Here is a 119,189-nt window from a genome sequence, read left to right as displayed (position 1 = left end):
CACTCTGCCTTCTGTGGGCTCCAAGCCCAAAACCCAGGAGCTGGCACCTACAGCAGAACTGCAGAGGAAGGTGTTTCACTCCCAGCTGGAAAACTCCAGTGGAGGAGCTCCCAATCCCCAGGGAAGATGTCCCATCCACAGGGACACGGTGTCAGTGCCAAGTCACCAGCTCAGATCCCGGGGTGCATCTCTCCCAGAGGTACTTGGGAGGGTGTGATCATCCCTCCCCGTTGTGCCAAGTGCAAGTGCTGGTTTTTTTCCCCATTCTTGGAATTAGCACATTTTGATGGGGTTTATGGCCGTGGTAAATACACACACACATGGAGCAAAGGAGCAGCGTGCCCTGGGTGAGGACACAGAGTGATTGCAAGGCAGCAGAGGAGAAGGGGGGGATTCTTTTCTCCTCTCCATAATTATTGCAGAAAGGTGAACAGCAGGATGGGAAGGTTTCAGGGCAGTGCAGCTGTTCTAAGACATGTGTTTTACATCCTTGAGATGATTTTTGTAACAACTCCCCAGCATCCTGCTGGGATGCCCATCCCACCAACAGGGAAAATGGGAGCATGGCAAAGCTCAGCTCATTTTCCATGAGCACAGTGCAAGATTTGCCCTCTCCAAACATTGTTTAAAGATTGAGCCACGTTTATGGAGAACTGGGAGCGGGATCCTGGTCCCAGTAGGAGCGAGGGTTCAGGGTGAGCAGCAGGATCTTTTCCTGGAGCGATTCAGAGCATGGAATTGTGCCCCTTGTCCATAATCCAGACCCACCACAAGCAGCACAGATGAAGAACCCCCTGCTGCAGCCAGCCCTGCTCTCCAGGAATTACAGGAGGGATAAATGAATGAATGCTGTGTACTTAAGCAAGCAGGGGCTGTATGGGAAGGGGCTGGTGCAGCTGTAAATCCACCACAGCCTCCCCTCACTCCTCACACCCAGCACACATCAGATGGGTGGTGTGGGGAAGCAGGGGGAGGATTAGAAATTAAAATGCTTTCAGGAAGTTTAATCATATTTTTCAGTTCAATCACAAATGTGGTGCTGGAGATCATTCCCTGTGGTGGTGATGGATTCCCACCATAGGTGGTTCCCCCAGCTTGTCTGATTCCCAGTGTGGCAGCAGGGCTGTGCCTGTGGAGCAGGACCCAGCCAAGTGTCAATAGACATCTGGGCTGTCTCCACACCACAGGGCCAAGTGAGCTTCAGGGCATGTCCACCTTTGATGTGCATCCCTTTGGAGAGGGATGGATCCTGCAGGCACTTCAAACAGAGCCTCCATTCCTTTGCCTTCTGTGCAAACTCTGATTAAAGGGCAGAACGTCTGTCTCTCTTTTTTCTCCCGAATCCAAATGAAGTCTGGCAGCCCCTGATTAACCATTGCCCTTCCCACGGCTGTTCCCAGCGCTGGGATTGTGCTCTGCTCTGCTTTGCCACCACTGTCACATCACCCACTGCTGACACTCTATTAAAATTGAAACCTTGCTGCACCAGAAGCTGTTGGCCCCGAGATAGGCATGGTTGACCCAAGTTGGCCACTGTTGACCTCCTGTTGGCTTCTGGCTCCTCATCAGCCAATGATGATGCTTTGCTGGCCACTGCTTTGCCCGTGTCCCACCAGGAGAAAGCTCTGGGACCAAACAAACCACCCTTTATCGCCGAGACAAATCAAACTGTGCCTCTCCCACTCGCTAGGGCAGATCAGGGTTGGTTGATGGTGTAAAACTGGATTTTCTTGAGGCATCCCACAGCAAACCCCAGAAACAACCCCCAGGAGTGTGTCAGGGGCTTTAGCATCACACTGCCATGGAGCTACAGAGCAGTGAGAGGGGATGACAGTGATGACAAATGACATAATTACGGCCAGACTCCGATGCAGCGAGTTCTGCTGCATTATTAAGAGCAACCAAAAATACTCCCAGCTTAGTCATGAGCTGGTCTGGGCCACGCAGTGAGGGGCTGCTAGGGCTGCCTCACCCCTGGGCTGGCAGAAGAGAAAGAGGGAGAGACTGAAATGCTTTGCAGCCGTGCTTACTCATCCTTCATTCCTCGTGGAAGAGGCCCCCGAGTGAGTGGAGCACCTCAGAGGCTTTGGGATGCTGATGGGGGGAAAATGGCATTAGGATAACATTAATTGCCTTAGTGGAAGTGTAACAGCTTAGTCTAAGCCAGCAGAGCTGAAGCAAAGCACGGGATCAGGGAAACCTGTGGGTGTAGCTTTGCTTCATGCCCAAAGTGGGATCTGGGAATCACCTGGAAAATGGGCTTTGATGCGGAAGGTGCAAGAAGAAAGGCAGGGAGGTTGGGTGGGTTTCCCAAAGCCCAGGCTGAAAGCTCCCATGGTATAAGATCTGCCCACTGGCACTGTCATGAAGGCTGTGCTCAAAAGCCTGTGGACCAGAAGTCTCCAGAAATGTTGTTTGACACCTTCATGAATGCCCTGGCTGAGGGGGCAGGGTGCACCCTCAGAGGATACCAACCCAGGAGGAGTGGCTGCCACCCCAGAGAGGTGCTGCCATCCTGAGGGACCTGGAAAGGCTGGAAACAAGGGCTGAGAGAGACCTGGGGAAGTTCAGCAAGGACAAACACCAAGTGCTGCCCTGGGAAGGAAGAGCAGCAGAACACGCTGGGGAGCAGCTTGGCAGAGATGGCCCAGGGGGTCCTGGTGGCCACCAAAGTGACCATGGCCCAGCAATGCACTGTCACAGCCCAGAAGACCACCAGCCTCCTGAGCTGCACCAGGCAGAGCATCTCCAGAAGGTCGAGGGGCAGATTCTGACTGACACACCTTGGGGTGTTGTGTCCCACTCTGGGCTCCACAGGAAAAGAGAGATGTGGACATGCTGGAGCGAGTTCAGAGAAGACTAAGGGCCTGGAGCATCCCTCTGATGAGGAGAGGCTGAGAGAGCTGGGATGGCTGAGCCTGGGCAGGAGATGGCTCAAGGAGATCTTACCCACGTGGATAAATACTTGATGGAGAGGGATAAGGGAGACAGGGTTGGGCTCCTCTCCAAGGTGCCAAGAGACAGTGGGCACAAACCAATATGTATGAAATTCTCCTTAAACAAAAGAAACCACTGGGAGGGTGGTCCAATGTGGGAAGAGGTTGCTCAGAGAGGTTGTGGAGTCTCCATCCTTGGAGATACTCAAAGCCCAACTAGACATGCCCTGGAGCAGCCTCTTCCCACTGGTCCCACTGGACCAGGAGGTTGGAGATGACTCCCAGAGGTGCCTCCAGACTTGGTAACTCGGTGTTTCTGAGACTACCAGCCCCTCATCAGACCCTCTTCCCATCCATGCCGTGCCCTGGCTCTGCTCCCCATGCTCCTCCCTGTGACATGGGACATGTCTGGATCCTGGCCAAGGTTTTTAGACACTTGACTGAGAGACAGGAACACCCATGGTGATTTCCTCCAGCAGATCTGCCCAGATAAACAACCCAGGTGGTTTATTGACTTCTGTATTTAACCGGATCATCTTCTCTCATGTTGTTTCTGTGTGAGTTTAGTCCCAAAAACATGACTTTGAATTAATTCTTTTATTTTTTTTGTGAGTCAAAATGCTCTTTTTTTGTTGCTGTTGTTGTTGTTCAAGTCACCTGGGTCTTTCCATGTGGGTTTGTAGCAGACCCTGCCCCGCTATTTTAATTTTTGGGGCAGAAAGGTCTCACCAGCTGCTCCTGAAAGGATCCCAAAGCCTTGCAGAGCTCTGCTTCTCTACAGGTCCCTGCCCTCCAAAAGCCCTAAGAAGAAAATGAGCAGAAAGAAGGACAAGGTACCACTGGATTTGGGTCCATAAGAAGTGGTTTGGACCCACTCTAGGTCCCACCCCACGAAGTGCTGAGGTGGCTGCACCAAAGCCCAGCTGGGCTCTTCCCTCCTGAGCTGTCCCCAGGCAAAGTGCATCAGCTGCTCAAAGTTTATTCAACAACTTCTACCTTCCCCTTTTCTTCCCTGCACACTTGAGAAGAGACACTACACCAACACTATGGTTTGGGTCTTTTGGTTCAACTAATTTTATGTATTATGAAGAGAAACTCAAAGCAAAGTTCCAAATTCATCATCCCTGGGAGTTGTCTCTTGTTAAACTTCCTGTCTGGTGTCCTGGACTCACAAATTCCAGGATGATTTGTTTGTTTCCTCTATTTCATTAATAAAATATAAACAAATAAAATACACTTATATATTAATAAATGTTTTTAATAAATATTATATATTAATAAAAGTAATAATGATATCAAATGCAAAACACAAAAGCAGATATATGCCAATCTATTTTATATAGACCATTTCATAATGTCATAGAAAACATTACATAATATACAAATATATAGAAGTATAAATATAATAAAATATAATAACTCTTTTTTTTTGTTTAATTAGAAACATTCACCTTTCAAAAACCTGTCGTGGCAATGAGTGTTGCACTGAAATGCCATTGATGTCCAGGCAGTGGGCACAGGCTCTGCCTGAGCTCACCCACAGAAGTGGGAATTTTCCGTTGGGTTTAAACTTTGCAGCTCAAATTAATCCCCAGGGCTGTTTCTTTTCCTGTTGTTTGAGTGATTTCTTTGTATTGTTTGGCTGCCATGGAAAAAAAAAATCCCAGTGTCAGTCACTGAGAGGCTGCTCACCCCCCTGCCAAAATCCCAGTCACCCCATGAGCAAAGTCCCCCACTTGCAGGCACCCCAGCCAAGAATTCAGAGCAATCCATGGGAAGAGCAGGGACGGGATGGGGTGGGACGGGATAAACAAGTGAGTCATGGTGACCTCCTGGCCTCAGGCTCCTGGCCCTGCTGTGGGTTGCCCCTCCAGCCACCACAACCCTCTCCCCCCAGATCCCTTTGGGATCCCAAATCACTTTGGCTGAGTGTGTTTGCAGGACTGGTGGGAGCAGGAACCCCCTCTGGCCACCAGCAGGAAAAATCAAAATACTGGAACAGAGACATCCCAGGCCTTGGAGGTCCACTGCCAGTTACGTTTTTGGTGATTTGAGAGAGAGCTGTAGTAGAGGTGTCAGGAATTGCACTGTGGCCACGGGAGAGATTGCCCAGAGCCTGGTTGGGATGAGCCCAGCTGGTGGCATCAAAATTCCTGGCCTGACACCTGCAAACTGCCTTTCTATGTGGCCAAATATGAGGGCAGGTGCAGAGGTCCTGGCTGTTCCTGTCAGTGCTGCTCAGACACATCCTGGCCCCTCATCCTGCAGCTGGACTGGGAGATGCTCTGCCCTGGGGGAGTGCTGCTGGCTCCTCTCCACCAGCACCACTTAATTCCCTCTGCTGAGAGTCTCCCTCCTCTGCAGGGACTAGCATGGACCCAAACCTCCACCCTCTTCTCCTCCAGCCCTCTTCTGCAGGAAGAATCACATCTTTTGTTGGGAATTGGCTTGTGACCAGCTCGCCCTGCCAAGAACCATGTGTGCTCTCGGCCAGAGGTGTGGTGGCTGAGCCTGTGCCAGATGTGCTCGTGTGCAGCCAGATGTGCTGGTGCTCAGAGAAAGACACAAACTGGAGGAGCCCTGAAGAGGCCGGAGGAGCCCTGAGAGGAGTTGACTCCACACCTGAACAATCACAGCACCTTGGGCTGATGTTCCTCCAAAGCCCAAGTAGAACCTCAAAATCTTTCAGAAAAAAAATGTGGGCTTCCTGTTTTTTGATCTGTTTTCCATCAGAAAGGAGTTTGATGGGAAATTGTCACCCAGCAGGTACGTGGTCAGCCACAGTGCCACTCCCTTGGTGTCTGTTTGCTGGAACATCTCCTCCTGGGTCACTGCACTGGAGGCAAGGCAGTGACAAGCCGGGCAGTGACCTGGAGGGGACAGGCAAGGCTTGGCCAGGGCAGTGACAGCTTCTTCCACCGGGGGAGTACCAAGCAAAAAGTGCCTCAGTGACCCGAGATTGCTCCCAAGGGGTTTCTCAGAGCTCCCAGCACCCCGGGACAGTTACGGCACGGGGGGTGGGGGGCAAGGAGAGTGGCGAGCAGGAATGTCCTTCTCTTGCAGAGCCGAAATTGCAAGTCCACCTCCCAAAACTGAATAAGGATGAAGATTCCTCTCAGGCAAAAAGTGCCAGGACAGAAAGGTCTTGCTACCCGTGGAGTGCGCTGGGTGGCCCCTCAACTGCACCTGAGATCACGAGGCTACGAGCTTTCTTTCCCGGGGAAGAGGGTCTCGGGTTGCCCTGTCCTGCCTTGCTTGCCGGATCCCATCCCGAGGGGCTGCCGTCACCCCAAAATGCCCCGTCACCCCAAAATGCCCCGTCACCCCAAAATGCCCCGTCACCCGCCTGATCAGCGGGTTCTGCCCGCGAGCTGCGCGGCTCTTAGCAGCACTACGGCGGGCGGTTGGATATTTACGGTAACTGTCGCCGAGCTGCCCCGGCGTGGCGGGGACGGGCGGGGACCCCGGGCAGGTGAGCGGCACCGAGCCGGGGCTCCGAGGCCACCACGGGGGCCAGCTGGATGCCGTGGGGGTCCCCTCGGGACCGGCGGAGGGACGGGGCTGTGCCGGGTCCCCCCGAGCTCCGAACCCCGCCCGGTGCCGCAGCCGGGACTCGCGGGGGCTGTGCCGGACAGGAGCTGACCTGGCCGTGTGCTCGGCTGCGGGGTGACCGCGGGCCCTCTGAGGGCTGTTGGAGTGGGGCAGAGATGCTTGAGGTGTCCGCGGACAGCAGCAGGAACTAGGAACGTGAGAGGGGCATTCGCTGCGTTTGACCTTCCCTTGTCCTGGGGACAACAGAGACATCAGTCCCCCTTTCTTTCCTTCAGCAGTGTCGTAGCTCTAGTCGTATGACTAGAAAATCTTACGGCTAAAGAAAGAGAAGGTTTCCCAGTCTTTTCAGTAAAGCAGTGCTACGTCCTTGGCAGGAGGTGGGTTTGAGAGTCTGGGACAGTCACCCTCTCATGCTATAGGGAGATGTGGAGGAAGCAAAGTGCCTTGTGATAGTAACGAGAAAACTGCTGCACTTCATCCCCAGCAAGCTCACTCAGGGTCTCCTGTGGCCCCTCTGACCCCCTGATGTTTCCAGCTGTGGAGAGCCCTCAGTGCTCTCCAGGGCAGGGGTGAGGGGGAAGAGTTGTCATGCTGCCCCTCAGACGCCACTGGTGTGAGCTGTCCTGCCACACCTGGAGCGTTCTCAGCATTTTCCTTTGGTTAATACAGCACCAAAGTAACGAGCAGAAGAATCAGACTAACACCAACCAACTCCTGCAGGGCTTCACTAACAACAGTGCTGTGAAGGGCCACCCAAACCCAGACACTTACGGGGCTGTGAATTCCCCTGTCTGCCAGGTCATCCACCACCAGCAACGTGCTCCCAGCCCAAAACACTGAGTTCAGGAGGGCCCTGATGCAGAGGACAACTCACCTGTGTTTGTAGCTGATCACCATGTCACCATGGATCCTGCATCTCTCCAGTCACACTCTGAAGTCACCCAGTGCCAGGACTTCACCCGCTGCCTGCCCCTGCAGCTGTCCCTGTACATCCTGGGTAAAGCTGCTCTGATTTTCCCAGGGTGGTTTCCCTTGGGGGTAAGGAATGGTCTCCAGTGTGGACAGGGGTTAGCCAATCTGTCCCTTTAATTTCTCAGGGTTTTTGGATGAAAAATCCCTCAGTGCCTGCTCTGATGTGAACAGTTACTGGGCTTTTCTGGCGGGAGCAGTCAAAGAGGAACGCGAGTGTCGAGCCACAGTACAGCAGGATTTCCTGCAGCTGAAGGTATGGCACCTGGGCTCCTGCAGTTTAAAAAGAGGGTGTTTTCCTGCTGCTTAAGAGTTTACATGGAGATACTTGTACTAGAGGCTGCCTCCCAACTCTGCCAGTCTCCATCCACAGAGCAAAACCAGGTGACCTGTTCACACTGACTCAAGTAAGCACAAGAGAACAGCTTTTACTGACCTTTAGAGAGCCTGTGACTCCAAAAATGGATCAAAACATTCTTGTCACCAAGAAAGCAGAGTTTGGTCACAATGAAAATACTGGACTTCTTAGAATAGTGGAAATTGGGCAGAGCTACAACAGCTCCCTGAGGCAGCTCAGAAATGAGCTTTATTTGCTCTGGAAAGGGCAATGGAAATGCAATGTCTCTGTGAGGAGTGGAAGGTGGTGCTTGGGACACAGGAAAGCAGAATTCATGGAAAAGGCTTGTCCTGGTTAGCAGGACACTGAGAAAGGTGTACAGGTACATCCCCCAAGAGACAATTTGGAGCCTTTGCATGCTTTGATTTGTGAAGCGAGCACAGAACCTCAGCTCTGTGCTAACCTTCAAAGAAGGCTTCATGGAAGGTTTCACATGCTCAAAATGAATCTTAAATGTCGATCAAGGTGTTTTGAGAACCTCTCATCTCAGTGGGTTTGGGTTCTGAACCAACTGAGTGCTCACCAAAGATGAGACGCACTCGAAATCTTGCTGATGATTAAAAGCTTAAGACTAGAGTTTGGGGGGAAAAAAAGCAATTACTTTTCACAAGAAGTTAAACCTTTAGACAGACAAAGTCATAAATGCAAGGCAGGTCTCAAACAACAACAAGGCAGCGTGTGCAGCTCAGCTGTGCACGTAACTTCAGCATCCCATGGACATCCTGAAGCATCAGCACATGAGCAGCTTCCCTGGTGTGCACGGACTCTGCAGTTATTGTTGCCTCAACTGGTTTGTTCCAGGAGCTGTGTCCTAGAAAAACCATCCCAAACTATGCTAAAAGAGTCACTGTGCAAATTCCACAGTTAAATGAAAAGGGTGTTGTCACTGAAGAGAAAGGCAACAACCTGAAGAGACGCAAATCATCAAAGGTATGTCGGAAGCTGTTTGCCTTCCATGGATCCTGCACTTGAGTATTTGGGGAGGGAGAAGGACATGTCTTGGAAGACAGGACACTTCCAAGACACTTCTTGGAAGACTGTGAATTTAGAGTTGCTTTACTCTTCTCCCACTTCTGCTTCTGGCTTGCCCCATCATGAGGGGCTTGCTCAGCACCTTCTCACACGAGAGGGAGTCAGCATTCCCAAATTCCTGCCTCATCCTCATGCATCCCCAGTTGCACACAAAGCCCTGAGGCCAGGGGTGCTGCCAAGCCTGGGCCTTCTGCCTGCAAAACAAAGGGTGCAACTCTCAGGGCTTCAATTTTTGCCATGGAACATGGCATGGGAATAACCCTTGACTAAGCAAGGACTTCCTGCACTCTGGATGCTCCTCAGCAACCCTTTGTGTCTCTGTTGGGCTCATCACTGTAGTGGGGACCAGTGTGTTTAATTCTATTGAATAATGCTGCATTTCTCCTTCCCTCAGTTACTTTTCCCTATTTTTCTTTCCCTCAGACAGAGGAAGTCAGTCTGCAGGCAGCCTATCGTAATCTGAAAACCAACAACATCCAGCTGGAAGAGAGAAATGTCTTCTGTGGCTCCTACAATACCCGTGTCCTCATGGCCCAGTGAGTAGATGCCTGGCTGTGGGGCCAAACAGCAGCTCTAGAAACCCTGTCCCACTCCCTGTGATCCTTCTGTGAGAAGGCATGGCTGGGGAAGGGTCTCTCAGCATCAGTGTTGAGGAATCTCCGTGTCAAATCCATTGTTTTAATAAAGATACCAAGAGAAGCTGTTTTTAAAGGCAGATGGGTTAGCAATCCATGGTGTATCACCAGGGCTATGAGGCTGGGAATGAGCCTCTTTAAGCCCACCCCCCTGATACAAAGTTGGGTGTGCAGAGCTAGGACTGTGGTTGTGGTGCCCTGCAAAGGATTCACCCACTGTTGCCCATCAGGTTGCTCAGCTGAGCACCAGAGAAATGCCTCTCTCAGCCTCAGAGCTGTTGTACCTTGCAGCTGGCCAAAGCTCATCTCAGTCACTGTTTCTTACCCAGGTCAGACAAAAGAAGAATGATCCATTACAGTGGTGGCAGCTTGGTGGCCGTGGCCTCTGCCAACCAAAGAGTGAGGCTGCTCGGGGTGCCAGCAGGGAAGGAGGTGCCTGCCCTGCTCTATGGCCACGCTGGGAGCACCAGAGCTCTCCACCTCAGTGAGGAGAAGGGGCTCCTGCTCACTGCAGACTTGGACCTCAGCATCAGGTGAGCTGGGGCTGTGCCATGGGGTACCAGCCCCTTGGCAAATCTAGGGAGAATGGAAGTATAGGGGTAAAAATTTAACACTAAGCCAGACCTGAGCATTCCAAATTCTCTGACACCTCAGTGGAACAACTCCTGGTTTTTACCTTGTGTGTGTGGGAGAAGAGTTGGGCACATTATGTATTAGACAGTCATCACAGAATCATGGAATGGTTTGAGTTGGAAGGGACCTTTAAAGGCCATCCGGTCCCACCCCCTGCCATGGGCAGGGACACCTTCCACCAGCCCAGGTTGCTCCAAGCCCCGTCCAACCTGGCCTTGGACACTTCCAGGGATGGAGCATCTACCAGCTCCCTGGGCAATCTTAGAGGTGGCATCTCTGACCTCTCTGAGCATCTTATTAATGAATAAGATGAATAAGCCATCAGTTAAATTGGTCACTGTCTTCCCCCTTTGGTGCTGCTCTGTAGGTGCTGGAATATACACAGTGGTGCCTGTCTGAAAAGCTTTAATGGTCACTATGGGACAATCACCTGCTTGGATTTACACAAAGAGCAGTTTGTGTCAGGAGCTGGAGATGGGATGGTGAAAGGTGAGAGCCAAGACCAGGAGCTTTCAGCCAAAGGCCAACAGTGGAGGATAATGGGCAGAGTACATGGAGCTGTGAGGAGTGTGAGTATGGAAGGAAGTGTGTCAGCCAGAGGGTGAATCCCAGTGTCCCATATCTTTCCTTCCAGAAGAGCCAAAGCTGAGACACACAGTCTCTAGCTGTCTCTTTGACTGATTCTCATAATTTCTGCTTTTATTCACTATTAATGCCTTTGTGGCTATAATGCCAGCCCAACTCCTGGGCAAGTGCTATCAACTTTCAGCTTTGCCAGAGGTTTCCTGATAGAATAAGGATGGAAAAGATGTGCTATTTTCTGCACTTTACATTCAATTCTTCTGACATGAAATTACCCTTTTTAAGTCAACACTCAGCTCCACACAGAGCTGCAGGGACAAGGTGTGACTGTAATTCCAACAGTATTTTTGAATTCAGATTGTACTCAGCAAAACTCATCATTTGGGCAGATGTATTTTTAATATTTCTCTACTTTGCCCCTAACAGTGTGGAGCCTGAAGAGTGGGAAATGTCTCAACACTCTGATGCACAACAGTGCTGTCTGGGCAGTGAAAATGGACGGGACCCACGTGGTCAGTGGGTGTGAGCAAGGGCTGGTGAAGGTCTGGTGTGCTGACACAGGTGCTCTGATCAAGGTGAGCTTCTTCTTAGGTGGATAATTTTGTGCTAAATGATCAAAAATCTGTGCTGGTTTATCATAGTTGTGTTTTTTTGCTTTTGCCAGAGATTTTCTAAAAAAAGAAAATAATCCCCCAAAAGAATCCCAAAAGAAGTCTAAACCAATAAAAGAGATCACAAATAATTTAAGAACTGACTTGCAAACAGCTTGATTTTAAGGCAGGGTTTGATTTGCCTTGCTTCACACCCACCATTATTCATTCTCTCTAGATATGTTCATCTCTGCTCTGGTACAAACATTCAGAACCTGGGAAGAGGGTGGGAGGGCTCGACTGACTTGTGGCTGGAGGTATTAAAATGTGGAGGTATCGAAATTTGGAGGCCCAAAATGTGAAACCTGCTCTCAGAACCAGTTTCTAAAGCTGAAGCAGCTGAGTTACTGCTCAGCACTGTAAGGCTTGAGGCCAGAGTCCATAAATTACCTTATCAGGCATCCAGAATTAGAGAATCACAGAATCAGTGAGGTTGGAAAAGACCTCTGAAATCATCAGCTCCAACCTTTGACCCAACCCCACCTTGTCACCCAGACCATGGCACTGATGGCACGTCCAGGCTCTGCTCAAACCCCTCCAGGGACGGGGACTGCACCCCCTCCCTGGCATTATGGCCCTTAGCATTAGTCCATATCTGTGAAAGGAGTGAAGCTCCTTACCTGTGGGGAAGAGAGTTGCAAATAGAGAGATATCTCAAATATCTCAGATACCCCATCTCCAGCCTGGCTATTGCCAACTGAACTCATCTGGAGGTGGGATATCTGAGATACTGTTCCTGGGATCACAAAGGTCTTGGTGCAGTAACATCTATTTATCACATGTAATAAAGATGCAAAATAGATGTTAATTCCATGCTACTGGCTCATTGGTGTCAACAAGCTCAGAATATTTCTTTTAAGTGACCATAAGACTAACACAGCTATCCAGAGGGTGCACTGCTACAGTAACACCCAATAAACAACACATTATAGGGCTGGAGTCCTGAATGCCATCAGATACCTCAGCAGCTCTGCTGACAGTGTTGCACCTATTTCTTTTACTTTGCAGACATTAGAGAAGCACCAAGGCCCAGTGAGCTGCTTGTCCTTTGATCAGTGGCACCTCCTCACAGGAGGCAGCGATGGATTTGTCCTGGGATGGAGCATGTTGGGAAACCTTAGGAAACGCCTAATGGCTTTCTTCCATCCTAAGTAGGAACCAGATGTGTTTCAAGTTGTAGTCAACAGTGTACTAAACCTGCAAAGAAAATGCATCCCTTATAGGAAAAGAAAATGCCTCAACCAGCTGTCAGTCTTAGCCTTTGAATTATCCTCACTTTCAACAGTTTTCATCCTAAAGGCTGTGCCAGGCACCACGTGATCACAACCAGCATTCCTCAGTTAAGACCTGCAACACCCTGAAATGCAAATCCACAACCACTTGTTCTCAGACAGGGATGACTAAAGACTGAGGGTGCATAGTCCAGTATTCCAAGGATCCCAACCTATGTGCCAGAGGGTATCACACTGCCCAGTCAGGAACACACTCTGTGTTGGAGGTGGCCCAGTTTCATGCTGAACCTGACCATTTGTATATTCTGCCATTTTCTGATACTTTAATTGTATATAGAACTGTGAAAACCATAGAATCATACTGTTTTCATTGACTTTCCTACAGAAAACTGAAATTTAAAATGCAGCAGATGGCCAGAACCAGGCTGGTTGCTATGGGGAGCACAGAATGGTAGAATCACAGAATGGTTTGGGTTGGAAGGGACCTTAAAGATCATCTCCTTCCAACACCCTGCCATGGGCAGGGACACCTTCCAGTAGAAGGATGCACTGGGCTGGTTGATTTGGACCTGGAGTGATTCTGAAGGACTTCTCTGGTAGAGCTTTTGAGTGTGTTGATGAGCTCCTCAGTTCAGCCCGTTGATGGAATCAGAGCTTTGCATCTCCTCCAGGACAAAATGAAAGTTGCCCGTGTCTCCCTGTGAAAACATGAGGAACGTGCCAACCCTTACCTGCTGTGTTTTCAGGGCAGTTCTGTCTCTGGAGTTCCTCTACCTCAGAGTCATCAGTGGCTGTGCTGATGGAAAGATCCGTGTCTTTAACTTCTTGACTGGGACCTGCCTGAACGTGCTGGTGGTCAGCAGCAGTGGGGACCCCCTGTCTTCTCTCCATGTGGCAGAAAACAGGTTGGTGACAACAGCTGCCATCGGTCTCTGAAACAAATTAGGTAGATTACACTGTAATTTAAGGAATTGTGTATTTTTCCTTCTCACAAATAACTTTTAAAGGGCTCTATTACTTATTGACTGCTTCACCAATCTGTTTTTGTTCACAATGGCTAAAAAGAGATATAAATTGTTCATCCAGCAATGCACAATGTCCTGCTTCTATACAACCTAAGATACAGACCCAACTGTAAAGCTGAATTCAGAATCCAATTTTTTTAAGAGGTTGGAGAATCAGGCCAAGGCCTGACAAAGACTTTCCCTGTCCTACAGCCTCCTTATAAAAGCCATTAATGGAAAATTCTTCCAGGTTCCTGCACCATTAATGAAAGGTAGTTCCCAGCTTTAGTGGAAGCAATAGCTAAAACACTGCTGTGTTTTCAATGCTGGTTTGGCCACAGCTCTAAAACACGGTAACAAATGGGCAGCTGTGAAGAAAACTAATTCCATCCCAACCAGACCCATCACACCTCTCCAATCTACACTTTGACATCCCTAATAATATGGTATTTCCAGTTTCTTTTAGCACTGCAGTGATATAGCTCAGCCCACTGTTGACAGTTTTCATCCTAATTATTTTAAAACTAATTTTGCCACAGAGCTGAACGAAAGGAGCCTCAGAGAGTTCACGCAGAGCACAAGTTAAAATGTGCAGTGTCTGACTGATGGGGCTAATTGTGCTGCTTCCTTCCCCAAGGGATGGCTATCTCAGCTCTGGGGTTCTGTGTTGCACAGAAACAAAGGGGTCCCTCAAGCAGGGACTGACGTATCTGTGGTACTTGTGCCTTTAATGGCTCTTCCTTCTCTTCTCCAGGATGGTGATCAACTCCCCAGCCAGGGTGTTGATGTTCCAGTTCCAGGATGTCACGTGGGACTATTCCTTACCTGCTGACAGGGAGGTGAAGGAGAAGGAGAAGGAGAAGCAGCCCAAGGGGAAGTCGAGCAGATCCCCAACTCGGCAGCAGAAAATGAGGAGCCAGTCAGCAAAAGGCCGTGGAACATCTAAATGTATTGCATTCAACCTCTGGCTTTTCTAAAATGAGTTAGAAATGACTCCAAGGCCCCATACCTTCATCCCAGTCAATACACACTCTCTGCTGTTTGCAAGAGCAGTCTGGTAGATGTGCTGCTGCATTTCAATGGTGCTGTCATTTTTAGGCTCCTGTAAAACCTTTATGCCTTTTTAGAAGGGTTAGTATAAATACAACAGATTTTTCAAGGCAGGCACTGTCATTTTCCAACTGAGTAATAGAGAAATCAGTAGTAGTATTCATATTCTTACAGCTGGTGGGCATGGAAACACACTGCTGATTCAGGGCTTGAATTATTCATTAAAAATACTCTAGAAAGTTATAGAACACCTACATTCAGGATCTGCCATCACTGGGAAATGCAGCTGCATATAAACAGACACCTTTTAAATTGTAACGTAGTGATGTCATTTTTTTTTCAATCAGAGTTATTAAACGCAGAATGTACCACAAATCTTCCAGCTCCACAATCAAACTGGATATTGCAAATGATCTGATAGGCTAAGAAAGCATTTATGCTTTTAAGATGCCATCAGATGCCAACCTCCTGGATGCAGCTCTATGTGGAAAAGATAGGACCTCTGCATGGAAAAGATAGGACCTGAGGGAAAATCTGGAGCTGTGTCAGGGCAGGCTCAGGTTGGATCTCAGCCAAAGGTTCTTCCCCCAGAGGCTGGTTGGGCACTGCCCAGGCTCCCCAGGGCAGTGGGCACAGCCCCAAGGCTGCCAGAGCTCCAGGAGGGTTTGACAATGCTCTGAGGGACAGGGTGGGATTGTTGGGGTGTCTGTGCAGGGACAGGAGTTGGACTGGATGATCCTTGTGGGTCCTTCCAACTCAGCATATTCTGTGGTTCTTTGATTCTATGATTCTATGATCTACAGCTGTAGAAACAGGAAACAAACAAGGAGTGGACTATATTTTAACTTTAGTGGCAAAAAAGCATGGGTTGTGTATAGATAATATGTTTTAAAATCAACATATGAACTCTGTAAGGTTTTGTAGTAATCAAGTGTCCTTGGATTATTTCTAATACTTATATATTTAGAAGCTGTGATAAGAGCAAAACAGTAACAAAGACCTGATATCTTATCAGTTGTGGAGATTTTATGTAATAAAGAAAAGTGTATCATCAGCAATGTTTAGAAATGGTTTATTCTTCTCTTTGCCAGCTCCCCCTCGTGAACTGAAGAAATCAGCAGCTAGCCAGCAGCCAGGTAGGACACTAATTCCTCAAAGAAGTCCACTAAGAGAAATGAACAAATTAATCCAAAGATAAAGGATGTCTAGAAGCCAGGCCCATTCTGGGTGACAGGTCTGCAGTGGTAAAACTGATCCTGCAGAGCCTGGGGTGGCTATAGGAGCTGCTTCACATCAATCAGACACACAGGACAAGTCCTCAGCTCAAGCTGTAGGGCTCTGCTATCCAGGTTTTCAGGGTCTCCTATTTTTTGTTTCTTTTATCAGGTGTAGGAGAATTCAGCACCAAATTAATTCAGGCAGTTGGTATTTAATCAATAGCAGCAACTCAGAATTGTTTAAAATGATACATAAATTGTGTCGGCCAGCAAAGACATGGCAACCTGAAACTTGAAAATGAGACAGAACTGAGATCACAATAGTGTCTGTGGCCATGTCGCATTTGTCTCCTTTAGTTTTGATCAGGTGCTTTATTCAGAATCTGTTGGGATCTTAAACTTTCAGACATACTCTGACATCTTCTTTCAGAAGAGCTGTACCCACTGAAAGGCTCTAGCCCCAAACTCCTGGGGTTGGTAACACAGTTACCAAGAGCTCTAAATTCTGTTAATTTAGAGAAACAAGCAAGATTTTCATTAGTTTTTTGCTGTATTCTGCCTTTCTGCACTGTAAATGTTCTCTGAAATACACTTCTAGAGGGCAGAAGTTTCAGGTAGCCGGTCTGGAGGAACAGACTTGCATTGTGAAGAAATGCTATGTGAAGAGTGTGACACTGCAAAGCCAAATGACAAATGAATCTCTGTGGCAAATACGTGGGTCTGAGTGTCTGACACAGTCTGTGCCATTGTCCACAGTTAGTTCTTAGCCAAGGACACCATCACACAGTCCCACAGTCCATCCTGGCGTGTGTCACACAGCACAGGTCACTCCATCACCCCCTGAGCAGCAGAGCTGGGCTATGAAAAGTCTCATGATTCCCAAGAGCAGCTCTGAGTCGTGATGGTTCCAAGTGATTCCCAGATGCTGGCTGATCAAAGATTTCTACCAGCAACTGACTTGTCTTGAAGCCTTTTCCCAAAGCACAGACTGTAGGACAAGAAGGGGGTGCACAGGGAGAGGTGATGGGGAACCTCACGGCTTTTAGAAAACATGGTTTCAAACAAGGTGGGAACCAAACCATCCACACACAAACACAATGCCTGTTACAGAATCTGGCTCTAGTTCATGGCAAGGGACACTTCACAGCTATCCAAGGCAGAATTCCCTCCTTTGGCAGTGTCACAGTGAGGCCAAGGATGAGCAAACAGCAATGGCACCATTGGTTTGCAGCTTCCTACGCTGCCTGTTCTGCAGATAAACGTGGCCTGCCCACGTGTGTCAATCCAGTCCCCATCCCTGGTCTCACTCAAGTGCTGCCCTTCCAACAACTACCACAAAAACTATCCCCAGCTCCAAATGTATTGCTTTATTTTTGGACACAGATGGTGAACCTGAACATGGCCCTTCTCTCCCTGCATCTGCACACCCAGATGAGGCAGAAGACACTTTGCAGCCTGTAAAGAGGAGAAGCCCAAGTCATCCAATGTCCCCTTCAAAGCTCCTCCTAACAATCAGCACACTGCAGAACACCTCCAAGCCAGCCCTAGTCAGCTCCAGCACTGAGCACTCTGCCAAAGCCAGGGAATCATGGAAATGTCCACGGGAACGTCAGCAACAAGGCCCTGGAAAGGTACCAGTGTCCAAAACCCCTCTGCAACACAAAAAGGATCAGACAGAGCAGCTCCAACGAGCGAGACTGCACAGTGACTCTCTGACTATGAAAACAATTTCTACACCCTTTGAAACCAAAATGCTGTGGCTCAAGCTGAAAAATTCCTTGTATGGCCCCAGTGTGAAATCCTCCATCCCTGCTCCCTGTGTTGTACGTCCCAAGGCTTTGCTGGGAGAAAGCAAAGTTCCCGGGGGCCGTGGTAAAGCTGTTCCTCTCCCCAGAGACAGGGTTCAGTTCACTGATCTCTGTACAGCTTCTTCTGAGCTGATCAAACCAACAGCAGTGAGAAATGAAGTTTCCAGGAGGATAAAGCCCTCTCGTTCGTATAATCCAGACCCTTTCCGGAGGGACGGTGGGTTCAGGCTTCTGACAGCAAAGCAGGCAGATGAGGCAGCTGCTGCAGCCCAGTGCCAGGCACAGCAGACAGAGCCCACAGAAGATCAGGAAAGAGCAAGGCAGAAAGCCTGGTTAAGGAAAGTTAAAGGCCTACCTGTGGATTCTTTTACTGGGGAGGGGAAAACACCTGTTCCTGAACTTGGGTATAATGTGTGGGTATAATCCCTTAGTCCAACTAACAACCACTGCCTGAGGATTTTGGTGTCCAGCTGAGTCTGCCATGTCAAGACCCTTGTGCTTTCTAAAGGTAAAAGACATCCCCAGTGTAAGTTTTCCTAAGAAATATTATTGGTATATCCAGCTATTTCTCAAGGCAGCAAAGGGACCGAGCTCTGTCCTCGATTTAACTTGCTACACCTGCTGTTACAACAGATGTGACACTGTTTGACACTAACACAGCTGTGTGCAAATAATAATAATAAAAATATCTTATTAGAGTTCATGTGGATTGATTGGAGTGTCTAAGATGACAGTGTGTGGATGGAAAACTGTCTGAGCAGCTGAGCCCAGGGGGTGGGATCAGTGGCACGAAGTCTAGTTGGAGGCCAGTAACTAGTGTGTAGTCCAGGGGTTGATATTGGACCTGATTTTGTTTAATATCTTCATTAATTAATGCCCTGGCTGATAAGGAGCCACCCAGGAGGAGTGGCTGCTATCCCAGAGAGGTGCTGCCATCCAGAGGGACCTGGACAGAATGGAGACAAGGGCTGAGAGAGACCTGGGGGAATTCAGCAAGGGGGAACACCAAGTACTGCCCTGGGGAGGAACAGCCCCACAGCACCAGGACCCGACTGGAAATCAGCTTAAAACTTAATTCTTCTTCAGTATAAAATAAAGGTTAGAGTTTCTAGTTCCCCATTTTTTGTTGATAAATGCCTAAAACTGTACTTGGTTGTGGAAGGTACCCTGCCCATGGCAGGGGGGTTGGAACTAGATGATATTTAAGGTCCCTTCCAACCCAAAGCATTCCATGAGTCTGTGATTTCCACTAATGCTCAGGACTTAAATTGCCTTGAGCCAGGAAGACAGAAACCTCTCTAGTTGTCCAACTTTGAGTATTTAGGCCAGCATACCAGAAATTTCTTATTCTCTTGCATTAGAGGCTTAAGACAGGCCACTCCTGCCCACGGACATATCAAGGGACCTTTCAGCTGCAGTTCTGCTTTGAAATGAAAGCCTCTGAAACTCTCCATACAGTGGGGTCGTGATTAGCTTTGATTTGTTTATTTTAATGTCATCTTCAACTCTCAAAGCCTGGGATTAAGCCAGACCTTGCAATCGTGTAAAATAACAAGAGGGGGGCTGTTAAGTGGCCTGGATCAGCACATCTGTGCCACTGGGACTGTCACTGCCTGAGGGGGCTTTGCCTGGCTCTGCTTTCCAGGCAAGAAGCAGCAAGGATTTCACAGGCAGCCACAGGATGGCACTTTCTCCAAAGAAATCAGGCATAAGGCCAGCCAGAGGTCCTTTGGCACAACCCCCTGGGGAAAAAAAAGCATCTCCTAGAGAGAGAGTGATGGGAAAATATTGCAGAAAGGCTGCTGCCTTCTTAGCCGTGCTGAAGTGAGGAGGATCAGAGGGTTTTGTTCCTACTCGGAGTTGATAAATCAGCACCTCCCTCCAGGTGTGTGGGCTCAGGTACTTGGAAGATGCTACAGCCAACAGAGGTGTTGTGAGATCACCTACAGGGCAGTGCTGGACCAAGTCCTGGGATCAGCTCCAGCTCAGCACAGCAGCTGCAAAGTTGGGAGAGGTTGTCACAGAGGCACTGGAAGGGAATTAACCTGTGGCAAGATGTCACATGTGGCAGGTGAAGTCACAGAGGCAAATGAGAGGAGGTGGTTTTTCATAGAATTCCAGAATGGTTGGGGTTGGAACAGACCTTAAAGCTCACCCTGTCCCACCTCCTGTCATGGGCAGGGACACCTTCCACCAGCCCAGGTTGCTCCAAGCCCCGTCCAACCTGGCCTTGGACACTTCCAGGGATGGGGCAGCCACAGCTTCTCTGGGCGACCTGTGCCAGGGCCTCCCCACCCTCACAGGGAACGATTTCTTCCCTATATCTCATCCAAACCTACTCTCCATCAGTTTTACTACATTAACCACTCACTTCCGAATTAAACCGTCCCGTCCTGTCCCCTGGACCTTCACACGTGCAGAGGTGACAACCCGGGGTGCAGTGGCAGAACTGGGTCATGCAGGACGTGACACACCTGTGAGCAGAGAAACCCACTCAGAGGGCTGCCAAGAGAGTTTTCATGCAAGTTTTGCCAAAATCGGGTGTCACTCGTGTTGTATCTGTCACCCACAAAGTGTGGATGTTACCCTGATGTGATGACACAGTGTTGATGTCACAGCAATTCCGTCTGTGCAGCTCCACAGGTGTTTTTGAACAACCTGAGTGTTGATCATAGCTGGAAGCGTTGCCATTCCAGCAGAAATACCCGATGCTTCACAAAGAGAATAAAAAAATCCCAAAATCCTCCAAAAAACCCCCCAAAGAGGCAAGACTGCCCCCTTCAGATATTTTTCAGGGGTACTTCTGAGTTGTTTGTTTTTAGGGGTTTATTGTATTATTATTATTATTATTATTATTATTATTATTATTATTATTATTGTTGTTGTTGTTGTTGTTGTTGTTGTTGTTGTTGTTGTTGTTTTGTTGTTTCATTTTCTTTTTGCTTTGTCCTCTAAGCAAACATTCAGCCGCAGGCTGTAAAAAGGAAAAAAAAACCAAACAACACAAAAAAAACCCCAAACCCAAAACCCTCCAAAAAAAACCCCCATCCAATAAAATCCCCCAAAAAACCCAAACAGGCAAGACTGTTCCCTTGAGATCTTTTTCAGCGGAATTTTTGACTTTTTTTTACTTTTTTTTTTTTTTTTTTTTGACTTCCGGATAATTTAACACAGAAAGTTATGTGCTGCTGCGTCGCGTCATAACGGGCTGGGATCGGGGCCAGGATTGGGATCGGGGGCCAGGATCGGGATCGGGGGCCGGGATCGGGATCGCAGGCCAGGATCGGGGGCCGGGATCGGGATCGCAGGCCAGGATCGGGATCGCAGGCCGGGATCGGAGGCCGGGATCGGGGCCCGGGCGGTCCCTCACACGGTGCCATTCCCCCCCCTCCGCCCGCTCCCCTCAGGGCCTTTGGCGGGAGCGGCGCGCGGACACGTCTCCCGCCTGGCCCCCGTCAGCGCGCACGCGCGGGCTGGGAGGGGCGGGGTCACGGGGGCGGGCCGCGCCGCGATTGGTCTGCGAGTGTGCCAGACCGGGGTGTGGGCGGGGTCACTGGGCGGGACGCGCCGCGATTGGTCCACGGAGGTGACGCTCGCGGAGGGGCGGAAGTGGCGGCTCCGACCATGGTACCGGGATCGGGGTTGGCGTTGGGTCGGGATTGGGAACGGGGCCCTGGCATTTGTCATAGGACCGGGATCGGGGTTGGCGTTGGGTCGGGATTGGGAACGGGGCCCTGGGCATTTGTCATAGGACCGGGATCGGGGTTGGCGTTGGGGTGGGATTGGGAACGGGGCCCTGGGCATTTGTCATAGGACCGGGATCGGGCAGCCGCAACCAGGATCGGGATCGGAGGGGGGCCCTGGGCATAGGACCAGGATCAGGATGGGATTGGGGTCAGGCCCGGCAGCGGTACCGGGATATGGGCGGCAGCCTGCGGGCCCCGGGACCCCGAGGCGGTTCATCCCAACAGCCCCTGGTTGTTACCAACAGCCCTTGCTGTGCTGCGCTGCCGCCCGGTGTTTGACACACACATTCCCTGATATGGGAATGGAGAGCTCGGGGGTGTCACATATGATGCCTTAAAATCTATATTATGTAGGTTTTCAGGCATCACTTTGGCCCGCTGTTTACAGGGTCACAAGAGGCAGGGCTTTAGTCACAGCAGTTTCCCACCCTGGCCGCAGTTCGGGGATTCTCTCTGAAGGGTCAGTAACAGAATATTCTTCCACTTGGGTTGTTATTCAGGCAAGGAGAACAGGTTTCCGAGGCTGCTGGTTAAGCACTGGGAACAGTCAGTGTTTGTGAGGAGCTCCAGAGCCGCAGGGCTGGGCTGGCACTGGTGGGGGCACGAGGGGCTCAAAACACTAATTCCTCAGGAGAGGCAGCACTGATCTCTGCTCTCTGTGGCCAGGCACAGCACCCAGGGAATGGCTGGAGCTGTGCCAGGGCAGGGTCAGGTTGGATCTCAGCCAAAGGTTCTTCCCCCAGAGGCTGGTTGGGCACTGCCCAGGGCAGTGGGCACAGCCCCAAGGCTGCCAGAGCTCCAGGAGGGTTTGGACAACGCTCTCAGGAACAGGGTGGGATTGCTGGGGTGTCTGTGCAGGACCAGGAGTTGAACTGGATGACCCTTGTGGGTCCCTCCAACTCAGGATATTCTACCATTCTATGCATTTTTTGTTTTGTATGTGGTTAAATCTTCACATTCTTCCTTAACTAATTTTGATCCTGAGGTGCCTCTGATTTTCTGGGTGATCAAAACTGTCCCTGCTTGAAGTTAGAAATGGATTCATTTTTCTCATGTTACTCTTCTCTGTTCCCCTCTTCAGGACAGTGATGACATTGAGGATGTGTCTCTCTTTGATGCAGATGATGATTTATCCAGGAGATCAAAAAAATCAAAAATAAGGTCAGTGGCCACAGAGGGAGTTTCTAGATGAGCTCTGGGCAGAAGTGTGAGGAAGGAAGGACTGTCATGTTACATCAAAATATGTAATGGCATTGATTTAGAAGTTATGGAGAGCAATTTCTGGATAACTGAGTGCACCAGTTACAGAAGCTCAGTTGGAATCTGTTTTCATGTTTTTGGGTGCCCCCACACTTGCTCTGTGTTTGAATCCCCGTGTGTGAGGAAACCACAGTGACACAGCTCTGGGTAAGGGGGGGTTCTCACCGTGTCAGCTGCTGGGTCTGGGCTGGTCCATTATCTCCCCCCAAATGTGTTCTGTGCTGCCCTGCTCTCTGCCAAGTCCTGGCCTGGTTAGTCCAGCTGGCTCCTTCCTTGTTCTGCCCAAAATTACCCCCCTGGAGCAGCATCCATCCCTCGTGCTGTGACCTCGGCTCTCGTTTCTGACCTGGAAACCAGAGAAACTCAGCAACCTGGGCCAGTGCAAGATGTCTCTGCCCATGGCAGGGGGGTGGAACTCGATGAGTTTAAGGCCCTTTCCACCCCAAACCATTCCATGATTCTATGAAATCAGGAAGGAGGGCGACTGCTGTGTTGAGAAGTGACATCTTTCCTTCAGAGGAGTTTTCTCTGTCAGAACCTCTTTAAATTTACCCCATAAAAATTGCCATGTGTTGAACACCAGGTGAAGCTCCCTGTCCCCTCTCACCCTAAATCCTGCCTGCATGTGGGATATCCCTGCATGCAGAATGTCTCTTCCTTGTGGTGACTTTCCACTCAGTTTGTGTCCCGTATTTTCAGAACTTGTTGCACACTGGGTTCATGTTATGATGCTGATCCTTATGCTGGGAGATCTCTTGGCAATGTCATTTGTCTGAAGGAGCTGTGACTGTCCTGTCCTTCATTCCAGGCACCCAGTGGCATCATTTTTCCACTTATTCTTCCGAGTCAGTGCCATAGTTGTCTATCTGCTCTGTGAGCTCTTAACTAGCAGCTTTATTGCCTGCATGGTGACCATTATCCTCCTCTTGTCCTGTGACTTTTGGGCTGTAAAGGTAAGTTCCTCTTATGCTTTTTGTTATCTTTGCCTTACTGTGTAAAAATAATTGACAGTGATATTCATGTCATAAAAAAGTAACTTCTTTGTGCCTTTGCTGCAAAATGATGCCCAAAAATACCCTCAAATTCTGTGATGGATTGCAAAGTGTTATGAGATAATAAGTCTGTGTACTTGGTTTCATTTTGAAAACCAAATAGAGAATATGTTTTAGACTTTCTTTTGAGGCAGCACAAGTTTTGTTGTCACATCACTTTTGAACCAGCAGAAATCAGTCATTTGACATTGTACTGGACATCCTACAAAACAGATTGCTCTGGGCATAAGGGCCTTGTAATCTTGTTTTCCCAAATGTGAGGCACACAAGCACCATGGAAAACAGCAACCCAGGCAGCTGAACTTTGGCAAGAGGTTTCTTTTAGCAGGAGACACAAAGCTGATTGCTCTTCTTGTTTCAGAATGTCACAGGGAGACTGATGGTTGGCCTTCGCTGGTGGAACCAGGTGGATGATGATGGTAGAAGTCACTGGGTGTTTGAAGCCAGGAAGGTAAATTCCTTTGGTTTGTTTTTTTTTTAATCTTTTAATTGTTTCTGTTTTATGACCCCCCCTATTAATTGGTGGCTGTGCTTGTGAAGGTAGATTGCACAATCTACATTTACTTCCAGCCACAGGTCTGTCACCATGGGCTTGTTTCCCAAAGGCTGCTGGATGAGCTTTTGGATTGTTGAGTTATTTAAAAGTTCTCATAATATATTGAGCTTAATGGTAGTAACCTAAAAGTCCCACATGAGAGGCAAGAAAGGTTCCCATGCTGTATCAGTATCCTACAAATTTTCTAGTGTGAGCTTGGAACAGCTGATGTAGCTTTTTACTGCTTTGGAAAACTATTGGAAATAGGAAGAGACACACAGCTGGTCCTGGCTTTGCTTTGCCTTTGTGTTCCTGATGCCTCTCTGGTGTCACATCTGTCAGACATGTCACATATTTGCCACTTTGGATCCTTATTTTAGTTACAGGACATAGAGGAACAGCTTCAAACTGAAAGAGAGTAGGGTTAGATTGTGTATTAGGAAGAAGTTGTTCCCTGTGAGGGTGGGGAGGCCCTGGCACAGGTTGCCCAGAGAAGCTGTGGGTGCTCCATCCCTGGAAGTGTCCAAGACCAGGTTGGAGCAGCCTGGGACAGTGGGAGGTGTCCCTGCCCATGGCAGGGGGTGGAACTGGATGAACTTTAAGATCCCTTCCAACTCAACCCCTTCTGGGATTCCCTGATCTCTGGATGGAGCAGATCTGGAGTGCAATAAACATCCTTTCCTAAATCTCATGGGAGCACTGCAGTGGTTTAGGGATTGAACCTAAACCTTTCTGCAGCTCAGTTTGTGCACTCACTGCAGGCACATTCTTTCTCAAAACAGTGCTAGTTTAGAACAGCTAAAACACACTGGGAGAGGGGCAAAGTGAGCTGAACTGCTGGTGGTGTGAACTGGTGGTGGAAACTTGCCTATGAGATGTTAATCCAGTCCAGACTTTTTAGCTGTTATAGGAGGTGTTTGCTTGAGGTCTCCTGCCATGTACAGACTTTATAAAATCAACAGTGTGTGTCAGACCTCTGTGCTTGTAAAGGAAAAATCGTCCTCTTTGGATGTCTAAAAATATTACTATTTATTTCTACCAGTGCTAGGATTAGTGAAATTCTGCTTGTCTGTGCTTTTGGAGGTAGAAGATTCCCCCTATGCCTGTTTCTAAGCTTTGTAAGTGAACCATGCAGTAAATTCACATTTCCCAAACTTTTAGCCCCAGGCATTACAAGAGGGTTTGAGGCTGCAGCCTCCACTGTGTCTGATAGAAAACTGACAAAAGGATCCCATAAATGGAAACACTTTCTGGTGCTGAGAGGTCTTTATGTGACTAATAATGAAATTAATCTTGAAATCACCCAGTGCTGTTGTGTGGAGGCAAAAACCAAGGAGCACAGGGATTCTGCACTGTTTTTGAGGACAATGAGGTCTCTACAGTGGAGCAGCCTGTTGGTCCTCCCAGGCAATGGTGTGACTCTTGGGGATGGTGCTGTGCAGGGTTGGACTCGATGATCCTTGTGCTTCTGTGATCTTCATTCCTGTTTTTAGGTATCAGCACAAGGGAGTAAAACCTCATCTGAAGCAGAGTCCCGAATTTTCTGGTTAGGCCTGATTACCTGTCCCATGATCTGGGTGATATTTGCCTTCAGTGCTCTCTTCTCTTTCAAAGTCAAGTGGCTGGTGAGTTCCCTCCTCAGCTCCATAACGGATCTTGCACCCTGCAAATGAGGTGGTGGAACTCTGACTTTACCTTCCTGTGCCACAGGCAGTGGTTGTGATGGGGGTGGTGCTCCAGGGAGCCAACCTTTATGGTTACATCAGGTGTAAAGTTGGCAGCAGGAAGAACCTGACCAGCATGGCAACCAACTACCTTGGAAAGCAGTTCTTGCGGCAGGTAAGATTCCCAGGGCTTTGGAAACCCTGGGAAAAAATAACAGTGTGGCTCCAGAAAAGAGCTGTTATTTAGGGCTCTGCAGTGGGACCCTTCACACGTTGCCTCCTTGTGAATTTGGACTCCCTCAGTTAAGTCAGAGTCTCTTGCTAATTATTGTCATCAAGTCCCATTTGCAGCACTGTGTAATTTGCTGGTGCCATGGACAAGTGCCAGGGGATTTATTGGGATATGTCTGGTGTACTGGAGAAAAGACTCTTAGCTAAAAGGGCTGCCACTTAGCCACCCAGCTCTTCTCAACAGCTCCTTTTCTGCCCCAGCACAGGGTTTTCTTCCTTCCATGGGGCCCTGCAGCTGTAGGAACAACCATCCCTGTTCCACTTCATTTAACTGCAGCTTTACTGGTTTTTCTGGCTGTATTAGATGACTCTGGGGAGAGGTGGTTTGGCTGCCACAAGTTCACAAATATTTGCTGGAATTACTGTCACCAGTATGATCAGAAAAGCAAACACTGATTACCTTTCTTGACACTCTGTGCTGGGATCATCCTCTTCTGCAGCTTGATTTGCTTCTGAAAATCTTGATTTGCTTCCTTTATACCATGGCAGTCGTTACCCAGAGGCCCAGCCCTTTCTCAGTCTCTGTCAGAAATGAATGTCTTGCCCCCCAAATCACAGCAGTGACTCATAGTTCTCCTGTCCTTTTCTTCTTTTACTTTGCCTTCTGCAGACTGTGGCTACAGAGGAGCAAACAGCATCCTGAGCATGGTGGAAGCCTCAAGCCAGGCTGGATTCACAGCAGTGACCAACAGAGAACGTTGCTCAGACCATGAGATATGGGAGCTGCACACGAGGTGTGAATCAAAAGAAGTAAATAAATTGTGCAAGACTTGAGGTTAACGCTCCTGGCAACTTATATATCATTTTCCACTAGCAGTTTGTGTTTAAGTCCTTTCTTTAGTTTGGTTAATGAGAATTAATTCGCTTAGACTTTAAATCGAAAAACATCCTAGGTGGGTTTCCTGCAGGTTTAGAGCTACTGATGAATTAAGAGATAATTGCTGGAGATTCTTCAGAAAAGCCATGCACAGGCTGAGCCTTCTGTCACCTGGGAACTCCTCAACTCCTCCAGCAGTTGGTGCCTCAGATAGTTTGTCGTGGACATCACTGTGTTTTGCTCTTGGAGGTTCTTGCTGCTTCTTTTCCAGTTTAGGTAGTGACCTTTTGGCCCTGCATCCCTCATTCCATGGTTGGAACAGCACTGAGAGGTTGCAGTGAAGGACATCTAAAGGAATTGGAGCTGTTGGATTAGTGGGAAGATCACTGAAGTCTCGTGGAAGCTGCAGGAAGTGAACTCTGAGCAGCTCCAGGCCCTGGTTTATGTGAAGCATTCACAGATCTCAGTAACATCCCAAAGCCCTGGATTTAGGGGAATCCCTGTTCTCCCTGTAGGCCTGTGCCTGTATGGAGAGTGTAGCAGTTCCAAGGAAGGCTGCACACATCATTGCAGTGAGGGGAGTGGGAGCAGCCCTTGTCTGACCAACCTGTCACAGCGAGGCCATCGGGTGTCCTGGAGTGTGTGGGGGGGCCACAGGGCTTTTCCTCAGGCCAGGAGGGTGCAGGGATCAGCAGGGAATGTGACTGACAGGGTTTTACCTTCCTGGAATCCATGTGGTGTGCTGAGGAGTCTGTGGGCTGGCAAAAAAAGCCTTTTGTAGGCTCATGAGACGTTGGCTTGCAGTGTTCACTGGGATGGCAGAGAGTGGTGTGTTCAGTGTGTGGAGTTAAAAATCTGTACAAAAAGGGTCTGTTCCTTCTTGTGGGATTTGTGCTTGAAAACTTTGGATGAGGTATTTTAAATGAAGAATGTGGGTTTCTCTTTGAATAGTGGGTGTTGTAAATTGTGGGATTGCATTCACATGGTTCCTCTCCCTGTGTTCCAGCAATACTTGGGAGCTGTACATTTAACTCTTTGGATTGATACCTTCCTTTTGTAAATAAGTATTTATAAAATCTTGAAATTAAAATAATGCTTTGTTTAACCAGAGCAGACATTCCTTCTGTGGTTCATGGCTCAGCTCTGTTTCTACACCGTGTTCTTGCCATGTAGCTTTAACAGGGGTTAAAACTCTTAAGTCAAACGGTGCTGTTTCATGAGCTTTGGGCACAATTCCTTTCACCCAAGGGTCTTAAAAGTTTTCCCTGTGGAAACACGCTCTTCCTGAGTGTGCTGGAGTCTCTTAAGGCTTGGCTGGAGAGGTTGAAATGCTCCTTCTGAGAGCAGTCAGAGGTGCCCCCTGCTCAGGTCTCTGGCTTGTCGCTGTAAATGCTCGTGGCACCACGATGTGGGAACTTTTGGACCCCATTTACATGGAAAGGATCATTTATTTCTATGTAAACAGGCAAAATTCAGTGAAACCCTGAAGTAAAGACCCTTCTCCAGCCACACGGGGCCGCTGGTCGGACGTGATGGAACAGGAATCCTTCCTGCTCCTGCTCCTGCTCCTGCTCCTGCTCCTGCTCCTGCTCCTGCTCCTGCTCCTGCTCCTGCTCCTGCTCCAGCCCAGCGAGCCCCAGTTTGCTGCTGGTCAGAGGCGCTGGCCCAGCTCCAGCCACGAGGTCGTTCTTTTCAAAAGTGTTAAAATTTTTGGACTTAATGTTTATTCTCCTGCTGCCAAAGCTCCCCCCAAACTGCTGGAAAATAGTGCTTTGCTGGAAGTCGCAGTTTATTTAATCAAGGACAGAGGCATTTCTTAGGACGTGCCTTTAAATAGAGCCCTCTTTGGTTTATTTTTAGCCTCTTGGCAAACATTCAGTCTTTTGGCTTCTGAGAAACTGGCAGTTAATTGCATTTCTCCCCAGTGTGGATCGGAACCAAATTTCTTATCACTGCTGCACTTGGGTGTGAGTCCTGTTTGATTTTCACTCGCTGTGTGCTGGGGTTTCCTGGGGAGCAGGAAGTGGGAGTTGCCACAGAGCAGAGAAATTCTCTGAATGTGCTTTTTTTTTCTTTTTTTTACCACAAGCCTCAGGACTCCACACCAAGCCAGTTCCTTGAGCATTAGCTGTGTAATGCTGGCCCCACCTCAGCCCTCCAGAGCTGGGTGGGGGCTGAACTTTGAGGCTTTACAGAGCAGAAATACTCCAAAAGTAATAATAATAAAATACTCCTTGCTCTGACATAGCAAAGTATGCCTCTGGTGTTGTGAACACGGGGGAAAGGTGGGCTTGAAATCATCCTCATTTTCCATTTTTGAGTCCTTGGAGCAGTGAGGAGCTTGGGGACAGACTGGGCCCTGGGGACACTTGCTGTCTGCTTTTGGGGTGCACAAAGTGTCACCCTTCCTGTGTGTCCTGAGCTGCTCTGGGGCTGTTTGGTCACAACAGGGACCTGTGGTGTGCCCTCCCCCACCGTGCAGCCAGCTGGGTGCTGGATCCCCCTGGGAAGGTGCCAGGACACAAGGAAGGATTTCAGGGACACAAGCAGTGGTTTTCCTAGCCCTGTGCTTTAACATGTTACCATTATGCACCTGGATGCTCTAAAACAAAAGCTTTCAAGGCAGATTTTCCCCATCTGCCCTCCCCCTGTGCTGGGGAAGGGCACAGGAGGATGCTGAGTGTGCCAGGCAGTCCCGGGCACTTGGAGCCTTCTTTTCCTCCATGGATTCCTTGGAGACTTGCTGGGGCTGGAGGCCTGCAGGGGAGGGGTCTATTGTAGCAGCTTGGCAAGGCCACAGTCAGCCCTGCTCACAAGGGGCAGGACATCCCAGCTGGTATTTCCTAAACAAAAAGCTGTGTGAGCTTTGGGAGAGCAAAGGGAGTGTGACCTCTGGGGAGAGCTGCCCGTGAGGAGGGTGGCTGTGGGCCAGGACCCTGCTTCCAGGGCTCCTTGCAGGAAGGAATTTCTCGCTTCCCTCCTGCCTTTCCTGAGCAAACAGCCCCAATTTGGGAGCAGGCAGCCCTTCCCACCCTGCAAACCCACCGCCAGCCAAGCGCCTCCCCACTGCCTTGATAAGGCAGCGAAGGGCAGAGAGAAAGGAAATGCTATTTCTGTGTCACTGAGAGCAGCATTTTCGTGCCACAGAGGCCACGTGGGCCTGTGTGTGCTGAGAGTGTGTGCTGGCAGCACCCTGGGTGTGTTGGATGCCATTCCAGTTCCTTCCTCTCCTCCCCAGGGCCAGTGTGTGGCTGGTGTTGGGCACACGCTGTGCTGGTTTCCACCACTCGCCCACAGCGCTCAGAGGCTGGAACTCCACTCCTCTTCCTCAGGGAAAGCATCACTTGTGGTGCTCTCAGCACCCTCTCCCTGCTCCCAGCCGTGTCCTGAAGCTGCAGGAAGGTCTCCTGGGTCACAGTGCACCCCTGAAACCCAAGGCTTGCCTCGAGCAGCAGCTAATCCCATGTGCCTTGCAAAGCTCTGTGGAAATGGCAAGCACAGCCACGGTCCCAGGAGCACCTTTGTACCTCCACAGGTTTGGGGCTCCCTCAACGTCACCTGGTGGATTTTGGTGCCATTAATTTGGCCAATTCCTTTCCAAGCCCATAGAGATTCCTGGTGTTTGCAGTGTCCTGCAGCAGAGAGCTCCACAGATAACAGTGTCCATGGAAAGATGTGTTGCATCTCCTTCGTGTGGTAACTGCCTCCCACCTAATCTGGTGCCCATCTGGAGAGGGAAGGGAAGGCCAGGGGTCCTCTGTGTTTGCAGCTGTATATGGCAGAGACACTGAGTTTTGTGGGGGGTTGCACTGCTTTAAACGTGGGCTTTGAAATTCCAGGAACAGACTTAAACTGCTGCTGGGATCCTGCTGGATCTGCTCGTTGGAGCAGCTTGGATTTTCTCCCCCAAACTATTAATTTGTAAATTATCCAATTAATGGCTGTTCAAGCCAGATCATCTCATCCCCCAGCTGCTCGTTGCACATTTCAAACAGCTTTAATATTTGCCAGGTGGGACTTTCCTTGGCAAAAGCCACATTGATGCTCTTCAGCCGATTCTTCTCTCTGTGAATCCTGCTCTGTAGAACTCCAGTTTGCTCATCATGGGAGCTGGGCCTTCTGGTCTGCTGTTCCTCATATTCCTTCAAGAATCCTTAAAGAAACACCAGGATCACACTTGCCACCTTCCACCTGTCTGGCACCAGGAGCAGCAGTTGGTTGGGGGATTAGTTACTCCATGAGTTCATCCCTGAGCCCTCTGGACTCCTGCTGGAAACCTCCTTGGCCTGCTGAGTTATTCCTTTTCGTGTTACCAGCTACAAACCTCCTCCTATTTAATTAATTTTGAGTGAGTTCTTTAGCTTTTTTTCCCCCTCTTTTTTTTTTTTTTTTATTTTTAATTTTTTTTTCAATCCCAAAGCAACATGTAAACAACTCCATAGTAACCTCTGGAGTACATGAGTCATTCAGCTTTTCTGCCACAGGACATACTCCCTTGCTCCTGCCTGCTCTTGTGTTTCCAGATTAAAGGAGACAGTTACTCACGGTTTCCTACTGAGTGTACCAGTGTTGAGTCCGGCCCTTTTTTATGGTCTGTGTAACTTTCCCCCTTAGAGAGAGATCCTCAACCCCTCTGGGACCTTCCATGCTTGTCATCCATCCCTCTCCTCTAAAGTTTAAAACTCATACCAGTTTCTTTTCACTAGTATCTGGACTATGTTTTGCTTTTGTAGGAGCCCTCCCTCACATCTGGACCCTGTAGCAGAAGGAATTTGTGTCACCTCTGGTCCCACATGCACTTCCCAACACCTGAGAACCCATTGGAGGTGCCCAAACCCACCTGCAGACAGAGGTCCTGAACCAAAACATCACCTAAAATCTCTCTGGATGAGGACAAACTACCCCCCTTTTCACACAACTCCAGGGTACGTGAGCACCTGATTTCTCATGTTTTAAACAGCAGGGTTGTGCCCAGAAATTTGGTTTAATCAGGATCTGGACTGGATGGAGGAGGGGATGGGGACTTTGCTTGGATCCTGTTCCATCCCTGGCTCGCAGAGCAGATCCTTGTTGATGGGGCTCAGCCAGGAGCTGGGGCAGGAGAGTGACCAGGGCAGTTTGGGGGCCCTGGCACTGACACCCAGGATGTGGGACCTTCATCAGGCATCACAAGCCACACTCACACTGATCCCCCCGAGCTCTTCTGCGGCTGTGGGACACCCCAAATCCTGCTGTTCCCGAGAGCAGCCTCAGCACAACAGGACAAAACCGCAGGATCTGTAACATCCCTCTGGGATTTTCTCTCCGCTTGTGGAGCAGCATCCCCTGGGCAGCCTTTAGAGAAGTGTCAACCAGCGAACCCCCGGACAAAACCTCCTCAACCCCCACGGCCCTGGAGTCGAGCCTGCCCTCGAGTCCCTCCCACAGACCTCAGCCCATCCTCTCCCATCCCATCCCTCTCCCGTCCAAACCCGGCAGAGGGAGCTCTTAAGCTTTTTTATTTTTTTATTTTTTTATTTTTTTTAAAGAATAATTAAATAAATAATAATTTAAAAATGGAACAATGAAAGTTTGCTGGGAGGGTTGGTTGGAAACTCCTCCGAGGATCAATCCTGCGGCGTGTGAGAAGCTCCAGGAGCAACCTGCCAGCCCGACACATCCCCTGGGAAGGTGGGACTGCGGTGGGAAGGGTGTCACCTCCCCGGGTGTCACCCCTCCTCTCCAGAGAGGGGAACGGTCACCAAAACCACCTCGGAGCGCTCTGGGGCCGCGCTGGGATAGAGCGGGATATAACGGGAACATGATTCACCGCCCTGGTGTTACAGGGTGGTGTGAGCAACCACTGGAGCTGGAAAAAGCAAGTAAAAAGTGAATTTACTGCCAGCTCCGTGTGTGTGGGACCGGCTGGCGGGGCTGTCTCCTCGAACAGGCGTCGGGGCCGTCCCGATTTCCATCAGTGTTCCCGAGGAAGCCATTCAGCTCCGGGGCCAGTTCCCAAATTTCTAGGGGCACATGGTGCCCCACTGCACCCCTGTGGGTCCAGCACCCCTCCTGGGACACGGGCTGGGTGTTCCTGGAGCAGCACCTCTGGGTTTGGGCCAGCTCCTGGGCTGCCAGCCCCTGCTCCTGGTTCCATAGCTCCGAGCGCAGCCTCCTGCTCCAGATCCCAGGGACTGTCCTGTTTGGAAGCACCTTGGCAAGGATTTGAACTGGGACTGCTAAAGCTGGGCAGGGCTGCTCCACCTCCCCCAGTGTCCAGCGCTCTGGCACCTGCCCAGGTTGGCAAAACTCAACCATCTCCCCAGTTCTGCTGCCAGAAACCAGGAGGGAATTTTACCGTCGGGTTTAGTGGGAGCTGGGCAGGTTTAATTGTTGGACACCACAAAAAAGTTGTCTCAGGTGCTTCCAGGCTCCAGCACCTGCCATCGGTGCTACAAAGTGACAACTGGATGCTTTCCCTGCCATTCAAATGGTGACATTTTGGGATGAGAGGACTTGGGATAAGATGACCTGGCACTGCTGGCTGCCAGGTCACGGCCCCTGGACTAGGGAGGTGCAGCAATGTCATGTTGGGGCACTCAGCCTGGCTCAGCAACACAAAGCACATCAACCCTGGTCTTTTTTGTGTCAGATTCAGCTTTGTTTTGCATGGGAAGGGATGGGGGAGATGTTCCCATGATCCATGAATGGGTGATGAAGAGCCAGGGCAGCACCTCTCCTCCCTCCCAGCCCATCCCATGTGCCAGCCCTGCTCAGTGTGGGTGCAACACTGCTCCCAGCACATCTGTCCCAGCTCAGTGGCTTTCCTCAGCTGGCAACCATGGGACTGCACAGCCCTGAGCCTGGGTCCCCAGAGCCCTTGGGAAGGACCTTGGGAAGGACCTGGCTCCCTCAAGTCCTTTCCAAGGTGCTAGAGAAGGTCCTTGGGAAGGACTCGGCTCCCTCAGGTCAATCCCAAGCCTCCCCCTCACAGCACTGGGTGTGGCTGTCTTTGATGATGGGTGAGGAACAGCTGCCACCCCTCATCAGGCCTGCACATCCCTCTGCCACAGGCAGTTCCAACCCATGAGCTCCCAAATCCATCGTGGTTTTCCAGTTGCTCCTCATCCCTTGTGCTCCAAGCAAGCAGCTCAGCCCCCCTCCTCGGGTGGTCTCACCCAAAGCCATCAAGTACAAACATCCTCAGGATAATTCTTGGCAATGTCAAAGTTTCTGGCTTCAGATCCATCGCCAGGACTTGTCATTCCATGCTGCTTTCCTCTCCCCTCACTCCTACCAGACCTTGCAGTGTTCTTACACGATTTTAGGGCATCCACACAGCAACCAACCTGTTATCCAGGCCTTGCATTTCATTTTTACAAGGTGGGACCACAGTTTGCACACCACAGCCTCACCCAGCTGCCACCCCCACCCATGCCAAGCCCTGCAGCACCTTCATCCTCATCCTCATCCCCCACCAGCACCACGAGCACCACGACCATGTGTGTCTCGTGCCTGCTGCTCACTCAGGTCCCTCTCCAGGGATGTGTGTAACACAGGACTTGGCCTCAGCAGGGCTTGGGGGTTTATATTTTTATTAAAAGCAGCAAGAATTGATTTCCTCTCCCCTGTGACCTGTTGCCATCAGTGCCCACGGATGGCTGTGAACACTGGCACTGATGGAACAGTGTACCCTGCCCTCCTCCCACCACTACAGGGGGAACTCTGAATTCTTGCTCTTCATTCGCAATTTTAAGGTCTCTTTTTTTAGCAGGGAGGAAATTACATCAGATGCCAAGGACTTTTCAAGATTTCCATCCAGTTTATGTCTGTGCCCAGGCAGTTTGTTGCCCATCCCACTGCTCACTGCCCTTGCTGAGCGTTGGGGATTTTGGGTGGCTGCACTGATGTCATGTGGAGGGTCCAGAGCCACCCAGGAGATGTGGGGTGAGCGAGGAAGGAGCTGCCATCTCTAGGCTGGGCTGATGCACTTGCTGGCACAGGTGGAGAGGAGCTTGGGACCTTCTCTGTCCGAAACCTGCCTGTGCTGGGATCCCTGCTGTGGTGTCTTCACCAGCCCCGTGACCACCAGGAGATGACCACCAGGGACTGACCCTAAAGTACAGCTGCTCCAGCTGCTGCAGGCACTGAGGTGGGACCTGCAGAGCAGGCTGAGACCTGGAGCTCAGTGGACATGTCCTACAGGGCCATAGGACAACTCTGGCCGAGGAAAGAAAATCCATTCCCTCCTCAAAGCTGAGGAAGGCTGTCCTGTGCCCAGATTTCCAGTGTAAGCTTTACTGCCAGCCCAGCCCTGTGTGATGCACGTGGGAACCCCCCAGACACTGGAAGCAAAGCAAAGAAGGCTTGTGGCAAGAGCAGAAAGTGAGTCCTGATTGCTTGGGCAGGAAGAAAGAGCCCTGCAAGGATTACATTTCACAGGACTTTCTTTTTGCAATATTGGTTTGCATCACATTAAAGTTCAGACTCTCTTTTCCCCAGGGTTGTTCTACAACTCCCTGACTGGAGGGTAGAGCCAGGTGGGGGTTGGTCTCTTCTACCAAGTGACAGGATGAGAGGAAACAGCCACAAGTTGTGGCAGAGGAGGTTTAGATTGGCTCTTAGGGAAAATATTTTCACTGAAAGCAAAGCAAGGCATTGGAAGGGACTGCCCAGGGAAGTGGTGGAATCACCATCCCTGTAAGTGTACAAAACAAGTGGATGTGGCACCTGGGGATGTGTTTAGTGGTGACATGGTGGTGCTGGGGGGAAAGTTGGACTTTGTGACCTCAGAGGGCTTTTCCAACCTTAACAATTCTATGATTCTCCCTGGAATTAGGTGATTTCATGGCCTGACAAAGATCAGGGTGGCTTTTTCTCCACAAGCAACTAGAGAGCTCAGGGGTATCCCACCTGCCCCCCTGCCCCCAAACACCAGAAGCAGCAGGCATTCCCTGCTCACAGCCTGACTCCCTGGGCAGGGAATAGCACAATGGCCTGTTATCCTGCTTTTCACCCTCCTACTGAGTGAGATCCTTTCACAGAGGAAAATCAGAGCCCCACACCTGAGCCAAACACACCATGTCATTGAGCCCTTGAAATTAAAAGTGGCTCAAGCATAAAACTCACCAAGCTGGACTACAAATCAAGCCTCTGCTTTCAGGCAAGCCCAGCTGGCTTATAAATCACTCCCTCCTCGCTTAATAATTTGTATTAAGAACATCTTCAAATTCATGTCCTCAGGTCGAAAAGTCCATTAAAACGAGAGTCCAGATGACTAAGGGAGGATTTTACATCTGTATCCAAGTTTGCAAGCAAATATAGGCATTTGTAGGAAGAGCTGTCATCCTCAAAGTATTTCTGCAAAAAAAGAATAAAGCCCAGGCCGGGAATGACTAATGGGAAAGGGCAGGAAAGGGCTGATCCATGGGCTGATCCATGGGCTGATCCACGCTCGAGCTGCAAGGAGTTTGGCTGTGGCTGCCTGGCTCCACCTTGACCTATGCAAATCTGGTTGAGTGAAGGCAGATTTCTTAGGAATATACAACTTTTCCCTGTTTTCTGCTGGCTCTCTGCCAGGCTAGGAGGGGAGGGTGTGCAGCAGTGAGGGGGCTCACGGGGTCTGTGCCGTGCTGGGGACCACGAAAGGCAGTGGAATTGCCTTTGGTGTCCTTTGCTTCTGAAACACCACAAAGTCTGCCTGGGTTTTTTTTTTTCCATGTTGAAAAATCCCTTATAAAATAAATTCCTGAGGCTGCTGAGAGCAGGAGAAATTCGACTTTCCGCACATTTTCTGCAGGAGGGTATGGAGGGTCTGGGATCCCTTCACTCTCCTCCCTGTGCATGCACTCAGGATTTCTCCCAGGAAAAGGGGGTTTGGGAATAGGTCCATGTCTCTGTGAAGTTTGGAAGGTGGGAACACATCATCCATGGGATTATGTGTCCATCTGCAGCTGGGAGAGCCAGGCAGAGGAGCCCCCCAGAACAGGGCTCTGGGGTACTTCCCCTCACAGCAGGAGCTGTTTTTCAGTTTGAAATCACCTTCCCCCTGTTCTTCACCTGCTCAGCCCCTGGGCAGAGGGGTTTCATGGCCCTGTGCAGCTTGCATGGATTTGGTATGGATTTCATCCATTTTTTGAATGTCAGCAACTGCTTTAACTGAGGCTCAACAACACCCAAAGGTGTGGAAGCACCAGGAGCTTTGCAATTCCCTGGGTGGATAACTACAGACACAACCCTCCTCTGCCTCCTGAGCATCCTCTCCTGGCTGGGAGCAGCCCCAGATGTGAACTCCACAGGAACTCAGGTCTCTCCTAGTCTAAATATGCTTTGGAAGGAAATTCCAGCTCAGGCCCCTCCTGGCAAAGCTCTCGGCTCTGCTCTTGTGGTTTGAGCATGCAGGACCTCTGACTTGCAGCTGCAAATATCTTGCAGTTACACAAGAGGAAGCAGCACAGCTCATGTGCCTGGGAATTATCCCATGTCCTGAAGCTTTGCCGGGCCTGGAAGCCATCTGTGTGACCCTTCCCGGGGTCAGGGGGGAGACATTCCGTTTTTCCCGTGTCATTTGGAATAAAAAGCCAAATATTGGTGCTCACAGCCCTGTGTGGGGACACTGTGAGCTATTTTTTTAAGACATGAATTAGCAACGCCCGAGTGAGCGCAGCCAGCAGCCTCGGGGTCCTGCAGGCACACGGCTGGGGATGTGTGGGATGTGTGGGATGTGTCACAGTCCTTCAAGGAAAGGGCAAAAAAAAAATAAATGAACACAAGTGAAAGGCTGAAACCTTGCAAGTCTGCAGGACTCAGCAGCTGCAAGGGGAAATGGGAAGGATTTCAGTGTCTGGAGAGATTAAAGCATGGACATGGATCCATGTGGAAGTGCTGGCTGGACACTCTAAGATGGGCAATTTATGGCAGTTCATGACATGCATTGGCTGGTAGTGGAACAGTATCAGCCATCAGCAACCACAGCAGAAGGTTAAAATTCACTGATTTACGTTTTAGTCACTTGGTTTAAACCAATCCCATACAGGTGAAGTCAAATTCACCGAATTTTGACCCCATGGACCACCCATGAACACCCACCCACGAGCACCCACCCACACCCAGGGAGTTGTGGTGCCCCAGATGGGTTTGAGGTGCCCTGCTCCAGACGTGTCAACCCACTCCCCAAAGAGCCTGTTTCTCCCCAGTTACAACAGAATAGAATATTACTCTCAATATTTAATTACTCAGGACAGAGCTGTGCATCTCCTGGCTGCACCTCTTCTTCCCACCAACCCAAACACAAGCTGAGGATGTGCCAATAAACCAGGGTATATCCCAGCTTTCCAGAAAAGTTTCTGCCTCTGCTCCCTGGGATGGGATCTTTGGGGGAAGACCTGGCTGTAGCTCCTGTAGTTCCTTGATGAGGAAAGGTCATCATGGGCTCGTTGTGTTGGACCAATCCAAAGCCATGGAGCTGAGGGCTTTTATCCCGGGTTTTTATTTGGGAACTGCCCAAATGTGGGTGAAGGGACAGACTTTGTTTGGGTGCACAAGGTGAAAGACAAGAGGCCAGTGTGGCCATGGGTGGACAGAGCAAGGCCATGACAGCCATCCTGGGTGACAAAGCTCCCCACCTGTGCCAGCGGGTGCCAGGGCCCTCGTTTAAGCCTCCCAAACCTTCTCCTGAATCTCCATCCTCTGGAGATGCCACTGCCAAGATGAGGTCTTGAGTCTCAAATTGGCACTTTGCTCCTCCAAGAAAAAGCCCAAGCCATGAATGAGGAGAGGGAGAGTGGGGCTGATTTGCATTGGAACGTTTCCTACAGGGAATAAATGAGGCAGCGTGAGGAGGGGAGGAAATCACCCTGGAGAGGCTGCTTGTTTATCCCTACTCACGCTGCTCACAGACAGGAAAAGTGGTCCTTGACTTCCCCCACCCCCTGGCAACCCGAGAAGTTGTTTTGATGTGTCGGGAGAGGCGTTGGAACTGTCCGAAACACTCGCGGAGAGACGCGTGTTCCCACCGCTCCCGCCCCGCCGAGCGGCCGGGGGTGACTCAGAATTCCCGGAGATCCCCTTATCTCGTCCTGCCCAGCGCTCGCTCGGCAGCGAGGGCGAAGCAGCAGCCCCTGGAAAGGCCCCTGGAAAGGCTGCCCTCTGCCCTTTCACAGCCTGCTGGGGTTTCCTGGCTCTGCGGCTCCCACACACCCCGAGAGCTGGAAAAGCCGCCGGAGCCGCTCCTGGGGAGGGCTGGGGGGATGTGGCACATCCCGGGCCACAGTGACCTGGGGGGCTCCGAGATCGGTGCAGGTCTGTGTCCCAGCTCAGCTTCTCCGAGCAGGGAATCACAGAATCCCAGGATGTGCAGAGTTGGAAGGGACCCACAGGGATCATCCAGTCCAACTCCTGGCCCTGCACAGGCCCATCCCCAGGAGTCACCCCCTGTGCCCCAGAGGATCAGCCAAACCCTCCTGGAGCTCTGGCAGCCTTGGGGCTGTGCCCACTGCCCTGGGGAGCCTGGGCAGTGCCCAACCAGCCTCTGGGGGAAGAACCTTTTTCTAATATCCACCCCAAACCTGCCCTGACACAGCTCCAGCCATTCCCTGGCTGCTGTCCCTGGTCCGTTCCCCACCCCCCCCCTCAAGCAGAGCTCAGTCCTGCCCCTCCTCTGCCCCTCCTGAAGAAGCTGGAACTGCAAAGAGTTACATGTTTAGTTGGGCATGGCCAAATAATCCTGCCCAGTCCTGGAAACCCCTCGGAAAGCTCCGGGACACTTCCATGAGCGTGTCGTGACACGGGACCCCTCCGGCATCGCTTTTCCATCACACTGTGGAAATTAATGCTGAGGGCTTTGCTGGAGCTCTGGGAAAGCCAGGATGAGAAACTCAGTGTCACAGAATCATAGAGTCCCAAATGGTTTGCGTTGGAAGGGATTTTAAAGACCAACCACCCCCAGAGCAGGGACACCTCCCACTATCCCAAGCTGCTCCAACCTGGCCTTGCCAGGCCTGGCCTGGGTATCAAAGCAGATAGCCAACACTATTATCATCAAATTATTACCCTTGTTATTTTCTTATTTTCTTGGATGTGGGGTCTGCTCTCTGTGTTAACCAAGGACTACGGGGAGGACTCTGGGCTGACAGGAGACCTCGTGTCAGGATCTGTGGCCATGGCCAGAATTTTGCACTTTTCTTCATGGCTTCCCCTTTTTTTAATCTGTGGCCAGTTGTTTTCTTTCCTCCCTGTAATGTGACCAGTGTGACATTTGGGTTCTCCCATCCCTTGCTGACATTCCCTGCCACCTGGAGCTCTGCCATGGTGTCCCTGTCCTCTGGCTGCTGTGCTCCTGCCCAGAGGGGAGGGATGGTTTCTCACCAGTCACAAGGACATCAGGCCATCATCCTTCATGTTGCCCCAAATTCTCCCATTGTGTTGGAGGCAAACCTCATCTAGACAGGTCAAGGTGTGTGAGAAATGAGCAAAATGCACAAATTTAGGAAAAAAACGCCACCAAACACACACAAAATATCATCTTGACCACCAGTGTTACCACCAGGGGCAGCTTTGGTGTCTCTGACACTGTGAGTGCACTTTCCTGTTGCTGGGGACACCCTCAAATGTGGGATTCCAGCCCTTCCCTGTGACTGGAGACCTTCTTTGTGTCAGCCCAGCCCTGAGGGTCTTGTAACCAGATGGAGGAGGAGGAACGCAGGTGATGCAGGACAGAAAGGGATTTTCTGGGGCTGGGGATGTCCTCAGCTCAACTCCTCTGACTTGCAACTTTCTCTGACCACGAGAAGATCTCCAGGCTTTGACCACAGCTCCAGTATTGACCCTGTTGGAGGAACTGGGCTGCCTTGGCTCCCTGCCTCAGTTTCCCCAAACAGAGCTACCAGTGTACCTACCTCGCACGAGCAGAGGACACACAGGGACAATGTTGTGCTGGACACAATGCCACTGTGCTTTCCCTCTCTTCAGTAGGTCTGGATCACACCAGCATCCCACCACACCCACCTTTGGGTTGGAGTGAGACCTCTGGGATGTGATCCTGAGCAGGACCCAGCCTGGCTCTACAGGCATTGCCCTGTTGGATCCCCCTCGCTGTGCACAGAATGAGCCCCTCTGGCTATGAACCCTAAATCCTGGAAGTGGTTACATCCCTCCTGCACACTGCAAAGGCATCTGGAAAGGGCCCCAGCCCGGGGAAGAAGGCTGGTGTGGGTCAGTGCTGCGTGGTGGATCCGGCTCTGCAGGGACAGGGTTTAGTGGGAGTGATGTGGCCCAGCTTGGCCAGGACGGGCCGGATCCGTGTCACACCAGGAGGGGCTCTGGCTCCCTGCCCTGCCAGAGCCCAGCCTGGAGCCACGATGGCTCAGATTGTCCTCATGCTGCTTTTTCCAGGGCAAGGCTGGAGCGCCTCTTCCCGGGGCTGGGGGCTCCCAGAGGAAGTGATTATTCATTTCCAGGAATGTGTGAACCAGGGAGAGCTCCTGGAAGCCTCCTTAGTGCTTGATGTCAATGTGTTTCCTCAGTGCTGGACTTCTGTGTCCTTTGGGGCCAGAGAATCCTTTGGCATCACTGCCTGGTGCCATCCAGGCTGCCTGGGCAGCTCCAGGCTGGGCTGATCCCTGGAATAGCACTGTCCCAAAGTGGCCAGAGGTGGGTGGCTGCAGAGCTGCCAACTCCTCCTCCACAGGGACAGGCTCTCCCAGGGCAAGGACTGCTCAAGCTAGGGGTGGTTTCCAGGAGTGTAGATAAATCATCCCAATGGAAACTCTTCCCTGAACTTCTCTGCTGCTCTTACACCAGTACAAGCTCAGCACCTACAGGACCTGTCACAGTTTAACTACACACTGAAAAAACCCCTCTTTTTGCTTATTCTGAAACTGCATCCTCCTACTTTAATATGACCTTGCAGGATGGAGACCTGCTTTTCTTCCATCACAGCTGCCTTGGAGAGCTGTTCCTTTCAGCCACCCCTCTGCTGTCATCTCTGGGATGGGGCAAACAACATCCACAGTGCAGGCAACTCACAGCTCTCTCAGGTGGAACAACATCATCCAAAGCTCTAATCCCTTTTCCTCCCCTCACCCTTTCTCCCCTGGGCTGGGGGGAGCTGGGTGCACCCACCAGCCCTCCTTGCCTCCATCCCTGCTCCTCCCAGCACAGGGCTGGGACACGCTGGGGCTGGGACAGCGGTGACCTCAGCGCCCAAACTCCTGGCTGGGCCTCAGGGCTCTGCCCCTGGGTGTTCCCCAAACGCCTCTTTATTTACCATGCTCCATGAAAACAGTTACTGTCACTACCAAAGAGGCTCAGCTGCAGAAGCCCCCAGCTTCCCTGGAAGGAGGGATAGAGCTGCCAGACTGTACCCAGGCACAGCTGCTGGTAATGGGGATGGTGACAGCTCGTGTAATCCCTGACCACTGCCTGTCCCAGAGAGGGGCTGCTCTGGGTGGATAACCAGCCCCTCTCCCTCTCCTGGGGTTGTTTCAGGTGGAATTGCTGGGCTCAGTTGAATTTGCTGGGTTCTGCCTGCTGTCTTTGGGAGCATCCTCCCCATCCTGCCCCACCTTGGTCCCTTCCGGCTCCCACCCTCTGCCCCTGCCATGGGCGTCCCCCTCCCTCTGTCTGACTGCACTGCTCAGGATTGTGGTTATTAAAATCTGCCCAAACATAAGATGAAGGTTTGCTCTCCCTCCTCCCCATCTGGCTCAGCCTTCACCCTTTCTTTGAGGACATGGAGAGGTCACACTGCTGTTTCCTCTGGCCACTCAGGGGTGATCCCATGGGAGGGGAGGCCAGCAGGGAGGAGACATATCCACGGGTTTGGGTGCAGGATTTGCCCTGGCATTACCAGTCCTGCCCGCTGGGAGAGCCCCGGGGTGGGCAGTGGCTGCATGGGTGGTCTGTCCTCTCCTCCCTCCACAGCCAGGAATCCCTCGAGGCTCTCATGGCACGAGAGGCACCATTACACACTTCCCAAACTTGCTGCTTCTTGCCAGAGACATTACTCAATCCAGACGCAGTATGAGCGTCCAAATCCCTGTCCCATGTGCAGTCGGGTAAGAATTACACCCAGCTTCCTGCAGGGAGCCCTCACCCACCTGCTGCAGGTGCAAATCAGCTCCTTCCATGAGAGCAACGTGTTCCAGAGAGAAAACATCAGAAAACATCTATTTTTGTGCCTAAAGGCACTTGTGGGGGGGACTGACCTGGTGGGACATCACAGACAGCGTGAGGGGCTGCAGGGGGAAGTGGTTCCCTCCTGTCCCCTCCTGTCCCCTCCTGTCCCCCATGCAGGGACCAGGAGAGGGGAAGCACAGCAGCTCTGGTTCAGAGCACACACATCCCTGCACTGCAGCAGGGAAGGAGGATCAGGGACAGGATGAAAGCCCTGTAACTCCCTGGTGAAGGGGCTCTTGCCCAGCCTCCTCCCACAGACTCCACTCCTCCTGCAATTTGTCATAGGAAGATAAATGGAAGCTCTGGGAAGAATCACAAGCTCCAGTTTGTCGTAAGAAGCAAACTGGAAGCTCTGGCAGGAATCAGAAGCTCCCTAAGGCTTTGTGTAGGGAGTATCTATGAGGTCACCCCGTTCCTGCTCCTCCTATTGCAAAACATTCCTCTCTGTGGCTTTTCAGTGTAAGACAGAATCTGCCCTGAATCCATCTCCTGCTCCAGCAGGCTGCAGCTCCTGAGGCCAGCCTGGATCTTCTTTAAGTACATGGAGGTAAAAGCAGAATATTTAGAAGTCCCAAGGGTCTGTGAGTTGATACACAACCAGCACTGAGCCAGGTAGGCTCTGATCCACAGCAGTGCTCCGTGGCTGTGCTGGGGTTTGGTGATGCTCTGCACCCTCTGCATGGACACACACACCCATGTCCAGCGTGTGGGGATGCAAAGACATGCTAAAGGCAGCAGCTGGGCTGTTACTTCATGGTTTAGACCAGTAGTCAGCTTTTACAGGACCCAAGACGAGCTCCCTGTGCCTGCAGAACTTGTCCCAAAATATGTATTAGCTTTGCTTCTGTGTGGATGTTCTCCTTGTTATAGTGGTTTTCCTACACCAGTGTGTGATGGAGATGTAAGATAGTCAGGTGTTCATGTGTGTCCTTCCCACACAGCCCCTCAAAGTCTCCCTTTCCACAGTCTCCAATGGGAAACGTGGTTTCTCCCAAGACTAGAACAGCCAGTGGGCACTGCAGGAGGAGCTGTCTGGATGCTCATGTAATTAATGCATCCAAAAAGGGGAAGCTGAGATGTTTGGCATTGACTTTGGTGCACATTGGCCTGCAGAAGGGTATAAAATGCTGCTGGAGGCTGGGAGAACTGGGCCAGCTGGTCTCCTGAGGCTGCAGGAGTTTCTGGATGGGATCCCCTCCCTCCCACGTGGTGTCAAATGAGCAGGTTCTGGTTAACGGTGGGTTTAATTTGGGTTTCAAATCCCGAATTTCTGGGAGCCAAAGGAATGGGCTGATGAGCAGCACCTGGCATGAGCAGTCCCTGGGCACGGGCTCATAACATGAGAACATTTGGGGCCTTTTAAGGTTTCTTTTCTTGCCTCAAATCTCAGAGGCATTTCTGGATGTATCACCCCTGACGGACCAAGCCTGTTTGTGCAGAGCAGCTTAACATACATTCCTGCTATTAATTAAACTTCCAATCTGTCAGCAAAATAGGATGTTTGCTGGATGGAGCCACAGATTAATTCCAGCTTTTTGAACACTCAGGCAGGTGTGATAACCATGGGATAGACTCATCTGAATTATCTGGGGGGCAATATCCATGGATTGGTGACCTGCTCCAGGGTGTGCATGGGCCAGTGTTGTTTTAGGCATTTAACTGGTGTTGCTTTGAGAGGGCTGGATGTGGGTATTTTGTTCACACAGGATGTAGGAAGGATGACATCATAGCATCATATCATGGAATCCCAGAATGGTTTGGGTTGGAAGGGACCTTAAAAATCATCCAGTTCCAACCTCCTTCCATAGGCAGGGACACCTTCCACTAGCCCAGGTTGCTCCAAGCCCCGTCCAACCTGGCCTTGGACACTTCCAGGGATCCAGTGGCAGCCACAGCTTCTCTGGGCAACCTGTGTCAGGGCCTCCCCACCCTCACAGAGAAGGATTTCTTCCCAATATCCCATCTTTCCCTGCCCTCTTTCAGTATCAGTTGAGCTGTGTGTGCAGCACAGGCTTCAGGAGCAGAGTCACAGAGGGAGCAGCACCAAAGTGACCAGAAGGACTTTTTCTAGTCAAGATTTGTAGTTTCTGGAGAGCTGGTGTGGGAGGAGGATGGTGATACAGCCCCTGCACTGCCACAGGAGTGCACACAGGATCTGGATCAGCTGCCCAGACAAATGCTTGTCCTTGTGGGGAGGTAACCAGGGGAGAAAGAAAAGTTTGGAGAGACAGATGAGGCTGTACAAGGGCCATGTACAGGCCAACAGGAACAACTGGAGACATCCAGGCTGATTTTAGGGTTACTTCCTAAGGAAACGAGCTCTGTAGCAGTGCACTGAGTGCCTCTGCCCTGGTAGCCTTTATCCAGCTGGCTGATCCAGCTGAAACCCAGCAGAGAAATTCCCCAAGACATTTCAAATGCCCTTTTAAAGGTGTGCAGTGGGGGCTGGAGCATCAGGGCTCAGCTGATGGCTCTGACTGAGGAGGTGGCTTTGGGGGATAAAAGCACCTCCAGCAGCTGGGCTGACTTCCACCTCTCCACAACTTCATCAGGTGCTGCTGTTGAAGTAGTTTTGTGCTGTCATAGGCACCCAACAATGGTTGGATTCCTGGGTGTGTCCTGGGGCCTAATTCCTGGAGAACTTGCCCTGCTCCAGGCTTGGCTGCAGCATCCACAGGTACTGGGGGCTGAGGGCATGAAAATGGGGATGGGTGAGGTTGGGACTGGAAGGAGAAAGCAAGGGAAGGTGACTTAGAGAAGGGAGTGGTGAGCTGGGTCTGAGGGATCAGTAGCCCAGAGGGAGAGTGTTGAAAAGGAAAACAAAGGAGTGTCTGCAGCCCCTGGCTGTGCCCACTGCCCAGCTCCCAGCTGGCAGGGGGTGAGACTGGGATTCTCAGAGCAGTCCCACGCTTTATAGGCTTGTTTTTTTGGTGGTGCAAAGCCAAGTGCCCTGGGTAAGGAGAGGTGGAAAAGTGTGTGCAATGGGGTAACTGGAGATGAGGAGCACCCCCAGTGCAGGCAGCTGGGTGTGTGCCCAGGGTGGGGGAATGGCTGGAACCCCAGGCAAGGAACTGGGAACTGGCACCAACCAAGGCCCTGTGGTGCCAGCTGAGGGCTGGTCAGTCACCCTGGGATTCTGCAGCAGCCAGGGAACAGACCCCAGACACAAAAATAACCCCTGGAATGGGTATGTTGATTGTCAGGGAACAAAAGCCAAGGGATTCTGTTGGTTGGGGTCCCTCCCTGGAGGCACCACCTCGAGCTGTTATTGCATCACTGCACCACAATGAAGGGACTTAAAGAAACCAGAAGTCTGGGCCTCAGGTTGCCCAGAGAAGCTGTGGCTGCCCTATCCCTGGAAGTGTCCAAGGCCAGGTTGGACAGGGCTTGGAGCAACCTGGGCTGGTGGAAGGTGTCCCTGCCCATGGCAGGGGGTGGAATTGGATGATCTTTAATGTCCCTTCCAACCCAAACCATTCTGGGATTCTGTGACTATGCTGTGGGAAACCTGGGGCCAGGTTGGTGAGGGAACCTTGTGAGTGTGGGGTGTGCAGGGAGTCAAGGGGGACACCCATGGGGGTCACTTGGAGCTGCCTACTCTGAAGGGACTTGGGTCCCAGCACTGCCAGTCTGAGTGTGGAGTGTTAAGGAATACACAGCACTGGAGGGTGAGGCCGAAATTTTTCTCATTGTGCTGGTTTTTTTTCTTTAAAATGCATGACTTTGCCACCTGCCCAGTGCTATTCCAGCGCTGTGAGCTCTGTGTGCACTGCCCAGCACCCAAAGCCTGATTCCAAGCCCTTCAGTCAGGAGCTGCACTCCCAGGCCGGGCAGGGAGAGCACCATAACATCTCTGCAGTAACCCTGTTGGTTGGCAGCAGGGCACCTCCTGCACTCTGCTCCTCACCCGTGGCCCTGAGTGGGGAAAAAGGGAAAGAAAACTTTGGCCACTTCGCCAAATGCTGATTTGCTTGCTTGGTGCCCCCACTACAGACTCAGTGAGCCAAAGGGGAGCTTTTTAAAGGAAATCCTGGAGCTGTCAGAGCAGGATGAATTTGGCCACTTGACACGGATGGAACGACCTCCTGCTGACACCTTCAGTAAGTAGCCTGGGCACAGGTCCGGGCTGCCCGGGGAGGGGGTGCCCCGTGCCGGGGCGATGGGCAGGATCCTGCCGGTTGTTGCCCAGGGCAGGGATAAAGCAGAGGAAGCTGGAGGATGCCCACGGTGTGCCCCTCCAGCGAGGGCACTTCACCCACGCTGGTCTCCTGCAAAACTCCGGGATTTCTTACGGTCTTAAAGATCTACTGAGCCGAAATTTAAAACTCGGCTGCAGGAACACTGATGAAGCCGCACCTTTGGTGTCTGCGGCTGCCCACGGGGAGATGGTTTTGTGCTGGGAACTGGGGGCTCTGCTGTGCTAAATAAGGTTTAATGTTCTGTTTGACCCTGGTTGGTTGTGCCGGGCCAGCCCTCGCCGTGCGTGTCCTGCAGCTCCCAGTGGAGTCAGGAGTCACCTCCTTAGGAAATGTGGGATGCGTGCCCTGAAATAGCCGAAAATACTCGGATTTTGTTACTGGCAGCTCAGCAGAAAACAGTGAGGCTCATTTAAGTTCTTGTAGCAGGTGCTTCCCGAGGTGTAATTTCCCCGATCAGGGATGCCCAGTAATTGAGGTTGATTAGCGGCTAATTGGAGCCATTAGTGGCTCGTTTAAGGCTTCGCTGCCGGTGCAATGGAAATGGGCAGGGAACTTGTTTTTGCAGCAGGTAACACAGAAATCACTTTCTGTGTGGCTTGGTGCGGTACGTGTAGTATGAACATCAAACTCTGTGTGTTCACCGGGCTCTGCAGAGCCCTCAGAGCCTGCCCGTGGGTGTACGGGGTGTAATTCCTGCACCTCTGGGTAGGAGGTGATGATGGAGTCTACGGTCTAATTAAGTGATGGTGGAATCTGTAGTTTAATTCTTGGTGTTTTGCATTTTCCTGGATGTTTTCTACCTTCCTGCAGTCATGTATTTGCATGTACCTGCTACATCTCTACATGCTCCTGAGACCTCTACCTGGGGGTGGGAATATTTTGGCTCAGCCTCTGTGGCTGCATGTGAGGCTGTGTGTGCAAGTAGAGATGCTCTTCCACCTAAGAGGGTCCCTGATGCTGCAGGTGACTCTGGTTGTGCCACAGCCTTGTAGTGGGACCTCTGAGAGATCCTTGTCTCTCTCCCACTCTCAGGACCTTCCTGTAACATTTCCTGCCATCTCTGGCCAGTGAATCCCATGGCTACACGTGGTCTCCAAGTGCAAAAGCAGGACCACGATCCTGGGCTGTCCTTGTTTTCCCAGCAGAATTTGCAGCACAAGGATGTTTCCATCCAGAGAGGTTGATGTTTTGGTTTAAAAAGCTGGGTGCTGCTCTCTCTGCCCCCAGAGAAATGGGTATGTAGCTGTTCCATGTAGCTGTGCTCTCTCATTAACTCACAGATCACCGGGCTATATTTTTTTGCATGAGGTGCTCAACTTAAGTTTGAAGATTATACAAACAAAAAGAGTATGAAATAGCTGGAAAATGGTGCTGGGATGGGCCATGACTGTAATTTTGCCATAGGACTGGGAGCTGGCTTGAAGCTGTTCTGTTGAAGGCACAAACTCCTGTGCCACCTCTAACAGGGTATTTCAGCCTGTGTGCTGTGAAAGAAAATAGCTCAAGGAGCTCTAACTAGCTCTTGAATTGCCTGTTGGTGACTTGTGGGCTTCAGGTGATGTGTCCCTGGGTGCTGTGGAGAGATCCCCTGCCAGCTGGCAAGGCCTGTCCCCTCTTGGGACAGTGCCCTGGTCCTCACAGCCCCCTGTGCCCCTCACAGTGACAGTGCAGGGAGCCCTGGGGGTGCTGAGGCCACCACATCTGACTAGGTGTGTGGATCAGCTGGCCTTGGGCTGTGAGACACTTACCATCCTGAAGGGGATCAGGTGTTTTTCATTAGGACTCCACAACCCCACGGGCTCCCCCAGGCTGGGGCTGGATGAGGGGTCAGGCTGTCCTGAAGCCAAACAACGTGCTGAGGTGCAGTCCTGCTCCAGACATCTCAAGGTGGGTGGGACTGGCTCCCTGTGGGCTCCTTGCTTCCCCTGGATCCTCCAGCCCTGTCCATACACCAGCTGCAGAGGTTTCTGTTGCCAGCCAGGGTTATGTCAGCCCTGCCTGCTGTGGGCAAGGATGCCCTGTGTGCCTCTGGTTTCAGCCTGTTGAGGTTGAGCTGCTCTACAGCCCTGTTTCTTGGGCAGGGATCACTGCTTGTTCCACTTGCAGCTCTGATTTGGTAGCCTGACTTTGTCCCAAAGGATGAGGTGTGTTTCTTGGGGAGCTGCTTCTTCCTCTGCTCCACCAAGGTTTGCTGGGATCAGTGGTCAGGAGTGTTGGAGGAGACAAATGGCATGTGCTGCATGCAGACAGACAGGCAGATGTATGTGTTCCATGCACTTGGAGCCCTGCCCAGGGGAACATAGGAAGCAGATGTTGGATTGGGACCTGCTGGATAAGCCATGGGCCCTCACTTCCTCCCGTGCCTCTGTGGTCTGGGTTGGCCAGAGCTGGAGTCAGTAACTCTGCAGGGGCTCAGGCAGATCAGTGCAGCCCTGGCTGCTTCTGCTGAAAGGAATGTCTGTTCATTTTGGAGTTTGGATAGTGGAAAAACGGATCCAGAAGGCAGGTTAAATAGGAATTGAAGCATGAGCAGGAAATTGAGATGCTCTGACTGCTTTTCCCTATTCCCAGGGAAGCCTGGGGGCTGCTCTAAGGTACCCACGGGCCAGCTGGAGACAGCTGGGTCTGTTGGGTGCTCCTCTGAGAGTCTGTCCTGCCCAGCCAGACCCATCCCCACCCATTCCTTAGACACCACTTGGGGCCAGCATTGGTTATCTGGGTTCTTCTCCATCTACCCCAGAGCTGGACAAAAGCTGAGGGTTTAACCTTCAGATCTCTTTGAACTTCAGCCCAAAGAAAGACCCAAATGGGTGAGATCCTCAGCTGGGCTCCACAAACTTTCCTCACTTCCACAAGCCAAGGAGCAGGAATTATCTCACTTGTCCTCTGCTGTGCCACCTGAGGCTTGTTCCTGTACCATGAGGACTGACAGGAAGGAATGTATCTGGACCATGAAAGAGGGTCCTAATTAAAATCTCTCTAGGGCCATGCAGCCCCTGGGTGTGCTGGCAGTGCTGCTGTGGTGTGCAAGAGCTGCTCTGCCCACAGGACAGCAGTGCCAGCTCTTGCTGGTGCCCTGTGCCAGGTCAGGTGAGCAGTGCTGTGCCAAAATGGGAGAGCAGCAGGTCTGCCTTGGGCTGTTGGGTCTGGGCTGCCTTCATTGCTGACCTCAGGACATGGAGGAGCAGCAGGGAAAGCTGGGCAAAGAAATATTTCCTCCCCAAAATGTGAGATCTCGTGATTCCAAATGTTCAGGGGCCGTGGGTGTGTGCCCAGCCCAGCTGGGTTGGTGCTGGTGTGGAGCACCAGTGGTCCCAGGTTGGCTCCAAACACTGCTGCCTGTGTCTGCCCCTGGGGTGTGACATTCCTCCCAGCTCTGGCTCCTGGCTGCAGCTTGGATGTGCCAAAGGAGCACTGCTGCAGCACAGGGAGGTGTCTGTGTGAGCTGGATGGCTTTCTGCAGCAGGGAGTTTCTTTGCTTCTAACAAAAAAACCCCACACCAAAACCCCAAGAAACAATTAAGGAATTTTATTCTGTCTCAGCCATGGGCTCTCCTTACAAACCTACCAAGGGGTTTGTTAATTCGTGGCTGGAGATGGGAAACAAAGGTTGCTCCATGATCAGTTTTGCTGAGAAGGAAAACTTCAGTGGAGTGGTTTTGCTTTTGGAGTGAGGAACAGCACTATTGGGAAATATATCCTGAAGAGGATGTTTTGAGGGACTTGTGCCTTTCCTGCTCTAAGCCATATGTGCAGCTGGAGCAGCTTCAGCCCTGGCTGACTTTCAGGGCAGATGAGGAAAACTAATTGGATCCAAATGCCCTGATTTGGCTCCTCTGAATAAGGAGGATCTAAGATCCAATGGGTGGTTTGGGGTGTCAAATGTCTCCTGTGCAGGGTTGAGTCCCACAGGTGGCTGATGTGGCTGATGGTTTGGAAGGGACTTGTCTCTGGAAGCCCAGCACCTCAGAGGGGCTGAACCTTTTGCTGAGGGAGCTCCAGCCAAGGGTGTGTCACAGCTGGCGACAAAAACCTCTGGATGCTTTTGGACATAGTGGCCTGTTCTTTCATTTGAGGGTGCCTCATTTGTTTTGAATCAACCAGCTTTATGAAGTGTTAATCTGAGACATCCCTTTCCTACCAGCTCAGGTTTGTGGGGGCCACTTGTTCTACTGGTTTTGGCTTTTGCCCTCTGTCTCTGCAGCCCTGGGAAGATTGTGTTCTGATTTTCACTGTCGTGTTTTCTGCAATGCAGATCAGGGCAGGAGCAAGCAGAGGGTGGTGGAAGGCTGAACTCTGGAGGGCTGAGCTGTTCTCCAGGGACAGCTCAGCAGAAGTTCAAAGGAATGTTGTCTTGAGCACAGCTCAGGAAGGAGAATGCAGGAAGTGATGAATTCAGTGGTGGACACTCGTATTTCTTAGGAATCTTGTGTTGCTGGTGTCCAGATTGAGTTGGTGTTTGCTTCTCTTGGAAATGATATCAAAAGCTTCCTTGCAGGAATGTGTGAGAGATGCAGCAAACTTGCAAGCAAAACCCTTGGGCATCCTGGTGGAAAAGCAGTGCACATTTTTAACTGGGAGTGGCTGATCTGAAGGTTTCAATGTGAGATCACACGTGTCCTGCTGGCACCTCTGTCCCCGCTGAGCTGCTGCCTGGTGGCCCCTGTCAGCCCACGTGGGCCCAGGGCTGAGTCCTGCTGATGGAGCAGCTTGTACACAGTAACTTGTGTAGTAAAGGATTAACAGTTCCTCTAGAAATCACCACAAAGCTCTTTGGACCATTTTGGATGTGTTCCTTGCATTTATTTGGCACTGCTGGCCAGCTCCATCAAGCCATCAAGCCTGTGTGTATGTCTGGGCAGTGTGAGCACACTCAGCTCTATCCCTGACCTCCTGCTCACCCAGACTGATCTCCCAGACTTAAATCTTTTTTCCCTTATCCAAGTGTTCCCACAGCTTTCAGAAAGTTGCTGCCACCTAAAGGGTGCTGAAAGGATGCTCTGAAGCTGCAGAACCGTGGAGGTGATGAGCACTTGGGTCAGTGTGTCCCTGTTCACGTTCCAGCATCAATCCTAGGGAAAGGAGCCTGGGGTTGTGCTGATTTGGGGGCAGTCCAAATGTGGCTGTGCTATCTGAAAATCACAGCCTGGTTTGGGTTGGAAGGGACATTAGAGATCATCCAGTTTTAACTCCCTGCCATGGGCAGGGACACCTTCCACCAGCCCAGGTTGCTCCAAGCCCCGTCCAACCTGGCCTTGGACACTTCCAGGGATGGGGCAGCCACAGCTTCTCTGGGCAACCTGTGCCAGGGCCTCCCCACCCTCACTGTAAAACACTTCTTCCTTATATCTAATCTAAACTGACCCTCTTTTAGCTTTAAAAAAGGTTTGAAGTGTGCTTGGGATTTGTTCATAGGGATCAGATGGTGCTCAAGGGAGTCTTGGTCCAAGCCAGAACTGGTCCCTGTAGGAGAGCAGGGCATCCATTGGTCACAGGAATGTCTGTTTGCAGGAATTCATCAGATTTCTGGAGCTTTGTGTGCAGTTACCAAGCCACAGGCAAAAAGCACGAGCACCCTGTGTCCTGAGAAAGCATTTGTTTTGGCTTTTCATGGCCTGTTTGCAGGACTCTGGGAGGGCTGCAGGGCTCTGGGAGAGCTGCTCTCCCTTCTGATGAGCTGTGGTCTGAAAATGGGGAGAATTTCCTGTGCTGAGTGAAGCTGGTGGTTGACAGAAGGTTGCTGCAGATGGCAGATACAGAAAGGGTCACGCGAGTGGTGACACCAGTGCTCTGACTGTTTCCTTGTTGACAGAGCTGTTCTCAGCTTCACTTGTTAAAAGTGACTTCCCAGCCCTGGATCGTAGGGGAAAGGTTTGGTTTGGGAAGGGCTACTCAGGCACAAAACCCAGTTCACTTGGGAGGGTCCTTCTGCTGTGCTCCTGTGACATTCCTGATGGAATACAGGCCTATATTTTCCTTTTGAAGATAAACTGTTCTGTGGTGTGCAGCATCCATCAGGGACTTGTAGGAAAATGAATCATCAAGGAGGTGCTTCAATCACTCAGGTCATTCCAGGAGGCCCCCAAAAACACACAAACCCCACCATAACTCAGCAACCACAACTACTTGAGGGAATTTTGTTCCTGGACCTGTAAAACCTTTATCATCGTGTGCACTCACTGCTGCTCCAGCAGCAGCACTGGAGACCTTGGGGTGGGGGAAAACAAAACACAAGTGAGGATCTGCTGTAGCTAAACCACTTCAGAAAGTCATTGGAGCAGATAAATGTGCCAATCCACGTGGATGAACTAAGCAGGAGAGCTCCTGCTGCTCGTACACTCCGGTCCCTTCCTGGGTTATGTTTGGTGGGGGGGTCTGTGTGGGGTTTCCTTTTATGCCTTTGTTCTCTCTTGTTTGTTGTTCAGGAGTAAGGGATTGGGGAGCCCCATTTGGGTCATCCTGGGTTTCAGGAGGGCGGGCTGGGGGATGTTCCCTTCCCGTGGAAGATGAATTGTCCCAAGTGGTGTTTCAGTTCCCGAGGCTGATTTGGCCGCACACTGAACATTCCCACCTCGCATTTTTAGGGCTGTCACAGCCCTGCAGCATCTTCCTGCTAAAAACAGCTGCTGTTCCAGCCCCTGGCTCACGTTGCAGGCTGTGTCCAGAACAGCTCGTGTCAGAAGGGAACACACCCCGCTCCTCCCAGCCAGGCATCTCCAGGGAATGCGGGGCGGGTCCTGGATGTGTGCTGGGCTCTCACAACATGCACGTTCACGGCAGCTGGGGGGCGAGATGACCTTGTCCATCCACTCCTGCTCCATGAAGAGGCTGCCCAGAGCAGTGGGGGAGTCACAGTCCCTCGGGGTTTAAGAGCTGTGTTAGAGTGTCACTTTGGGACACGGCTCAGTGGAGGCCTTGGCAGTGCTGGGGGAATGGTTGGAGACTGTGATCTTAGAAGGCTTCTCCAACCCAAATGAATCCATGAGCGGGGGGGGCTCAACCTGGAGAGGAGGAGGCTCAGGGGAGACCTTCTCACTCTCTGCAACTCCCTGACAGGAGGGGGGAGCCGGGGGGGTCGGGCTCTGCTCCCAGGAACCAGCAGTAGGACAAGAGGGCACAGCCTGGAGCTGCCCCAGGGCAGGTTTAGGTTGGACATTGGGAAGAAGTTCTTCCCAGAGAGAGGGATCAGCCCTTGGAATGGGCTGCCCAGGGAGGGGGTGCAGTCCCCGTCCCTGGAGGGGTTTGAGCAGAGCCTGGATGTGGCATCAGTGCCATGGTCTGGGTGACAAGGTGGGGCTGGGTCATGGGTTGGACTGGATGATCTCAGAGGTCTTTTCCAGCCTGGTTGATTCTGTGATTCTGTGGTTTCAAAGGGCCAGGTTGCTCATGCAGGGCTGGGGGTTGAAACTCTGGGCCCAGCAAAGCCAAAAGCAGGGCTTGGAGCTGAACTGGAGCAGGGATTTTTTGAGTGCAGAGCTTGGCTCGAAGCCCTGGAGATATTTGGGCAATGACATGTCCTGTGGGCCTCCAGCTCAGCAGGAGGCAGTCTGGGGCCATGAGAAACCCCAGCCAGGAGCAGAGGCACGTGGGGCCAGCAGTGCCCAGTGGCAGGAATGCTGTGCTTGGGGCACGGTGTCACTTCTCAGGATGGCAGAGCAGCCCAGTTGCTAATCAGTGGAGCTGTCTGGGAATGCTTTCCTGTGCTAAGGAGGATTTAATGACAAAATGAAAACAAACAGTACAAATTTTCCACTTGGAGAGATCCTTTTCACTCAAAGGCAAAGTCTTCTCTTCTCTTGCCTGATCAGGTTTTTGATGTGAAGTGGATATTTTCCAGTTGGAGTTTTTCATCTTGTCAGAAAGTCAAGAGCTCTGAAAAGCAGATTTATTCCAGCAAAATAGTTCCAGTCTCAAGATTTTTTCCTCCCAGCTCTCTTTCAGACAGCTCAACTCATTATTGCTGTTGAGGTTGGATGCCTCCTGATCTGAATGCCTTCACACAAAAACCTTTTTTCCATGATCAGAGACTGGGATTTTAGTTAAAGCAGAAAAAGCATAAAGCAGAAGAGTCTCCATCCTCAGTTATAAAAAAATCTGCCCAGGCACTCCTGAGGTACCTGCTGCTGGCCCTGCAGGGAGGAGGCAGGTTGGAGCAGAGGATCTCCAGAGGCACCTCCAGCCTCAGCAGTTCTGTGAACCACTGCACATAAAGCAACAAGCTTTGATTAGGGGCTGCCCTGTGGAAGGGAAGTGTTGGAAGCCACAGAGGCTTGACCTCTTGCTCAGTGAAATTCCTTCTGGCTGCTGCTGGAGATAGTGGTTTGCAAGCACAGCTCCTTCATGGAGCTTCCAAAACAGCCTGGGAAAAGTGGAGTGTTGTGCTGCAGGGTTGGGGTCTCTTGGGGTCTGTGCAAGTCCTTGTCCAAAATCCTTCCAGGCTGGGTAGGCAGGGAAGAGAGGAGACAGCCTGGCTGAAAGCTTTGCCTCCTGCTCCCCATCACAGAGGTGTGGAGAAGCTGATTTTTGTGGCTGTCTCAGCCTTCCAGGAAATCCATGGAAGAGCAGCTTCATCTCTTAGTTGTCACCTGCTCGAACCTGCCCAGGTACATGAGATTCCTTCCTCTCTGAGATGGATTTCTATCCCAGTGCCTTGCCCAGCAGGCAGGTCACAGCCCTGGGGGGTGCCAGGCTGTGGTGGGACCACAGACCCCTTCAGTGCCCTCTCCTGATGTGACAACAGCAGCCAACACTGCTGAGGGGCTGTGAGTGACTGACAGGATGGAAGTGTCCCCTTGAGGGACACTCTAGGAAGGAGCAGGTGTCACCCTGCCTCTCAGGCCAGGCTGCTGGGTGAGGAGGGACATGTTTTCTGTGAGGCCTTTTGATGTGGTCTCTGTCCAGCTTGCAAGTGAGAAGCCATTCCCAGACAGAAATGGGGATGTCCATTCGAATGGATGTTGGAGGGGGTTTCTCCAGCAGCTGCTCACAAGCTGGGAGTGGGGACTTGCCAGAGCAGTGTTTGAGTTGCTGATGAAGCACACAGTGGGAACGCTTTGGGCTCTCCTCAGCAAGCTCTGAGTGTTCAACCAGCTGAACCCCCCGGGGTTATCAGGCTGAGTTTGGAGTCTGGGTCTGAGCCACCCTGGGAGTCTCCCCCATCCCTTCTGGATTGCTGCACATGTTCTGTCCCTGGTGTTTACTGAGTCATGTTATAGTATGTCTTGGTAAAGGAGAAATATGTGGCTTCCCTGACTCATCTACTTCCTCTCTGTGAAACTCTGTGGGGATCACAGACACCAAAATAGGGAGGGAGGAAGAGCGGGAACCCAGAGCTTCTTTCTTGTTCCTCTGTGGTGCAGGAGCAGCCAGAAGCCCAGCAATGCTCAAATTAACACTGTGTCTGTTTTACATGTCAAACAGGCACCACCTGACAGCTGGATGGACCCCTTGGCAGCGCTGGGTCCTTCTGGGCTGGGCTCCACAGATGTGTGGGTACATGTGATCCCAGCCAAGAGCTTTTTCACAGGAAAAGTGATCTGAATTCCACGGGGCAGATGGAGCCAACTGTGGTTGTGGCACTGGGTGTCTGGGGGAGCATCAGTGGAAATGACTCTTCAGCAGTTCATGCTGGCTGCCAGCAGGATCTTGCCTATCAAGCTCAGTTTGCTGCAGAGGCTAATAGCCCAGTAATTAAGGTAAACCAAATATTAGCTGGGACCCGTGCCTGTAACTTAAATCAGATAGCTCTACTTTTGATGTGAGGCTCGATTGGAAAACCTTATGCTTAATTTGTGTTGCATTAGCCTGGTGGCAGCTGGTTTTGTGGGCTGAGCCTGAGCCAGATCTGCTGCTGTCATAAAGCTCTGGCTCTGCTAACACGGTGCTGATTTATGCTGGGTGAGGATCTGGGCCAAGTCTCCTTGTTGTGTTGCTGTAACCTGCATTGTTCAGGCATTTGCTGGGGTGTTTGAGGACAACCCAACAGTAAGGAGGATGTGAGGAAGGAGAAAACACTCTTTTACTTCCTGTTGGTCCGTGGGTTTAATTTTCATTGTGCTATAGATAGACCTGACTGTAAATGAGTCAGATTTGTGCCTGGATTTGAGGTTTTTGTTGTGCTTCAGCATCTCTCTGTACCTGAATTTGTATTAAATGTGGGAGAAGGTGCCTGTCTTCATATCCAAAATGTGCTGAATTTTTACACAGGGATGCTCTGGGTGGGCAGCTCCCAGGGAAGGAGGCAGGAAGGCCCTCTGGGAGCAGCACTGGGTGTCCCAGGCTTGTTGCTCTCCACCCCAGCAACTTCATCACTCCCATTTGCTGCCTGAGAACCACAGGCTGATGTCAGCTCTAGTTCTGCCCCAGACCCCCCTTGTTCAGCCTGTTCTCTTCCTGGCAGCCCCTTCAGGGCCGGGCTGTGCAGGGCCACGGGCGAGCTGGAGGTTTGCAAACATCCCTCTGAACTGGGGGCTGAGCTGTTTCTCTGGGTGAGGGTGGACTTCAGGGGGTCCTCCCAGTCTTCAACCTCATCCCAGCTTTATGCTCAGCCTCTGGATTTGGAGCACTACCCCTGAGGTTGTCCCATCCCCGTGGCTCTGCTCCGTGGAACTCGTGGTGTGGGGGCAGGGAGTGGGTTGGCTCCACGTGGTTTGGGTGCATGGCCCCATCCACGTGCTGTTGGGTGATGGGACTCAGTGGGCTGCTGCCCAGTGTTCTGGCCATGGTGACTGAGATCCCAGCCTGGGAGGTGCTGATCTCTCCCTGGATTTTGGGTTTGACCTTGCCTCGTGTCAAGTTTTCCCCGGGGCTTTGTGCCCATGGAGAAAGGGCAAGTGATGTGTGGTGAGGGGGAAGCCCTGGCCAAGAACATCCCCTTTCCCCTGTGTTTAAGTCCTTAACCTGAGTGCAGTGCCCTCACAGCACTTTCCTTCTGTGGGAATAATATGAACTTTTGACTCTCTGACTAATCCTCAGAGCTGCTGTCCCTGCCCGTGCTGCCAGTCTGCTCTTGCTCCCTTCAGGTCTGCGATTTCATCTCATCCCAAATCCAGTCCCTCCCCTCTGCAGGGTGTGTTTTAACTGTCAGCACTGTGTTTTTTACTGCTTGTATGAGTACTGGAGGTGTTGGAGCTGTGTCAGTGCCTGGGAGAACACTGCAGGTGACTGCATGTTACAGCCTCCCTGAAGCCAACTCCATGTGCTTGTGATCCCTGTGCAAGAGGAGCCTGGGAATGTGGCTGTGACAGCAGGAAGCTCAGTGTTTGCTGCCTAAATATTGATCTGGTTACTTCTGCTTTATAGAAGAAATTCTTCCCTGTGAGGGTGGGGAGGCCCTGGCACAGGTTGCCCAGAGAAGCTGTGGCTGCCCCATCCCTGGAAGTGTCCAAGGCCAGGTTGGACGGGGCTTGGAGCAACCTGGGCTGGTGGAAGGTGTCCCTGTCCATGGTAGGAGGCAGAACTGGGTGGTCTTTAAGGTCTTTTCCAACCCAAACCATTCTGGGATTCCATGATTCTACTTGGGAAAGGTTGGAAAGAGCCTGTACTGCTGGTTTAGAGCTGCTGAAGTCTTGCACACAAGCTGTGCTTGGGGCAGACCCCCTTGGTGGGACAGGACTCTTGTCTGTGCTCTGCTCCAACTCCAAGACTTGGAGCATCACCACGGAGGTGCTTGTAAGCCCTGTGCAAGGGGCAGTGTGTCTGCTGGAGAAATAAGGATGGAAAATGCTCCACTGAACTGGTCACCCTGAAGTGAAAACTGACTGTTCTTTCAGGGACATACTGGATAATATCTTAGGAAAATGATTCCTGGGGAAAATGTGGTCAATGCTTGCTCTTCAGTAGCACTAAGACCCTACTTAGCTCTGATTTCCCCACCAGAAGCTGAAGTAGAACAGAGTGATGCTGAACCAAGAAGGCTTGTAATGACTTCCATCAGCTTGTTGCTGATTAAGGAAAATTAGGGTGAAATTTGGGGCTGGGGAACGGGGAGATGAACAGCTTTCCCTGGAAAGCTTTCCAAGGCATGGCCTTTGGATGTCACAAATAAGGCACCCCTTGGGAGTGGTCACAGGGTGGCCTTGGTCTCCAGTGTGTCCCTTGTCACCACGTGTCTGGATGCTCTCCCTGCCCTGGCACCACTGGGTTACCAACCAGAGCACTTGGGGAGGTGCCATGGCATTCCTGGGGGATTAACTGGGAGACAACATGAGAAAGCACAGCCCCACATGACTGGAAAGGCACAAACACTGGGATTTATGGTGTGTTTTCCTGCAGACCCACCACAGGGGTGTCCCGTGCCTGTGTTAGAGGAGGACACAAGTGCAGGGGAACTATGAAAGCTCCAACTCTGCATGTTGATCTGCACATAGGGAGCAACATCCCTGACTCTTCTGGGAAGGCTTCCATGGGTGAAATTCCATGGGTGAGTGAGCTTTCAGGAAGATCCAGCCCACAGCAAGGTTTCCTGCCTTGCTTAGTCACAGTGGGAGTCTTGCAAGAGTCACTAAAAACAGAAGCTGCACTAAAATAACTCCCCAGGCCAGCTCATTTCCAGGGAAAATCCTGCTGAGTCACCAAGTGTAGCTCAAACTACATGTGCTTATTCATAAACACATGAGGTATCCTGGCTCTTCCTCACTGTGGAGTGGAGCATCCATAGGGCTTCCAAGGGGGATGCTCTGGCTGGGATTCCAGGTGCATGGCTCTGCTGCACTGGGTTTATTTTTATCAGCAGGGTGTTTACAAACATCAGAATTGAAGTGGGGGTATGAGAGACCCCAGTGGATAACAGGATTAGCAGTGGGGTGATTTTAACACAGCCTGAGCCCCCAGACTGCTGGGGTTGGAGTCAGTCAGGGGAGAGATGAGGGGAGGCAGGTTGGGAGTGCAGCTGGGGAGGAGGCTTGTGTGGGGCCAGATTTGTCCCCTTGGCCTCAGGACATGCCTGTCTGAGCTGGGCTGGGATGGTGGTGGCTCTTCCCTGGTGGAGCTGGGTGCTGGAGGAGGGTGAGGAGCCTCTGCTGAGCTGGTGTCTCCTGAGCTGAGCCTGCTGCACTGGGCTAAGGAGCAGTGGGAAGAGACTGGAGGGAAGCCTGGATGGAGAGGAAAATGCTGAGGAGGCTGTTTCTGTAGAGGTTTTGAAGGCTTTTATGGCCATCAGTGCTTTGAGAGCTCTGGGGCAGCACTCCCTGCTTTTCCTGCTTTGCTGTGTTCAGTTAAGTCTCTCCACAGCCATTCCAGGCAGCACCTCTGGAAGGTGCAGGAGAAGGTCAGAGATGTGAGGACACGATGCTGGATACGTCCCTTCCCTGCCACAAACAGCTTAATCATGGAACCCCAGAATGGTTTGGGTGGGAAGGGGCATTAAAGATCATCTCATTCCACCCCTTGCCATGGGCAGGGACACCTCCCACTAGCCCAGGTTGCTCCAAACCCTGTCCAACCTGGCCTTGGACACTCCCAGGGATGGGGCAGCCACAGCTTCTCTGGGCAACCTGTGCCAGGGCCTCCCCACCCTCACAGGGAAGAATTTCTTCCCAATATCCCATCTAACCCTGCTCTCTGGCAGTGGGAAGCCATTCCCTGTGTCCTGTCCCTCCAGGCTCTTGTCCAAAGTCCCTCTCCAGCTCTCTTGGAGCCCCTTTAGCCCTGTGCTTTGTGCAGGTTGCAGGAAATCTGTGTGCTGTGTTGCAGGGGTGCTGGATTTTGGGTTGGGGATGGATACTGTATTTGTCTCCTTCCCTAGTGAGCAGCTTATCCCAAAAAAGTCACTGAAGGCAAATAAAACACGAGGTTACTCCTCTTTTTGGAGCTGCAAAGGGTTAACTGCTGCCTGAGCTCATAGCCCAGTGCTGTGGAAGTTGAGCAATCTGGGATTTATTAGGGAAACTCGAACTGGGAGTTAAGAATGCTCCAACCAGCAGAAAGCTTTCTTGGAGCTTTGAAACAAGTTTTCTTCAAGCAAAGCCCTGCTCTGCAGTGGCAATGCCAGGATTTCTTGCAGGGGCCTCCGGGAAGCGAAGGAGGAACAGGCGGATCTGCTCTGTCCCCCCAGCCCAGCATGGAACTGCTGGTGCTGTTGTGTCTCCCTTCCCAGGCAGACAAAGAGCCCATTGTCCACCCCAGCACTGCTTCCTCCTCCACACCCCAACCCTGATCTTGTTTCTGGTGGACAACAAGGAGGTTCAGTTCTCCCTGGGGATGCTCAGTGCTCCAGAGGGATCAGAGGTGTAAAACCAGCTGGGCACTTGGCCCCTGGCCAGATGCTGGGGAGCAGAAAGGGCTCCTCTGGCTTCTCAGAGGAGGTGGCTGTTCTTCACCCCTGGGATCCTTTCCAGGAGTTAAAAGTGAATGGGGGAAGCTTCAGGAGCCTGGACAGGAGGAACTGAGAGGAGACCTCACAGCTGTGTGTAACTCCCTCAGGAGGGGCAGCACCGATCCCTGCTCTCTGAGAGGAGGGACAGGACACAAGGAAACAGCTGGAGCTGTGTCAGGGCAGGCTCAGGGTGGATCTCAGCCAAAGGTTCTTCCCCCAGAGGCTGGTTGGGCACTGCCCAGGCTCCCCAGGGCAGTGGGCACAGCCCCAAGGCTGCCAGAGCTCCAGGAGGGTTTGGAGAACACTCTCAGGGACAGGGTGGGATTGTTGGGGTGTCTGTGCAGGGCCAGGAGCTGGACTGGATGATCCCTGTGGGTCCTTCCAGCTCAGGATATTCTATGATTTCAAGTAAAGCACGTGCTGTGCAGTGGGTGGGTGGGGGAAGGGAGGGCTGAGAGAGCTGTTCCCAGTTCCTTGGGGAAATGGGAGCTGATGCTCAGCCCCAGCGTGGCTGGGACTGGTTATTCTCCAAAGTGCCTCCATCAGATGTGGCTGTGCATCTGTATTTTTTCTTTCCTCATTTGGAGTCTCACAGTTAACAGGGAGAATGTTCTTCTGCCAACTCCTCTGCCCGCCCTGGCGGGAGGTCCTGGCGCTCCCCCCGACCAGCACGTGCTGGGCTGTTCTGTGGGCACAATGCCCTGCTGTCCCCTCCTTGTGCTTGGTGGGATGACACACTTCTGCTGGCACTGGGGGGGTCATGCTGCAGGAGAATGGGGGTTTTATTTTCTGTGTCACCAGCCTTTGAACTGGGGCTGTCCTGAAACGACCTTATTGCCCTTGGCTGTGTGCTGTGCATGGGCAGGAAGGGGAAAATGTGCTGGATTTCCAAATGAACTTGGAAGACTCTGTTTCTCCCCTTGCTGCTCACTGGGTAGGGTGGGGAAATGGCTGCAAACAGCAGGAGTTGCACTGAGTCCTGGTGCTAATGGGACTTTTATCCCATAAACTTCTTTAGGAAGAAATTGTTCCCTGTGAGGGTGGTGTGAAGCTGTGGCTGCCCCATCCCTGGAAGTGTCCAAGGCCAGGTTGGATGAGGCTTGGAGCGACCTGGGCTGGTGGAAGGTGTCCCTGCCCATGGCAGGGGGTGGAATGAGATGATCTTTAAGGTCCCTTTCAACCCAAACCAATCTGTGATTCCATGAAACTGTGGCTGCTGTGCCAGGGTTGGATTTATCCAGTATTTCACTTGCATGGAGGTGTTGCTGTCCTGCTGGTGAGGGATCTCAGCTCCCATCCCTGTTCTACCAGCACTCATGGCAGAGCCTGCCAGGGACATCATACATGGGCAGAAAGGGCCCTGGGGGTGTGAGGAGCTTCACGATGAGCAGGATGGTGGGGTCTGTGCCAAATTCTTAGTCTTTGAGGTGGCAGATGTTCACAGAGGGTCAGGTAGGAGGCAAGAGGAGGTGGAGTAAGAGCGCTGCTGTGTTCCACAGGTGCCCTGTCCACAGCCAGATGCTGGGTTTGGGTTGGTTCAAGCCCTCTGTGGGCACTCTGGGGCACAAAACTTTGGGGGGCAAAAACTTCCATGAAGAAAACAGAGAGGAATCCTCAGCCCTGTTGGAAACAGCACCGATGGAGAAGCAGACATCTCCTGGTCCTTGCTGGGACAGGAGCATGGGTGTGGATGGGGAGCTGGGCAGGCCTGGAAGGTGGTGTGGGTTTGATGCCCCTCATTGGGGGAAGGTCTGGAGGTCTGTGTGGACTGATGAGTCCAAGGGAACCTGTCCTGGCTCCCAGGACACACCTGAAACCTGGTGTATCAGCTGGCCTGGAGACGCTCAGCAGCTTGGCTGTGGAGCTGCTGTCCCCTCTCCAAAAGGGGACGGATTCAGCGATGGCTCCCTCCACCACCTCCAGGTATGGGTGCAGCTGTGAGTCCTGGTCCGGAGGGGAGGCACCTCCAGGCTGCAAGCAGGGAGGGGGTTCTGGGGGTGTAAAGGGTTTGGGGGGCTGTGGCAGCAGCAGGGCAGGAGGTGGATGTGGAGTCACACAGGAACATCTCGTCCTTTCCATCCTACTGGAGTTGGACTGTGGGGCCACTGCGTCTCCCAGGGGAAAAAATGCCCAGGAATTCCACAGACTCTTCAATCTCATTTCTGTTTTACAGTGAGACAAAAAGGGTGCCTTTGTGTGAGGGCTGAAAGGAACTGCCCAGTCCCACAGCCTTCCCGAAAGCTTAATGTCAACTATTTGCCTCCTTGTGTTTTCACATAATCAAGCACTTTTAGCTGAATTTCTGTGCTCTGGCTGCTCCCCCAGATGGGTGTCCCCCTGCTCCACAGCACCCATGGGATGGACAAGCTGTCCCTGTCAACCACCTCCCAGCAGAGATGCTGGGATATCTGGGGGATACCAGCCAGACATCAGCAGGAAAGGTGACTAAAGCCAGGCTGAGAGACAAACCAGCAGCTTGAGCTGCTTTTAATTTGAGCCAGTGCTGCTTTTCTGATAGCAGGGGCAAGCTTGTGCCTATAGATCTGGTGTCTCACCCCTGTTTACACCAGCCTGGCCCAGTATCTCTTGCTGGGGCATCACCCATCCCACCCTGGGGTCAGATGTTCCCCTGGTTTAAAGTGACTGTCAAATTAACAGCAGCAGCTGAGAAACCACCCCTTCTATTTTGGTTGCTGTTTGCATGTGCACACTGGAGCGTCTCGGGTGTAGCACCAGAGGTTTCTATCCTGGACTCCACCTTCTGTTTGTTTTTTTTCTTTTTACCATGTTCTCTTCCCCTTTATGAGAAGAAAAACTAGAAGTGAAAGAAGGACTAATGTTGTGTCTGCAGAGAACACAGCTGGACTAAAAATGCGTTCCTGTGGGTATTGTTCACTGAGCTGGGCTGCTCCCTGTCCTGTTCTGTGCCATGAAACCTGAGCTGTCACCAGGAGCATTGTCAAACATGTCCCATAAAAAAAAAAAACAAGCCAAAATCAAACCCAAAATAACCTGGGGGGTGCAGTGCCTGCAAACTGCTGCTGCTGGGGAAGCCCTCGTGGTTTTTTCTCGTGTTCCTCAGGCAGTTTTCAAAACTCAGGGTTGGAAAGTGGATCCTGGGGTGGCTGAGGTAGTGGTGGGGACCCACATGGATTCATTCCTCACTTCAGCACCCATTTAGAAGTATTTGGCCTGGGACAGGATCTTGGCTAATGAACCATCGTAGTTCACCCCATGGTTCAATGTCCAGTGGATCCAAAGCCCCTGGAAGGGAATGGATGGGCACTTGTCAACTCCACCTGATGTTGGATCAAGTCCACCCTGGAATAAACAGCAGTAAACCACTTGTCAAGCTATTTGTTTCTCCTACTGGCTTTTCACTGTGGCCTCAGCACCTAGACAAGGTTTTTCACCTTGCCTGGAATCTGTCATGGGATCCTGACTTCCCAAATCTGTCTTGCTGCCTCTTCTGTTCATCCATTCCTTCTCCTGCCCTTTTCACAGCCTGTGATCATCTCTTTCCATCTTTATCACAGCCTCCAATTCACATGGATGGGGAGGAGTTTGGGTTGGAAGCAGCTCATGGAGAACTTCAAACAGTAAAATCACATGAATGAATAAAGGGGATTTTTGTTGCTCTTATCCTTTCATCAGCTTTATTTCATTCCCAGCAGCTGAACTTGCAATTGCTGTTCTCTCTGGCTTCTTGCTGAGTGTCAAATTAAAATCCTGCTGAAGCTGAGAGCAAACTGCTGTTGAGCTCTACAGGACGAGGAAGGTCTGAATTTTACTTCTGGCAGAGTAGCACTTGGTTCTCTTTGTGTTGCTTAAGCTGAGAGGTTGCAAAGCCCTTGGACGGGAGCCTTGGAGGCAGGAAATTCCTCTCCTGAGGATCCCCCAGAAATGCAGGCTAAACCAAGGTTGTAAAACAGAGGGTTAAGATGTGCCCAGTACTGCCTGTCAGGCTTCTTGGCTCCCAGGGGCGTGGGGAAGAAGGGCCACAGCTGCTGATGTCTTCCCAGTGGAGTTCAGGGGTTTTCTGTGCCACACTTCTGTTTGGTTGTAAGAAAAACAGATGCTTCAGTTCCAGTGAGAAATCCCATGTCAGTGGAAGATCACAGAATCATTAAGGTTGGGAAAAACCTCTAAGCTCATCAAGTCCAACCATGAACCAGCACCCCCCTGTTCACCACCCCAACCATGTCCCAGGGTGACAGGGTCTCCCTCTCAAGACTCTTTCCACTGGATTGGGTGTCCCGTGGACTGACTGTGCTGCAGCAATCTGGGTGCCCACGAGCTGCTGGGGAGGGGTGTGTGCCTTGGTTCCCATGTCCAGAGTGAACCCCATGTGGAATCCTTTCCACCCCACCCTGTGGAGATGTCAGTTCTTGCAGGCCTGTGTACCCCAGCCAAGAATATGGGAACCACATGTCCAAAGCCCAGGGACTGGGAAGCAGAGGCTGGGGGCCCAGAGCCCGACAGCAGGGGCTGGCTTAGAAACAAGTTAGAGAACAGAGGGGGGGGAAAGAGTTAGTTCTAATTATCTTGAACTTTAAAAAACAGAAAATAAAAGCTTATTATTTCACAGAGTCCCCTCTGCAACATGTAATTTCATTTCCCTCTATTTGCTTTTACTGCTTGCTCTGGGCACTGTCAGAACAATTTGATTTATAAGCGACAGCTTTGGCTGTTTTTCAGGCGAGTCTCTCTAAATATAAGAGTGTGAAAACTGTCCCAGTGCCAGCAACTCTCTGCAAATTCACATGAGTTGTAGCATGAAGCAAAGTGCTGGGTGCTTTATGTCTCTCATAAAAAGCAACCCTCCCTTCTTCCTCTGGGGAGATTTTTTCCCTTTTATTACGGGGAATATCTCAACCTGCAGTTGGAGAAAATAAAAACAAAATAAGCAGTGGTTGTTACCTTGCTATTGCCCTGCTACTGCCTCCCTTGTGTGCTATCAGTGGAGTGTTGTAGATCAGGAGGGAGATGTTTATTGACCAAGGCTTTTAGCAACAGGGCTTTGTCTCCAGTTTCCTCCTCATCATGGAGAGGTAAAAGAAAGGAATAAAATGAGGCCTAATGCAATGGCAGGTATATAACACAGCCATGAATTGATAATTACATCTGAAATTTGGGGACAGCCTGAACAGGACTTAGCATGTGCTTTATGTTCTGGTTAATAAAGACAAGCTGTGTTCTCTGTGTGACAGTTCTTCTGTGTCACTTTGGAAGTGCCTGGCTTTGGTGATGCTGTTTTGGATGTAGTTAGAGAAATTTGGACCTTTCACTGTCAATCACTAGAAGCTCAGAAGCCTTTGATGTGGATTTAAAGTTGTCCATGTGCGTCCCCATTCTCACAGGAGTTGTAATTCTGTAATTAACTGTAAAGTTCTGGTATTGCCCATTTTTAGTGTCACAAAAGGATCAGTGTTTGGGTCTTTTAAACTCTGCTCTCCAGAGTGGGCTCCTCTGGTGTCCAAACAACCTGAGTCTGATTTATAGCCTGGCTGGACAGAGCAGGCTGGAGGCTTGTGCTGCCAAAGCAGTGGGAAGGGTCTCAGGTGGGTCCCTGGCTCTGGCCTGGCTGCTGCTGATCCTGCAGAGCTGGGCAGGGGTGGCAGCTTGTGGTGGACAAAGGAGGCTTTTTGATTTGATTTTTGGACTGAATCATAGAATCCCAGGAAAGTTTGGGTTGGAAGGGACCTTTAAGATCATCTCATTCCTGCCAAGGACAGGGATACCTTCCACTATCCCAGGTTGCTCCAAGCCATGTCCAGCCTGGAGCACTTCCCATTGGAGCAGGTCACGAGCTGATCCCTTGGTGTGGACAGCTTCAGACAGACCCCAGGCAGGGGGAGGTAATGGCAGGCAACAATCCTGTGCCTCCAATGGGATGGAAGCCAAGCCAATTCTGCTCTGGGAAGCCTTTCCCAGGACAGTCCTGGAGACAGGACTCCCTGGCAGGTGCTTCTGAGGCAGAGGAGCTCACGCTCAGTTATGCTGAGAGCATTCCCAGGGATGTTGTGGAGCCATTTCCCTTCCAGGCCAGTAGCCAAGCACAGGCTGTAAATAACAAATGGTGGCTGATGATCCCCTCTTGTTCTGCTCCGAGGTGTTGTCAGCTCTGGGCTTTCCCTTGGCATCTTTGCATTCCCATCTTCAGCTCCAGTGCTGCTGTGGCATCTGGCTGTCTCCTGTCATGCCCTTGGTGTGAAGGAGTCCCTTCTGGGGTGGCTTGCCTCACATCAGAGATGTAATCCAAGGAAAGTTGATGAATCCAGACTCTGTGTGTCCTTTCCCTGGAGCTTCTTTAGTTACTGCTGGTTTGGGAAGGGTTAGAGATAAGGTCAGAGGAGAAATATCTGGGATTTGCACCAGCCTCTGTCTCCTCACTCCAACATGGGCAACTTGGCAGACCTTGTGGACTCGTCTGAGGTTCTTTGCACCCAAGCACCCACCACTGCACAGGTAAATTCATTTGGTGGGTATCCAGACTTTATCCTGTCACCAATGTTCCCACATCATCAAATATCCAAACTGGGGGTGCTGTCCATCAGGTTTTGTTGCCCTGTGAGATGGTGCTGTAGCAACACAACTGAGCCCAGGGCTCTTCTGAAACCCCAGCCTACATGAATATCCCTGGAGTAGCAGGATTTATCCAGGATTAAACAAATGTGGGAGACATGCCTGGTGCATGCACATGTCCTTCTGTCCTGGACCCATGAGCTCAGCCAGTGTCTTCACATCAGGAGCCCTTTGAGCTGGGAACATCTGGCTCAGTGCAGGGAAGGCTCCAGGCATGCAGTGAGAGGAGCTGGAGCCACAGCCCAGCACCAGAACCCCTGTCCTTCCCTGCTCCACCACCTCGTTGTGCTCACTCCTTGCCTTTCCAGTGCACAGCTGGTGGTTCAGGGACTGAGCTGGATCTTTGTTTGCTCTGCAGAACATGGGGAGAGCTCTGTTTGGTGGTGAGGAACAGGAACTTCTCCCCCAGGTTAGGCTTGTGTTTGCACGGTGAGGAGCTGGGGGTGCTGCTCTGGCCCTCACTGTCACACTCCTTGTCCCCCCTGGCACCCGTCTCACTGGCTCTGGGTCCTGCTGGGAGCAGGTGGGAGGGATTTGCTGCATCTCTGGGGTATATGGAACTCCTTCCATGGGCTGTGCTTCTGCTGTTATCCCCACAGCTCAGCCCTGGATGGCATCTGTGTGTTTATTCCTTTTACAAAGACATGAACTACAGCCTATAAAAGTGGGGAAAAGGCTCCAGATCAGCTTTTTGTGCCTCACTAAGCATTGTTTTGTGTCTGATCCTGCTGGTTTATTACCAGGTTGCAGGGCTTTACCTCACACATGAAAACACTCATCATCAAGCCGATGGGTCCCTGTTCAGAGCAGCTCCTGGTACCCCAATTCCTTCTGCTGGGGGTGGCCTGCTGTCCTTCCCAGCTCTCTGGAGAATGGGCTGAGCCAGAACTCCCCAGTCATCAGAAACACTTTGAAAATAGTCAAACTGTCCTTTAACAAGATTTTTTTTAACCCTCCTGTAGTGGTTTTACTCCCCATCAGCCTGATGAACTCAGCAGTAAAAACAGTGCTGCAACAAGGGTTAAAAACTCCAAACAGTGAGTCAGAACAGGCATTCCAAGAGACATGGACTATCTCAGCCTGTCAAAATAAATTCTGTTCAAGCACAGAGTGTGCCACTGTCTGAAATCTCATCATTTAAACCAAGACTATTTTTGGTTGGGCTTTTCCCCCTGCTCGGGCTGAGCGTGTGTGCACAGGGGGTAGGTACAGAGTTTCGCTGCACTAAAACTTTTTTGGCATGGAAACTTTTTTTGTTTGTTTGTTTTGTTTCCCCCTCTCGTGCAAACACGTCAGGCTGTTTCTATTCCTGGCTCGGGGAAGAGCCCGGGCTGCTCCCGGGGGTGTCCTGGCTGGATGTGGGACGTCTCCCTGCGGGGAGGATGGCTCGCTGTTTCTGGAGAGCACGGGGAAGGCGAGCAGACCCCAGCCCTCGGGATGCCATGGGAGCAGCTGCCGGCGGGAGCGCTGGGCTGTGTCCGGGACAGCGCGGCCGCCTTCCCGCAGCGCAGGTGGGAGCACGGCTTGTGGAAAAGCACATTCCTGACGTTTCCCACCTGATTGCTTTCTTCCCATTTGTTCTTTTGACTAGTAACCAAAGCACTTTTTGGACTGTTTATCTTGTATTTCCTGTATTTCTGGGAGTACCCTCAGTATTTTCTTTCCTCTTTGGTCAAGAGACACACAAGGCCCAGTGGAGAATCCAGGTGCATTCGCCTACACCCACACACAGTCTGCTCCAAAAATTCTGAGATCCATTTCCAAGCTTGTGCCTTGCAAGGAAACTTCTCCTCAAGTCTACCTTCTTATAGTCTCTCCACAGGTATGCAGTGAACATGCAGAACACAGAAAAATGAGAATATATGTCTTTTAAATTTCACACATAGCATCTTTTTGGTGTTTTGGCTATAACCAGATGCTCTTTTCAGTCTTCAGTCCAGGCCACCACAAATCCCAGTAATGGGGGAAGTGAGTCGAGGAGTTTAGGCAGCCCATCACTTACTGTTATCATCTGCAAATTACCTGTTAAGAAGAGGAGTCTCCAGGAAGGAACAAGCAGTGTTGGGGCTGAAGAGAGGAGAAATTCACCCAGTTCCCAGTTCAGAAGAGAATATCACTTTTGTCTTTGTCTCATCTGCTACACCCAATAGGCTAATTTAACTTTCCAATGCCCTGCTTTTAGGAGATGGAAGAGGCCACACAAATTCAGCACGAATTTCTGAAACAGAAAGTCCATTTTTTCGACAAGTTACTCAAAAGTTTATAATTGCAAGAGAAAATATTAAGCCCCTAAGAATGGAGTTTGTCAGGAATGTTATTGTCCAGAATGTAAACTAATGACACCCAGAGCCCACCTGGAGCCAGCCCTGGCACGGGCAGAGGTGCAGGAGCAGTGTGGTGCACGATCTCAGGCTTGGAAACCTGAATCATAGAATTATAGAGTCAACCAGGTTGGAAAAGACCTCCAGGATCATCCAGTCCCACCCCTGATCCAACCCCGCCGTGGTTCCCAGCCCAAGGCACTGATGCCACATCCAGTCTCACCTTAAACACCTCCAGGGACGGGGACTGCACCCTCTCCCTGGGCAGCCCATTCCAATGCCTGATCACTCCCTCTGTAAAAAATTTCTTCCTGATGGATGTGGCTTGGTGCAGACACCACTGAAAATACAATTTCCCTCCTCCCTTCTGTCCCTACAACTTTAAAGGCTTCAGATTATCTTTTACTACAGTCTTTAAATGCTCTCATTTCTCTAAAACCCTATCTTGGAGCTCTGAGCCTTTTGGTGTTAATTCGTGGTGGGACCTTGGGAGAAACCTCATTCCCAGCTCTGACCCTGCTGTCCCCCCTCTGAGCACCCAAAGCTTTTTGGCACTTTTGAGGGGACCCTGGGTACTGCAGCTGAATGTCAGAGCCCTGACAAACCCCAGGGTGCTGCAGTTTTGGGTGTTTCCCTGACATGCTCAGCTGGCTCACAAAGGACTGGCCCTCTGCAGGAGAGAAGGGCAGAATTATCCCCAGTTGAAAATACAAAATAGTGCACGAGAGGTAAGGACAAGCCTTGTGTCAGGTGAAAACTCTGTATCTAAAAATACTGATACCAACGACCTCATCATCCAAGATCTGTCTGAATGCATCTTCCTTTCCTGCATGACTTTTTTCCTGGATTTTCTGCTTTGAAGCCTCCCTTGGACAGACATCTTCCCAAGTAGGCTCAGTCTAACTGCTCCAGCCATTTCTGCCAGCTTTGTGTATGAGGTGCAAGACTTGAGTGATGAAGGGGTTTAGGACAGAAAGATGAGACTGGGAAGGTCTTCAGTGCAGGCTTGCCTTGGCCTTGGGTTGGGTCAGTGCTGCAGAAACAAGAACTGCTGATCTCCACCCCACCCCCTTTTCTTTCCCACTGTTTCTTGGTGTAACACTGACCTCCTGCAGCTCCTCCTGTGCTCAAAGATAGCAATAAAGGCTCAAGGGTTAGAAAGTATGGACATATCTCTGTTTCTTGCATGGCTTATTTGGATCCTGATGCAAAGTAGCTCTGGGTAGAGCACTGCTGTCCCTTAGTGCTGCCTGGCCCTCCACGGCCATCGCTGATCCCAGCGTGGTCTTTGGCTCCCAAGAGCATCCTTGGTGTCACCCTTCTTTGTAACCCTTCCCAGAGAGGGAAGAAGCCGGGCTGGGATCTCATGGTATCTGTTTCTTGGGTTCCAGAGGTTGTGCTGCCCTCAGCCAACGTGGGGCTGCCGGGACACCTCATCCAGATCCAGCGCCCCGGGCCTGCCTACGTCACCCACACAGGGCCCCTGGTCAGGAGGCTCCTTGAGCAGGACCAGCAGAGAAAGGCTCCATCCAACCCCCCTGCACAGACAGAGCAGAACATGGAGCCTCCAGGAGATGGTCCTGAGGAGGAGCCCCAGGTGCTGAGCAGAGGCAGCAGCCCTGGGAGCGGGAAGGACTCTGTGGGAATGCCCCCGGCTCAGAGCACTTTGCCATCACAGTGTGTTTACAACAGGGTTATTTTTGCAAGGAGACCTCCCTCCCGTGTGCTGCCATGGAGCAACCTGGTGTGTGCCAGCAGGAAGGACTGATCTGCCTGCAGCTGGAAGCAAAGCAAAGAAAGAAGATGCTCTTGTGTGTTTTCCGGAGTCCATTAAACTACCCATGCAAACAGCATTTAACTTTCTGAGTCTTTTCCTAAAAGCCCCATGTCAATGAAAGCAGAGGAGCACAGGAGGTGGTGGTGATGCACTCTGTGCTCTCTGCTTTCAGGTCTGGAGGAGACCAGAACCTCTGCTGCTGGTCTTGCCTCACATGGCAGGAGCTGTTTGCAGCTCTGCTGCTCAGAACTGCCCCCGAGGGCCGGGGATGGAGATGAGATGCCTGAACGCCCACACAGCCCCACACACAGGGCTCCTTCTCTGCTCCTGTGACCCTGCTGGCATCAGCACAGAGTGCCAGCACCCATGGGGGGGTTGGCTGAGGGGAACAGCCTCTGGGGGTGTTGGATGAGTGGAGAAGTGCACTGGGAATTGGTGTCCCAGCTCCTTGGAGCTGTTGTGTCCTGCTGAAGGAGCATGGACTGGAAGGGAGAGGAGTTTACAGTGGGCATTTCCTTGTGCTTGTGTCCCTTTTTTCCTTGCCTGCCTGTCCTTAGGGTGTCAGGTCTGACCAAGCTGCATTTACTACTTTAGTTATGAGGAAAGGCTGAGAGAACTGGGATTTCTGCCTGGAGAAGAGAAGCTTTGGGGTTACTTAATTGTGGCCTTCCAGTGCCTGAAGGGGCTACAAGAAAGATGGAAAGGGACTATTTCCAAGGGCCTTGAGTGACAGGACAAGGGGCAATGGCTTCAAACTGCCAGAGGGCAGGGATAGATGGGATATTGGGAAGAAACTCCTCCCTGTGAGGGTGGGGAGGCCCTGACACAGGTTGCCCAGAGAAGCTGTGGCTGCCCCTGGATCCCTGGAAGTGTCCAAGGCCAGGTTGGACAGGGCTTGGAGCAACCTGGGCTGGTGGAAGGTGTCCCTGCCCATGGCAGGGGGTGGAATGAGATGAGCTTTAAGGTCCTTTCCAACTCAGGCCATTCTATGATATCCATGTATGGGACACAGGTCAATTAAAAGCACAGTGATGCAGCAGCAAAGCTGATTAATCAGCTGGCAGATGAGCTGCTGCTCCTCACTTTTACAGATGACCTGAGGCTAAAGCAGCTTGGGGGACATGAATTTTTGCAAGTCCTTCCCCCAGTGTGACACTGCAGAGCCCATCCTGGGTGTCCAGCTGCTGATGTGTGCCAGCTCAGCCCTCAGCACTGAGGATTATTGCCAGGCTTTTAAAAACCATTTGCAAAGGCACCACCTCATCATTTTTTTGGCTGTCAGAGGTAGAACCCAGTGTTCTGATACCATCTCTGTGGCCACCTTCCTCCTTTAGGATGTTCCAGCTGGCACAGCAGAGCCTGCAGGCCCCTCTGAGAGTGTATCTAGCTCTGCTACAGTGGGTCCATCCTGTGCTTTGAGTGAAGTCCAAATTGGGCAAAAATGCTGAGTGGTTGCTCAGTGACCAACTACACCAGCCTGCACTCCTGAGGGGGGGCATCTCCTCCTGCAAGAGCACTGCTGAGGAGACACCTGAGAGGGAGCTCTGCAGAGGTATGAAGGAGGTGCCACTTGTACCTGTTTCCCCACAGGACTCTGCTGGGGATGTGACCTCACATTTCCCTGGAGTTTCTAACTGGCAAATATGGGAATTCTTGTCATGAAAACACCAAAAGACACCCCTTCCCACAGGGGTGATCCCTTCTGCTTTCAGATTCCACTTCTGCAGGGACTGAGCTGGTGCTGGATCATTTCAGCATTTAAAGCACTTGAAACAAAGTATTTTTACTTTCCTTGTGATGCTGTAAAAAAAGAATTGGCAGGTGTTTTTTGCTTCCTGTCAAAATGAAATTTGCTTGAGGACAATGTTTGCCCTGGAAAACTTCACTGAAGTTATAAACAACTTATAATCAGCAGTATTTGCTGCTGCATCTAATGGTGTTCCCAAAGCTGCACTCTCAGATCAGGGGATTTTTGGCTGCTGTGGGACCGGTGCCACTTGTCAGCTTTGGGAAACAGTGTTGGGTTTCTGCAGGGAAAAAATGTGAGGAATTAGAAAATATGACCAAAAAAAAAAAAAAATTAGAGAAATTACCTCTTTCTGTGGATGCAAAAATAAGTTTGTTCCCTGCCCTGTTTTGAGCCCGGGCACCCTCGTACCCACAGCACGTCACGAGCCCCCTGTTCAGGGGCCTGTCCCTCCTGCCAGCCCTCAGCTTTGGCCACGAGCCACGGGAATGGGAATAAATAAACAAACCTCAGTTTCTGACTTAGTTTCCTGGGAGGGATCCTGGAGAAGGGAGGCAGAGGTGCCGTGTGTTCCCCCCTTGCTGCCAGGGTGGTGGTGGAAATAGTTGGGAGAGAGCCCCAGCTGGGGCTGTGTCTGTCCTGCTCGGGACTGGGGGGGTTGTGGGCACTGTCCCCCTGCCCCCCCTTGGCACAGAGCTCCAGTGTGGGGGGCACATCTGTAAGGGGTGGCATCTATTTAGTGGCCATCTCGCAGCTGGCACCAGGATGGTGTCCCATGGCAGCGCTGCAGCCAGTGCAGGGGGTGTGGGATGTGATGTGAACCCCTGTCCAAGCCTCTCAGGGTTTGCTCTGCAATCCCATATTCCCAGGGAAGGTGGATAAGGCCCTGATTTCCCCTCAGGTTTGCTGTCAGCCATCCCTGCCCATGCAGAGCTGTGTGAGTTGTTTGCACTTGCAGGGCTCAGGGGTGGGGAGCAGGAAAACATCCCCCTCCTCCTGCTGGTGCAGGGAGGCTTTGCCAGGGTCTTGTTCATAGCTCTGTGTGAAACCATTCTCACTGTTCCACCTCCTCCTCCTTGGGGAATGGCCTTCTCCTTCCTCAGGTTATTTACAGGCACTTCTGTGGTGGGAAATGGTAGAGAAAAAGGCTGAAATCATCCCTAGAGAACCAGAAACAGTAGCTGAGGTGACTGAGAAAACATTCTTGTTTTCCTTTTGCACATGCAAGTGTTTCCACATGTGCTGGAGCACGTTAGAGCTCGCTGAGGGAAGGTGTCCCAGGGCACAACAGCATCTTTCCAGCTGGGGAATCCTGTCCCATGGCCAGGTCTAGGACTGGTGGAGGTGTTGTGGGCTCTTCTTTGCTCTCCTTTTCCTCACACGAGGTGGTTTTCTGTCTCAGTTTCCCTGCAGCAGGGTCAGGGGTATGTGGTTGGGTCGTGCCTGTGCACTGGAGTTCAGGTGTGTTGGAGCTTTCCTGAGAATATTTTGGCATTGCAGGTTCCTGGCAGTACAGATTCCTGCAGCAACGTGGCCAGAGGTGTAAAAGTTTCAAGGAATTGAATGATTTTGTCATTAAAAAATAGTTGAAAATGCGTTATGTCTTCAGTGAAGGTTGGAGCACTGCTTCTCCATGAGAAATTAGAGTAAAACGGAAGCAGGCAAAACCAAGTGTTGTGAAAAGCACTGGTAGGAAAAAAGGGGGAAAAACTCACAGTGAAGAAAGCAAAAGAGAAAAAAACAAACAAACAAAAAACACCAACAAAACCCATACAGGCTGGCTTTGGTAATTCTTAAATTAAGCTTTTAGTAACTTTTATGGGAAACGTTGATTTTTCTGTTGTCACTGAGGACGAAAAGGACTTTTCCAGGGTTGCAAATCACAGAATGGTAATTCTGTTTCAGCCTGTACTTTCCATTAGCAGTAATAAAATACTTGAAGCTCTGTTCAGCTCCAGCTGAGACCATTCCCTGCTATTTTGGAGCCCCGAGGTCCAGCAATGCCTGGTGCTGGTGAGCCCAGGGCTGTGCTGGAGGGGGTGCAGGGGCACTGTGGGTACCAAGAGGGCTCATCATGTGGGTGAACTCTGTGCTCTGGGCAAGGCTGAAACCCCTAAAGCAACCCATAAAGGTGCCCTGGGCACTTGCCTTGCTCTGTAGCCTGGCACTGGGCAGGCAAACATTGGCTGGATGGTGCAGGAATCCCTGCTATGGCAGAGCATCCATGCAACACTGAATGTGGCACAAGGGAACACTGGGGATCTGAGGACAGGAGGAGATGTGGGGAGTCTCTTGGGGGTAGGGTGGAATTGCCCCCCCTCTGTCTGTCAACAGATGTAGCAGCACCTACTTAATCATGATAATGTCCAAGTGGGGGCCCAGAGCTAATTGCAGCTCTAAATGAGTGTTATTATGCTGTGGCTGCTCCCTGCCTGCTGTATGGAAACCAGATGCTCAGGTTATTAAACAGACACAAGCCAGGTGCTGACTGCCTTGTTTAAGTAAAATAGGAGCTGATTTCCTGCAGGACTGAGTGTGGTCATATATATGCCAGCACCCAAGGATGGGAGGAGAAGGCTGGGGACAATGTGGCCATTGTGGCTTGGGGACCCCTGATGGGGGGTTTAGTATCACTTTGGGATGTGGCTGATGGATGGAGTGGATGCAGAGCTGCTGAGGGTTTTGGGGTAGTTACTGTGCTCCAGAGCAGTGCTGTGTTCCCTGAGCAGGTCACCAGTGTGCTGATGTGTGTTTAGGAAAACGTCTCTGGGTGGGACACCTGCCCTGCAGGAAGGGCCCTGGCAGGACACACGGTGACAAACCCTCAGCAAGCATGTGGGGCTGATCCCAGGAGCTGCTGGGGTCCAGTCCCTAGATCAGGTTTGGGAGTTACCCACACTGCTTTGCTTTCAGAAGCAGAGAGTTTTGTTGGAGGGTTTGTCACCGAGAACCCTCATCTCCAGGTGCTTTACAACCATCAGGAGCACATGAAGACTAGAGTTGGTTGTGACCAGAGCCAGGAGTTGCCCAGATAACACTGAGGTGGTTCCAAAACAGCTTTTTTTTCAACACTTCTGTTTTGGTTTTTGGTTTGTTTTGTCTGCAATCTCCACTTGACTCATCTGTCACCACGTGGCCACCTGTGCCAGCAGCAGCTCCAGGCGGGAAGTGCTCCATGCCTTGCCCTCACCTCGGGGTCGTCTTTGAGCCCTGGTGGAACTGAGCTGCTGCCAGAAGCTACAGTGAGTAGTTCCTAGTACTACTAGTAGTTTGGCTCGTGCCAAATACCACAGCAGTGTTCAAACTTGTCCTCACCACCCTGTGAGGTGGAGGGGAGGTGCTGGAGCTGCCAGTCCTGCTGCTCTCTGATCCTTCACAGCTCTTCACAAAGCCTGTGCTGAGTGCCACGGGGGTCACAGCCAACTCCAAACTGTCTGATCCTCACAGAGATGTGGATTTGTTTTCTTAGAGGTAGCTTGGAGTGACTTCTGAGGGGTTATGTGAAACTGGGGGGGTGTGGGGATTTCCCTCCTCATTGCAGGGGGGCTGGACTAGATGAGCTTTAAAAGTCACTTCAACCCAAACTATTCTGTGATTCTGTTGGAGAGAATCACTTGCTGTTTGGCTGCTAAGGCTGAACCTGGGTAGCTGGAAGCCTCTTGGAACAGCACCAGACCACAGGTGAGGGGAGACCTCACTGCAGTTACAACTCCCTCAGGAAGGGCAGAGGAGGGGCAGGGACTGAGCTCTGCTCTGGGGGGACCAGGGACAGCAGCCAGGGAAGGGCTGGAGCTGTGTCAGGGCAGGCTCAGGTTGGATCTCAGGCAAAGGTTCTTCCCCCAGAGGCTGGTTGGGCACTGCCCAGGCTCCCCAGGGCAGTGGGCACAGCCCCAAGGCTGCCAGAGCTCCAGGAGGGTTTGGACAACACTCTCAGGGACAGGGGGGGATTGTTGGGGTGGACCAGGAGTTGGACTGGATGATCCTTGTGGGTCCCTTCCAACTCATCATATTCTGTGATTCTGTGAGTCCAGGGCAAAGCTGAGACAGTCTGGACCTGGGCTTTGCTGAGTCATTTTTATTGGACTTAAAGAGCAGTGGAAAACCGGCCATTTTCATGCAAGAATTCCCCCCCCAAGCACTGCTCTGTCCTCTCATGCCATAAAGATATTTTTTTTTCTGTCCCAGCCTTTGCTCTGGGTGCAGTTGTGCCACTCCAGCTCTCAGAGTGACTCTGCCTCAGTAGGAGCTTGGTATGATGTCAATGTTTCGAGTGGGTGAAGCAGAGGAGGCAAAAATAGACATTTAGACATTTTTCCAGTTTTGTCTTTTCAAAAAGGAATATTTATAGCTCGGTGCATAAACACAAGCTCTCTTTGTGCCACCAAATGCAACACACAGCACATCACCCCCTCAGTCCCTCAGCCTCAGGATGGGTCCAGGCAGCTTTGACTTCCTGGCAGTGGGAGCCTCTGTCTCCCTGTACCCCAGCACAGGGCTGGAAGTGTTTCCAGCCCAGGCATGAAGCACCCACCACGATCTCGGGGTGCCCAGGGGCTGCATCCCTGGCAACAAACCTGTCCTGTGGAGCTGCATCACACTGGAGTCTGAGCCCCCATTTTGGGATTAACTCTGCAACATGATGAGGATGGTGATCAGGGGGGTTGTTATCAGGTCACTCTTTGCTGGGTGCAGAAGGTCCAAATCACTACATTTCCCCTTACATGTGTTTTTCCATCTGTGGCATTTGGATAATGGCCTTTACCACAGAGTTCTGAAGTGCTTTGAGACTTTTTCAGGGTGTTGTTTCACAGCTGAACCACCTCTCAAGTTCTGACCTTGCTTGCAAGGAGTTTTGGGTCAGTCCTCGTGTGTTAAGGTTCTTTAGCTACTGTTGTCTCCAGTGTTTCAGCAGGAATGGGAGGTTGGATGTGGGTGGCAGGTGAAGAGGTTTTCAAAGGCCAGCACTGGCTCTTCAAAACCTGTGTGAACTGTATTTCCCAAGAAGGTTTTCCTGCTGCCTCTCAGCCAAGAGTGCTGGTTGTTTTTGGCAATACTCTGCAATCTGAACTGCCCAGGGATGGTGCCTGAAGGGCTTTGTTGTGTTGATGCTGCTTACCAGAGTGGCTGGTTTATATGTTTGTGTTTTTGGATCAGTTGTGACCCTTTGAAGAGCAGCTTGGTGGAGGGTTAACACTGGCTCATGTGGGAGTAAAACTCCCAGATCTTTGTGATAAGGAGAAGCTTAGAGGGCAGGAAGGTGGGGCTGGTGATGCCTGAGAGTCTCTGAAGGTGGAGAGGATTCAGTGCCTTGCAGGATCACTCTTCTAGGATCCAGGGGGATTTCACTTTTGCACCTTAAAGCTTTAAATGCAGGACAAATAATCCTGATAGCAGTGGGTTTAAAGCCTGGCTCGCTGTGCTGTGCTCACTGTGCAGCTCCGAGGGGGACCCTCCAAAACCTTGCCAGAGATCTCCATCTCACCTCCAACTGCTTTTGGTCTCATCTCTGGCATGTTCTCCCAGCTGCTGGAGCAGGACAATCAGCTCCATTCCTCTGGCTTGCCTCACAGTGCCCAGCTATGTGCCAGCTCATCAGGCTCCCCACGCTCGCTGAGGGTTGGCACTGCCTTCCTGGCTCCTGCATCCCTGCCTTGCTCCAACAGCCAGAGCCTCTGCTGCATCAGCAATGGCATTTTGATTCCTCCCCTGCAGAGGCAAAGTCCAGCAAGTTTGAGTATCCCAGCCCTGATGGGATTTCCAGAGCTCTGGGTGCAGGAAAACCCTCTGAGGGGGTCACGGGCGTTGTTTGAGTCCCTGGGTACCAAGAGGTAGCTTGGAAATGCAGTTCCACCCCCAAAACCCATCTGCTCCAGTGAAACCAACACTTCCAGAGGAATTTTGCTGTGTTCTTGGTTTTATTTGTGTTGAAGGCTTGCCTGGATATCCCAGCATGGGTGGGGATCGTGGGAAGGAGAACCTAATCCCTGTAATTTCAGTCTTTCCCTACTGATCATTCTGTTCCTTTTCTTTCTTCTCTCTCCCTGATCCCCCTGGCTCCATCTCTCAGCTGAGCTGGTTGTTAGCACAGCAGGACAGGAGGGAAGCTGAAAGGCTGGATGAGATTTCCCTGGGTCAAATGTCAGGGTGAAACCCCACACCCCACTCTCACAAAACTTCAAGTGTAGTCACCTTTATCAGTCTTCAGTGGGTGGCACCTGCTTTGAGTCCAACCTTAGTCCTGCAGTGGGAATTCTGAGTTTGCAGTTTGTGTTGGACATGGGATTTTTACACTTTTCTTGTAATGGAAACTTCTCAGTAGTTAAATGAAACTTAGATGCTTTTTAAAATTTTTCTTAATGCACAGTAGATGCTTTTTTAAAGGTGTTACAGTTTCTTGTTAAAAATCTGAAAACCACAAACTGATTTTGGTTGGGTTTTGACCACAGATTTTCAGTTTCTAAAGAGATAAAAGATCTCTTCTTGTTGAGCCTGGGCAAGGAGAGAGACTTTCTCCTACACCTTTAACTGTGCTGGTGTGAGAGTCTGTGTCACCTGTTCAGGAAGAACAGCACTGAAAATAAGTAATGTCTCCTCTAAAAGATGCAGACCATAAAGTCACAGAATCAAAGAATGGTTTGGGTTGGCAGGGACCTTGAAGCCCATCCAGTTCCACCCCCTGCCATGGGCAGGGACACCTTCCACCAGCCCAGGTTGCTCCAAGCCCTGTCCAGCCTGACCTTGGACACTTCCAGGGATGGGGCAGCCACAGCTTCTCTGGGCAACCTGTGCCAGGGCCTCCCCACCCTCACAGGGAACAATTCCTTCCCAATATCCCATCTATCCCTGCCCTCTGGCAGTGGGAAGCCATTCCCTGTGTCCTGTCCCTCCAGGCCTGTGTCCCAAGTCCCTCTCCAGCTCTCCTGGAGCCCCTTTAAGCACTGGAAGGGGCTCTCAGATCTCCCCAGAGCCTTCTCCTCTCTGGGCTGAGCAGCCCCAGCTCTCCCAGCCTCTCCCACCAGGGTGATGTGTGAGCAGGGGCAGCTGAAGGTCCCTGGCAAAGCCTGGTTTGGAGGAGTGCACGTGTGTCTGTCCAGGGCAGAGCTGCAGAAGGATCTGCCTCCCTTATCTCCTGTCCTTTCCTTTCCCAGCAGCTGGAATATTTCCTCTGCTGGGATCAAGGAAGGTGGGTTCTGCTGTGGTGGCAAAGGTGGAGATGAAGAGGCATCCTCTGGGATGGATGTGCTGGTGGGTCTGCTGTGGGCTCAGGAGGTACCAGTCGCTGTCCACACAGAACTGGGGAGCTGCTGGAGCTTAAAACTGGGATTTGGAGCTTAAAACATGAACAACCAGAGGGAGGAGGCAGCAGAGCACTCAGTCCTTGCCTACAGAGGTGGGATCAGCTGCCCTCGTGGGGGACTGGTGTTCCACCTCTTCCCATCCACCTCCCAGCTCTTGGCTTGACTGTTTGCCAAGGAAGCAGAGTGGTGGCAGTTCCATTTTAGCCCATGGCCCTCTCTTATAGGACAGATTATTTTTTACAGTCCTCAGGAACCAGCAGGTCAGACCTGCTGCTCTCCAAACTTCACTCCCTAAATGCCAGAGAGATGCCAAAGCCGTGGTGGAGGATGGCACAAAAGGCAGCAGCTGGGAAAAGTCTTTTGATTTGCAGTCAGCAATCCTTGGGCACTCCTGTGTTGGTGGCTGTGCCCAGACCTCACACAAGGACCTGTCAGCCTCCTGGTGGGGTGCCTGGAAGCCACTCTGTGGCAGCTCCTCTGTGATTACAGGATTTCCCTGCTGGTGCTGGCATCCTGGGCTCCCTTTCAGCAGCCTCAGGAGGTGGATGACATTCCAGCCACCCACAGAGGTCATGTCAGCTAAAGGAGCCAGAAGACTGGGCAGTTCCAGTCAGTCGTGTGCCCGTCTGCCACCACACCCAACACTTGGAACTGCAGGAAAGGGCTCCTCGTGTTCTGTCTGTGCAAGGTCACAGAACCACAGACTGGTTTGGGTGGGAAGGAACCTTAAAGATCATCCAGTTCCACCCCTGCCACGGGGTTCCACCCCTTCCACTAGCCCAGGTTGCTCCAAGCCCCGTCCAGCCTGGCCTTGGACACTTCCAGGGATGGGGCAGCCACAGCTTCTCTGGGCAACCTGTGCCAGGGCCTCCCCACCTCACAGGAGGAATTTCTTCCCAATATCCCATCTAAACCTACTCTTTGGCAGTGGGAAGCCATTCCCCCTTGTCCTCTCACTCCAGGCCCTTGTAAACAGTCTCTCTCCATCTTTCCTGTCACTTTTTCAGGTCCTGGAAGGCCACAATTGGTCACCCCAAAGCTTCTCCTCTCCAGGCTGAACAATCCCAACTCTCTCCCCTTTCCTCCCAGCAGAGCTGCTCCATCCCTCTGATCCTCTTGGTGCCTCCTCTGGACTCTCTCCAGCAGCTCCATGTCCTCCCTGTGCTGTTCCAAGGGCTGGAGCAGCTCTGCAGGGGGGTCTCACCTGAGGGGCAGAGGGGCAGAATCCCCTGCTGGACACACTTCTTTCTTCTCAAATAGGTTGTACCTGAATTTGGGGTGCTTTACAGCAGCCTGCCAGCCAAGGCAAGCCTTGGCTCTGATACTCACCATGTCACTCCCCTGTTTTCTTTCTAACCACACACGGATCCTGCAGCACATTTCCTGGAAGATGCTCCGGCAATTAAATTAGCATCGATCCCCCCGAGCTGGAAGTGGGCTGTGCTGGGAGCCCAAGCTGTTAGCAGGGCCTTGGGGAGCTCTGAGGGGCGGAGATGAAAACCTGCTGGGGAACAGAACCTCTCTGTGGCTGCCCCAGCTGCTCTGGGCCGCTGGCCAGGCTCCTTGGGGCGCGTTAATGGCAAAGTACAGCACTGATAACCAGAGCGAGCCCTTTCAGAGCAGAGCTAATCCAGGGCTCCAGACTTGCTGATTCACTCTCTAATGGATAAACAGGGATGCTCTGCCCATGCTCCATGTCTAGACAGAGCAGGGCGGGCAGGGAAAGGTGCTCTGTGAACAGCCAGGTCATTTGGGGCTCGTAGACCCGTGTCAGCACTTCCACCAGAAACTCTCCTGCCTGGAGGATCTGACAGGGAAATGGTGTGGGAATGGCAGGGTGAGGCTGTAAAACTGGGCGAGGCAGGAGTTAGAGGAGACTTGTTGTAACAGTGACCTTGAAGGCAGGTCAGGATACTGAGGGGCTGGAGCAGGTCCAGAGAAGGGCAACGGGGCTGGGGAAGGGTCTGGAGCACAAGTGCTGTGAGGAGAGGCTGAGGGAGCTGGGGGGGCTCAGCCTGGAGAGGAGGAGGCTCAGGGGAGACCTTCTCACTCTCTGCAACTCCCTGACAGGAGGGGGGAGCCGGGGGGGTCGGGCTCTGCTGCCAGGAACCAGCAGTAGGACAAGAGGGCACAGCCTTGAGCTGCCCCAGGGCAGGTTTAGGTTGGACATTGGGAAGTTCTTCCCAGAGAGAGGGATCAGCCCTTGGAATGGGCTGCCCAGGGAGGGGGTGCAGTCCCCGTCCCTGGAGGGGTTTGAGCAGAGCCTGGATGTGGCATCAGTGCCATGGTCTGGGTGACAAGGTGGGGTTGGGTCATGGGTTGGACTGGATGATCTCAGAGGTCTTTTCCAACCTGGTTGATTCTGTGATCCTGTGATTCTGTAACATCCGGGGTGTTCTGCCCATCTGCACCATGGCAGGAATGGAAAGGCAGGTGGGTCACATTGCTCCCAGGAAGGGGAAGTTCCTGCTGGAAAAGGCTTGGAGAATCCACTATAGGATGCTGTTTTGCATAGGGATTTGTCTGTAGCTTAGCATGGAAAAATGCATCCTGCTTGGACAAGCTGGTCCAAGTGGATCCCCGAGAGCTCCCTGTCAGTGGGACAGTGGGATTTTGGGGTGAGTTTGGTGCTTTGCCATGCAAACCCCACTGCCCCTATAGCAGTTCAATAGAGCAGGGGAAGACTCATGCCTTTACCTGACTCTGAAAAATGCCTTTCACCTGTGAAAGATGCTTTGGGGTGAAGTCAGATGGTTTAGGAACCTGAGTCTTTTCCTGCCCTGCAGCAGAGCTGGTTCCTTCTGTGGTGTCAGTGCAGCTGGGCTGGGATGAGCTCTGGCTTTGGGGAGGTTGGTGGCATTGGGCCTGTCCCTGGTGCAGAGTCTTTGCTGGGACTGGAACAGACAGACACAGTGGTTTGGTGCTCCTGGGAAGCTGGTCAGGTCCAAACTGAGGGAAGGGGACTCAGTCTGGGGCTCCCTGTGAAACCACAAGGTATCCCAAAGCCTCAGTCCCAGCCTGGGTGCGGCTTCCAACTCCTCATTTCTGAGGGATTTGGAATAGAATTGGTACATCCAAGAGCAAAACATCCAACAAGATGCCTCTGTTTACCTAAATAACTGTTTTTTGGGGAAGAAATAAATCAGTTTAATTAAAACCAAAGCTCAGTAGGCCACACTTCCCCACACATGGCCATGGCTCCCCTGGGCACATTCCCGGTGTGGTCACGCTCAGCTGGGCCATGCAGAGCAGCACTAAGGTCTCACTTGCCTTGTGCTGACTTTAACCTCAAGCTGCTGCATTTTCCAAGCTGCTGAGGACCCATCAGGGTCCAATCCAGCCCCTACTTCGCTGCCTGCAGGCAGCTGGCCCAGGACAGAGTGGACAGAGCAGAGGTTCCAGCTGTTTCTCCAGCCAGGGATTGAGAGGCAGGATTTCGAGGTAGGTAGAGAGTGAGACTTCACACAGAAGTGAACTTCACTCCAAATTTTGGCCAGACCCTTTGCTTCCAGCACTGCAAATGAGGCAGATCAATTATTCTGAAACAGAAAGTGGAAATTACAGCTCCCCTGGCCTTGTTCCAGCCTCTTGGTTTGCTGGAAAACATTCCAGCTGATGTTCTCCACGCACAGACTCCCCCTGGGATAAAAGGCATCCTGCTGCTTGTTTTCATGCAGATCCCTCCATCCCACCACCCTGAGCCTTGCCCAAGTCTGTGCTCGTGCTCCTGCAGTGCTGGGGAGCAGTTTGGTGGCAGTTTTGATAGCTGAGCTGCCCCATGCTCTCTGCACCCTGGGACAGGGACGTGGGTTACACAGGAAGAGATTTTTCCCAACTAATGTATTTCCCAACAACTCAGTTTCTTTTCCTGCAGCAGGACAGGCTGAGGCTGGTACAAGTTTTGTGATCCAAAAGCAGAGCCAAGAGCTGTGCCTGGGAGGGACAGTCCCAGGGTGAACCTCTGCCCTGATCCCACATCCTGCAGGGAGGACAAACCTTCCTTCAGAATTATGTCACAGGAGGGACGTGCTGAGAAGTTTCACTTCTTCAAGCAGCCGTCTTTTGGACAATTTCCAGATGAGTTCTGGTGATGAATAAGCACTTTTGCCCTGGAAAACTCTTTCCTCCCCCTCCCTGTAGCAGCACAGTCCTCCAAGACTAATGGCCACATTGCCTGAATTCCAGGAGAGCCACCTCCCCTCCCCTCCTCACCCCTCTGAGGGCTGACACTGCTTTCTGGGGGGATGTGGGTCTCCCAGGGGCTATGGGACACGTTGCCAGCTCCAAACCAAAGCCACTGCATGCTTCCCAACCTTTCTCTTGGTGGGGTTGCCCCTCTGGTCCTGTGGCTGGTGACAATCTGGGTGCACTGAGTGCAGCTTCTTTCATAATTTGTCTGAGGTCACCTTACATGGGGTTGTGTCACCTGCTCCTTTGGGGCAAACCCAGGGTTCCTGTGGCTGTTGGTGAGACTGTGGGTATCCCACAGCATCAGGACCAGTGTCTCCTGCCCAGTGCTTTCCCTGGATAATGGAATATCTCCTCCATGTGCAACCTCTGGCCATTAAGGAGCATTTACTTTGCCTCTCTTTTGCAGCATCCCACCCTTCTGTTGTCCAGAAACTTTGCTGGGGCTGCTTGGTTTGTCAGGTTGTTGGTGTTTCCTGAGCCTTTGGGGCTCCAGCTCTGCCTTTCCTGCCTTCTTTTTAATTTTGCCTCTTTTTTTTTTTTTTTTTAATAGTTTTTGTATGTGAGCTCCAAAAGGCAGATCTTCCCAGCTGGGGAAAGCTTGCAAGGATGTAATTCAGGCCTTTAGAAGAAGCAGTCATGACACATCTACGTGCATCTTCCCCTTAAAGACATGATGGACGTTGCAGGATGAGGCAGAATATGTGTAAAGCAATATAGCTCTAATCATATAGAGGCTAAAAATGGGCTGGAAAACACTCCCAGGGAGTCAGTCCCTGCCACAAGTCCCAGCACATAATTGTTTTTTTGTGGCATGCCTTGAGCATTAATGTGAAGGGATATTTTGGACTGAGAGCTGGGAACAGATCCCAGCGTGCCGGAGCCTTCCTGAGAGCTCCTGGCAAGGGCTCACTCTCCTAGAACACAAAATATTTGCAAGTCCTGCTGGGCTGCCTTCCCCTGGGGAGCAGTGGTGAGGACACTGGGCTGTGTGTGTGGATATATCCCTCTCCACGGGCTGGATGGGGCTCTGGGAGAACCCAACCCTTCCTCCACTGTAGGGTCACGGGGCCAAATGCCCGAGGTTTTCTCTCTGTGGAATGCAATCCCCCCGTGAAACGTGGGGGATTGGTTTTCCTGCTGTGAGCTGCCAAATGGCAGGGTTTGGTCTGGGAGTGAGCTCTGGGCAGAGGAGGAAAAGGGACAAACGGCACAGAGTCACCAAATGCCTCCTCTGTCCTTGCCTGGGCTGAGGTCCTGCTCTGCTGAAGAGATTTCTGCACCAAACACTCTGGACTCTAGCTTTGTATTGACTTGAAAGAAAAATGGGTGTCAAAATCTCAAAACCAGGCTCTTGGTGCCTAAACCCCTTCTGAAGGCGGGCCTGGCATTGTTCTGTCGCTGGCGGGGTGACTTCTCTTCCTTTCCCTGGGTTGTCTGCAAGTCTCAGGTGACTTTGCAGAGAGGGAGAGTGGGTGCCCTCCCTGTGAGACAGGGAAAAATGCCTCATCTTGGGAAGGAGTTGAAGCAGGGACTGAATGCCCCACTTGGATATTGCCTTTTATTATTTTTGGGGGGGTTTTAAAAAAAAAAAATCCGCCGTGAAACAAGGGACCCAGTTTTATCCAGTGGCTGGATAACATTTTATCCCAGTCCCTGGGAGCATCCCCGGCTTTGCTCAGTGGAAAACTCATTAGCAGCGCGTGTGTGATGAATGAGGCTCTGTTACGACACGGACGCTTCAGAGAGCAGCGAAGCCCCGCTGGGTTATTCAGGATTTCGTGGTGCTCTGGAAACATCCCGGAGGGGGAGCTGCTGGGAGGTGCCGTCGGAGCGGGCTCCGCTCAGCCTTCCCCGCTTTTCCCGTTTCCCTTTAAGGCTTCCTGGAGTGCCCGGCGCACTTTGGGCTGGAGTTTGTGAATGAGCACTTTGGAAAGGGATGGAGGGTGGGAGAGCTGGTGTGGGCAGGAGGCCCGGGACCCCTCACTGCTCCCAAACAGTTCTTCTGATGCTCAGGGAAGTCCAACCAGTTCGTTCCTCACTTTGGGCTTTGCCCTTGTGCCTCCACGTTTTTCTTGCAGGTTCCCAACCGAGCTTGGATAAAGTCTTTTTTTTTTTTTTTTCCCAAGCTTTTTCTTTTTCCCCCTCGAAGTTTCCTCGTGCTAAAGGGAAACAGGGGTCTGAATTCTTCCCTCCCCCAAACAATTAGTATCACATTGACTCGAGCACAAATATGCTCTCTGCAATCCAACGTAAAGAGCCGTGGAGCCAACAGCTCCTTCCAAGTGCTTTGTGGTGCTGAAATGAAGGACCAGACCCCGTGTCCTGCCCCAGCACTCGTGAGCAGCTCCTCAAGTGCCTGATCCTGCTGCTCCTGAGCACCAGCCCAGCGTCAGAACGGGGTTCCTTGTGTAACTGAGCTCAGAGAGCCCTCACGGGGGCAGAGCACGAGGAATAAGCAGGAACAAGCACCTTTCCCCGAGGTGGTGGGCTCTGTGTCGCCTCAGGGGCTGTTTGGGACCGTGTCCCCCTGGTTTGCTGGTGGCAGGGTTGTGTTTCTGTGCCTGGCTGCTCTCAGCAGCCTTTGCCTCTGGCCCTGGCAGCGCTGAACACGCTGAACACGGGCTGGTTGCATTACCCCGACCTTCTCAGGTTACAGAGCTTTTTGTCCCTGGGAGCTATAAAAAGCCAGTAGTGAAATTAAAACCACAACGGAGCTCCTGCCTCTGCTGGCAGGATGTTTCTTTTCCTCTCTAAATGGAGCAGAGGATGAGGAGGAGGGATGTGTGTGGCAGTGCAAGGAGTGTGTGTTTGCAGGAGGGGGAACAGTGTCAGGGCTGTGTCTGTCCATGTTCCACTCCCACCAACTCCCCAGGGAGCCACATCTCGTTATTTAGCAAAGTACCTAAAGTTAGGCAAGACAGACGTGGTCCACTGAGTCATTTAAGACCAAACTTCAATTATGACATCAGCAGAGAACCTCAGAGGTGCTCCTGGGTGGAGCAACCTGGGCTAGTGGAAGGTGCCCATGCCCATGGCAGGGGGTTGGAACTACATGATCTTTATGGTCCCTTTATCCCAAACCATTCTGGGATTCTGTGATATTCTCCATCTGTGCTTCCCTGGGCATGAAGGTGGTCCAGATCTGACTGGATCTGGAGGATGTTTGGGGCAGAAGGTGGCCCCTGCTGTGTGGGACCATTTGTCACAATTTGTAAGCAGCTTCTGGTGCCTCCTCCTTTCCCTTCCTCTCTGCTGATTCTTCTCTGTTCATGTGTTGAGGACCAGCTCCAGGAAGGTGATGGAGAGCCCTCAGGACTCCCCCCCTGCCATCTCAAGGTGGCCTTGGTGAGCCAGGGTGGGGACAGTGGGCACACTGATAATAAGGAAGAGCATGTAAGGAAGAGGGAGGATGTGGAGTGAGGTCTGTTGGTGGAAATAGCAGTGGAGAATATAGGAATATGTGTCATGTCTTCCAAAGAGTGGTGGGATGCCTTGCTGGGTACTATAAATTCCCATGGATTTAAATTAGTGGTGTCTCTGGGCAATAAGCCAGAAATCTGAAGTCGAATAACTGAAAGGGGTTTTTTTTACCCCTTTGGAAAACATCAGTTTCTGGAAATCTCTTCCACCTGGGAAAGTATTTGTCCAGAAGGTTTCTGAGTTTTAGAGTGGACTGTCAGAGGGGGAGGGATGGACACCCACTGGTCAGACTGGCCTTGGGATAGGGCTGCACCCATGTGCACCCAGCCCCGTGTCCTTTGAGCTGAGCTCTGCCGTGCCCACCCTCCTGAGGTGTCCACAGTGCCCTGAGCTGTTCCTGGGAGGGATGGTGAGAAGGTTTGGAAAGGGTGAACGGTGTCCCAGATTGCACCAAAAAAGCCCTGGAACAAAACCAAGCCTGGAAACCTCATTTTGTTCCCACAAATTGCTGTTTCTCGTTGCTGTTTCTCCAGCTGCAGCACCACGACATGGCCAGGCTGTGATCGCCCTGCTGGGAAAAGGCAGGGATTGCCCAAGGAGGGGAGTCTCCTGGAGCAGCCTGGCTGCTTCATGGGTGATTCCCTGACAGAAGGGATGCTCCAGCCTCATCTCCTCCTCTCAGCTTTTGTTTCTTCCCAGCCTGAAGGACAGGGAGGTGCTCCGGTGGCAGATTTTCCTCCCTTCTCCTTGGCAGCTTCCTGGAACCTCTTGGGGGTGGTGTATCCCTGTGCTCCTCTGCTCCCAGAGCACGCTGTACTTTGCTTCCAGATGCTATTCCAGCTGTGTCCTGCCAGCACAGCCCAAGGCACAGCTTCCTGAGTCACCCCTTTGCTTGGAATGAATTTAACCACTGCAGGGAGAGGTGACCTTTGGGATGGCTCTGTGGTGCCCTGCAGGGAATGTCCTGCCCTGCTGCTGGGCTGAACCTTCTGGCTTCAAGCCCCTGGACACCTCCAGGAGCTCTTGCTGCTCCTGGCCTCTCCATTCCCATTCCTGCAACAGCAGCAGAGGGAACCCCCATGGCTGGCAGTGATTTATCTGTGCATCCTGCATGGGGCCAGGGCCAGGGGGGTGAGTTGTTGCTGAGAGATGCAAACCCCTGTGTGTTCTGTGCATTTCTGCACAGGTTTTTTTAACCCAAAAATAATTCCCAGCTTTGCCAAGCCACAGGGCTGTTTCCCAGAGGAAGGCAGGAGTCTGCAACGGGGATCTTGAGATGGTGATTTGCCTCCAGCCCCACCAGCGCTCATCAAACCATCATGGGAGAGTGGAAGGCTTAGACAAAGTTATTAAAAAAAACCCTGCTGTTGAGTCAAGAGGTGCAGAAAGGACTCCCTTGCTTTCTACACTCCTTCTCAGAGAAGGATTTAAGTGCAGCTGAGTCCTCTTTTAGCCTTGGATTGTGTCAACAGTTAAAATTTAAGGAATTATAGAGGTGTGATTAAATCACTTTGTCCCGCAGGTTTTAGTGATGGCAAATCAGATATATTTCTTTGAAATGAATTATTTATTATGACAAATGAACAGACAAGTGAAGAGACTAAAGATCTTAGAATTATTTACTACAGAGTGTAAAAGCTAAAAATTTACTAATAGAGTATAATATAGCATAAATTAGTAAAGTGCACTGTATCAATGCAATTATATTAAAGTAATTGTATCAAAGCCAAAAAAACCCACAGTCATTAAGTACAGATTGACACAACTCACCACATGAGACAGTGGGCAGATCTCTCTTTCTCCTAACCCCTGAGGAGTGACCATGAAGAGGTGTCCCTGCTTCGAGGGAGAAGCTCCACACTTAAGGAAGTCTGTGGAGGTATCTGCCATATGAAAGTTGGACTGGGCTTTTACAGTTATAAAGTGATGGACTGGCAGGCACAGATTTCCAGGCCAGTGAGCAGCTTATCTGTCAAATCCTGCTTCAAAGAGCAGGGGGTGTGTTTGAAGTCTGGGGAACCAGGCTGCTTTTAGCACAGTTCAACACCAAAGCAGCACCCTGGTGCCAAGCAGCAGAACTTGCACACTGGCCTGCACTGTTTGCATTCTCTGAGGGGATTCTAGGCCTTTTTGGGGTGGGCCATCCTGCCACACCATGTTGTGCTTGTTCCCATGTGAACCTGCCTTCACACCTGTCTCCTCTGTGAGTGAATGACACCATGGGCTGGAGGCCTAAAATCTGTCCCCAAACCAGGGGGCATGTGGGAAATGCAGGTGGCAATCAAAGGGAAAAGAGGGCAGCTAAATGTTCAAGAATATGGGTGTCACTTGGCACAGGTGGCTCACACAGCAATGCACTGTGCAGGGCTGGCTGGGCTTCCAGCTGGAAAATGGACCATCTCAGGAACCTGGATGTGTTCACCAGGAACTGCAGTGACAGGACAGGGAGTAATGGGTTCAAACTGAAAAAGTCCCCTGGACATAATTTTCCAGGGGAAATTTGGGTTAGATATACAGAAGAAATCCTTCCCTGTGAGGATGGGGAGGCCCTGGCACGGGTTGCCCAGGAAAGCTGTGTCTGCCCCATCCCTGGAAGTGTCCAAGGCCAGGTTGGAGCAACCTGGGCTAGTGGAAAGTGTCCCTGCCCATGGCAGGGGGTGGGACTGGATGGGCTTCAAGGTCCCTTCCAACCCAAACCATTTTATGATTCTGTGATTCTAAAACTTGGTAATACACAGGATACGATAATTGAGACAATGAATACTGGTTATTCCAGATGTACCCAGGGAACAGGGTGGATGTGCTCCACTCTTTTACTCCTTTCCTCTTTGAGAGCTGACTCGGTGCAGGCTGTGCCTCATCCAACTGCAGATGGAGTCATGGAATACTCTGAGCTGGAAGGGACCCACAAGGATCATCCAGTCCAACTCCTGGCCCTGCACAGACACCCCAACAATCCCACCCTGTTCCTGAGAGTGTTGTCCAAACCCTCCCTGAGCTCTGGCAGCCTTGGGGCTGTGCCCACTGCCCTGGGGAGCCTGGGCAGTGCCCAACCAGCCTCTGGGGGAAGAACCTTTGGCTGAGATCCAACCTGAGCCTGCCCTGACACAGCTCCAGCCTCAGGTCCTGTCCCTGGTCCCCAGAGAGAAGAGACCAATGCTTTTTAATTTCAAGCTTAATTTGGAAAGGGTCTCTTTTCAGTACCCTGAGGGTGAGGACCTTGCTGTCTCCACTGTTTTGGGGTTTCCAGTGGGCAGGGACCATTCTCGGTGCTGGAGAAATCCCACCTTCCCTGAACTCTGCTCTCTCTTTCCATCCCATCACTTTTGGGCTTTATTTTTGCTTAATGCCCAGATGATCTGGGGAAGGAGTGTGCAGGTGGGCAGAGAGGAGCTGCAGGGCAGGGACAGAGCCTCGGGAGTTGAGACCCACCTTCTTATTTGTGCCTTTTCACTTGTGGCATCCAAGGGCTTGTTATCCTGCTGTGCTTTTCATCTGGTTTCTCTTTCATTTTTCCTATAAAACATTTTGAGAGGGTCCTCTGGGAATATCCCAGCTTGGTCTGGGGGATCTGGAGAAATCCCCAGATGCTCCAAGGGACAGATGTTTTGAGAGCCATTGCTGAACCAGTTCCTCAGCATGGAGCTAGGGGGAGGTACCGTCTTTCAGATGAGATAAAATCAAAGTCCCTGTGACCCTTAAAACTTCTAAGATGCTTTTTGCAAGACTGGAGATGTTAAGGCCATTTTTAGGGCCAGATGCTTGTACACCTTCCTTGTCATTTTGGTTCTGTAGCATTAGAACATCTGCTGCTTCCTCCCAGGGACAGCTGTGCTTTCTTTAGGGATTGTGTGACTGTTGCAGGAGACACCCAATATTCCCTATCATTCAATCCATTCAGGAACTTGTGGGATGAAAGGCATTAATTATGTAAGTGACAGTGGTGGGGGATTTTCATGGACAGGAGCAAGTGATTCATCCCTTTGTATTGGCCACAGTGGTGCTCCAGTTCCTGCTCTGGCTTCCTTATGTCAAGTGAAAGGTTGGTGTGAGAGCAAAGAAATTTGGAAAAAATCCATTTTGGGTGGGAACTCCCACAGTGGTGCAGGATGGAGACACCATGCCTAGCATTGTGGTCCATGCCTGGCCTGGCTGGAAGGCAGGGAAGGCACATTGTGGTGGCCAGTGCTACCTGTTGGCAACTCCTCCTGATCCTGTTGTGGCCCTCTGAGCAGATAAGGGCAAGCAGATGCAGAAGTGAGATGATTTTCTTGGCCCAAAGTATGCTTCAGGTGTGGGATTCCCTCTAGAAATGCAAAATCTTTTGCTTTTCCCTCGCTGCAGTTTCATTTTTGCCTCTGCAGGAGAACAAGAGATTAAAACCATCAGGATTGAGAAGTCCCATAGTCCCTCTGTTTAAATGAAAGCATCTCCCAGCTGGTGTTAGCATTTCCCAACTGCTGTTACCACCTCCCAGCTGGTGTTAGTGTCTCCCAACTGGTGTTGGTGTCTCCCAACTGGTGCTGTATTGCTGTCACAACATTTGAACCCCAGCCACTGTCACCACCTTACAGACATCTGGTTTTGATGTGTGGGGGTTTCTTTGCAAGCACAGAGATGTGAGGAGGTCACTCGAGTGTGCAGGTGGTGGGAAGTGGCCCCTGAGCTCCTGTGGGGGCTGTGTGGGGGTGGGATGCAGTGGCAGGAGCTGGGCTCTGAGCAGGGAGGTGACCACAGCCCACTTGGCTGAGTGGGGAGGGAAGCCCTGAAGACCAAGGCTCCATCTCCAGTGACCTTGGGACTCCTCAAGGAGAGAGGAGAAACCTCACAGCAGCTACAACTTCCCGTGGAGGGGCAGCACCAATCTCTGCTCTCTGTGACCAGGGACAGCAGCCAGGGAATGGCTGGAGCTGTGTCAGGGCAGGTTCAGGTTGGATCTCAGGGAAAGGTTCTTCCCCCAGAGGGTTGTTGGCACTGCCCAGGCTCCCCAGGGCAGTGGGCACAGCCCCAAGGCTGTCAGAGCTCCAGGAGGGTTTGGAGAACACTCTGAGGGGCAGGGTGGGATTGTTGGGGTGTCTGTGCAGGGCCAGGAGCTGGACTGAATGATCCTTGTGGGTCCTTCCAGCTCAGAGTATTCCATGATTCCCCCACCTCGGTATATTCTTGTTGTAGTTTCCTCTTTTCCCTGGTAAAACTGATTTTCCCCCAGAACCTGCCTTTCCCTGTCCATGTGGTTTTAATCACACTCATGTGCTGAAGGAAACCAGAGGTGCTGCCTGTCCCAGCCCCACTCACGGGCCCTGTGTTTGTGTAGGGCTGCTGCTCCACACCTAAGGCTGCTTGGCTTGGGTTTTCTCTTTCATGAATCAGGTCTCTGGGGAGGAAGCTGTTGGATAATACAGCCATTTGTTTTGGCAGCTGCCTGCGGGTGCTGGCCCTCCAGCCTTCCTGAATGTGCTCTCACATGTGAACTGCTCAGCCCAAAGGGGCAGCAGGGCCTCGATCTGTAACCTTAATAAAAAGCTGGTCAAAATAACAATAAGCAAAGGGAGCAGCTCACCCTGCTCTGCTGTCACACAGCATGAGCCCACACAGGATCCTCTCCTCAGCCCTGGTCCCTGTGTGAAGCTGCCCGGTGAGTTTGGGATCCCCGAGCACAATGAGCTGCAAGAGGAAAGTTTTTCATCTACCCAACCCTGTGAGGACAGAAATCTCCTCTGGAGGAATCCCAGCTGTCTCAGCTTCCCCTGTCCTGCACAGTGCAGAAATAGGACAATTATACCTTAATAAAGACAGAGTTCCCATCCCTGATCTTCTGGCAGCCCTTTGTGGGGTGGATGAGGCATCTGACAGAGGGCAGGGTTAGATGGGATATTGGGAAGGAATTGTTCCCTGTGAGGGTGGGCAGGCCCTGGCACAGGTTGCCCAGAGAAGCTGTGGCTGCCCCATCCCTGGAAGTGTCCAAGGCCAGGTTGGACAGGGCTTGGAGCAACCTGGGCTGGTGGAAGGTGTCCCTGCCCATGGCAGGGGTAGAACAAGATGAGCTTTAAGGTCCTTTCTAAACCAGATGATCTTTAAGGTCCTTTCCAACCCATAATTTCCAACCCAGATCATAGAATCCATGATTCTCTGGGGTTCTATAATCTGTGATTCTCTGATTCTGTGTGAATCTGTGATTCCATGATCTCCCATGTTCCTGCCCTTGCAGCACCAGGGATGGGATAACAGGGACAACTCACACTGGTTTCAAGAAGCAGATATCTGTCAGGATGAGCTGGGAATCTCCCCAAGATGACTCATGTAGTGCTGCCAACACCTCAAGACTGTGTTTTTGGGCTGATGAACTGAAGATAAAACATTCAGACTCTTCCCTCCCAGTCAGGATGCCTGGAGGGACCAGCCAAGGCAAGTCCTGCCCTGGTGAAAGGTGACTGCAGGGCCAGGTCCCCAGTGGGAGTGGTTGGGATCGAGTCCCTCTCCATCTGTCTCTCAAATCTGTCCCCTCTATATCTGCAAAATTCCCTTGCAATGAGCTGTAATGAATAAATAATTCCAAACAAGATACTTTTTATCCATACTAAAATCAAGAGTGAATAACCTGATGACAGATTAACTCAAGCTTTGGAATCTAGAAAAATACTGAGAAAACTTATCCATTAATTTCACTGCTTTCTCTTCATCAGTGGCTATTGGGTATCATTAAGTTCTACTCCAGATCCAAGTCCTACAAACCTGCTGTCACAAGAGAAGATGACCATTTGTTGCTGTGCCTTTAATTCCTGATCCCTGGGAACACTGATTGTTTTGCAGCACCTTGTGTAGAATCAGTGTAAATCAAAAGGACATGTTTGGACCTCCCCAGATCTGTAAGTGCTCTTAGCAGACATCAGGCAATCACCTTCTTTTCCTTGCCAGCTCTGCTGGGCAGTGCCAGTGCCTTCAGTGCCACCCCTGCCCTGCCCTTGGCATGTGCTGGGAGCGTCCCTGTCCTGGTGACACACCAGAAATGCCGAGGCTCTGTCTGGGATTATCCCAATAAATCACTGTGCAGGGCTGATAAGGCTGCAGTTATTGCCCCCATTCTGCCTGGGAGGTTCCTGTTGGCTTTGGGGCACTGATCCCATGGAGGGCATGTGTGCTGTCAGTGTGACATTGTTATAGTGTGATCCAGCCATTCAAAATAACATTATTAAAAGCAGAAAATGCAGAGCCAGTTAAACGGGAATATGATTCCATTAAAAAATGTTTTAATGAAAAATTATGTGGAGGGGAGGCAGAGAGATGTAACGTTAGGTCAGAAGAAAGCTCACAATTTTTTTATTCTTTCTCTGTAGGTTTGTTGTTGTTGTTTTTGTTGTTGTTGTTGTTTTCCCTGTTTATTTATTTATTTATGTGTGGAGGGTTTTTGAAGGTATTTTCACAGTGTAGCTGAAAAACCCGAGTACAGACTCTGGTGGTGCAAGGCTGCTCTGCCAGTTCCTGTTAGAACCTTTTCCTCTCCATGAGACCCAGACTGATCCAGCCTTGGAGCTAAACACAGTGTTGATAAACCCCATTGGTTTATGGACTTGCTTCTGGACTCATCTCTACCCCGTTTGCATTTCAGTCAGCAGGGAAGGGCTTGCACACAAACCCACACCCTCAGGCAGCTCTGAATGGCATCATTCAGATCCTAATCACTGGCAGCCTCCTGCAATCCCAGCCCTGGGATGGCTGGCACAGTGGAGTGTAAGTGAATTAGGGAATGCAAGAGTATGATTAAATAGAATTGATGGTACAATTAGATCTGATTAGCTCTGGGTGCCAGTCTGCATCCCAAGGCTGTGCTTTGGGTGCTGAGCCCCTTTCTGTGAACCTACCTGACAAAGAGGGTGCAAAAAGGGCTGTGTGTGTGCTGTGACCAGCACAGACCACTGCTCTATGAAGGCAGTTTGATTTTTTCCCCCTAAACTGGGCAATCCTGTTGCTCCATGATTGAATCTCTCCATGTGTGGATGCCCAACCTGAACTTTAGGTGTCACCCACTGTGCCAACACTTGAGACAGGCCCATGGGGTACAGTGTTGTTGTTCTTCCCCCAGGGTGGTTGGGCACTGCCCAGGCTCCCCAGGGCAGTGGGCACAGCCCCAAGGCTGCCAGAGCTCCAGGAATGTTTGGACAATGCTCTCAGGGACAGGGGGGATTGTTGGGGTGCCTATGAGGGGCCAGGAGTTGGACTGGATGATCCTTGTGGGTCCCTTCCAACTCAGAAGATGCTATGGTTCTGTGATTCTGCTTCCCAGACATCCCAAACAACAGTCAAACTTCCCTCCTTGCCAACCACTTCAAGGTCAATGTGTTGCTCACACCATACATGGGATTCAGCCACGAGGGGTGGCCACGACCCCAGACAGCAGTGGCTGCCCAGGACCTGTCAAGATCCCAAAGCCTGGGAAGGTCCAACCCCCTCTGAAATAACCTTCAGCCTCCTGCTGGTGATGGTGGTGGTTAAACCTTGGGGCAGCAAAGGCTTTAAAGGCAGGTCAGAGCCAGGGGTGTTCAAGTGATGCTCCCACGGAGCTGGTTGAGGAATGAGGGGTGATGTTTTGGGTGTCCCTGTGCCAGATGTACAGGGGCTGCTTTCATTGTTCCTACGAAACACAGCGTTGGGGACAACTTGGCACAGCCCAGGTGATGCCCTTGCATGCCCCTGTGCCACCCTGGGTTGGCAGAGACCTGTGGCACCACGGGCAGGTGAATCACGGCGGGACAGCCCGGGTGTGTCTCTGTGAGCCTCGGTGAGTACCCTGCCCTTGCTGACACCCTCTGGTGCCCTGTGGGACTGCTGGGGTGGAGCTGTGAGCCCTGTGCCCTGCCCCTGCTGCATCACACCCCCAGCACCTCACAGGAGCTGTTCCAGTGCAAACTGGGTCTGGTTTTGCTCTGGGGACAGAGATCCCTCCCCATCTGAAGTGGGACTCGTGCCCCTGATGTGCTGCAGCTCTTTGCACAGGCAAAGAGTGACACAGAGTTCACCCGTGTCTGTGGTTTTGGGTGGGTTTTGGGTTGGTTTGTGTCTGTGCCCCTCTCCCCTCTGACACTCTCCCACATCAGAGGGGAGAGAGGCACCGGGTTTGCACCTCACAGGGCAAGAAATCCCCCCCCTTTTCTCTAATGTGCAGATAAGCAGAAACCAAATGCTCTTAATATCAGGAGTTTGGGCTTTATAATATTTTCTACTCTGAAGGGCATTTCTGCCTGCTTTCCACTGGGGATTCCCAAATTCCCTGCAAATTCTCAGTCCACCCTTAAGGCTGCACAAAACATTAGCAGCTCAGAGCCCCCTGACCCTTCCCCTGGTCTTCTCTGTGCTCACCCCAGGCTGGTTCTGCTGGGCACAGTGGGAATCCTGCTGTGTTTGTTATCAGACAGAAGTGCTGGGGGGCAGGATCAGGACCTCCCACACCCATGGGATAAAGCCACACACTGTGCTCCTGGGAAGAGGCTGCCTTATAGGGTGACATTAAATGCCCAGAGGGAAGAATTATTTCTGCTTTAGCCACCTCAGAGCTGGATGTCTCATCCACGCTGACTTTTAGTGACTTTGAGCAGACTGAGACCTCTCTCCATTTCTTAAACACTTACCAGCAGTCTCCTGGTGGATGTTACTGGGGGGGACAGGTTGGGGGCTGGGCCACCACCAGACACGAGGCTTCACTGCAGCTCGACTAAGACAGGAGCCCCACTCTCCCACCAAGGGTGGGCTAGGCAGGGTCCCATCCCCATCCCAGGGGCAGAGCTCTGTCCCTGTGGAGCCCCGTGCCACCCCTCCCTCCCTGGCACGGCTCTGGATGCCCCCCCTTGTGCTCTTCTGCCGTGTCCTGCTCGCATTCCACGGCTGCTTGGCTGGCAGAGGCAGCATCCCCAGCCTGGTTTTGGGATGCCATCCATCATCCCCCCGCTGGCCTGGGTGTCTTGGCTGGAGGCTGGGACACTTCCCCGTGCCTGGGGCTCGTCAGGAATGCTCTAATTGCTGCTGGAACAAGAGCTGCTCCCCCGGTCTGAGCGCGCAGGGCCGATCCCCCCCAGCCCCGGGGATGCTCCGGGAGGTCCCGCCGTGCGCTCGGCACACGCTCCCGCAGATTTACAAAGGGCTCAGGTTTATCTCCCCTCCTGCTGTTCTGCTCAAAAGGCGTATTCGGGGCCTGCCAAGAGCTCGCCTGGAAAAAGCATTTCCTCCTCCCCCTCTGTCCGAGCACGGAGCTGCTGGCTCACATCTATCTACCTTGAACGATGGCACCTGAGATTCCAGGAGGTTTTCCCGAGCGAAAGCACCCCACGCTCCCCAGCTATTTGCTGCTGTGGTGTTTGCCAGGCTCCCTGGCTGGTGAGTCAGCAGCATTCCTGCTCTTTGATTTTTTTTTTTTATTTCACTTTAGGATTTTTGCTGAGGCAGCGTTTTTCCCCTTATCTCCGTGCCAGCACATTTGGGCAGGTCCCTGCGTCTCTCCTCCCTGTCCCATGGCCCCGTGGGGGTCAGACACGGAGGGAATGGCTGTGGGTGCCCTGAGGGATGGCACAGGCTCCCGACAGCCAGGTGTTGTGATTTCCCCATGGGGCACTTCAGCAGCCTGATAGAATCCCCCAGCACCCCTGCCCTGGGCAGCAGGGAGCAACTTAGTGGCAGCTTTCTGGAAATTAAAGATGCAAAGAAATGTTGTCCATTGCAGGGGCTTTTCCCAGGAAAAAAAAAAAAGGAGCAAAATCGTGTGCAGGTTCTGGCAAGGGCAGTTTAAGTGAAGCTGGGAAGTTTGTAATAGAATCACAGAATGGTTTGGGTTGGAATGGATCTTACAGATCATCTGCTTCCAACCTCCTGCCATGGGCAGAGACACCTTCCACCAGCCCAGGTTGCTCCAAGCCCTCTGTCCAACCTGGCCTTGGACACTTCCAGGGATGGGGCAGCCACAGCTTCTCTGGGCAACCTGTGCCAGGGCCTCCCCACCCTCACAGGGAAGAGTTTCTTCTGTATTTCTAACCTAAATCCCCCCCTTTCAGTTTGGACCCATTTGTCCTTGCCCTGTCACTACAGTTCCTGCTGAACAGTCCCTCTCCAGCTTCCTTGCTGGCCTCTTGAGATACTGGAAGGTGCTGTGAGGTCTCCACACAACCTTCTCTTCTCCAGGCTGACCAGCCCAACTTTCTCATCCCGTGTTGAGCAAACACTCAGATCCCAACACTCACATTTTATTTGCTGTGGTTCAAAAGCAGCAGGTGCTGGTTGCAGAAAGCCACAGAGATGGAAATAAAGTGTGTCAGGAAGCAGAGACCTGGCCCTTGGGTAGGTGGGTTGGTGGCTGGTCTGAAGCACCCACCCTGGCAGGGCTGCTGTGAGGGGATGGCAAAGGGGTGGCAGAGAGGGCTGGGGGGGGTGACATCTGGGCTTAGGCAACAGGAGGAAACTGCTCAATATGAATGAGCCCTCTCTGTGCCAGACCCACCATGCCAGGGCTCTCAGAGCCCCCCAGATGCTGCTTCAGTCATTAAAATCCACCCCTGCACAGGGATGGGCTGCTGAGGTTTGGATCATGGAATCATGGAGTCACAGAATGCTTTGGGTTGGAAGGGACCTTAAAGATCACCTCACTCCACCCCCTGCCATGGCCAGGGACACCTTCCACTAGCCCAGGTTGCTCCAAGTCACGTCCAACCTGGCCTTGGACACTTCCAGGGAATGTGAGTGTCCTGCAGGACTCCATCACCGCTGTCCCTTTGCCATGATTTGCATCCTCACGGCAGGGAGGAGGGAGGAACACGGTGATCCACTCTTTTATTTCTATGTTCAAGGATCCATGGAGCCAAGGTGGGGGCCAGGCAGCTGTGGTGTGGGGAGTGCTCTGCTGGAAACACCTCCCTGGGATTCCTGGAGAGCGAGCAGAGCCCGGCCAGGCTCAAGAGGCACAAGTGGCACTGGCTCTGGCATTGCTCCCAAGCCCTCACAGTGATTTTTGTACATGTGCTGGTACTTTATGAGCCCTCAGAACCCGCTGTCTCCATTCCAAGATCCGGCTTTATTGCAGGTGGGGCTCATAGCAACCTCTCCTCTGTGTTTGCCTAACAGTGCCCATCGTGCTTTTATTTGATCCTAATCTTGCCAGAGCGTGGCCATCAGCCTCGACATTTTTCATGCTGTGTGTCAGCTCCCTTTTCTCTCCTTGGAAGATTTCCAGGGCAGGGTTTAGCTGTTGGGAAGGGCAGGGCTGGGGCACTGCCCCTCGTACATCTGACCACGTCTCCTCACAGCAAAGCTCCCTGGCACTGGGTCCCTGGGAGCTTTTGGGCCAGTATTTGTATTTTCATCAGCTGCTTATAAAATCCCTGGGACGTGGTGCTCCCCCCCTGAGTTGGCAGTGCAGCCTCCTGGAGCTGTGCTGTTGGTTGTTTAGGGAATGCAGAGGCTGCTTTTATCCTGCCCTTGCTGCAAAATGTGTTTTCCCAGAGGCAGTGCAGGATTGGGCCCTTCCTCGTGCTCCATCCCTGTCCTGGTTTTCAGGCTGGCTGCTCACCAAGCTCACATACCTGGGTGAGGTGTCCCTGTGAGCTGGCAGAGCTGGCAGCCCAGGAACCTTCCCTGCCCTGCCCTGACCCCGCAGTGTGGGCAGCAGGTGGGGGGGGGATTCTGCCCCTCTGCCCCACTCATGTCAGACCCCACCTGCAGAGCTGCTCCAGCCCTGGGGTCCTCAGAATAAGAAAAACGTGGAGCTGTTGGAGTGAGTCCAGAGGAGGCACCAAGATAAGGAGGGGTCTGGAGCCCCTCTGCTCTGGAGCCAGGCTGGGAGAGCTGGGGGGGTTCACCTGCAGAAGAGAAGGCTCCAGGGAGACCTGAGAGCCCCTTCCAGTGCCTAAAGGGGCTCCAGGAGAGCTGGAGAGGGACTGGGGACAATGGTCTGGATGGGATAAGGGGGAATGGCTTCCCACTGCCAGAGGGCAGGATTAGATGGGATATGGGGAAGGAATTGTTCCCTGTGAGGGTGGGGAGGCCTTGGCACAGGTTGCCCAGAGAAGCTGTGGCTGCCCCTGGATCCCTGGAAGTGTCCAAGGCCAGGTTAGAGCAACCTGGGCTGGTGGAAGGTGCCCCTGCCCATGGCAGGGGGTTTGGAATGAGATAGTCTTTAAGGTCCTTTCCAACCCAAACCATCCTATGCTTTTATGATAGCCCTGCTAAATTTGGGCTGCCCCCATATCAACCCATCCTCAGTCCTCCTTTCTCTGGGATTAATGCAGAGATGCCTGTCAGCAGCTGCAGAGAACCAAACCCATACTTAGTTCCTTCATAAGATAAAGATTTAGCTGCTGGCTGAGAAGGAAGATCTCCCATGGCTGGTGCAGGGCTGACACATCACTGGGGTGGATGGATGGGTTGTGCAGCAGGGCTGTTCCTGGAAGGCACAAGCCTGGCCTGGCTTCACTCACCCTGAGCCTGACAAATGCAGCCTGATGGGATTTTTTTTTAAGTGCAGTGTCTGGATCTCCCTGTTGGAGAGCTTTGCATGCTGACAGACAGACACACACATCCCTCAGAGCCTACAAAGCTCAGGGAGACCACGGAGCTGGTGAGAGGGTGCTGATGGCACATCCTGCTGAGCTCTGCACCCTTCGTGCCCTGGATGGTTCCTTGCTCAGCCCTGGGGTCTGGCATCCTCCAGCATCCTCTGCTTTGTCCTGGCAGAGCCCAGGGGAGAGTGTGGAGCTGCTCTGCCCACCCTGTACAGCTGCTTTTGGAAATGTCCTTCTGTTTTAGGGGAAGCTGGTCTGGTTGCACATGAGCCCCATGTTGTGGTCATGGGCAATGGGCTGCCAGGGGTGAAAGGCACTTGAAGACAACCAGTTTTGCAGTGAAAAACATGCTCTGAGTGCCAAATATTAAAAGCTGCTGGAAGAAAAAGAGCATTTTTGTTGTTGGAAAATGGCCTGTGACCCACAGGTCAGGCAGGGGGGCTGAGCCCTCATGGAACAGGGCAGGGGCAGGATGGCCTGTGCTGCCCTACAGAAATGAGCCCAAGGGCCCTAAAGGAGACACCAAGATTCCTTCTGGTGCACTCAAAAGGTTTGTCCTTCCCTCTTGTTCATGGGGTGTTTCCAACAAAGCAACATTTTCTACTGGAAATGCTGTGAGGGCAGTGAGAGCACAGAGCCCCAGGGCTGCAGAGCAAACAGAAGTGGCATTTTCTGTCACTGCCCCTCACACTCTGCAGTCCTGCTCCGATCTGGGGTGGCTTTTCATCTTCTTTGGCATCCTCAGGATCCCAAAGTGCAGCAAATCCCCCTCACTGCCTGTACTTTCTGCACTCCCTTTTTTTCCCCACATCTCCTGGCAAAATCAAGGTATTTGAAAGACTCTGAAGTGTCTAAATCTACAGATCTCCATATGCACATTTCTCATCACGTTGCATCCAGCTCAGTCAAGTCCCACAAAAGGCCAAATGCATGTTTTGTTGCTTTAGAGAAGCAGAGATTTTGCCCCTCAAGCCCAGCAAAAGTTGGTTATTTAATCCTGAGTAGCCCATGGAGAAGTGAGTGGGGATGGGATTGCTCTGAGCCCCTCAGTAGCCTTTTCTGCGCCAACTTTCTGGATTATAAGGTTGGAAAAACGTGGTCTTAGTTTCTGTCTTCACTGCTTATCTGTTGGCACAGCACTTTAACCCCAGCAAATAAAAGATGGGTGAGAGTGTCCTGGGGGTGAGTTGGATGAGAGTATCTCAGTTATTAAAGCCACTGAAAAATTATTCTCAGGACAACTTTCCATATGCAACAGCAGGTTAATTGAACTTGAGCCATGCAGTAGAAATGTGCTTATTCCAACAAGATTTTCCAGCAGCAAAAAAAAAATAAAAAGGAAATATTTTGTTTGGACTGTATTGAAACTCCAGCAGAAGCAGAATGTTTCTGTTCCATCACTTAAATTAATTTCATGTAATGTGGAGTGTAAATTTAATATTATATTGTCTTTACAGATTGTGTCATGTAGTGCATGATTTAAGAAATGCACGGGAACGACAGGAATAATGAGAAGAGTTGCTGGAGTGAAACACTGTAATGGCCCTAAACTGCTTACTGGGAGGAAATGTTTCTTGGCAAACACAAGAATTCCAGCTTTTTTGTGCAGAATCAGAATCAATCTCCTCCTTCATGTCAGGATTTCCCAAGTAATGGAAATTGCAGCTCCCAGCCAGCTCTGCTCAGGATGCAGTCTGTGTTAATTATTCATTGGAGCCAGATAGAATCAGAGATAACTCAGAGGAAACCTGGGATAACAGCTCTGAAGCCCTGTCACATCCCTGGCTGGCTGGGGACATGGAGCAGAGGGGATGCTCAGCTTGCAGTGCCTGGGCATGGATGGTTGTGGTCTGATGGTGGAGGGGCAGAAGGGACCTTAAAGGGCAGTTCCAACTCCCCTGCCATGGGCAGGGACACCTTCCACTAGCCCAGGTTACTCAGAGCCCCATCCAACCTGGCCTGTTGCTCCTTGTGTGCCCACAGAGACCCAGCTGGGATGTTATAACTCCTACTGTGGGCTCCAGAGCCCCCCAGCTCATGTGCAGCCCCCCAGCTCGGGGCTGTGCCTTACAAAGCAACAACGGGGCCGTGGCTGCCAGAGCCCAGAACCAGCTTCATCTGCCCCAGATTGCAAAATCCTTGTGTCCATCCAAGTGAGCAGGCAGCAATCCATGCTGGTTTGGGCAGGGGAAGCCCAGGGAACACCTGCATGGTGGTTGGATGTGTTCTGGTGGCAGGAGGCATCCACCTCGGCTCGGGGTCTCCCCAGCACCCCGTGAGAAAGAAGCAGTGGCAAGAATTTATGGCACAGAATCACAGAATCAGCCAGGTTGGAAAAGACCTCTGAGGTCAACAAGTCCAACCTTTGACCCAACCCCACCTTGTCACCCAGACCATGGCACTGATGCCACCTCCAGGGACGGTGACTGCACCCCCTCCCTGGGCAGCCCATTCCAGTGTCTGATCCCTCCCTTTGTAAAGAACTCTTCATAAAGAACTCTCTGGGAAGAATTTCCAGGCTTTCCAGAAAAATTGCTGCATTGGCAGTGCTGTTGCAAAGGGAAAGAGTGGAAGAGGGTAGGAGTGAGGAGAGCCCAGGGTCAAGCAAGCCCTGATTGCCACGTTTGGGGCCAGTGCTGAGCCAGCTTTGCCAAGACAAGGAAATACAGCAGTGGGATGCACACAGAGCTGCTTCCATCAGACAAAACTTGTTGCCTCTAAGTTTCTGCCCTGTAATTGGATCCAGTATTTTGGAGGAAGGCTTCACTACCAGCTAATTTGATTTTTATGGGGAGCACTGAGGTGTTTGGGTTTGTTCCTTTCAAGCCACCGGATCTTGGAGTCCTGTGGCTACATCAGCATCTCAGCTGCTGTATAAACCAGTGACCTTTCCAGGTCCTCAGGATAAGAGGCTTGAAAGGTGTATTATTTTATACAGTTTCCAGAAAAGCCACATTCATTTTGGCATTTAAACTTCCACTGTGCAGCCCTGGGGCAAACTGTGGCCCTGGCAAAGCAAATGTGTGTTCCATGCTCAGTTTAAGCTGTGAGTGTTGTCACACAGAGGAACAGAGTTGCTTTATTGCCCCAGGATGGGGTAGGAAAACACAGAGGCTGCAGTGCCTGAGCCTGGGACAGTGTGGTCCAGCCTGAAGGGAAAAGCAGTCAGAGGGACTCTTCCCTCCAGCCTCCTGCCTGGTCTCTGCAGGGCAGGGGACCCGTGTTGGGACAGCAAACACAGCCATAAAGCCAAGGGATGCCTCCAGGGTTTGCTCCCAACTCTTTCTGCAGCTACTGCTGTCAGATTCACCCACCATGAGTGACTCCTGCTCCAAGGGTGATAATGGCATGAGAACTTGTCTGATAATTCCACAACAAACTTGTATATACCTTGAAAAAATAGCCCCAACAGGACCTTCCCCCAAACCTTTCAAAGAGGAAAACAACTTTCTGTTTCTAATAAAGGTCTCCAACATAAGCTGAGCAGGTTTTATTTTCATTTTTTCTTCTCCACAAAAGTTTCCATTGTGTCCAAAAGCCATTTTCTGTCAAAAAGGTTTTGATGGAAAATATTTTACTAAATCTATTTGAAGCTGATACAAAACCTTGCCAAGAAAGAGGGAATGAGTAAACCCTGTGAAGCTCCTGCTCGGCACATTAAAGGGAATATCACCCAACTTTCCAGAGGCTCCAGAGGGTGTTTGGGTGGTCCTGGTGCTGGGCAGTGGAGCTGGGATCATCACAGCCTCTGGTAAATGTTAAACCAACAAATAAATCTGCTTTGCTCAGCAGCCAGAACTGAGCCTTCAAACTGGGGTGAAGCTTTCTAAATATCATCAGGCATATTTTCTTTAAAGGAAGGAAGGATCTTAATTCCAGCATTCCAACCCAAAATAGACGTCTCTAAGAATAGCCCTTCCCCACTGCAGGGCAGGATGCCCGTCAGGAGGAAAAGGGGTTGGGGGAAGACAAGGAGTGCTTTCCCTAAATAGCCACTCTGGAACTGGGAAGGGCTGGGTTTTGACTCTGACTGTGGGTGATTGTCCCCAGAGCATCCAATCCCATTCAGGTGGCTTGTAGTTGCCAGTGGCCCTTTGGATCAGGGACTGGAGCAGCTCAGTGGCTCCTTGGGTTGATGGAATTGTTCCTTAGAGGCCTGATGGCCACCCTGCAGTGGATCACAGAATCCCAGGATATGCTGAGTTGGAAGGGACCCACAAGGATCATCCAGTCCAGCTCCTGGCCCTGCACAGGCCCATCCCCAAGAGTCACCCCCTGTGCCCCAGAGGATCAGCCAAACCCTCCTGGAGCTCTGGCAGCCTTGGGGCTGTGCCCACTGCCCTGGGGAGCCTGGGCAGTGCCCAACCAGCCTCTGGGGGAAGAACCTTTGGCTGAGATCCAACCTGAGCCTGCCCTGACACAGCTCCAGCCCTTCCCTGGCTGCTGTCCCTGGTCCCCCCAGAGCAGAGCTCAGTCCCTGCCCCTCCTCTGCCCCTGCCCAGGAAGGTGGAACTGCACTGAGGTCTCCCCTCAGTCTCCTCTGCTCCAGCTGAACACACCAAGTGCCCTCAGTGTCCTCACACACCTTCAAATCGAGGCCCTTCCCCATCCTCCTTCCCTCCTTTGGACACTCTCTGATGGCTTCATGTGCTTCTTGTCCTTCCCCTGTGCCATCAGAGCCCATTGGAGCCCGGGATGTGGCTGGTGAAGGTGCTCCAGGAAGGAGAGGATGCCCCAGCCGTGCTCAGTGTGTCCTGACAGAGAGAGGCAAAGGCATCCCACTGGAATTATGAAGCTGGGAGGTGTAACCTACTGAAGTCTCTCCCAGAGTGAGTTATCCTGGGTCAGGTGCTGCCAGGCTGGAGGGATTTGTGTGTGGCTGTGTATGTCTGGGGCAGGGAGGACTCATTCCCATCCTGACACTTCATCAGGGATTGCAGTGAAAGGACAAGGAGTAACAGGAAGAAGCTGAAAGAGGGGAAATTTAGGTTAGGTGTTAAGAAGAAACCCAATTTGTGGAAGAAATCCACAGCCCAGAGAAGCTGTGGATGCCCCTTCCCTGGCAGTGTCCAAGGCCAGGTTGGAAAAGGCCTTGAGCAACCTGGTCTAGTGGAAGGTGTCCCTGCCCATGGCAGGGGGTTGGGACCAGATGAGCTTTAAGGCTCATTCCAGCCCCTTAACATTCTATTACTCTACGACCCCTTTCAGTTTAAAAAGTGCAACGCTGGAGTACCTCAGATTCCATGAAGTTCAAGAAGAGACTGGATGGATGGAGTCTGTAGTCTCACCCCCTTTTCCCTAGAAATTATAGTTTTGCATAATTTGAACAGTTTTGACTTCAATATTTCCCTTTTGGGGTCATATTTTCAGTGCACATATGAAGTTTAGGGAGGGATCTCAGTATTAAAGACAGGTTTCTCAAATAGCCTTACGACCCCAGAGTTGTGACTTTAAGAAAACTCCTAATTTCCATGGAAGTCTCATTGAAACAATAAAAACTGACAGCACAGGCAGGTCCTTCCTCCCCCAGTTCCTTCCTTTCAGTGCTGGCATTGGAATTTAAATCTCCCAAGTTCCAAGCACCTTCAGATGCCAAAAGCTCAGCATCCCCTGGAGGTACAAACTGCACCTTCCCAGCTCCTAAATACTGTACCTGTTCCTGGTGTATCCCTCCTGGAGCTGTTGGAAGCTTTCCTCTGTGCAGCTTTAGTGCCACATTTGGGCTGAGCTGTTCCCCAGAAGTCCATAACCACACTTGGGTGATACTCAACACTAAACATCATCCCAGGTTTTTCAGGAGTGTATGGCAGACCTTAAATATCATGATTTTGGCTTCACCAAATTGCGTCTTTAGTTTAAAAATAATATTTTGAGGGCTGCATGTGCCTTGTAGAGAGTTTTATTTGTCCCAGTTCATGTCCACAGGGTGAGTGTGCTCATGGGAGCTGGTTGTACAGATTCTCTTGGCTCTCAGGGAACAGAAACAGGCAATTCTGGGGCAGAATCACTCCCTGCCATGATGGTTTTAAATGTACAAGCAAGTGAATGAACTGCCTCTGCTCTTATAGCCCAGCTTTACAACTGAGATGATTTATATATTCAGGTGGGTTGAAAAATGTTGGTCTAAAACCAGGCATAACCCACTGGGTTTGGCCAATTACTTCGTATTTTGGGCCCTTCTCAAATAAAACCCAAGGTGGGTGTAACGAAACCACGAAACCCCAAATCTGAAAGATGCCTTTGCACAAACCCCTGAAAAGCCCCCAGGAGCTGAATCTCCCCCTCCGGAAAGAGGGAAAAATAATAGGGTGGAAAAATGTGAACTCCACCAGGCTGCAAAAACCTGAAACCTTTTGGTGCTTGTTTGTGAAAAGCCAAGCCAAGGAACGGAGCTCAGGCCAAACTTTCACTGTGGGAAGGGCTGGCCCAGCCTGAACTGGCTCCTTCCTGCTGCTCCCACACTCCAAGGAATAAACTCTGTGCAGAGACAAGAGAAAAAACCCTTCCCATGGGATGTGGCTTCAAACAGGGAAGCCCACACCGTGTGCCTGTGAGGGAGGAGGTTCCCCCTCACTGGGGGGTCTGGGAGCTGCCTCTCACCCCTCCACCCAGATCCAAAGGTCTCATTTTAGTGACACCTAAAAGGTGCCCCTAAAAGGGTTAGATGGGATATTGGGAAGGAATCCTTCCCTGTGAGGGCAGGAAGGCCCTGGCACAGGTTGCCCAGAGAAGCTGCGGCTGCCCCATCCCTGGAAGTGTCCAAGGCCAGATTGGACGGGGCTTGGAGCAACCTGGGCTGGTGGAAGGAGTCCCTGCCCATGGCAGGGGGTGGGACTGGATGATCCTTAAGGTCTTTCCAACCCAAACTACTCCATGATTCTGTAGTTGTTGGTGATTGCAGATGGTCAGGGCCAGCATACAGTGAAATATTTTCTCAGGAAAGTGTGGGAAAATGCAAATCTCCTGGCATACTTTTCCAGCTTCCACGATACACTGCCAATGTCTTCTGGTTATTCTTTCTTCACTGTCTTTATCTGGTTTTCTCTGTTTTCACTGTTCTAAGGTGAAATCGTGGTGTTTTGTTTTGCTTTGTGCAGCTGGTGGGTGAAAGTAGATCATGTTCTGGCTTGGGCTCAGCAGCACCAGGGTCCCTCCTGCCCACCCTCATCTGTGTGATGAGTTTCTGGGTGCAGGACACCTCTGTCCAACTCGTCCTTTCTGAGGACTGTGGGTGGCACTGGGAAAGCCCAGCCTGGTGCTCAGGTCACAGGAAAAGCTGCCATGGAGAGGGTGCACAACAGCAAACACGGGGCTGTAGGATGCTCTTACATCAGTTATCCAGGTCTTGCTGCTGGGCAATGTGTGTGATATCAGGCAGGAAAAATTTATGTGCAGGGTTTTTTGGCACAGATTAGGAAAAACAGCTGGTTGAAGAACAGAATGGGTGATGTCACCATACAGCTGGGCTGTGTTGGGTATGGGATGAGTCCTGAGGATGGAAGGACCTGGCACAGAGCTGAGGATCTGGCTCCAGATCTCCATTGGGACACCTTCATGATTCCCTCATGGAGTGCAGATACCTGGCACAGCTTCCCCCATCTCCTTGGGGAAGGTACCTGGAGAAAGGGGTTTTGGGATCATTGCAGACCTTTTCGTGCACCAGCTGGTTGTCCAAAGGAATTCACCCCAGGGCAAACCATGGGGGTGGGTTTGCAGCTGCAGTAGAACAAATCCCAGGGGCCAAGGGAGAGGTGGCTGGGGGGGATTTGTGGCAATCAGGAGTCCTGTCCTCGGGCTAGGGGTTCCTGTGTGAAGCACGTGGGCTGCACCTCTGGGAGGCTGCTCTTCACACCTCTCTGTGTCCCAGGACCGAAGCAAAGTGTTTGTGCCTTGTGTTATGATTTGGAAGGCAAGATTTGGGAAGAAACCATGGGATTTAAATGAAAACTGAGGGGCTGGCACAGCACTTTTGAGGAGGCAGGTGAAAATCCTGGCTGTCAACTGAAACCTCAAACCAAAATGGCCCAGAGGTGCCTTTTAGAGAGAACCTTCATGAGGGTTCAGTGTGCAGGGGCCTCAAAGACTTTCATCCTCTTACTTGGACACAACATTCCTCTCTCCAAAACATGCCAAAATTAACTTTTTCTGAAGGCTGCTCGGGATACAACCAGAAAACACCATTTCCTTAAACTCCTTGAAAATATTCATCCCTTCCAGGGGAAGAAACCCATCACTTCAACCCTGCTTTCCATTTTCCTTAGCAGGCACTGTGTGCTGCATCTGGCTGAGCGGACCACGGAGCTCCAAGGATAAAAATGACATGTAATATGAGATAAAGCATCAGGCAAAATATTTATGTAATGAAATGTTAATGATTGTTCTAAAGGTCTGTGGCAAGGCAGGGCAGAAAAGAGACACTCCTCTCACTGGTGTGTCACGGGGGGGGACAGATGCAGGAGGAACAGCACTCACAGGGGTAGGAAAAATGGGGTTTATTAGGAAATTTGATCTGCCCTTTCCAGCAAAAACGATCTGCCAAATGACACCGAGTAATTTAAGGGATCTAATCTGATCACAGCTGTCTTAATTATTTTTCAGCTCTGCATAGAAATGGTTTCCCTTTGTTTTGGAGTTGTAAACATCCTCTGTAATCCTCAGCCTGCTGCACAGAAACCAGAGAGCAACGCTGACCCAAAGCACCGAGGGCTGGGGGCACATCCAAATTCATCCCATCCTTCACTGGCAGATCCAGCTCTGGCATCCTGGCTGGGGCTGGGACAGCTACAAGGGCCAGTCACCAGTGTGATAAGAAAGGCAAAATTTTCTGGAAGGAAAAGCCAGTTCAGATCCAGGCTCTAATTCCAGCCTAATATTTGGTCAGGCGAGGGCGGCTGCTTTGTTGTTCTTATTCAGCATCTTAGTGTAGTTGGAGTTTTTCATATCACATCTTGAAATGGCTCTTAAATACACAAACTTTGTGCTTATCAGAGCTCTCAGGGGCAAAATCTGACAGTAGGAAATTTGGTCTGGAATTAGACAATCCCTCAAGTGATCCTGAATAATAAGTGATACTGAAATGGGGAATTATTGCTGCATTTGCAGCAGCAGTAACTCTGTAGGTGATCCCTTTGCAGAAGTGTTCAAGTCAGTCAAGTGCAGCCCAGGGGGTGTTTTAAAACAAACTGTGGTCACAAGCACTTTGTTGTGCGTGTGTGTGAGGGACAGGCCAGCCAAGGCCACCTGTATTTTGGGAAGTTCAAATAAAAGCAGCTGGTATTTAAGTCATCGTGTTTTGGCTGCAGCCTCTTGAGGTCCCCAGGGCAGATCACAGAGTCCCAGACTGGTTTGGGTTGGAAGGGACCTTCAAGATCATCCATTCCCACCCCCTGCCATGGGCAGGGACACCTTCCACCAGCCCAGGTTGCTCCAAGCCCCGTCCAACCTGGCCTTGGACACTTCCAGGGATGGGGCAGCCACAGCTTCTCTGGGCAACCTGTGCCAGGGCCTCCCCACCCTCACAGGGAAGAATTTCTTCCCAATATCCAATCTAAATGTCTCCTGGGTAAAAAGTTGCTCTTCCTCTTTTTTATAACCCCTCTTTAGGCCCTGGAAGGGGCTCTCAGGTCTCCCTGGAGCCTTCTCTTCTCCAGGTGAACACCCCAACCTCCCCCAGCCTGGCTCCAGAGCAGAGGGGCTCCAGATGCTCCAGGATGCAGTGGAGCAGATGTTCCCTCTGCTTCTTCTCCAGCCTGAGGAGCTGATTGTGTCCTAAACTCCGGGGGGGGTGGCAGAAAGGGTGGGGCAAGCACTGGCCAAGCTCTCCCCAGGTCCCTCCAATGGCTCACCTGGTTTCCTGAGTGTTTTCCCTGTATTTTCCCCGACCTGGCTGTACCAGGTGTGTCCCAGGAGCCTTGCTCAGGGCTCAGCCATGGGGTGTTGGTGCTGCAGACACAGAATGGATCCATTGCAGGAGATGGAATTCAACATCAAGCAGCTGGTGCCGTGTCCAGCAGGTTCCCTCCAACCATTCCCACCAGGAGCACCTGCTGAGTATTTACCGAGGTAAGTGAGCACTGGGAAATGTTTTCCTTGCCCCTGAGCTGGAGCAGGGAGGGAGCAGTGGGAAGGGACTGCAGAGCTTGTTAGCACTGCACTGATGGATCATTCCCTCCTGGAGCTCCAGCAGTCTCAGGCAGAGCTGGGCTGTTGGGATTGCTTGGTAACAGTTCCCCATGTCAGCAAGCTCTACAGCCCAGGAACCAGGGGCACCTCTGCAGCAAAGGCTCCTCTCTGCTCGTGTCCTGAGTGGCAGCAAAAGGGTTTGTGCCAGGGGAAGGATGATCCCTCCTCCACAAAATTCCCTGCCACGAGGAAGAGTGTTTGTGTGATCATGGAGGGAGCACCCTGGCAGTGCTCAGGGGCTGAACAGTGAGGAGAGAGATTCTGGGGATTGGAACAAGGTCCCTTCTCCTTCTTTCTCCTTCTCCTTCTCTTTCCCCTTCTCGTCTTTTTAAAAGCAGTTTCCATGAATGTTAGTTTGTTGTTTTTTTTTTTTCCAGATGAGCTTTCTGGGCCCTTCCACAACAGGACTGGGTTCAGCCCTCACTATTTCCTGAGGAGGCAGGAGCTGAGGTGGTTCCTATCAGCCCTGCAGATGTTTTGATCCTTTTGCAGTCTGTGAAATAGTGGCCTGAATATGATGACAGAGAAAGAAAATACAGTAAGTCTCCCCTCCCCTTTCCAACCCAAGCCCTTGCCAAAGCAATAAAAAACTTTAAACAATAGCCAGTCGTGACATAAACCAGTCCTTGAGCGGCCTGCCAAAATTCACCTCAAGAAAGCAGGTCCAAAAATAAACAGCAACCTATAAAAAGCCCCACAGACTTAAAGATAGTCTTCTCAGTGTGCTAATTGCTTTCACATCTGGCTCAGAAATGAGGAGTGTAAACGAGCGTGGAGAGGCCACCAATAACTCCCTTCAGCTAAGCACAAAAGCATGTGTGGAGCATCAATCATGAGAGCTCAGATGCTGGGGTTTGTGTTTAAATTGCCCTGAAATAATGGGGCTGGTGGTGATGTTAACAGACAGCACGTGCTTAAATGCTTTCACGGGTGGGATATTTCAGGGTAAATGTAGAGAAACTGGTTTCGTTGCCCTTTTTCCCCCTCCATCAGTTCTCAGACAAGTTTTTGTCTGGCCTCCTCCTTGGGAAGAAGGGGTGGTTGAAAGGTTTGATAATGGAGGGCTGCAGGAAGGTGGGATATGCAAAGGAAAACTACCTGGGATGGTTTCATGAAGCCTTTCCTGTGTGACAAGGAGGTGACCTCAGAATGTGACCTTGTGTGGGTGTGGTTGGAAGGCCAAAACTCCATCAGGTCCCAGGAAGGCAGAGATTTGTGATGCTCTTCATCCTCTGCTCTGGACATGTGTTCATCTTCTCTCCTGCTGATGTCTAGACCTTTTTTTATGACTGTGAATCAGAGGGTGTGCATAGAACTGTCCCCTACTTGCTTTCACACCTGTTTGTTTGTGGAGTTGGCTGCATTTTGTGGTGTGAGCAACCCCTTTGGATGCAATTTAAAGCACACCTTCCCCACAGCCTTGGACTTTGCAGTGAGACCAATGCAGAGAGCAAAATCCAGACACACACCCCCCCCAGCCTGTAATGTTTTGAAGTGGCTACAGGGAAGCTCTTCCTGAACTCAGGTTTTTATTTCTGATAGTTCTTGAGCACCACTGAGCACATCACCAGTAAATACTGACATTTTCTGAGATCACCACTGCTGTAATCACACGAGTCATCGGTGCCTTAACCTTGGGGATGAGCCTCTGTGGTTTGGTGGTTGTGACTCATCACTGGAGCTCAAGGAGGGATTTGTAAGGATATATTCATGCCACATTTATTGTTTGGAAAGCTCAATCAAATGCTGCTACGGTTAGACTGAATAATTCATCTGCCAGCCTGCTTTTGATCTCTTTATTGTTTTCTCTCTGTGTTAAGAGCCTCACGTTCAGAGGTGAAGATCATCTCAGAGAATCACAGAATGCTTTGAACTGGAAGGGACCTTAAAGTTCACCTAGTTCTACCCCCCTGCCATGAGCAGGGACACCTTCCACCAGCCCAGGTTGCTCCAAGCCCCATCCAACCTGGCCTTGGACACTTCCAGGGATCCAGGGGCAGCCACAGCTTCTCTGGGCAACCTGTGCCAGGGCCTCCCCACCCTCACAGGGAACAATTCCTTCCCAATATCCCATCTAACCCTGCCCTCTGGCAGTGGAAAGCCATTCCCTGTGTCCTGTCCCTCCAGGCCCTTGTCCCAAGTCCCTCTCCAGCTCTCCTGGAGCCCCTTTAGGCACTGGAAAGGACTATAAATCTTCTAAGGCTGCTTTAGTCTACAGGCCTGATATCTTTGGTCACCAAAACTTCAAGAGTAGATTTTCAGCAGGTCTGGCCTTGCTGAAGGAAGGACTGAGGATGTTTCTGAGGAATTCTTTTCTCAAAAAAGGGAAAAGATTTTCACAGAGGGCTCATCTCTCCTGGGTCAGTCACAGGCCCAAGTCTGGGTGTTGCTCTGTGCATCTGTTATAGGACCAGGGAGAACTCCACCTTCCCTTGCACCATTTGCCCAATCCTAAAAGAATCACCCAGGATAGCTCAGATAATGGCCCCTGGAGAGGCCTGTTTCTTCCTACTGATTGTTAAGGACAATTACTGAGGTTGCCAGGTGTGACCTTCAGTGAGGTGACTCCCATTCATCACGTCCCCCGTGGGCCAACCCGGGGCACGTGGGCTCCTGTTCCATGTCATGTGGGTCTCCTGAGCATCCTGCACTGCAGGGCAGTTCTGGGGGAGGACAGAGGTCTGTCAGTGGGAAATGGAGTTTGTGGGTCTGGCTGGTTTAACTCCCCATCATTTTCCCAGATAATTTGGGAAATTCGGTGAAACACCTTCCTGTAGGTGGGAGCTGATCCCTCAGCTCTGGGGCAGGGCTGGAGGTGGGATGTGCTCACTCCATGATGAGGGTATGAGAGGGGTGGGAATGAGATGGAAATGAGGGGGGAAATGGCAGGCAGGACAGGGCTCTGCTCCCCTCACTGCAGCCTGCCCGTGTCCACTTGGAGTTGGCTCCAACACATCCCCTGAGTTCACTGATAGAAAATTCAGGGGGAAAACAGAGCTGTGAACCTCATCAGAAAAGGCAGGTTCCGGGAAAACAATCACTAATCCCCTCAAGAATGTTAAAAAAAACCCAACAAAATGCACATGAAATACACATATAAGGAGTGATTCATGTAGGTGACTGTCATAACTTTGTGTGAAATATTTGGATTATTGCTCACACCTCTTTCAGGAAATAGGACACACACAGCTTCTCCCACCCCAGAGAAAGAAAAGGTTTCCCAACACCCATTTTTAACATTTTTTCTAGGAATAGCTCCTGGCTCAGCCCTGCAGAGATCAGCCCACCTTAAACCAGAGCAAGGCAGAGGAGTCAGGTCCTTCCAGGGCACCCTTCTGATGGATTGTGCTTTTGGAGCCATTTAAGGATGCCAAGAAAGTGACTCAAATGAGCTGGAATTAACCACCCATTTGAATTTGGCATTGCCCCTTGTTTGTACGTGGGGATTTGCCCTGCTGGGACTCAGCTGTCACCTGCAGAGCATGGAGAGGTGCCTGCCAGCAGATTGGGAGGATGGATTTTCTAAGAAGTGCAACCAGCAGGATGGTGGCACTTCCAGATGCTGCACAGGGCTGGGGAGGAGTTGTCATGACCAGCTGAGCTTCTCCAACCATGGAAAAAGGACTCAAGCTCTTCGAGGGGCTGTTGGAAGAAGAAAGGAGAGCCCCAGATGATCTTCAGTGGTCACCCAAGTCCAAAGCTGATTCTTTCTCCTTGCCAACCTGCCCAGCCTCCTCTTCTGCTCCAGTTTTGGTGTCCAACCCCCCAGACCTCCTCCTGCCAATCCCAGCTCCAGTGCAGCAGCAGGGGCTCAGTGATGGCCACAACCATCTTTTTTCCCTGTCCATGGGAGCCATACATCAATACCTGGAAGCCTGTTTGCCCCCCTAAAGTAGCCCTGGGCCAGATGTGCTGCCTGTGAGCATCCCTGTGCTCCAGGGTGACAGCACGGGATGCACCACACACACTTCAGGGTTTTTTTAATCTCAGTGAGTTAATGTGACTTGGGAAAATTACTCTGCCGTTGAACAGAGGGCTGGAAAACCTCTCTTACAGGGAAAGGCTGAGAGAATTGGGATTGTTCAACCTGGAGAAGGCTGCAGGTAGACCTTAAAACCCCTTTTATTACCTAGAGGGGCTCAAAAGAAAGCTGGAGAGGGACTTTGGACAAGGGGTGGAGGGACAGGACAAGGGGGAATGGCTCCACACTGCCAGAGAGTAGGTTTAGATGAGATATTAGGAAGGAATTGTTCCCTGTGAGGGTGGGGAGGCCCTGGCACAGGTTGCCCAGAGAAGCTGTGGCTGCCCCATCCCTGGAAGTGTCCAAGGCCAGGTTGAACAGGGCTTGGAGCAACCTGGGTTGGTGGAAGGTGTCCCTGCCCATGGCAGGGGGTGGGAATGGATGATCTTGAAGGTCCCTTTGAACCCAAACCACGCTGTGTTTCTGTGGTTCTGTGACTTGACAACTGAGCCCTTTCAGGCAGGTGCAGTGTTTATAGGAGAGACAGGAATATTCAACTGTGTGTAAAACTGTGACTGGGCAATGTTATGGGTACAAGCAGCCTCGTGAGGGATGCTATAAAAGCTCTGGATCTGAGTATTTTCAGAAGGGCAGCTCAGGATCCAGTGCAATGCTGTATTAATAGACAGCAAGAATGCAGAGCTGTGACAGAAAGATTGACAGCTTTGGGCGGTGGATTTTGTACTGAGCTATCTAAATGTGTCCCTTGAAATTCCAGTTTGGTCAGCCAGGCAAACCTGGGCTGAGGTGCTGGGAATTGGCACCTCTGCTTCACATCAGCCTCACGTGTTCAGCCTGCTTTTCTTTTTTGATTCTGAGCTAAAACGGTCGAGGCTTCAGCACAAACTGTTCTCACGTGGCCACCAAAACTGGATGTGCCCCCACCAGAACTGGGTGTGGACCTTTTGTAATTTTAGTGATTTTGCAGCTCTTGGAGTTGTAGTCAGAATTAAGGAACCAGGTTTATTTAGTCAAATGAATGGTGGTGGTGTGAATAGCCTGTTTAATTCAGTGTGGTACCCAGAACACGAGGGATTTGGGACCACGTACTGTGTGCTCTTGGCAACTTCTTACTTGAGAGTCACTTTACTTGTATATTTGACTGCTTTATCTGTGCCAATTCTCCTCATCTTTGTAGCTTTTAGGCTGTGTGAGGTAAGGTTTAAGTTGGATATTAGGAAAGGTCCTTCCCCCAGAGGCTGGTTGGGCACTGCCCAGGCTCCCCAGGGCAGTGGGCACAGCCCCAAGGCTGCCAGAGCTCCAGGAGGGTTTGGACAATGCTCTCAGGGATTTTTGGGGTGTCTGGGCAGGGCCAGGGGTTGGACTGGATGATCCTTGTGGGTCCTTCCAGCTCAGGATGTTCTGTGGTTCTGTGGTGGGACCAAAGCCTCCCCCATTGTGATGTCCCCACTCTCCTGCCTGCCCAGCAGGTCCTGGGTGTCCTCTGCAGAGCACCCGTGGGCCATTTACAATATTAGCCAATTATTCTTGCTTAATTTAGCAAATACTTCAAAACCCATGTGGTGTCCTGCCACAATTAGTGGTGTTCCTTGTCTGCAGTGATTCATCTGAACAGAATTAGCCACGGGCAGGGTTGAGAGTGGAGATGGAGGCTGGGAGTGAGCAAGGGGCAGAGGGCTGGGCTGTTCCGAGGGTGGGCACGAGTCCTGCAGAGGGGCAGAGCTTGGCTTGCTTTAACTGAAATTGTTTTATCTGGTTTAGCTATAGAAAAGAACAACTTATGTGCTGAATGTTTTATTTCAGCTTGATGAAGCTGACACTCCGCCTGGCCAGAGCAAGATGTGTGTTTAAAGTGAAGTGAAAATGTGCTAAAGTGTATACATGGAATAGTTTGGGTTATATTTCATGTCAGCTCTTTGGCAAGAGGCTCTGCTGCCTTGTGGAGGCCGAGTGTGTGTGTGCATGGACAGCAGGAGTGGTGGGTAGGGAGTCTCTGCACCCACCAGGAGCTGGGAAACACTTTGGTTTGGTCTCAGTCTGCAGCTGCAATATTGGGAGAGTGAGAAGAAACTGAGGTAGCTGGGAGAGGGCACAATTACCAGCCTGGTAGTTGCTGAGCCTTTTACATGGCTCACAGCTCAGCCAGGGTGCTAAGTGAGGAAATGAAACTGTTCCTCTGGATAAGGTGGGACACAGAAGTGCACACAGCAGAACTGAGTGGTGTTTTCAAGAGCTGGGAGAAACCCCCTTGGGGTGTCTGTGCTCACCACCACCACCACTGCCCTGCCTCAGAGCCTGTTCTCAGGCTAAAGCCAGAGTTAACTGGGGAAGGACCCGCTCCCAGAAACATTCCCAGTGTCACTGGGGGACTGGTGTGTGACACCCTGGTGCTGGGGAGGCTGTGCTGTGGTGGGGCTCCTG

General features: G+C 51.5%; 3 protein-coding genes across 10 annotated transcripts; all 3 read left to right on the top strand.

Annotated features, from left to right (window-relative positions):
• The first annotated feature begins 6,335 nt into the window (after positions 1 to 6,335).
• On the top strand, positions 6,336 to 18,351 carry FBXW10B (F-box and WD repeat domain containing 10B). Of its 6 annotated transcripts, none has more exons than XM_051797491.1 (13): positions 6,336 to 6,408; positions 7,287 to 7,485; positions 7,586 to 7,713; positions 8,656 to 8,784; positions 9,310 to 9,422; positions 9,851 to 10,054; positions 10,522 to 10,643; positions 11,163 to 11,311; positions 12,395 to 12,537; positions 13,365 to 13,523; positions 14,377 to 14,570; positions 15,764 to 15,808; positions 17,273 to 18,351. In XM_051797491.1, exons 2-13 carry the CDS (start codon positions 7,392 to 7,394, stop codon positions 18,118 to 18,120), a joined length of 2,328 nt encoding a protein of 775 aa, XP_051653451.1. In that variant the 5' UTR covers positions 6,336 to 6,408; positions 7,287 to 7,391; the 3' UTR covers positions 18,121 to 18,351. The 6 variants fall into 6 exon arrangements, with proteins under 6 accessions (XP_051653451.1, XP_051653455.1, XP_051653452.1 ...); XM_051797492.1 differs by lacking the exon at positions 6,336 to 6,408 and adding an exon at positions 6,417 to 6,683; XM_051797490.1 differs by lacking the exon at positions 6,336 to 6,408 and adding an exon at positions 6,701 to 6,865.
• A 2,874-nt stretch (positions 18,352 to 21,225) lies between these two features.
• Positions 21,226 to 28,172, top strand: TVP23C (trans-golgi network vesicle protein 23 homolog C). Its single transcript, XM_051797567.1, has 7 exons — positions 21,226 to 21,324; positions 22,525 to 22,604; positions 23,512 to 23,656; positions 24,117 to 24,206; positions 25,784 to 25,915; positions 26,001 to 26,129; positions 26,856 to 28,172. The coding sequence occupies exons 1-7, from the start codon at positions 21,322 to 21,324 to the stop codon at positions 26,886 to 26,888; spliced, it is 612 nt and encodes a 203-aa protein (XP_051653527.1). The 5' UTR covers positions 21,226 to 21,321; the 3' UTR covers positions 26,889 to 28,172.
• Positions 28,173 to 43,663: 15,491 nt separating this feature from the next.
• Positions 43,664 to 72,482, top strand: CDRT4 (CMT1A duplicated region transcript 4). Of its 3 annotated transcripts, XR_007906240.1 has the most exons (4): positions 43,664 to 43,764; positions 45,770 to 45,894; positions 47,211 to 47,317; positions 72,028 to 72,482. XR_007906240.1 is itself a non-coding variant. In XM_051797576.1 (3 exons), the coding sequence occupies exons 2-3, from the start codon at positions 47,290 to 47,292 to the stop codon at positions 72,402 to 72,404; spliced, it is 405 nt and encodes a 134-aa protein (XP_051653536.1). In that variant the 5' UTR covers positions 43,664 to 43,764; positions 47,211 to 47,289; the 3' UTR covers positions 72,405 to 72,482. The 3 variants fall into 3 exon arrangements, 2 of the variants coding, with proteins under 2 accessions (XP_051653536.1, XP_051653538.1); XM_051797576.1 differs by lacking the exon at positions 45,770 to 45,894; XM_051797578.1 differs by lacking the exon at positions 45,770 to 45,894 and having other exon boundaries at positions 43,664 to 43,829.
• The last annotated feature ends 46,707 nt before the right edge of the window (positions 72,483 to 119,189 follow it).

The sequence above is a fragment of the Manacus candei genome, unplaced genomic scaffold, assembly GCF_025592945.1.
Source record: "Manacus candei isolate 608988 ecotype Guabito, Panama unplaced genomic scaffold, ASM2559294v1 h1tg000047l, whole genome shotgun sequence".
NCBI classification, from domain to species: Eukaryota; Metazoa; Chordata; class Aves; order Passeriformes; family Pipridae; genus Manacus; species Manacus candei.
This window is presented reverse-complemented; position numbering and strand designations above follow the sequence as displayed.

Bases quoted from the DNA above. Each gene is read 5' to 3' on its own strand.
- FBXW10B (XM_051797491.1), top strand. From the start codon at position 7,392: ATGGATCCTGCATCTCTCCAGTCACACTCTGAAGTCACCCAGTGCCAG. The intron at 9,423-9,850 runs GTGAGTAGATGC...TTTCTTACCCAG, and splicing joins ACCCGTGTCCTCATGGCCCA to GTCAGACAAAAGAAGAATGA. The intron at 12,538-13,364 runs GTAGGAACCAGA...CTGTGTTTTCAG, and splicing joins ATGGCTTTCTTCCATCCTAA to GGCAGTTCTGTCTCTGGAGT.
- TVP23C (XM_051797567.1), top strand. The intron at 22,605-23,511 runs GTCAGTGGCCAC...CCTTCATTCCAG, and splicing joins TCAAAAAAATCAAAAATAAG to GCACCCAGTGGCATCATTTT. The intron at 25,916-26,000 runs GTGAGTTCCCTC...CCTGTGCCACAG, and splicing joins CTTTCAAAGTCAAGTGGCTG to GCAGTGGTTGTGATGGGGGT.
- CDRT4 (XM_051797576.1), top strand. From the start codon at position 47,290: ATGGAACGACCTCCTGCTGACACCTTCA. The intron at 47,318-72,027 runs GTAAGTAGCCTG...CTTGGGTTCCAG, and splicing joins ACCTCCTGCTGACACCTTCA to AGGTTGTGCTGCCCTCAGCC.